At 43.6% G+C, this 144,179-nt stretch overlaps 2 protein-coding genes across 4 annotated transcripts; both read right to left on the bottom strand.

Annotated features, from left to right (window-relative positions):
* Nucleotides 1-47,586: 47,586 nt before the first annotated feature.
* On the bottom strand, nt 47,587-102,539 carry aup1 (AUP1 lipid droplet regulating VLDL assembly factor). Of its 3 annotated transcripts, none has more exons than XM_072577572.1 (12): nt 102,285-102,539; nt 100,743-100,880; nt 93,087-93,237; nt 85,573-85,760; nt 81,461-81,533; nt 72,309-72,382; nt 69,110-69,176; nt 65,362-65,467; nt 64,137-64,295; nt 53,780-53,958; nt 50,257-50,348; nt 47,587-48,077 (listed from the first exon to the last, which is right to left on the bottom strand). In XM_072577572.1, the coding sequence occupies exons 1-12, from the start codon at nt 102,323-102,325 to the stop codon at nt 48,014-48,016; spliced, it is 1,332 nt and encodes a 443-aa protein (XP_072433673.1). In that variant the 5' UTR covers nt 102,326-102,539; the 3' UTR covers nt 47,587-48,013. The 3 variants fall into 3 exon arrangements, with proteins under 3 accessions (XP_072433673.1, XP_072433682.1, XP_072433690.1); XM_072577581.1 differs by having other exon boundaries at nt 64,137-64,292; XM_072577589.1 differs by lacking the exon at nt 102,285-102,539 and adding an exon at nt 96,178-96,312.
* Nucleotides 102,540-118,140: 15,601 nt separating this feature from the next.
* Nucleotides 118,141-134,441, bottom strand: mrps26 (mitochondrial ribosomal protein S26). Its single transcript, XM_072577560.1, has 4 exons — nt 134,239-134,441; nt 131,426-131,572; nt 127,385-127,508; nt 118,141-118,689 (listed from the first exon to the last, which is right to left on the bottom strand). The coding sequence occupies exons 1-4, from the start codon at nt 134,439-134,441 to the stop codon at nt 118,540-118,542; spliced, it is 624 nt and encodes a 207-aa protein (XP_072433661.1). The 3' UTR covers nt 118,141-118,539.
* Between the last annotated feature and the right edge of the window lie 9,738 nt (nt 134,442-144,179).

Below are 144,179 nucleotides of genomic sequence, written 5' to 3'. Positions count from 1 at the left end.
AGGAGTACATCAATACAGGAGTACAGAATTACAGACGCACATGAATACAAAAGTATGGGAGTACAGGAGTACTGAAGTACTAGAGTTCAGAAGTACAGTAGTACAGCGGTACAGGTGTACAAGAGTACAGCAGTACAGAAATACAGAAGTACAGGAGTACAGAAGTATAGGAGTACAGGAGTACAGAAGTACTGGAGTACAGAAGTACACAAGTATAGGAGTACAAGAGTACAGGAGTACAGAAGTATAGGAGTACAAGAGTAAAGGAGTACAGAAGTATAGAGAACAGGAGTATTGGAATACAGGAGCATTGACGTACAGGAATACTGAAATACAGACATACAGGAGTACAGGAGTACAGGAGTACAGGATTACAGGTGTACAGAAATACAGACATACTGGAATACAAAAGTATAGGAGTACAGGAGTACCAAAGTACAGGAGTACAGAAGTATAGGAGAACAGGAGTACAGAAGTACAGGTGTATACGAGTACAGGAGTACAAGAGTACAGAAGTACAAAAGTACAGGAGTACAGGAGTATAGAAGTACACGTGTACAGGAGTATAGGAGTACAGGAGTACAGACGTACAGGAGTATGGAAGTACAGGAGTACAGAAGTACATGAGTACAGGAGTACAGAAGTACAGGAGTACAGGAATACAGGAGTACAGAAGTATAGGAGTAGAGGAGTACAGCAGTACAGGAGTACAGAAGTACAGGAGTACGGAAGTACAGGAGTACAGAAGTATAGGAGTACAGGAGTACAGAAGTATAGGAGAACAGGAGTACAAAAGTACAGGAGTACAGACGTATAGGAGTACAGAAGTACAGAAGTATAGGAGTACAGAAGTACAGGATTACAAGAGTACAGGAGTACAGAAGTACAGGAAGACAGAAGTATAGGAGTACAGAAATATAGAAAATGGGAGTACAGGAGTACAGACGTACAGACGTACAGGAGTACAAATGTATAGGAGTACAGGAGTACAGATGTACAGGATTACAGGAGTACAGAAGTAAAGGAGTATGGAAGTATAGGAGTACAGGTGTACAGGTGTACAGGTGTACAAGAGTACAGGAGTACAGAAGTATAGGAGAACAGGTGAACAGAAGTACAGAAATACAGACATACAGGACTACAGAAATATGGGAGTACAGGAGTACAGAGGTACAGGAGTACAGAAGTACAGGAGTACAGAAGTATAGGAGTATAGAAATATAGGAGTACAGATGTACAGGAGTACAAGAGTACAGGAGTACAGAAGTATAGGAGAACAGGAATACAGAAGTATAGAAGTACAGACATACAGGAGCATGGGAGTACAGGAGTACGGAGGTACAGGAGTACAGAAGTACAGGACTACAGAAGTATAGGAGTACAGAAATACAGACATATAGGAGTACAGAAGTATAGGAATACAGGAGTACAGGAGTATAGGAGTACAGACGTATAGGAGTACAGGAGTACATCAGTACAGGAGTACAGAATTACAGACGCACATGAATACAAAAGTATGGGAGTACAGGAGTACTGAAGTACTAGAGTTCAGAAGTACAGTAGTACAGCGGTACAGGTGTACAAGAGTACAGCAGTACAGAAATACAGAAGTACAGGAGTACAGAAGTATAGGAGTACAGGAGTACAGAAGTACTGGAGTACAGAAGTACACAAGTATAGGAGTACAAGAGTACAGGAGTACAGAAGTATAGGAGTACAAGAGTAAAGGAGTACAGAAGTATAGAGAACAGGAGTATTGGAATACAGGAGCATTGACGTACAGGAATACTGAAATACAGACATACAGGAGTACAGGAGTACAGGAGTACAGGATTACAGGTGTACAGAAATACAGACATACTGGAATACAAAAGTATAGGAGTACAGGAGTACCAAAGTACAGGAGTACAGAAGTATAGGAGAACAGGAGTACAGAAGTACAGGTGTATACGAGTACAGGAGTACAAGAGTACAGAAGTACAAAAGTACAGGAGTACAGGAGTATAGAAGTACACGTGTACAGGAGTATAGGAGTACAGGAGTACAGACGTACAGGAGTATGGAAGTACAGGAGTACAGAAGTACATAAGTACAGGAGTACAGAAGTACAGGAGTACAGGAATACAGGAGTACAGAAGTATAGGAGTAGAGGAGTACAGCAGTACAGGAGTACAGAAGTACAGGAGTACGGAAGAATATAGAAAATGGGAGTGCAGGAGTACAGGGCTACAGATGTACAGGAGTACAGAGGTATAGGAGTATAGAAGTACAGAAGTAAAGGAGTACACACGTGTAGGAGTATAGAAATATAGGAGTACAGATGTACAGGAGTACAAGAGTACAGGAGTACAGAAGTATAGGAGAACAGGAATACAGAAGTATAGAAGTACAGACATACAGGAGCATGGGAGTACAGGAGTACGGAGGTACAGGAGTACAGAAGTACAGGACTACAGAAGTATAGGAGTACAGAAATACAGACATATAGGAGTACAGAAGTATAGGAATACAGGGGTACAGGAGTATAGGAGTACAGACGTATAGGAGTACAGGAGTACATCAGTACAGGAGTACAGAATTACAGACGTACATGAATACAAAAGTATGGGAGTACAGGAGTACAGAAGTACAGGAGTACAGGAGTACAGAAGTACAGGAGTACAGAAGTACAGGAGTTCTGGAGTACAGAAGTATAGGAGTACAGGAGTACAGAAGTACAGGAGTACAGACGTATAGGAGTACAGGAGTACAAAAGTACAGGAGTACAGATGTAAAGGAGTACAGAAGTATAGGAGTAAAGGAGCACAGGAGTACAGGAGTTTAGAAGTATAAGAGAACAGGAGTACAAAAGTACAGGAGTACAGACATATAGGAGTACAGAAGTATAGGAGTACAGAAGTACAGGGTTACAAGAGTACAGGAGTACAGAAGTACAGGAGGACAGAAGTATAGGAGTAAAGAAATATAGAAAATGGGAGTACAGGAGTACAGTCGTACAGGAGTAGAAGAGTACAGTAGCACAGAAATACAGGTGTACAGAAGTATAGGAGTACAGGAGTACAGAAGTACAGGAGTACAGAAGTATAGGAGTACAGAAGAATATAGAAAATGGGAGTGCAGGAGTACAGGGCTACAGATGTACAGGAGTACAGAGGTATAGGAGTATAGAAGTACAGAAGTAAAGGAGTACACACGTATAGGAGTATAGAAATATAGGAGTACAGATGTACAGGAGTACAGAAGTATAGGAGAACAGGAATACAGAAGTATAGAAGTACAGACATACAGGAGCATGGGAGTACAGGAGTACGGAGGTACAGGAGTACAGAAGTACAGGACTACAGAAGTATAGGAGTACAGAAATACAGACATATAGGAGTACAGAAGTATAGGAATACAGGGGTACAGGAGTATAGGAGTACAAACGTATAGGAGTACAGGAGTACATCAATACAGGAGTACAGAATTACAGACGCACATGAATACAAAAGTATGGGAGTACAGGAGTACTGAAGTACTAGAGTTCAGAAGTACAGTAGTACAGCGGTACAGGTGTACAAGAGTACAGCAGTACAGAAATACAGAAGTACAGGAGTACAGAAGTATAGGAGTACAGGAGTACAGAAGTACTGGAGTACAGAAGTACACAAGTATAGGAGTACAAGAGTACAGGAGTACAGAAGTATAGGAGTACAAGAGTAAAGGAGTACAGAAGTATAGAGAACAGGAGTATTGGAATACAGGAGCATTGACGTACAGGAATACTGAAATACAGACATACAGGAGTACAGGAGTACAGGAGTACAGGATTACAGGTGTACAGAAATACAGACATACTGGAATACAAAAGTATAGGAGTACAGGAGTACCAAAGTACAGGAGTACAGAAGTATAGGAGAACAGGAGTACAGAAGTACAGGTGTATACGAGTACAGGAGTACAAGAGTACAGAAGTACAAAAGTACAGGAGTACAGGAGTATAGAAGTACACGTGTACAGGAGTATAGGAGTACAGGAGTACAGACGTACAGGAGTATGGAAGTACAGGAGTACAGAAGTACATGAGTACAGGAGTACAGAAGTACAGGAGTACAGGAATACAGGAGTACAGAAGTATAGGAGTAGAGGAGTACAGCAGTACAGGAGTACAGAAGTACAGGAGTACGGAAGTACAGGAGTACAGAAGTATAGGAGTAGAGGAGTACAGCAGTACAGGAGTACAGAAGTACAGGAGTACAGGAGTACAGGAATACAGGAGTACAGAAGTATAGGAGTACAGGAGTACAGCAGTTACAGGAGTACAGAGGTACAGGAGTACAGAAATACAGGAGTACGGAAGTACAGGAGTACAGAAGTTTAGGAGTACTGGAGTACAGAGGTAAAGGAGTACGGAAGTACAGGAGTACAGAAGTATAGGAGTACAGGAGTACAAACGTACAGGAGTACAGACGTACAGACGTACAGGAGTATAGAAGTATAGGAGTAAAGGAGTACAGGAGTACAGGAGTTTACAAGTATAAGAGAACAGGAGTACAAAAGCACAGGAGTACAGACATATAGGAGTACAGAAGTACAGAAGTATAGGAGCACAGAAGTACAGGATTACAAGAGTACAGGAGTACAGAAGTACAGGAGGACAGAAGTATAGGAGTACAGAAATATAGAAAATGGGAGTACAGGAGTACAGACATACAGGAGTACAGGAGTACAGAAGTAAAGGAGTACGGATGCATAGTAGAGGTGTACAGGAGTACAAGAGTACAGGTGTACAAGAGTACAGGAGTACAGAAGTATAGGAGAACAGGTGCACAGAAGTACAGAAATACAGACATATAGGACTACAGAAGTATGGGAGTACAGGAGTACGGAGGTACAGGAGTACAGAAGTATAGGAGTACAGAAATACAGACATACAAGAGTACAGGAGTACAGAAGTATAGGAGAACAGGTGTACAGAAGTACAGACATACAGGACTACAGAAGTATGGGAGTACAGGAGTACAGAAATACAGGAGTATGGGAGTACAAGAGTACAGGAGTACAGAAGTATAGGAGTACAGGAGTATAGAAGTACAGAAGTATGGAGAACAGGAGTATTGGAGTACAGGAGCATTGACGTACAGGAGTACTGAAATACAGACATACAGGAGTACAGAAGTACAGGAGTACAGACGCATAGGAGTACATCAGTACAGACGTACAGGAGTACAGAAATACAGACATACAGGAATACAAAAGTATAAGAGTACAGGAGTAACGAAGTACAGGAGTACAGAAGTACAGGAGTGCAGAAGTATAGGAGAACAGGAGTACAGATGTAAAGGAGTATACGAGTACAGGAGTACAGAGTACAGAAGTACAAAAGTACAGGAGTACAAGAGTATAGAAGTACAGGTGTACAGGAGTACAGAAGTACAGGAGTATGGAAGTACAGGAGTACAGGAGTACAGAAGTACAGGAGTACAGGAATACAGGAGTACAGGAATACAGGAGTACAGAGGTATAGGAATATTGGAGTACAGGAGTACAGCAGTACAGGAGTGCAGAAGTACAGGAGTACAGAAGTATAGAAATACAGATGTACAGGGGTACAAAAGTATAGGAGTAAAGGAGTACAGGAGTACATGAGTTTAGAAGTATAAGAGAACAGGAGTACAAAAGAACAGGAGTACAGATGTATAGGAGTACAGAAGTACAGGATTAAAAGAGTACAGGAGTACAGAAGTACAAGAGGACAGAAGTATAGGAGTACAGAAATATAGAAAATGGGAGTACAGGAGTACAGTCGTACAGGAGTACAAAAGTATAGGAGTACAGGAGTACAGATGTACAGGAGTACAGAAGTAAAGGAGTACAGACGTACAGGAGTACAGAAGTTTAGGAGTACTGGAGTACAGAAGTATAGGAGAACAGGAGTACAAAAGTACAGGAGTACAGGCGTATAGGAGTACAGAAGTACAGGATTAAAAGAGTACAGAAGTACAGGATTAAAAGAGTACAGGAGTACAGAAGTACAAGAGGACAGAAGTATAGGAGTACAGAAATATAGAAAATGGGAGTACAGGAGTACAGACATACAGGAGTACAGGAGTACAGAAGTAAAGGAGTACGGATGCATAGTAGAGGTGTACAGGAGTACAAGAGTACAGGTGTACAAGAGTACAGGAGTACAGAAGTATAGGAGAACAGGTGCACAGAAGTACAGAAATACAGACATATAGGACTACAGAAGTATGGGAGTACAGGAGTACGGAGGTACAGGAGTACAGAAGTATAGGAGTACAGAAATACAGACATACAAGAGTACAGGAGTACAGAAGTATAGGAGAACAGGTGTACAGAAGTACAGACATACAGGACTACAGAAGTATGGGAGTACAGGAGTACAGAAATACAGGAGTATGGGAGTACAAGAGTACAGGAGTACAGAAGTATAGGAGTACAGGAGTATAGAAGTACAGAAGTATGGAGAACAGGAGTATTGGAGTACAGGAGCATTGACGTACAGGAGTACTGAAATACAGACATACAGGAGTACAGAAGTACAGGAGTACAGACGCATAGGAGTACATCAGTACAGACGTACAGGAGTACAGAAATACAGACATACAGGAATACAAAAGTATAAGAGTACAGGAGTAACGAAGTACAGGAGTACAGAAGTACAGGAGTGCAGAAGTATAGGAGAACAGGAGTACAGATGTAAAGGAGTATACGAGTACAGGAGTACAGAGTACAGAAGTACAAAAGTACAGGAGTACAAGAGTATAGAAGTACAGGTGTACAGGAGTACAGAAGTACAGGAGTATGGAAGTACAGGAGTACAGGAGTACAGAAGTACAGGAGTACAGGAATACAGGAGTACAGGAATACAGGAGTACAGAGGTATAGGAATATTGGAGTACAGGAGTACAGCAGTACAGGAGTGCAGAAGTACAGGAGTACAGAAGTATAGAAATACAGATGTACAGGGGTACAAAAGTATAGGAGTAAAGGAGTACAGGAGTACATGAGTTTAGAAGTATAAGAGAACAGGAGTACAAAAGAACAGGAGTACAGATGTATAGGAGTACAGAAGTACAGGATTAAAAGAGTACAGGAGTACAGAAGTACAAGAGGACAGAAGTATAGGAGTACAGAAATATAGAAAATGGGAGTACAGGAGTACAGTCGTACAGGAGTACAAAAGTATAGGAGTACAGGAGTACAGATGTACAGGAGTACAGAAGTAAAGGAGTACAGACGTACAGGAGTACAGAAGTTTAGGAGTACTGGAGTACAGAAGTATAGGAGAACAGGAGTACAAAAGTACAGGAGTACAGGCGTATAGGAGTACAGAAGTACAGGATTAAAAGAGTACAGAAGTACAGGATTAAAAGAGTACAGGAGTACAGAAGTACAAGAGGACAGAAGTATAGGAGTACAGAAATATAGAAAATGGGAGTACAGGAGTACAGTCGTACAGGAGTACAAAAGTATAGGAGTACAGGAGTACAGATGTACAGGAGTACAGAAGTAAAGGAGTACAGAAGTACAGGTGTACAGAAGTTTAGGAGTACTGGAGTACAGAAGTATAGGAGTACAGGAGTACAGAAGTATAGGAGAACAGGAGTACAAAAGTACAGGAGTACAGACGTATAGGAGTACAGAAGTACAGAAGTATAGGAGTACAGAAGTACAGGATTACAAGAGTACAGGAGTACAGAAGTACAGGAGGACAGAAGTATAGGAGTACAGAAATATAGAAAATGGGAGTACAGGAGTACAGACGTACAGACGTACAGGAGTACAAATGTATAGGAGTACAGGAGTACAGATGTACAGGATTACAGGAGTACAGAAGTAAAGGAGTATGGAAGTATAGGAGTACAGGTGTACAGGTGTACAAGAGTACAGGAGTACAGAAGTATAGGAGAACAGGTGTACAGAAGTACAGAAATACAGACATACAGGACTACAGAAATATGGGAGTACAGGAGTACAGAGGTACAGGAGTACAGAAGTATAGGAGTACTGAAATACAGACATACAGGAGTACAACGGTATAGGAGTACGGGGTACAGGAGTATAGGAGTACAGGAGTACAGAAATATAGGATAGGAGTACAAGCATGCAGCAGCATGGAAGTACAGGAGCACAGGAGTACAAAAGTACAGGAATACAGATGTATAGGAGTACAGGAGTACAGGCGTACAGGAGTACAGGAGTACAAGAGTATAGCAGTGCAGAAGTATAAGAGAACAGGAGTACAGAATTACAGAAATATTGACATGCAGGAGTACAGAAGTACAGGAGTACAGGAGTACAAGAGTACAGGAGTACAGAAGTACAGGACGACAGAAGTACAGAAGTACAGGAGTACCGGAGTAAAGAGGTACAGGAGTACAGAAGTATAGGAGTACAGAAGTACAGGAGTAGAAGAGTACAGTAGTACAGAAATACAGGAGTACAGAAGTATAGGAGTACAGGAGTACAGAAGTATATGAGTACAGGAGTACAGGAGTACAGGAGTACAGAAGTACAGGAGTACAGAAGTATAGGAGTACAGAAGTATTGGAGTACAGAAGAATATAGAAAATGGGAGTGCAGGGGTACAGATGTACAGGAGTACAGCGGTATAGGAGTATAGGAGTACAGGAGTACAGGAGTACAGACGAACAGGAGTACGTATGTACAGGAGTACAGGAGTGCAGAAGTACAGAAGTACAGGAGTACAAAATTTCAGGAGTACAGAAGTATAGGAGTATAGAAGTATCGGAGTACAGGAGTACAAAAGTACAGGAGTATAGAAGTATAGGAGTACAGGAGTACCGAAGTACAGGAGCACAGAAATACAAGGGTACAGGTGTACTGGAGTACAGGTGTACAGGAGTACAGAAGTACAGGAGTACAGGAGTACAGAAGTATAAGAGTACAGATGTATAGGAGTATAGAAGTATAGGAGTACTGGAGTGCAAGAGTACAAGAGTACAGGAGTACAGAAGTATAGGAGAACAGTAGTGCAGAAGTACAGAATTACAGACGTACAGGCGTACAGAAGTATAGGAGTACAGGAGTACGGAAGTACAGGAGTACAGAAGTATAGGAGTACAGGAGTACAGAGGTACAGGCATACAGGAGTACAGAGGTAAAGGAGTACAGAAGTATAGGAGTGCAGCAGTATAGAAGCATATGAGTACAGGAGTACAGAAATATAGGAGTACAGATGTACAGGAGTACAAGAGTACAGAAGTATAGGAGAACAGGAGTACAGAAGTACAGGAGTACAGAAGTATAGGGGTACAGACGTATAGGAGTACAGAAATACAGACATACAGGAGTACAGAAGTATAGGAGTACAGACGTACAGGAGTACAGGAGTACAGTAGTACAGAAGTACAGGAGTATAGAAGTAAATGAGTACAGGAGTACAGAAGTACAGGAGTACAGGAGTATAGGAGTCCAGGAGTACAGAAAGTCAGATGTACAGGAGTACTTAAGTATAGGATTACAGGAGTACAGTGAGAAGCTTGTATTGTCACCACACACAGTGGTATGTTAGGTGTAAAAAAAGTGTGGGTACAAAGGACTAAAAGAAACAAAGTTTTAAAGGTTAAGTATTACCTTCATAGAATAAGTATAAAAATAAAGAATTCAGGTAATATTAATATTAAGGTCCTTCTTGATATAAGCTAGAAAAATAAAGAAATAAAGTTAAAACAGTGGGATACGGACTGTGTAGAGGCTAAAGTTTTTTAAATTAGAAAGGAGCCGTGTGTTGGCAGAGTCTTGGTGGGCCCAAGGGCCTGTTCCTGTGCTGTACTGTTCTTTGCTCTTTAGGTGTGAAGTGGTGGAATTTTTTCCCTTGATTTCCTAAGGTCCCCATTATCAGAGATTCCAGTCTGCAACCTGATTGTTTCATTCCTCCTGCTTTCTCTGAACATAGCAACGTGTCCCAAAGCATTTCCTTACGAATTGGCTGGGCTTATTTCTCATCCCTAGGTGCCCTTGAGAAGATAGTGGTGAGCTGTTTTCTTGAACCACTGAAGTCCATGTACTGGTCTAACATATGAGGAACGGCTGAGGATCCTGGGATTGTATTCATTGGAGTTTAGAAGATTAAGGGGAGATCTAATAGAAACTTACTAGATAATACATGGCTTGGAGAGGGTGGACGCTAGAAAATTGTTTCCGTTAGGTGAGGAGACTAGGACCCGTGGACATAGCCTTAGAATTAGAGGGGGTAAATTCAGAACAGAAATGTGGAGACATTTCTTCAGCCAGAGAGTGGTGGGCCTGTGGAATTCATTGCCGTGGAGTGCAGTGGAGGCCAGGATGCTAAATGTCTTCAAGGCAGAGATTGATAGATTCTTGTTGTCTCGGGGAATTAAGGGTTACAGGGAGAATGTGAGTAAGTGGAGTTGAAATGCGCATCAGCCATGATTGAATAGCAGAGTGGACTCGATGGGCCGAATGGCCTTACTTCCACTCCTATGTCTTATGGTCTTATGGTTTTATGGATGTAGACCCACAACACTGTGAGAGAGGGAATTTGCAAGATTTTGACCCACTAACAGTGAAAGAACAGTGATATTTTTCAAAGTCTGGGTGGTGAGTGGCTTGGAAGGGAGCTTCAGGGGGTGGTGTTCCCATGTATTTGCTACCTTTGTCCTTCTAGATGGAAGTGGTCAAGGCTTTGGAAGGTGCTGTCTAAGGAAGTTTGATGAATTAGCTTTTCTTCTGTCTGTGTAGAATCAATCCTATCATTTGTGAAACAGATGGGATTTTCCAACAGTTCCTGATGGTTTCATGGTCAACATTATTGAGAAGAGCTTTATTTCCCAGACCCACTAATTGGAATTAAATTTCACCAGCAGCTATGGTGAAATTTGAACCCATGCACTCTAGAGTGTCAATCTGAGACATTATTGCATCACCAACCTTGATTAGATTACTTACAGTGTGGAAACAGGCCCTTCGGCCCAACAAGTCCACACCGACCCTCTGAAGCACAACCCACCCATACCCCTACATTTACCCCTTCACCTAACACTACAGGCAATTTAGCATGGCCAATTCACCTGACCTGCACATCTTTGGACTGTGGGAGGAAACTGGAGCACCCAGAGGAAACCCACGCAGACATGGGAGAATGTGCAAATTCCTCACAGTTTGTCGCCTGAGGCGGAAATTGAACCCGGGTCTCTGGCGCTGTGAGGCAGCAGTGCTATCGATTTGTACTTAGCATTAACCTGTTCACCAGTGCTCAGTTTGCTTCCACTGGGATTACACTGCAGACTTGCCCCAAACATGGCAACATGGCCTGGTCTTCAAAAGGGAGATGAGGCCTTTAACGTCAGGACAGTATTGGACTGAGTGCGGCCCCAGGAAGTGCGCCCCAGGATCAGGACAGAAGGCCTTGAGAGAGGAGAATCTTTGGCAAAGTGGAAAAATTAGCAACAAAAACAGAAATTGCTGGAAAAGCTGCACAGATATAGCAGCATCTGTCGAGAGAAATCTAAGTTAATTGAACTGAATTGAATGTATTGTCATGTGTACAGAGGCACAGTGAAAAGCTTTGTCTTGCGAGCAATATAGGCAGATCATAGAGTTAAGTAGCATAGATAAGTAAATAATAGGTAAACAGCAGCAAAAACAAAAACACAGGTACAGGCGAATGTTAAGAGTTTGTATTCAGTATTCTAACAACAGTAGGGTAGAAACTGTTTTGAAACCGGCTGGTGCGTGTGTTCAGGCTTCTGTACCTTCTCCCCGATGGTAGAGGTTGTAGAAAAACATTGCCAGGGTGGGATGGATCTTTGAGAATGCTGGTGGCCTTTCCTTGCTAGTGGGCCTGGTAGATAGATTCTGTAGATGGGAGGTTGGCCTTTGTGATTGTTCAGGCCGAGTTCACTACTCTCTGTAACTGTCTCCGACCTTGAATGGTACATTTGCCATACCAGGTAGTGATACATCCAGACAGAATGCTCTCGATGGTGCACCTATAAAAGTTGGCAAGGGTATTCACCGTCATGCCAAATTTCCTCAGCTGCCTGAGGAAGAAGAGACGTTGTTGGGCTTTTGTAACCAGTGTGTCCACACGAAGAGTCCAAGAAAGCTTGTTGTGGATGACCACTCCCAGGAGATGGACACTCTCCACTCGTTCCACCTCTGTGCTGTTAATGTGCAGTGGGGCATGAGTAATATCCTGCTGAAAGTCAATAGTGAGTTTCTTGGTTTTGCCGGCATTGAGAGCCTGGGTCTCAAAGTTTTGAGTCTGGTGACCCTTCCTTGGACCTGATGGTAGCTCAGAAATTGTTGGTTTATATGCAGAAGGTAGGGTGGGGGAGGGGGTAAAGAGTAAATGATAGGTGGAGATAGAGGCCCAAGAGAGAGAACAGTTGGATAGACAAAGGATTGTGTACGAGGATGAATAGCTGTTATCAGGGACTGTTAGTAGCTCACAATGTGTTGTGTATTGTAACAGATTATGTGATAACAACTCCTGGATTTGGGGGGGGGGGGTTGCGAGGTGGGAGGTTAGGGTAAGGACACTAGAGAACTCATGCCCTAAAGTTGCTGAACTCAATATTGAGTCGGCAGGGCTGCAAGATTCCCAAGTGGAAAATGAGGTGTTGTTCTTCCAGTTAGCACTGATCTTCACTGGAGCACTGCAGCAAGCCTGAGGCAGAGATGTTGGCCAGGGAACAGGGTGGTGGGTTAAAATGGCAGGTGACTGGAAGCTCAGGGTCAATTTTTACGGAAGAATTAGCATTAATCCTATCAAGGAGAAATATCAGGAAGCACCTCTTCACACCAAGCGTAAAGGAAGTCTGGAATTCTGAAACTCTCTCCCACCCCACAAATAGCGGTGAGGCTGAAGACCATCTGGAGATTTAAAGACTCAGATTGAGATATTTTTTGTTCGAATGGATTATAGAAACAAAACGGGCAGATGGAATGAAGCTGCTGATTGCTTAAGCCAGGAATCAGTTGGTAACATTCTTATCTTTGGTTTAAAGCCATTGGCTTTAAATCCACCCTCTATAAAGTATTGAAAAGTGTGGCACTGGAAAAGCACAGCAAGCCAGGCAGCTCTGAGGTGCAGGAGAGTCAACGTTTCAGGCATATACCTGATGAAGGGCTTATGCCCGAAACGTCAACTCTCCTGCTCCTCGGATGCTGCCTGACCTGCTGTGCTTTTCCAGTGCCACACATTTCGACTCTGACTCTCCAGCATCTGCGGTCCTCACTTCCTTGCTCACAAGTGTGGTCACTCAGATTAGACCATAGAGTGAGGGGTTTTAAGGGGTTGCAGAGGAGATTCACCAGGATGTTGCCTGGGTTGGAGCATTTCAGCGATGAAGAGAGGCTGGATAAGCTCAGGTTGTTTTCTTTGAAACAGAGAAGGCTGAAGGGACACCTGATAGAGGTGTGTAAGATTATGAAGGAAATGGACAGGGTGAATGGGAGGCAGCTGCTCCCCTTGTTTGAAGGATCAGTAACAAAGGGGCATCATTTTCGGGTGAAAGGCAGGAGGATTCGAGGAAATATCTTTTCACCCACAGGGCGGTGGGAACCTGGAATGCACAGCTTGGGAGGGTAGTTGAGGTGGGCAACCTCACAATCTTTAAACCATACTTGCTTGAACAGTTGAGCTGTTTTAACATTCAATGCTATCGGCCAAGTGACGGAAAGTGGGACTAGTATAGATTAAGAGTAGTGTGTGTCCGTGCAGTCAATGGGCTGAAGGGCCTGTTCTGTAGTGGCCTGATGCTTTTAAGCTATGAAACGCGTGATGGTCAAATTAGGTACTATATAAATACAGCTCTCCTACTCGAAATGTTGGTTTTGGGCAAAGGCTGAGTGGCCTTTTCCGATGCTGCTGGCCCAGGGCAAGGAGCGTGTGGGAACACCCCTGAGAGGTGTGGCAACAGGAACTATACTTCGAATGCACATTATCAGCTGTCAAGTACTTTGGGACTTCTGGGGTGTTGAAAGGCACCACCTAAATGCAAACCTTTCTCGAGGATTGAGAAGTCTGGTTGCTCAATCACACCTCAGGTTTGCTGTAGCTGCAAAGACTGAATGGTGTCCCCCAAAACAATAATGGGTTAATACTTCCTCCTGGTGGATTCAGGTGGTACTGCTGCCCAAATGATATTTTGTCTGGTGCAGTATTCTGGATTTCAAATCTCAACACATGCTTCCATCAGAATACTGCTTCACATAAACAATTAAAATGTTTCAATTCAAACAATCAAATATGCTGCCTATTTTATTTATTCACAAAGGAACACCATTCCCTAAGCAGTACAATTCCATATTCAACACAGTTCTGGTCTCTGTTTTGCAAAAATACATATTTCAAAACTGGTTAAGTTCAGGAATGCAGTGGAGATGGATTTAAGCATGTCCTTTAAAAGGGAATTGGATTAATGCCTGAAGGGAAGAGGTTCACAGGGCTATTGGGTCAGGGGTGGGGACAGGGAGATGTTGCAGAGAGCTAGCACAGATTCAATGGGCCACATGGCCTTCAGTACTGGAATCACACTGGACTTTGAGGCACTGGAGAAGGTGCAAATAAAAGATTCATAAGGGTGACATCAAAATGACATGCCATTCCTTGCAGGTCAAATTGAATGGAGTGGGTCCTCTTTCCCTTAGAGGGATGAATCTGAAGATAATGGAAGGGAAGCTTTGCTCTGGTACACAAAAGGAGAACGCTTCCACATGGCACAGGACCTGAACTGTGGCCTAAAGGTAAGATGATGTCACTACAAGGTCCAGTGATGAATTAAACAGACACAACTTTGCATAGAGTTTGATTTATTGTTGTCACATGTAGCGAGATACAGTGAAAAGTGTTGTTTTGCATGCTCTACAGGCAAATCTTACCATACAAAGTGCATCAGGGTAGCATAACAGAGTGCAGAATACAGCGTTACAGCCACAGAGAATGTGCAGAGAGAGAGATCAGAATTAGCACTTGACCGATCCGTTGAAAAGTCTGATAACAGCAGGGATCAAGTATGTGTGTACAAACCTTTATATCTTTCACCCAACAGAGGAGGGTGGAAGAGAGTATAACCGGGGTGGGAGGGGTCTTTGATTATGTTGGCTGCTTTCCCAAGGCAGCAGGAAGTGAAGACAGAGATAATGGATGGCTGACTGGTTAGCACAATGGATTGGGCTGTGTTCACAACTCTCTGTAATTGCTTGTGGTCTTGGACAGAACAGTTGCCATACCACACTGTGATGCATCAGGATAGGATGCTTTCGGTGGTGCATCTATAAAAATTGACAAGAGCCATTTTGGACATGCCAAATTTCCTTAGCCTTCTGAGGAAGTAGAGACGATATTGTATGTCCTTGACGATTACATCGGTGTGGGTGGATCAGGACAGAGCATTGGTGATCATCACTCCCAGGAACATGACGCTCTCAAACACCTCCACCTCAGCATTGATGCAGACAGGGGCGTGCTAGGTAAGCAAATAGGAACAGGATAGATGCATATGCTGACAGGATAAGTTGAAAAAAGGTAGGAACATAAATGTCAGTGCAAACTGATGGGGTTAAATACCCCTATTATTGTGCCATTGTGAGTTAAGAGTGAGATGGAACAGATTTAAGGCAACTGATACAAGAAACAGCGGAGACATAAAGAGAATCTTGTTCACACAGCGAGTGGTCCATAAGACCATAAGACATAGGAGTGGAAGTAAGGCCATTCGGCCCATCGAGTCCACTCCGCCATTCAATCATGGCTGCTGGGCACTTCAACTCCACTGGTCAGGACCTGAAATTCACTGCCTGAGAATCTGGTGGGGGACAGGTTCAAATAAGGCATTCAGGAGGGAATTTTCTGGCTCTCCGAAAATCCACAGCTTTGGGAAGCAGGTGGAGGGAGTGTGGTGAAAGTGGCAGTAGGTGAATTGTTCCCGAGCAGAGGCAACACAGATCTGGAGAGCTGATGTCAATGTAATTCTATGCATTATTCCTGCAGAGGTTATTTTAGTAACCCAGATAATGACATTTAACGGTTCACGGGGAGGTGTCGGTCCAGAGATATTATCGCTGGACTGCTGATCCAGAGACCCAGATGACCTCGTTTGAATCCTACCACAGATGGTGGAATTTGAATCCAATCAAAATCTTGAATTAAGAGTCTAATGTGGACATGAAATAATTGTCAGGTAAAGGTTCACTAATGCCCTTTAGGGAAGGAAATCTGCTATACCTACCTGACCTGGCCTATATGTGACTCCAGACCCACAGCACTGTGGTTGAGTCTTAACTGCCCAAGGGGCAATAAATGCCAAGCCAATGATGCCCACATCTTGTCAAGGAAGTTTTAAAAAGTAACATTAATATAACGCAAATAGAAGACACTGAACATCTCAAACCCTCCACCCCATTCATAAACTAATTGGGTTTGTACTAAAAATTCAACAATTTTGTCACAGGCCATTTTCACTGAAAGCAAATTTTAATTTCCAGTTTTGATTTATTCATTCGTGAAATGAGAGCGTAGCTGGTTGGACCAGCATTTATTGTTCATCCCAGAGGAAGGTAAAAGGCAACCACATTGCTGCAGGTCTGGAGTCACATGGAGGCCAGACCAGGTAAAGATGACAGTTTCCTTCGCTAAAAGACAACAATTGGAGATAGCTTTTCTCCAACAATCGACAGTGATCATGTGTCTTCATTAGTGTCTCAAATCCGTATTTTTATTGAATTCAAATTCCACCATCTACCGTGGCAGTATTTGAACCGAGGTCCCCAGGACATTACCTGGGTCTCTAGATTAACAGTTCAGCATCAACACACCTAGGCCATCATCTCCATCTGACATGCAGGTCAGACCAGGTAAGGACGGCAGTTTCCTTCCCTAAACCCCATATGGGTCCCCAAAGCATCAAGGAAAGCTTCATCATTGTTCGAGTCTTTTTTAATTTGTTAAATTCAAATTTAATCCATGCTGTGGTGGGATTTGAACCTAGGTCTCCAGAACATTACCTGGGTTTCAGGATTAATAGTCGAGAGTGTGGTGCTGGAAAAGCACAGCCAGTCAGGCAGCATCAGAGGAGCAGGAGAATCGACGTTTCAGGCATAAGTCCTTCATTAGGATTAACAGTCTAGTAATAATATCACTACTCCATTGCCTCCCGTGATATACACCAGGTCTTGTTACACAAGAGTACAGGATGCTCCACTAAGGGATTACAATTGGAGCTAAGCACGGTTCTGACCTTCTGATGGAGGGAAGGTCACTGCCAAAGCAGTTGGATCTCATGACATTACCCTGAGAAACTCACAGCAGTCAGTTCGAAATGCTAGCCTAGCCAGCGATGCTCATTATCCCTTGAATTCAATTTAAAAAACAATGTTATTCAAATTTAAACATTGTGTAATGTACATGCGCTGAATTTAATGGAATAAGATTAAGCAACATAAATTCAAACAGCTGGCTCATTTTCTCTTCCTGCGCTGGTTTCCTATTCATAACTATTCTGCACTTACAAGGGGATCCTGATATTATCACAAGCATAGCTTTAAATGGCCAAATCAGATCTTAGATTGTAATTGGAATGATTTAGTGTCATGTTAATCGGGGCAGCGGGCTCCCAAAGAGGTTTTCCGAGTGAGGATTGCATGTTTTGTGAGTGAATTAGATTCTTTGGACTGTAACACAAGCCATTAATGCAATCGCAAGTATTTGCTTTCCCAGCCAGTACAATCCCCCCCACACAGCCCCCATCCTTTTAAACTGAATGAGAGGTGGTAGAGGGTAGGGTTTCATATGGGTGCACTCAGTGCATTTGCAAGGATACTGTCCATCATTGACTTCAAGGCACAGGTCGGGCTGTGAATGCAGACAGACACAGTAAGGGACATTCCCTTAGTTCAGCAGTAAGGCAGGGATGCTAGGTGTTGTATAACTCAATGCTTCCAAAACAAAGTGGTCCATTTGACCCACCACCAACCACCATCAACATTCACTTCCTATATCACAGTGGCAGCAGTTTGCACCATCTTGCAATAGTCTGAGCTACAGGGAGAGGTTGGATAAGCTCAGACCTTTTTCTTTAGAGTGTAGGAGACTTATAGTAGTGTATAAGATCACAAGAGGCATGGATAGGGTGGATGCACACAGTCTTTTTCCCCAGGATTGGGGAATCAAGGACTAAGGTTAGAGGGGAAAGAATGAAAGGGAACCTGAGGGACAGCTTTTTTAGCAGATGCTGGAGATCAGAGCTGAAAATGTGTTGCTGGAAAAGCGCAGCAGGTCAGGCAACATCCAAGGAGCAGGAGAATTGACGTTTCGGGCATGAGCCCTTCTTCAGCATTTTTACACAGAGGGTGGTACGCATATGGAATGAGTTGCCAGCAGAAGTGGTTGAGGCAGATACATTAACATTTAAAAGGCATTTGGACAAATACACGGATAGGAAAGGATTAGAAGGATATGGGCCAAGTGCAGGGAAATGGGGTCAGTGTGGATGGACATTTTGGTCAGCGTGGACCAGTTTGGGCCAAAGGGCGTTGTCTCCGTGCTGTAGGACTCTATGACTCTGTCTACAAAGTGCACAGCAGCAACTCCCCAAGGCACAGCCACCCTGTGACATCTACCACCATGAAAGCAACAGATGCGGAAGTCTTCTTTTCTTATTTGAGTACCTTTCGGAGTTTCCATCCTTCCACCCCATTCTGCCCTCGCATCTCACATCCACACTCCCAGCCCCTGCTGTATAATTCTCAATTACAGGCATTGAGAATGCCCAATACATACACTTCCAGCTCACAATCTAAGACTCTCCATTGGTGATTAAGCCGAATTCCTATTGACTCACATTGAGTAGCTTGCTCCTTGTCTTTCTATCGCGTTTCCTGGCCCACAACCTCATGTTTTCCTTCCTCTGGGATGCCCTTCTTTCAGAATGCAGTCTGGACTGTGGAGAGAGGAAGAAACTGATCCCAAATGGTGGAAAAACTGAGAATCGGGGGACCCGGGTTTAAGGAAATTGTCAAAAGAATCAACGGTGACCTGAGGAAAAACCTTTTCATGCAGCAAATGCACGGCTTGGAAACGTCGTGGAGGATTACTCTCTTCAGGCTTTTGGGAATTGGACGATTATTTGAGAATGAGACAGCCCACGGGCAGAAGACAGGGTGGGGGGAAGTGGTGACACCTGCTGCATTGTTTATTCGGGGGGCTGGCACAGCTGCGATGGGCTGAAGGGCCACTCTCCTGTGTTATAACAATTGCGTGATTGTGTGAACCACAAACTACAGGCGGTGAATTCCAGTCCCTCACCACCCTCTCTGTGTGAAACCAACTCTCCAACCCTCTCTACCAAGCCTTTAAAGTCTGTGGTATGTCTCAAACAGTGGATAGCATCCTGAGAATTAGCCACAGTTTGCATTCTGCTTCTGTCTGTCCCCTTTTTTCCTTTCATAATTCAAAACACTTTCTACCCATTAAAATTTCATAGGGAACAAATCAATCAATAAAATATCCCAGCGGCCAATTTCCAGGCATTAATAAATCATCATATGAGCAATCCAGATGAACTTGCAGGACTGCTAATGATGGCAGTGAGTTTCAGAGGAGGGTCTCAGTTCTATTGTGGTAACATCCCCTGTATATACATCAACTCAGCAGTGAAGAGAAACCGGAGGGGTGGAAACCTGTAAATTTGAGAGAATACTTAGTTCCAAAGGACTACATTCAGGACTTTTAACATATGAAGGGGTTTGCTAGGTAGATGGGAAACATTTAGTAGAGGGAGGTGGTGCCCTAGTGGTAATGTCACTGGGTTGGTTCAGTCACAGAGTCATGCAGCGAGGAAACAGACCCTTCGGTCCAACTCATACATGCTGACCAGGTATCCAAAACCTAACTCGCCCCATTTGCCTGCGTTTGGTCCATTTCCAACTAATCCTTTCGTATTCATGTACCTGTCCAAATGCTGATGAAGGAGTGATGCTCCGAAAGCTAGTGTGCTTCCAATTAAACCTGTTGGACTATAACCTGGTGTTGTGTGATTTTTAACTTTGTACACCCCAGTCCAACACCAGCATCTCCAAATCATGACTTTTAAATGTTGTAATTGTAGTAGCCTTTACCACTTTCTCTCGAAGCTCATTCCATACATGCACCACCCTCTGCATGAAAAGGTCTCAGGTCCCTTTTTAATCTTTCTCCTCTCACCTTATTCCAATGGCCTCTAGTTTTGGACTCTCTGACCTTTGGAAGCAGCCCTGACCTTATCAACTCAGATGTAGGTTCAAATCACAGATGGTGAAATTTGAATTTGACATAAAGACAAAGCTGAAATCGATTGTCATAAATAGTCATCTGATTCATTCATGCCCTTTATGGAAGGAAACCTTGCTATCCTTACCCAGTCTGGCCTACATGTTAATCCAAACCATAGCAACATGGCTAACTCTGAACTCTGAAGTGGTCTAACAAGGCAGTTAGGGAAGGGCAATAACTGTTAACCTCACTATGAATTGATAATAACAAAAAAAAGACAATTTTTGCAGACTTTTATTCTGATTCTCACCTTAAATTCTGCAGAGATTTTGTTTCGTTCATGGGGTAACTGACTTGTTGGGATTTGAACCGATGAGCCCAATGCAATAGCCTGGGCCTCTGCTTCAATTGCATTCCATCTCAAGCTCGGGGACATAGCTGCAGAATAAATTAGCATTCATTTAAAAGTGACATGCAAAGGAATTTCTTCTCCCAGAAGGTAGGGAGCGTCTAGAATTCCCTACCCCAGAGAGTTTCGGAAGGATTAAAGAAGTGGTTGGTAGATTTTTAAACTATGAAGCATTTGAGGGCTATGCTGAACTGCGATGAGAGGAGTTGAGGCCTGAGGGAGATCACTCATGATTTTTTAAAAAATGGTCGGGCAAGATCAATGGGACACATTCTTGCTCGCGTTTCTTATGTTCGTATTGCCACTACACTACAACCTCTCCTAAACATGCAACTGTAGCCATGAAGACAGGATTTGAATAGGTGCCAAAGACTGTAACATAGGAACAGTTTGCATCTTACAGGCTACACATGAGATTCCACCATCCATACTTGTGGGTGCCATAATAAAACAAGGCCCCATTTAGCCTCCTCATAGAAGAGGAGGAGTATTTGTCCCCTGTGCATTGGCTAGAGAAGCTTCATGAGAATGGTTCCAGGAATGAAAAGCTTAACGTATGAGGACTCTGGGTTAATAGTTGATGGTGTTTAGAAGGATGAGGGTGGATCTAATTGAAACATACAGAATACTGAATGGCCTGGTGAGTGAATATTGGGAAGACGTTTCCATTGGTACGAGTGATTAGGACCCAAGAGCATAGCCTTTTAGAGTGGGGATAAGGAGAAACGTCTTCAGCCAGAGAATAATGAATCTATGGAAGGCATTGCCACAGAAGGCTGTGGAGGCCAGGTCACTAATGTAGATAGGTTATTGATTGTCAAGGAGATCAAGCGTTACAGGGAGAAAGCGGGAAAATGGGGTTGAGAAACTTATCAGGGAGAAAGTGAGGACTGCAGATGCTGGAGATCAGAGCTGAAAATGTGTTGCTGGAAAAGCGCAGCAGGTCAGGCAGCATCGAAGGAACAGGAGAATCAACGTTCCTGAAGAAGGGCTTAGGCCCGAAACGTCGATTCTCCTGCTCCTTCGATGCTGCCTGACCTGCTGCGCTTTTCCAGCAACACATTTTCAGTTGAGAAACCTATCAGCCAAGATTGAATGGTGAAGCAAACTCGATGGGCTGAATTGCCTAATTTCTGCTCCGGTGTCTTATGGTCTTATGGCTAACCCTCCCTTCTTCAATCTACAGCTTCTGCAATCTCTAGAGCTCCCTCTTCTGCCTTGCCCCGTCACCTCAACTTCATTCCTGCTGTAAGTTAAAAGCCACTGGATGAGATGGACCAATTCGTATATTATGGCACTCTCCTCTTAGGGCAGAAACCAGTGGTAAAATTCAGCATCACATCCAGTGGGACAGTCCAGCCTTTGGTGCTGTCTGAACAGCAATGTGTTTGATGACAAAAACCTTAAGCTCAACACAAAGGTCATGGTCAACACTGGGACATCACTGTTCTCCTTGACCTCCAAGGTCATAAGAAGCAGAAGCCAATACATTAGTTTGTTGGTCAGTGTGCGTATGGGACCTATTGTAACCATGCAGCTTAGAGGGTACAATAGTTAGATACAGGAGTGGGGGATGTCCCAGTGGTATTATCACTAGATTATTAATCCAGATACTCAGCTAATGTTCTGGGGACCCAAGTTTGCATCCTGCCACAGAAGATGGTGAAATTTGAATTCTATTTTTAAAAAATCTGCAATTAAGAATTTACTGACATCATTGTCAATTGTCAGAAAAACCCATCTGGTTCACTAATGTCCTTCAGGGGAGGAAATCCGTCATCCTCATCTGGTCTGTGATTCCAGTTCCACAGCAATGTGGTTGACTCTCAATTGCTCTCTGAAATAGCCTAGCAAGCCATTCAGTTGTATCAATCACTATAAAGTCTCAAAGAATTGTAACCAGATGGATCACCTAGCATCAACCTAGGAAACAGGAAAAGAGAACTGCAGAAACAGACTTGCAAACTAACATCAGAGAGTTAGTGCCAAAAGTGGGAGAGCTGTCTCCCAGACTAAAAACATTCCTGATGAAGATGAACATTCCTCATGCTCAAAATGTCGATTCTCCTGCTCCTCAGATGCTGCCTGACCAGCTGTGCTTTACCAGCACCATGCCCTTCGACCATGATCTCCAGCATCTGTAGTGCTCACTTTCTCCCTGTCTCACAAACTAGTCAAGCAACAGCCTGACATAGTCATACTCACGGAATCATACTTACAGACGATGCCCCAGACACCCCCATTAACATCCCTGGATATGACTATCCCAGCAGAGTGGTATACTGTCAGGAGGGAGTATATTGACATTGACTCCAACCCCATGAACATAGAACATAGAACATAGAACATAGAACAATACAGCACAGAACAGGCCCTTTGGCCCACGATGTTGTGCCGAACTTCTATCCTAGATTAAGCACCCATCCATGTACCTATCCAAATGCCGCTTAAAGGTCGCCAATGAATCTGACTCTACCACTCCCTCGGGCAGCGCATTCCATGCCCCCACCACTCTCTGGGTAAAGAACCCACCCCTGACATCTCCCCTATACCTTCCACCCTTCACCTTAAATTTATGTCCCCTTGTAACACTCTGTTGTACCCAGGGAAAAAGTTTCTGACTGTCTACTCTATCTATTCCGCTGATCATCTTATAAACCTCTATCAAGTCACCCCTCATCCTTCGCCGTTCCAACGAGAAAAGGCCGAGAACTCTCAACCTATCCTCGTACGACCTACTCTCCATTCCAGGCAACATCCTGGTAAATCTTCTCTGCACCCTCTCCAAAGCTTCCACATCTTTCCTAAAGTGAGGCGACCAGAACTGCACACAGTACTCCAAATGTGGCCTAACCAAAGTCCTGTACAGCTGCAACATCACCTCACGACTCTTGAATTCAATCCCTCTGCTAATGAACGATAATACTCCATAGGCCTTCTTACAAACTCTATCCACCTGAGTGGCAACCTTCAAAGATCTATGTACATAGACTCCAAGATCCCTCTGTTCCTCCACCTGACCAAGAACCCTACCATTAACCCTGTATTCCGCATTCTTATTTGTTCTTCCAAAATGGACAACCTCACACTTGGCAGGCTTGAACTCCATCTGCCACTCCTCAGCCCAGCTCTGCATCCTATCTAAGTCCCTCTGCAGCCGACAACAGCCCTCCTCACTGTCCACAACTCCACCTATCTTTGTATCATCTGCAAATTTACTGACCCACCCTTCGACTCCCTCCTCTAAGTCATTAATAAAAATTACAAACAGCAGAGGACCCAGAACTGATCCCTGCGGAACTCCACTTGTAACTGGACTCCATGCTGAATATTTACCATCTACCACCACTCTCTGACTTCTACCGGTTAGCCAGTTTTCTATCCAATTGGCCAAATTTCCCTCTATCCCATGCCTCCTGACTTTCCGCATAAGCCTACCATGGGGAACCTTATCAAATGCCTTACTAAAATCCATGTACACTACATCCACTGCTCTACCCTCATCCACATGCTTGGTCACCTCCTCGAAGAATTCAATAAGACTTGTAAGGCAAGACCTACCCTTCACAAATCCGTGCTGGCTGTCCCTAATCAAGCAGTGTCTTTCCAGATACTCGTAAATCCTATCCCTCAGTACCCTTTCCATTACTTTGCCTGCCACAGAAGTAAGACTAACTGGCCTGTAATTCCCGGGGTTATCCCTATTCCCTTTTTTGAACAGGGGAACAACATTCGCTACTCTCCAGTCCCCTGGTACCACCCCAGTTGCCAGTGAAGACGAGAAGATCATTGCCAACGGTACTGCAATTTCCTCTCTTGCTTCCCACATAATCCTAGGATATATCCCGTCAGGCCCGGGGGACTTGTCTATCCTCAAGTTGTTCAAAATGTCCAACACATCTTCCTTCCTAACAGGTATCTCTTCTAGCTTATCAGTCCGTTTCACACTCTCCTCTTCAACAATACGGTCCCTCTCGTTCGTAAATACTGAAGAGAAGTACTTGTTCAAGACCTCTCCTATCTCTTCCGACTCAATACACAGTCTCCCACCACTGTCCTTGATCGGACCTACCCTCGTTCTCGTCATTCTCAGGTTTCTCACATACGCATAAAATGCCTTGGGGTTATCCTTGATCCTATCCGCCAGGGATTTTTCATGTCCTCTCTTAGCTCTCCTAATCCCTTTCTTCAGGTCCCTTCTGGCTATCCTGTATCCCTCCACTGCTCTGACTGAACCTTGTTTCCTCAACCTTATGTAAGCCTCCTTCTTCCTCTTTACTAGACATTCAACCTCCCTCGTCAACCAAGGCTCCCTCACACAACCATTTCTTTCCTGCCTGATCGGTACATACATATCAAGGACACGTCGTATCTGCTCCTTGAAAAAGTCCCACATTTCCACCACATCCTTCCCTAACAGCCTATGCTCCCAACGTATGCTCCTCAAATCCTGTCTTACAGCATCGTAATTTCCCTTCCCCCAATTGTAAAATCTACCTTGTTGTGCGCACCTATCTCTCTCCATAACCAAGGTGAAAGTCACAGAATTGTGGTCGCCATCACCAAAATGTTCACCCACCAACAAGCCCACCACTTGTCCCGGTTCGTTACCGAGTACCAAATCCAATATGGCCTCCCCTCTGGTTGGACAATCTACATACTGCGTTAGAAAAGCTTCCTGGACACACTGCACAAACACCGCCCCATCCAATCTACTTGGCTTCAGGTTAAACACGGGCAAGGAAACCTCCTGCTGATTACTCCATATCATCCTCCTTCAGCTGATGAATCAGTACTCCTCCATGTTGAATTACGCTTAGAGGAAGCACTGAGTGGTGCCAAGGGCACAAAATGTACTTTGAGTGGGGGATTTCAATGTCCACCACCAAGAGTGGTTCGGCAGCAGCAGCACTATGGATTGGGCTGGTTGGGTCCTAAAGGATACAGCTGCTCGGCTGGGTCTGTGGCAGGTGGTGAAGGAACCAATAAGAGGGAAAAACAGACTCGACCTCACCCTTACCATTCTGCCAGCTGCAGATGCATCTGTCCATGACAGTATGGGTAAGAGTGACCACCGCACAATCCTTGTGGAGACGAAGTCCTATCTTCATCGTGCTGTGCGGCACTATCACTATGCCTAAATGGAACAGACTTCGAGCTGATCTAGCAACTCAAGATTGGGCATCCATGAGACGCTGTGGGTCATAACAGCAGCAGAGTTGTACTCCAGCACAATCTGTAACCTCACGGCCCAGCATATCCCCCACTCAGCCATTACCATCAAGCCTGGGAATAAACCCTGGTTCAATGGAGGGTGCAGGAGGGCATGCCAGGAGCAGCACCATACATACCTGAAAGTGAGGTGCCAACCTGGTGAAGCCACCAAACAGGACTACATACATGCCAAACACCATAAGCAGCAAGTGACAGGCAGAGCTAAGCGATCCCACGACCAACAGATCTAAGCTCTACAGTCCTGCCACATCCAGTCGTGAATGGTGATGGATGATTTAACAACTCACTGGAGGAGGAGGCTCCACAAATATTCCCTCCTCAAAGATGGAAGAGTCCAGCACATCCGTGCGAAAGATAAGGCTGAAGCTTTTTCAGCAGGCTTCAACCAGAAATACCAAATGGATGACACAGTTCAGTCTTCTCCAGTAGTCACCAGCATTACAGATACCAGCCTTCAGCCAATTCGATTCATTCCATGTGATAACAATAAATACTTGGAGACACTACAGGCCCTGACAACATTCCAGCAATAGAACATAGAACAATACAGCGCAGTACAGGCCCCTCGGCCCTCGATGTTGCGCCGATCAATAGTATTGAAGTGTTCCAGAACTGGCCACTCCCTAGTCAAGCTGTTCCAGTACAACTACAACACTGGCACCTACCCGACAATGTGGAAAGTTGCCCAGGTATGTCCTGCACATAAAAAGCAGGACAAATTAGATTACTTACAGTGCGGAAACAGGCCCTTCGGCCCAACAAGTCCACACTGCCCCGCCGAAGCGCAACCCACCCACACCCCTAACCTAACACTACGGGCAATTTAGCATGGCCAATTCACCTGATCTGCACATCTTTGGACTGTGGGAGGAAACCGGAGCACCCGGAGGAAACCCACACAGACACGGGGAGAACGTGCAAACTCCACACAGTCAGTCGCCTGAGGCGGAAATTGAACCCAGGTCTCTGGCGCTGTGAGGCAGCAGTGCTAACCACTGTGCCACCGTGCCGCCCACCAACCCAGCCAATTACCGCCCCATCATAAAGTGATGGAAAGTGTCATTAACAGTGCTATCAAGCAGCACCTGCTCAGCAATAACCTGCTCAGTGTCGCTCATGTTGGGTTCCGCCAGGGCCACTCAGCTCCTGACCTCATTACAGCCTTGGTTCAAACATGGACAAAAGAGCTGAATTCCAGAGGGGAGGGGAGAATAACAGCTAGGCTGCATCAAGGCTGCAGTCAACCATGTGTAGCATCAAGGAGACCTAGCAAAACTGGAATTAATAGGTATCGGGGACAAACTCTCTGCTGGTTGGAGTCATAGCTGGCACATAGGAAGATGGTGATGGTTGTTGGAAGTCAGGCATCTCAGATCCAGGACATCTCTGCAGGAGTTCCTCAGGGTATTGTCCTCGGTCTGACCATCTTCAGCTGCTTCATCAATGACCTTCCTTCCATCATAAGATCAGAAGTGGGGATGTGCACCAATGATTGCATAATGTTCAGCACCATTTGCAACTCTTCAGATACTGAAGCAGTCCATGTTCAAATGCACCAAGATCTGGACAATATCCAGGCTTGGGCTGTTGAGTAGCAAGTAACATTTGTGCCACATAAGTGCCAGGTTATGACCATTATGAGACAATCTAACCACCACCCCTTGGCATTCAATTGTATTACCATTACTGAACCCCCACTATCAACATCCTCGGAGTTATCATTGACTAGAAATTCAACTGGACTCACCACATAAACACTATGGCTAAAACAGCAGGTCAGAAGCTAGGAATACTGCAGCAAGTAATGCACCTCCTGGCTCCTCAAAGCCTGTCCACCATCTACAAGGCACAAATCAGGAGTGTGATGGAATATTCCCCAATTTCCTGGATGGGAGCAGCTCCAACAACACTCAAGAAGCTTGACACCATCCAGGACAAAGTAGCCCGCTTGATTAGCATCATACCCACAAGCATCCACTCCCTCCACCACCGACGCTCAGTAGCAGCAGTGTGTACCATTTACAAGATCCACTGCAGAATTTCATCAAAGATCATTAGACAGCACCTTCTAAACCCATGACCATTTCCATCTAGAAGAACAAGGGCAGCAGATACATGAAAACACCACCACCTGCAAGCCACTCACCATCCTGACTTGGAAATATATCACTGTTCCTTCACTGTTGCTGGGTCAAAGTCCTGGAATTCCAACCCTAATGGAATGTGGGTCTATGTACAGCATACGGACTAGAGCAGTTCAAGATGACAGCTCACCACCAACTTCTCAAGAGCAACTAGGGATAGGCAACAACTGCTGGCTATCAAGCAATGCCCTTATCTCACAAGTGAATAAAAGGAAATATCTCCTGCCATGATTTCCATCATATTATAGTCAGAGTACTACATGCAAACTTTAAAAAGCATCCAACTATTCTGTAAACTATTCTGAAGCACTAAAAACTATTGGAGCATGTGATGTACACTGTGCAATTTATATCCTCTTAAAATATCATTTATTGTACATTTTAGTTTTTGGTTTCTCAGTTAGTAATATGTGGGCTTTCTGTGTGCCTGGAATTGATAATTAATGTGTCTGCATTTCTATAGCCATGGTGATTAATTCTAAAATAGTTTTAGAGTCTTAGCTTTAGAATTAATAGTTTTTTTGTCTACATTGGTAGGATTTATGACTGAACAAGATGAACACTAGAAGGTCACGAGAGGATATATTAAGCTTAATGGAAACACCCATAGCTTAGAGAGGGAGTTTTTCTTAGGAATTGAGATCTAATTCTGGTATGTCTGCAGTGCAAAATAGACTGGTAATAAACGGGCAGAGTGTCAAATGCAAACCATGTTATTATGTTCCATTCACTTGGAAAATATTGACAAGATCTTACATTTACAACCAAGTCATAGTCACAGGAGTGGCTGTGTCAATCTCGAATGCCAACAAACACCAAAGCAAAAGCAGACTCTACAAAAGGTTTGTATTGTCATGGAACAGAAGAACAGAAGGAACAGGAGCAAGTCATTTGGCTCCTCAAGTCTGCCCCGTAAGTCAATAAGAGCTGATCTGATTTGGGTCTTACTTCCATCTCCCAGTCTGTCACCCAGTAACATTAACTCCCCCGATGATCAAAAATTTATTTATCTCGTGTTTAGTGTTCGATTCCTACAGCACGGAAAAGGCCCTTCGGCCCATCGAATCTGCACCAAATTACCTACACCGACTACTCAATGACCCAGCCTCCACAGCTTGGCAAAGAAGAGAATTCCAAAGACGTGTGACCCTTTTGGTGCTACAGTCACCCAGTGGTTAGCACTGCTGCCTCACGGCGCTAGGGACCCGGGTTCGATTCCAGCCTCAGGCGACTCACTGTGTGGAGTTTTGCACATTCTCCCCTTATCTGCGTGGGTTTCCTCCGGGTGCTCCGGTTTCCTCCAAGTCCAAAGATGTGCAGGTTAGGTGGATTGTCCATAGTGTCCAGGGATGTGCAAGCTCGGTGGATTAGCCATGGAAAATACAGGGTTACAGAAGTGGGGTGTGTCTGGCTGGGATGCTCTTCGGAGGGTCGGCGTGGACTCAATGGGCCAAATGGTCTGCTTTCCACTGAAGGGATTCTATGAAATCAGGAATCAGTCTAATAAACCTTCTCTAAACTGATTCCAATGTAAACTTGTCTCTCCTTCAGTAACATAACTAAAACTGTACATCACATTCTGGGTGCAGTCTCACTAATGGTCAAACCCAGTTATTACCAGCCCATTGCTAATTTCATCTTCAATGAGTCTTTTTCACTGCAAATAGGCTAGGAAGCTTAGCGTTTTGTAATTATCACACATCATGATCAAAACAAGAGTGGAAAGTCCTGTTGAAGGCAAGGAGGGGTCTGAAAAACCAAAAAAGGAGCCTGTGCAGTTTTGGTGTTAGTCTCTGCCTGACAGAATGAAGCAGGTGAAATTATCAACATATTGATACCGTACTTGTAATGACAGGAGCTCAGAATGATATCGCAGTTTTGATGCAAAGAAGTGCCCCAAGACACTTCACATTATAAACCAAGACTTGGAACCAAGCCACCCAAAGCAATACTCAGCCGACAGACCAGCAAAGAGGTATGTGATAAGGAGTAAAACAAAAACAGAAGTTGCTGGAAAAGCTCAGCAGGTCTGGCAGCATCTATGAAGAGAGATCTGAGTTAATATTGCGGGCTCAGCGACCCTTCTTTCAAAACCGATGGTTGGCAGGAAAATTATTTTTATGCAGAAAATAGGGTGGGGGAAGGGGATAAGGAGTCAACGATAGGTGGGGGTAGAGCTCAACTGAGCTATGGAGAGAGGCTGAACAGGCTGGGGCTGTTGTCCCTGGAGTGTCAGAGATTGAGGGGTGACCTTATAGAGGTTTACAAAGTTATGAGGGGCATGGATAGGATAAATAGACAAAGTCTTTTCCCTGGGGTCAGGGAGTCCAGAACTAGAGGGGCATAGGTTCAGGGTGAGAGGGGAAAGATATGAAAGGGACCTAAGGGACAACTTTTTCACACAGAGGGTGGTACGTGTATGGAATGAGTTCCCAGAGGAAGTGGTGGAGGCTGGTACAATTGCAACATTTAAAAAGGCATTTGGATGGGTACATGACTAGGAAGGGGCTGGAGGGATATGGGCCAGGGTGCTGGTAGGTGGGACTAGATTGGGTTGGGATATCTGGTCAGCATGGACGGGTTGGACCGAAGGGTCTGTTTCCATGCTGTACGTCTCTATGAGTCTATGACTCTAAGACAGACGGGAGCAGTTGGTCAGCCAAAGGAGTGAATAATGGTCAGCCTGGGACAATTAAAAGCTGCTAATGGGGACAATTAGTGGCTAACAGTGGGTTGTGTGTAACAGCAGACCTCGTGATAACAAGGTGTGGGCGTTGGGGTAAGGATATGGGAGAAAGTGCTTCAAGCCCTAAAATTGTCCAACTCGAGGTTGAGTCCAGAAAGCTACAGAATCCCCAAATGGAAAATGAGGTGCTGTTCTTCCAGCTTGTGAGATTCAATTAACACTACCCAGTGTTACCCATTCCAAGCGGTCTCTTTGAGTTGATTTGCCAGGATACCAACACCAGCACTGTCCATATGAAGCCCACCCCAATGGAGCAGTTCCACCTTTCCCAGTGATTAATGGCAGAACTGGGTTGTCCCACACTAACGATTAGTCCTGATCTCATGTGGCCTCTGAGGAGTTAACAAAACCTCCTTCTGTTGCAAGGAGAGAGAGCACCCTGTGTTCAGCAGCTGGCATTCATCCAACCATCTGGAGTGGCTTCTCAGCCAAGGTCCTGTCCTGAGTCTGGTGCTGCTGCCCCTGTTCAGATTGGCCATAATACATAGTGCATTCAAAAACTAATAAAATTTCATTGCTTTTAACATCCTCTGCTTTGAATTAGCTCCTGCCATTACTTCCACCCAAACGTGGTTATAAAATAATAGCCATTTACTCGGCTCCAAGTTGACTGTGCGCTAATCCTGTTTCCCTGGCTGAAATCTCAACGCCTTCCGTTTTTCTATCATCCTCTGATCGGCTTATTAAATGATCTTGTTTTCCCAGTGCACAGCAGAACACAAGAAAGCGATCTCATATATGGAAAAAAAAGTATATATATAAAGAGACAGAAAGGACCTAATGGATTTTTACAAAGCAGGGAAACTGAGACGAGGCCTAATAAAAACAGATGCCCCTGGGATGTGTTGAAAGGATGAGCTAAAAATGTATAATTTAATAGAGAGCACAACTCCGCTGAGTGATAGATGTGGAGATTTATTTTTATATTAAAAAAAACTGCATTGAAAAAATATACAGTTCAGTGCTGGGGCTTCCTGAGTCAGCCATTTTGTTTTTCTGTTTACTTCATAATGTTTTTTAAAAAAAAATTATGTGGTAATTGCAGTAATAAAGAAGCAGGAAATAGTGTCTTTCTGAACCTTGGCACTTTACAGCTAACCATGTTTTTTTTTGCAGTCACTGTTACAATGGAGGGACTCCCTACAATGTGTGCTCTTCAGTGAGGGAACCAAAACTGTTCACAGTATTCCAGTTGTGGCTTGATTAGTGCTTTGTACAGTTTTACCAAAATCTCCCCACGTTTACAAAAGGACAGTTGGGCTCCTTGTCTAAGGAAAACATATGCCGTCATTCGAGGAAATCCAGAGAATGTTCACTAGAATGTTCCCAAGTGTGCTTTATGATGAAAGATTGAGCAGATTAGGCCTGAACTCGTTGGTATTTATAAAAATGAGAGGTGACCTTGTTGAAACATACAAGACTCTTACAGAACTTGTCAGGGTAGATGTGGAATGGTTGTCTCCCACCTGTGGGAGAGTCTCGGACCAGAGGGCATAATCTCAGAAAAAAGGGGTCATACATTTACGACAGAGATAAGGAGGAATTTCTTCCCTCAAAGGGTTGTAAATCCATAAGTTTTTAAAACACAGAGGGCAATCAAGGCTGGGGCATTAAGCTTATTCAACGCTGAGATACACAGATTTTTAATCCGGAAGGGAACAAAAAATTATAGGGAAAAGGCAGGAAAGCAGAGTTGTGGGATTATCAGATGACCCATGATGTCATTGACAGGTGGAGCAGACTTGATGGGCTGAATGGCGTGAATCTATTCCTATACCTTTTGATGTATGCTGGTTTTTATATCTAGAAGACTGGAAGTTATACTGCAGTTATACAAAACCCCTAGTTAGACGCCACTTGGAGTACAGTGAGCAGATCTGAGCACTACACATTAGGAAGGAGCTATTGGCTTTGGAAGAGTACACCCAAAGGATTGGAGAGATTTGGAACTCTCTTTCATAAATGGCAGTAATGTTGGGTCAATTGTTAATTTTAAATCTAAGATAGGTAGCTATTGTTAAGCAAAGATATTAAGGGATGTGGTCCGAAGACAAATATGACCACAGATCAGCCATGATCTCATGGAATGGTGGAGTATTTTCGAGGGGCTGAATGGCCTATATCTGTTCCTATGATCTTATGGTCTAGGGACACATGGCAGCCAAACTGTGCATAGAAAGCTCTTGTGAACAGCTTCTAAATTCATGATCTGGTCTTTTTAATTGGTGTTATTTAAGGGTTAAATGTTGGGCAGGACATCTGGGAGAACTCTAGTTTTCTTCCAACTAGTGGGATGGGATCCATATTCACTGAGATTGCAAGTGGGGCATTGATTTGATATTTGCATCTGGAAGATGGCATGAGAATACCAAGTAAAGGGAAACAAAATCAACAAAACAGTGAGGAAGGATATTGACAGGAAAATCATGATGTAGGACCTCTCTGGTTGGAAATAAGGAACACTAAAGGGCAGAAAACATTGATGGGGGCTGGCTATACACCCCCAACCAGTAGCAGAGAAGTCAAGGTAAACATTACATAGGAGATTCGAGACACATGCAATAATGGCACAACCAAAATCATGAGTGACTTTAATCTACCTGCAGATTGGACAAACTAGCAATTATACAGTGGAGGAAGATTCCCTGCAATGTACATGTAGCAGTATTTTTTTTTAGATCATTCCACCAGCTTCCCTAGATTGGGTATTGCGCAATGAGAAATGATTAATTATCAATCTTGTGTGGGTTTAATTTGGGAAGAGCAATCATAAAATGATAGATTATTTTCATTAAGATGGAAAATGAAATAAGTGAAGCTGAACTTATAGTCGTGAATCTAAATAAAGGGAACAATGTGAGTGTGAGGTATAATGATGGATTGTGGAATATTACCAAAAAGGGTTGTCATTGGAAAGGCAATGATTAATATTGATGGAACATATGCATGAATTATAACTTATTTATTTTTATTTTTGCAAAGCAGAACAGGGAAGGTGGCTCAATCATGTTTTACAAAACGATTTAGGGATAGTACTAGATCCAAAGAGGAGAGATGTAAAGTTGCCAGAAACAGCAGCAAGCCTGAGGACTGGGAGCAGCCTAGAATTCAGCAAAAGAGGAAAAGAAGATTGATCAAAGTGGAACAGAATATAGGTAAACTTGACAGTTTATCATGCAGAGAGTGGTAGGGGCCTGGAATGCACTGCCAGAAGAGGTGGGAGAGGCAGGCACATTGGCGACATTTAGGGGACATCATGGATGGGTACATGAATAGGGTGGGAATAGAGCGATACAGATAGAATAAGGGCCGAAGTTTTCTTTTTTAGTGTAATTAGGGCATGGTGATCAGCACAGGCAAACAATGTGATAATGGCCACCAATTAGGGGCTCAATGGTGCAGTGGTAGTGTCATTACCTCTTATCTAGGAGGCATGGGTTCAACTCCTGCCATCCTCCAGAGGTGCATATGAACATCCCTGAACAGGTTGATCAATAGATCTTTGTGATTTTGATTGGGGGGGATAAATAGTGGTCTGGAAATCAGAGATAACTCTCCAGTTCTATTTCAAAATAATGCCACAGAATCTTTTAAATTTACCTGGGCAGCCAGCTGGGCTGAGTTTAACATCTGATCCAAGAGACAGCACTGCACTCCTTCAGTTCTGCACTGTATGGTCAGCCCTGGTGTTAGTGCACTCAAGCCCCAGAGGAGAATCTTGAACCCTGGACTGTGCGGTTCAGAGGTGGGTGTGCTATCAACTGAGCCGCAGCTGATATATAGATTAGATTCCCCTACAGTGTGGAAACAGGCCCTTCGGCCCAACAAGTCCACGCCGACCCTCCGAAGAGTCACCCACCCAGACCCATTTCCCTCAGACTAAAGCACTTAATACTACAGGCAATTTAGCATGGGCAATTCACCTGACCGGCACATCTTTGGACTGTGGGAGGAAACCAGAGCACCTGGAGGAATATGCACATGAGGAGAATATGCAAACTCCAAACAGACAGTTGCCCGAGGTTAGAATCGAACCTGGGTCCCTGGCGCTGTGAGGCAACAGTGCTAATCACTGAGCCACCCCAAATATTCAGTGAGGTGATCCAGCACTGGACCAGTTGCGCGAATTCAGCCTTCTGTAAAATACAGTGGGGTGTGTTTGACAAAAAAAAACTACCACAGCTCAACAAAGTTGTTGTTGTCATCACAGTCCTGTAGCGCAGTGGCACTAAGAGGCGCTAGAAAAATTCCACCAGAAATGATTCCACCACATTCACAGAACCACAGAACATGATTCCCTCCCAAAGGGTATTGTGGATCTATCTATAGAGGTGGACTGCAGCGGTTCAAGGTGGTAGCTCACCACTACCTTCTCAAGGGGCAACAAGGGATGGGCAATAAATGCTGGGCCCAGCCAGCGACACCCATTTCCCACAAGTGAATATAAAAAAAGCAACACCAAGCCAACAACCTTTTACTCCCTCCTTAGCCCCCAGCAACTTCTTTAGAGCCTTAGCAACTCCCCTGGCTCCTCCTGAGGCCTAACCCTGATTCTTAGCTTCACTCGGTAGTTTCCAGGGTTTCTCTCAGCCCTAATGACCCAGAGATAGGGAGTGAATATTTGTGGCAGGCTAAAAACAATGACTGCAGATGCTGGAAACCAGATTCTGGATTAGTGGTGCTGGAAGAGCACAGCAGTTCAGGCAGCATCCGAGGAGCAGTAAAATCGACGTTTCGGGCAAAAGCCCTTCATCAGGAATAAAGGCAGAGAGCCTGAAGCGTTTGTGGATGTGATGCTAACCAATCAGGCTGCTTCCTCATGGGTAGTGTCAAGGTTCTTGAGCTTTGTTCAACAGTGATGGCTCCTCTAATGGACTACCTGAGTGAGTTTCACATGAAGCTGGTGGATTGGGCAACTGTGGTGAGGAGCAGCAAAATGGAGGACTGCACATACTGACTGAGCCACCGGATGGCGCCAATGAACCATCAAGGCCATGTCAAACACACTCAGTCTGAGTCAGCCTTGGCTCAGTTGGTAACACCCGCAATATTCCATTATGAGGTTGTGGGGTTTGTCCACCACGTGGAACAAAGCACAATCTCTAACCTGACTTTCCAGTTCAGTACTCAACAAATACGTTGCCTGACCTGCCGTGCATCTCCAGCACCATTCTAATCTTGACTCTAATCTCCAGCATCTGCAGTCCTCACTTTCGCCAAATACGCCTCACACCAAGATTCACCCCCTCAACCAAATTCCTCCAAAACAGATTAACTCATAATTTCGCTCATTTATTGCTCGTAGGAGCTTGTTTTGTACAAATTGCTGCATTTCTCTAGACTGTAACAGTGATGACACTTCAAAAGTACCTCATACGGGATTTGGGATTTTTAAAATTCAGTTGTGGGATGTGGTCATTACTGGCTGGCCAGTATTGATTGCCAATCCCTTCAAAAGATGGTGGTGAGCTGCCTTTTTTTTAACCGTTGCTGTTCTTGTGGTGTAGATTCACCTACATTTCAGTTCGGGATGGAGTCTGATTGAGGTCATTCCTTATTCTTCTAAACGTCAGATTTTACAGGCCCAGTTTATTTAATCTCTTCACCATCCCAGGAATTAGTTTAGCAAATCTTCCAATGAAGTGCTGGTGGGAGATGGTATTACCTACTGGAACAGGGCTTGCATTTCTCCATCCAGCGCACTGCGTTCTTATTAAGAGTGAACTAATTTGCAGAAATAGCTCATTGCAGATTTGTGTCATTTAGCTCCCTTTAGTGCAGATGAGACTTATCGGCCACCTCAGAAACCATCGAACCTGACTGGAACAGCAGGTAATCCTCAATCCTGGAGGATTGAGTTTGGAAGGTGCCGTCTGAGGAACCTTGTGAATTTCTGGTGGAGCATCAGTGGAGGAGATTTAGATTACTTACAGTGTGGAAACAGGCCCTTCAGCTCAACAAGTCCACACCGACTCTCCAAACAGCAACCCACCCAGACCCATTCCCCTACATTTGCCCCTTCACCTAACACCATGGGCAGTTTAGCATAGCTATTCACCTAACCTGCACATCGTTGGATTGTGGGAGGAAACCCACACAGACACGGTGAGAATGTGCAAACTCCACACAGACAGTTGCCCGAGGCAGGAATTGAACCGGGGTCTCTGGTGCTGTGAGACAGCAGTGCTAACCACAGTGCCACCGACTAAGTGGATGTTTCTGAATGTGGCGCCAATCAAACAGACGTTCTCCTGGCTGACGTCAAGCTTCTTGAGTGTTGTTGGAGCTGCACTCATCCAGTCAAGCAGGGAGTATTCCATCACATTCCTGACTTGCAGTTGGTGGACAGGGAGTCAGGAGGTGAACAACTTGCTGCAGAATTCTGACCTGCTTTTGTGGTCATTGTATTTATATGGTTAGTCCAGTTCAATTTCTGATCAATGCCTAACACCCAAGTTGTTGATGGTGGGTATTGTGTGATAGTAATGCCATTGAACAAGGGGTGATGGTCAAATTGTCTCTTGGTGGAGATGGTCACTGTTGGGTATTCATACAGTGCCATGTTACGTGTCACGTATGAACCCAACCTGGATATTGGCTGGGACTTGCTCCATTTAAACATGGGCTGCTCCAATATCTGACAAGTCGGGAATGAGTGTAAAGTGGCTTTGAATTTCCTCTGAGGCCAACCTGATACATGCAAAGTTTATTTGTAGAATCCCTACAGTGTGGAAACAGGCTATTTGGCCCAGCAAGTCCACACCGACCCTCCAAAGAGTAATCCACCTAGACCCATTCCCCTACCCTATTACTCTACATTTACCCCTAACCAATGCATTTAACCTACACATCCCTGAACAAAATGGACAATTTAGCATGGCCAATTCAACTAACCTGCACTTCTCGGATTGTGGGAGGAAACCGGAACACCCGAAGGGAACCCACGCCGACATGGGGAGAATGTGCAAACTCCACACAGTCGCCCGAGGCTGGAATTGAACACTGGTCCCAAGCGCTGTGAGGTAGCAGTGCTAACCACTGAGGCACTGTGCCACCTTCAAGATCCAACTGCACTGGCATTGTGAAAGTCACTGACTCTCTCTTCAATCCCATGCATTATGACAAAATATTACTGTCCACAAGACATTGAATGTGATCACGCCAAATTTGTTTCTCCTCTATTTTAGTAGTGTTAACCAGTCTGAAAGTACACCGGTCACTGAAAGTAACTATGCAGGCGGTGAAGAAGGTAAATGGCATGTGGACCCTCAGAGCCCATGGTATTGGAGATAGTATGTACGCTTGGATAGATAATTGGCTAGTGGGCAGGAAACAATGAGTGTGCACAAGGGAATCTTTTCCAGTTCGGTAACCCATGGTCAGTGGAGTTTCACAGGAATCAATGCCGTGACTGCAGCTGCTTTATACTCTCCATTAATGATTTGGAGAGTAGAAGTGAACATACTGTAGCCAAAGTTGCAGACAACACTAAAGTAGGTGGAAAGGCAGGTTCTGGGTAGGATACAAAAAGTTAACAGAGGGATATCGATAGGTACTCAGAGAGTGGTAAGGGCGTGGAATGCCCTACCTGCCAAATGTAGTTAACTCAGCCACATTAGAGAGATTTAAGCAATTCTTGGATAAGCACATGGATGATGATTGGATAGTGTAAGGGGACGAGCTGAGAATAGTTCACAGGTCGGCGCAACATTGAGGGATGAAGGACCTGTTCTGCGCTGTATTGGTCTATGTTATGTAAGTGGCCAAAATTCTGGTAAATTGAATGAGTGGAAATGAAAAAAAGTTGTTTATTTCGGAAGAGAGAACAAAAGAAAATAATATGGTTTAAGTGGAGAAAAGCCGCAGAAATCTGCAACACAAAGGGACTTGGGGGCCCTTGTGCACAAAACACAGAAAGCGAGCACACAGGTGCAGCAGGTAATCAGGAAGGCTAATGGAATGTTCGCTCTTATTTCAACGGAATTGGAGTATAATAGTAAGGAAGTCTTAATGCAGCTGTACAAAGTGCTGGTGAGACCACATCAGGAATACTGCGAGCTGTTTAGTTCTATTTAAGGAAAGATATCATTTCATTGGAGGCAGTTCAGAAAAGGTTCAGTAGGATGATGCTTGGCCTGGAGGGATTGGCTTATTAGCAAGGCTAAGCATGTTGGGACTCTACGCACTGGAATTCAGAAGATTGAGAGGAGGTCTCAATAAAACATTTTGGCTTCTTAGGGGCTTGACAGGACAAATGCAAAGAGGATGTTTCACCTCACAAGAGCATCTAGAACCAGACGGCACAGTCTCAGAATTAGTAGGGCGGGGGGGAATTTATGACTACGATGAGGAATTTGTTCTCTCAAGACGGTAGGGAGTCTTTGGAATTCCTTGCCACAGAGAGCTGTGGGACAAAGTCCTTGTGTATAAGGCTGAGATAAACAGATTCTTAATCAGTCAAGGGATCAAGGGTTACAGGGTAAGGGTAGGAAAGTGAGAAACATTTGATCAATCATGATCCCATTGAATAGGGCAGAGCAGGCTCGAGAGGCTGAATGGCCTCTCAAGTCTCTATTTCTTGTGGTCTTAGAGAGAGAAGATTCGAGTACAGGAGCAGGGATGTCTTGCTGCAATTGCACAGACCTTGGTGAGACCACACCTGGAGTACTACGTGCAGTTTTGGTCTCCTTATCTGAGGAAGGATGCGATGAAGGTTTGCCAGACTGATTCCTGGGATGGCAGGACTGATGTAAGAAGAGAGTTTGGATTGGTTAGGATTACATTCAGTGGATTTAGAAAAAAGGGGGTGGGTGGGGGTGAGCAGAATTGTACAGAAACCTTTAAAATTCTAACAAGAATAGACAGGTAAACACAGGAGGAGTGTTCACGATGACTGGGAAGTCGAGAATCAGGGTTTACAGTCTAACACTAAATGAGGAGAAATTTCCTCGAGTGAGTGGTGAGTCCATGGAATTTTCCACCACAGAAAGTGGTTGAGCCCAAAACATTAAACATTTTCACAAGTTACAGTTATTGGGGCTAAAGGGATCAAAGGGAAAATGGAAGCAAAGTGCTGAATTGGATGCTTGGCCATGATCATGGTGGTTCGGACCCAAAGGCCCTATTCCTGTCCCTATTTTCTACGTTTCTAATCAGAATTGAAACAGTCTTCTTGAAAGTTGGGAATTTGATGCAAACATTGATCATAACATTCCTGCCAGTCATTCAATCTCAGGTGGGAAATATCAAGATGCAAACAAAGCTGCAGTTTTCCACTGTTCTACCCCTTGCTGGCTAGCTGTTTGCACATCTCCCAGATCCCGGGCTCTGTAGCTCAGGTAACCGAGCCCTTGATGCTAGTCATTCCAGTCAGTTCCCAGGAGAACAGTCTGGACCCAAAATGAAGCAGGGTGGGCGGGTGTGTGTGTGTGTATGTGTTTGGGGGGGGGGGGGGGGGGGGGGGGGGGGGTGGTGGTTGCTGTCTGAAGAAAGGTTTTCACTCAAGGCTCCAAACTCTATTTACTGGAGTTAATGCAGCTACCAGTTGAGCGGAGGAATTGAATCTAATGCTGGACAGAGCGAGTGGAGCAGCGCTAATCATTGCTGCCTGATATGATTTGACTGCTTTGAGGAGGAGTAAATGGCAGTTAATGGAATGAGGATGATCTCAGGGAACACGACAGGGGGAAGGAAACACAATTCATTTCTGGCAGAGAGCGATCTGTTCGAGCAGTGCTAATGGAGTGCAGTTTCATTAGAGGCCTATGCTTAATGCCCGCTTGCCAGACAATGGATAGGAGCAGCTTGCGAGAGGCAATGTGGTCAATACATAATTGCATTACAGCCATCGTTCACCAGGAACATTCCCACTGGGGAAGAATTCACTTTCACACATGCACATACAGAAGGAAAGAAACAACTTGAATTTACATAGCGCCCTTGCAACCTAAGGCCACCCCAAAATGTGACCGGACTAATTCTTGAGGTGGCAGCTTGATGAATGACGCGGGACTGGATTGCTTAGGACTATATTAACTGGAGTTTACAATAAGGTGAGGGTGGGGATCTTGTAGAACCTAAAAAAGAACTTCGAAAGATCTAATAGGACTTTATAATGTAGATGCAGGGAGGATGCTCCTGATACTCAGGGAGTCCAGATCCAGGGGTATCTAAAGATACAAGGTAAGCCAGTTAGGCTGACGATAAGGAGAGACTGATGAGCTGTGGAATTCTCTGTCACAGAAAGCCGTTAAGGCCAGAGTGCTGAATGTTTTCAAGGAGGGGTTGGATATAGTTCCAAGGGCTAAAGGGACCAATGGGAATGGGGAGAAAGTGGGTACAACAGGGTTAGGAGTGACCATATTGAATGGTAGAACAGGTTTGAAGGACTGAATGGCTTACTCCTGCCGCTATATTCCATGTTTCTATGCCTCACAGCCAAACAGGTATTTGTCAAAGGCGTCACTATTGAAATGCAATCATGAATGTAATGTCCAGCAGCCAATTTCCACATAGCAAGATTAACAATCAGCAATGATGTGTGTTTGATGAGACAAAGTAAACACTATGGATATATTCAGCAGTGTGGTAGCATCAGTGAAGACAGAAATAGAGTTAACAATTCAACTCACTGACCTTTCATCACCACTGTCCTGAAATGTTCACTGTTTCTCCTCCACAGATACTTCCAGATTGGCACAGTTCTTCCAAAACTTTCTATTATTACGCCCATCTAGTTCGAGGAATAACTAATCACCAAGACTCCAGCAAGAAAACTGGCATTCCTCTTTGAAACAATGTCAGGCCAACAGTTATAACCATTTGAGAAAGGGCAAATGACATGCAAGATCTTTGCTCTCTCCACACTTTTTCCCCTGCTCTTCTTGACCTCCTACTCTCCCCTCACTCCTGCTCCCTCCATGCTCCTGTTCTCTCTTCTTGACCTCCAGCTCTCCCCTTGTTCCTACTCTCCCCGTGCTCCTGTGCTCTTCATGCTCTCCCTTGTCCTCCTGCTCTTCCTCTTTGCAACCTTCTGCTCTCCTCTCCGTGCTCCAGCTCTCCCCTTGTTCCTACTCTCCCCGTGCTCTTCATGCTCTCCCTTGTCCTCCTGCTCTTCCTCTTTGCAACCTTCTGCTCTCCTCTCCGTGCTCCAGCTCTCTTTGTGCTCCCTTTTTGACCTCCTGCTCTCATCATGCTTCTGTTCTCTCTTCTTGACCTCCTGTTCTCCTCTCCGTGTTTCTGCTCTCTTTGTGCTCCCTTCTTGACCTCCAGCCCTCCCCTTGCTCCTGCTCTTCCTTTGCTGGAACATAGTTCCATGCCCACATTGGTAATGAGTCGATGTACCATTTCAAAAGGAAATTGTATTTCATCCTGGGGGAAGTGTATTTGCAGGTCTGCAAGGATACGGCAGAGGAATGGGATAGATTCAATTACTCTGACGAGAGCTGGCACAGACTGGATGGGCTAGATAGCTACCATCTGTGACAATATGACCTTAAGATTGAACTGCGCTAAAACTGACATTTCCTAAAGGGGCAAGCTGAGGTCACTTTAAGGCCAATTGAACATTGAGAAAGAAAAATCACATCCTCGGCCACAATGACTGGAACTGGAAATGGATTGCGTATTTCATTTTGAGAAATTCTTTGTTGGTGCTCCTTCCTATAGGAGCACATCACAGCCTTCATTATGAGAGGATTTAATAGGAATATTAATTAGGTTGCCTTCTACCCACAGTGAATGACCTCACACTCTCTATCTCTGAGATGGTATTGGCCGCAGAGCTCTTATTTGAATAGATTAGTACTTCAGAGACTTAGCTGAATTATTCGTGTATAAAAGCTTAAACCTCTTCAAAGGTGCTGGGTAATTTAAATTCTGTTAACAAATCTGGAATTAAAATCTAGTCTTAGGTTAAACATGCAAGTATATTCAAATAAAACAAATCAGGTTGGAAATCCACCATCCTGTGTTGGTCTGGCATACACACAATTTCAGACCCACAACAACACGGTCTTAATTGCCTGTTGAAATGGTCTGGCAAGTCACTCATATGCATTAAAGGTGACAGTTCACCACCTTTTGAAAGGCACAAACAGAACATGCAGGAATACCCACATCCTGGAAATGAATTAAAACAGACCCCCTTCAGTTGTGTGACTTCTGGGATATTAGGGATTCTCTAATTCTGTCCTTTTGAACATGTCTATCTTGACCACTGGCAGCCATGACTTCAACTGCCTCAACTGAAAATGTGTTGCTGGAAAAGCGCAGCAGGTCAGGCAGCATCCAAGGAGCAGGAGAATCGACGTTTCGGGCATTCCTGAAGAAGGGCTCATGCCTGAAACGTCGATTCTCCTGGTCCTTGGATGCTGCCTGACCTGCTGCGCTTTTCCAGCAACACATTTTCAGCTCGGATCTCCAGCATCTGCAGTCCTCACTTTCAACTGCCTAAGGCTTTACCTTCTGGAATTTTCAACTTCACTAGCTCCATAACAGCTTCCTTAAAAACCACTGTTTTGAAACTACACACTTTATATCTTAAAATCGTCTTGGTCTTTGCTTCTATCTACTGCTGTCTCATTAAACTCCTACAATGTGCCTTCAACATAGTAACTAGGAACAGGAGAATGACATCCCGCCCATTGAGAATGTAATCCTCTATCTGAAAAGCCACATTCCCACTTCTTATCCACACCATTGATACATTTAATATCTAAACATTTATCAGTCTCTTTCTTATATATTCAGTGATTAGGCCTCCCTAACCTTCTGTGATAGTAAATTAATTAGGCTGACTACCCTCTGAGTTAAGAAATGTTTTAGCCTTGCTAAATTGCCTACCCTATATCATTCGACTGTGACCCTGGTTTTTTTTAGATTACTTACAGTGTGGAAACAGGTCCTTCAGCCCAACAAGTCCACACCAACCCGCCGAAGTGTAATCTACATTTCACCCCATCACTACGGGCAATTTAGCATGGCCTATTCACCTAACCTGCACATTTTTGGATTGTGGGAGGAAACCGGAACACCCAGAGGAAATGCACACAGTCAGTCGCCTGAGGCGGGAATTGAACCCAGGTCTCTGGCGCTGTGAGGCACTGTGCCACCCAGGTTCCCCAACCAACAGGGAAACATTCTCCTTGCATTCAGTCCATCTAGCCCTGTTAGAATTTTATATAGGTTAATTAGATCACCTCTCATCCTTCTAAACTCCAGTAATACTAGCCCAGTTGAACCAACACATCCTCATACGTCAGTCCTGCCATCCTCAGTATCAGCCCAGTGAACATTCGCTGAACTCCCCCTATGATAGGTACAGCCTCTCCTAGGTAGGGAGATCAAACTTGCAAGATTAGAGTGGTGCTGAAAAAGCACAGCAGGTCAGGCAGCAACCAAGGAGCAGGAAAATTGACGTTTCAGGCAGCAGCCCTTCATCAGGAAAGACCCCTGAACTGTCGATTTTCCTGCTCCTCGGATGCTACCTGACCTGCTGTGCTTTTCCAGCACCATTCTAATCTTGCCTCTAATCTCCAGTCCTCACTTTCGCCTAGATCAAACTTGCATGCAATATTCTGGCTGTGGTCTCACCAAGGCCATGCATAACTGCAGCAAGACATCAGAACTTCTGGTTCAAATCCTCTTGCAATGAAGGTCAATACACCACCTTCTCATTTGCTTGTTGCATCTGTCTGCTTTGTTCATTCATACTTGCATTTAAATAATTCATTTTTGTTTCCCACACTGAAAGTACGTAATTTCCCATTTATTCAAGTTATCAGCCATGTTTGTCCGTGCATTTAATTCATCTAATTGTCCTGGTTGAATTCTCCTCACAACTGCACCTTGTTTCGTTTCTACAGCAAATTTGGAAATATTGCATTTTTGTCTGTCATCCAAACTATTTATATATGTTAGAAATAGTTGGGGCCCCAAGACACTGATTCCCTTCAGTACATCATTAGTCACCACCTGGAAAAAGACCAATTTCTTCTCACATTTTGTTTCCAATCTGTCGACCAATTTTCAATCCACATTAGTAAATGACACCCAATCGCAGGTGTTTTAGTTTTACCCATTAGTCTCTTTTGTGGGACTTTATCAAAACATGCCAATACTTTATGTGAGAAAGTTCACTAGACTTGAAATGTTAACTGTCTTCTTCACAACAGCCGGCAGACCTACTAAGTTTCTCCAACAATGGTTTTTTTTTGTTTCAGATCTCCAGCATCCACAGTTCTTTATTTCACCAGATCCACTGGTGCTTCCTTATCTATTCATGAAGGGGAGGTCATGCCTGATGAATTAGTTAGCATTCTTTGAGGGAGGTAATGAGGAAGTTTTGAAAGGTGCTGCAGAACAGTCTGCTACAAATGAGCCCATGTTGTTAAGGGCAAGGTCCTGGCATGAAGAGAGATTTGGCTGACTGGAAGGTGGCAGAGAGTGAGGATAAGGGGAGTCTTTTTCAGGATGGCAGCCATTTGCTAGCACAGTATGCAGGCTCAGTACCAAGATTACAAACAAAGAACAAAATAAAGAATAAAGAAAAATTACAGCCCAGGAACAGGCCCTTCGGCCCTCCAAGCCTGAGCTGATCCAAATGTACCGTCTAAACCTGTCGGTCAATTCCTAAGCATCTGTATCCCTCTGCTCCCCACCTGCTCATGCATCTGTCCAGACACATCTTAAATGAATCTACCGTGCCTGCCTCTCCCACCTGTGTTGGCAATGCATCTCAAACACCCACCACCCTGTATGAAGTACTTACCGCGTGTATCCCCCTTAAACTTTCCACCTCTCACTATTCACGTTACACACTGGGGTCTGGATGAAGGGACTGAAGGTATTGTTGCTAAGTTAACAGATGACACAAAGATGGGTGTAGGGATAGGTAGTGTTGAGGAAGTGTGAGGGTGCAGATGGACTTGGACAGGCTGGGAGAGTAGGCAGAGAAGTGGCAGGTAGAATATAACGTGGGCAAGCATGAGGTAGAAAAAATAGGAAGAACTTTGCTTGGAAGAATAGAGACCTAAGAAAACTTTCTAAATGGGGAAAAACTTCCTAAGTCTGAAGCACAAAGAGTTTGGAAGTCATAGTTCAGGAATCTCTTAAAGGTTAGCATGCAGCTTCAGTTGGCAGGGAGAAAGTGACAACTGCAGATGCTGGAGATCAGAGTCAAGAGTGTGAGGCTGGAAAAGCACAACAGGTCAGGCTGCATCCAAGGAGCAAGGGAGTCAACATTCCGGGCATAAGCCCTTCATAAGCTTCACCTGGTAGTAAGGAAAAGCAAATGTAATGTTAGCATTCTTTTCAAGAGAGCTAGAATAGCAAAGATGTACTACTGACATTGTACACTGATCTGGTCATACATTCAGAATATTAAGATTCATTTTGGACCCCATATTTCAGCAAGGTTGGCTTTAGGGGATCCAGAGTAGATTTACAAGCATGATCCCAGAAATGAAGGGCCTGTAACATGGGGAGCATTTGAGGACTCTGGATCTGTATTCTGAGTTTAGAAGGATGAGGTGGGATCTTGGAAAAGCGCAGCAGGTCAGGCAGCATCCAAGGAGCAGGAGAATCGACTGGAAGAAGGCAGAGAGGGAGGATAAGGGGAGTCTTGCCCAAAACGTCAATTCTCCTGCTCCTTGGATGCTGCCTGACCTGCTGCGCTTTTCCAGCAACACATTTTCAGCTCTGATCTCCAGCATCTGCAGTCCTCACTTTCTCCTGAGGTGGGATCCTATTGAAACTTACAGAATATTAAGATATCTGGATAGAGTGGATGAGGAGATGTTTCCGCTAGTAGGAAAGACAAGGACCTGAGGGCACAGCCTCAGAGTGAAGGGATGTCCCTGTAGAGCTGAGATGAGGAGGAATGTCATCAGCCAGAGAGTGGGGAGAATCTGTGAGACCCATTGCCGCAGAGGGCTGGGGAGGACAAGTCATTGAGGGTATTTAAGACAGAGCTCGATAGATTATTGATTAATAAGGGAATCAAGGGTCACAGAGAGGAAAATCAGTTTGAGAAACATCAGCCAGGATTGAATGGTGGAGTAGACTTGATGGGCTGAAAAGCCTAATTCTGCTCCTATATCTTATTGTCTTATTATCTTGGTTACATCTTCTGAAAACTCCAGTAGATTAGTTAATAGTTTTCATTTCATAAACTTGTTGACTTGATCTAATTATGCTTTCCACCAAGTTTTGTATCATTTGCAAATTTGGTAATATTACAATTGTGCCCACACTCACAATCATTGATATAGATAGTTGGCTTCTCACAGCTGAACTTGAGGCTGTCCAAGCACTGATCCTTGTGGTGCTGGTCACAGGTCACAGCCTGTGAACCTTAGAATGATGCAGAATGCTTATTAAATGGGAACCATTTTTCATTTGAGGCAGGGTCATATCAGACTTGAAACATTTCTTTCTGCACAGATGCTGCTAGCCCAAAATTTGTGCAGCATTCCCTTGCGTTTGATTTTTAAGAAAATTATTTCCATTCTCTGCTTTGAGCCTGTTAGCCAATCCACAACCTATGTTAGCATATCATCTGCAATCATTAAAAGGTACTCACAAGTTGTTCAAACATATAAAAAGTGTCTTGTATAAAGTTGACATGAACTAAAGGACGTACTATCATCCCTTGAGGGTGAGGCGGAAGCAGCATAGTTACAGAGAACAAAGGCTCGAGACCCATGTAATTGAAAGAGGAACAACAAACAGAGGAAAACGATTGAGAATCTGCAGACTACGGAATTGGCTTGTGGCCATATTTGAACATCTAATAAACACACTTAGCTGCCTTTTCCGACCCTGCTTTATATTCATTGTAAGGATCTAAAGAAATACAAAATTGCAAGCAAACAAAAGGCTTTCATTGGACACGACAATGAAGGCAGGACAGAAATCAGTTGTAAGATCTTTATAAAGACTCCAAAAAAGGGACACAATCTCTTTTCAGAATATTCGAAATATCCAACAGATGAACATGCATGATTGCCATGCAGACCACTCTGCACTCTCCATCCTCCCTCCCCTCGATTATTTTAGTTGTAAAGTTTACCCATGAAACATCTTAAAAATCAGACCCATATTGCTGGAGAAATTTTTTCAAACAAAATAAACCAAAAATAAAGAAAAAAAAAATTGTTCAGGTGCCATTTACACAGAGCTATGAACAGGAAACGAAGGGTGACATCTTGAATGCTGAGTTCCCGCAGCTGAACTCAAGGCTCTTCTGCCTGGCTTTCTTCAGTGTCGAGCTGCAATCCATGCTTCTCTATGTACTGTCTGTCTCAGGAAGGGAGAAGGTGGTCAGATTACACAAGAACAACACTTGGGCCAGGCCACTGATAGACAGGGCTGCTCTGAAAAATGAACTACTTTTTCTGATCTCCAGCAGCACAGCAATTTATACTGTAAACTTACCTACAAACCATCACACACTACCCCCAATCGCTGCTGATTTATGTGCAGCAACTAATGTTATGCTTCCCACCATATTAAGCACGGAGGTTATTTCTGCCAGGTCGGCTGTTTAGCTAACAAGCTCACGCAGTTAACGGACAGTGAGAGCCTTTTTCCTCGGATAGTGATGGCTTGCATGAGGGGACTTAGTTTAAATTGAAAGGTGATAGATATAGGACAGATGGCAGAGATAGTTTCTTTACTCGGAGTAGTAGGGGTGCAGAATGTGCTGCCTGCAACAGTAGTAGGCTCACCAACTTTAAGGTCATTTAAATGGCCACTGGATAAACATTTGGATGAAAATGGAATAGTGTAGGTTAGATCGGCTTCAGACTGTTTTCACAGGTGGGCGCAACACTGAGGGCCAAAGGACCTGTACTACACTGTAACATTCAGTGTTCATTACCACAGCAAATTAGCCCAAAACCCAACTTTTTGGGAAATGGGCGCACAGCAGGGCAAAATATTTTAACCAGACAATGGCATGACCTGAAATTAACAGTACTTTTTTTTTTAAAAGTCATGGGGTGTTGGTATTTAAAAGCAAATTACTGTGGATGCTGGAATCTGAAACCAAAAGAGAAAATGCTGGAAAATCTCAGCAGGTCTGGCACATCTGTAAGGAGAGAAAAGAGCTGACGTTTCGAGTCTAACTGACCCTTTGTCAAAGCTTGGTATTTATTGCCTGCATCGAACTGCTATTGGCAAGGTGATGGTGAGTTGCCTTCTTGAACCACTGCTGTACATGGGTTGTAGGCTGACCCATAGTGCCATTAGGGAGGGAATTCCAGGATTTTGACCCAGCGACAATGTAGGAACGGCAATATATTTTCTGCATATACTTCCAAGTCAGGATGGTGAGTGGCTTGGAGGAGAATTGCAGGTAGTGGTGTTCCCATGTATCTGTTGCTTTGAGATGGAATAGTCATGGGCTTGGTAGATAGTAATTGCTGAATTTCTGCAATGTCTCTAGACAGTACACACTGCTGTGACTGAGTGTCAGCGGTGGAAGGTGTGGACACTAGGCAAATGGGCTGGATGGTATCAATCTCTGAGTGTTGTTGGAGCTGCACCCATCCAATCAAGTGGGGAGTATTGCATTCCTGGCTTATACTTTGTAGATGGTTTATGAAGTCAGAAAGTGAGCGACTTGCTGGTGTATTCCAAGACTCTGACCTGTTCACTGTGTTGATGGGGTGAGACCAGCTGAGTTTTTGGTCAATTGTAACCCCAAGGGTGTTGATAGTGGGTGATTCAGTGATGGCAATGCCATGAGAGTTTAAGTGTGACACTTAAAAACAGTGGCAAAAGATCATCCTGAGGTTTAATATCTGCTGTGGTGGGAACTGCAAAGTCCAGAGTTGGGTGGGGATGGTGATGTAGCGACAATGTCATGGGGTTAATAATCTCGAAAATGGAGAATGTGGGTCCATAGCAGCTGGTGGAGTCCTGGAATCAGGAGAGGTCTACAGCACAGAGGAAGGTCATTTTGCCTGAGGAATTTAAATTCCATTCATAAATCTGGAACTGAAAGCTAATTTTAATGGTCACCATGACAACTATTGTTGTAAAAGCCCATCAATTCACTGATATCCAATAAGAAAAGAAATCTGCCACCCTTAAGGAACCTGGTTTACATGCGACTTCAGGTGTATTGTAATGTGGTTACCTTTGAAATGGTAGTAGAGGGGGAATTAGAAATGGACAACAAATGTTGGCCATATCGGTCATGTCCACATCCTACAACTCCAAGACACATACTTTAATGTATACAGACTGGAGTGGAGAAAGGTTGGGAGGTTGCGTTTGGCTTTTCCAGTCAAGGGTGTCTTAAATAAAGTTTGTGAAAACGGATTTATTATTTTATCTGGTGATTTGGGGTGAAGTCTGGAATGCCCAAGTTCAAGAAGAAGTACCCATTACCCACAGCCACATGAAGTGTGCGGTAGAAGGTGTGAACAAGCAAGCGAAGGCTATTGTACTTTATAAAACCGGTACTGACCTTCTTGCGTAGGCATATAGAGCTTCTTTCCTTTCCTGTAGGGATAGGTGTCTGTCAACTGGTGATTTCTCGAACCTCGTTTTAGCAACAGGCTTTGGAAAATACACAAAAGAAATGTCAATGAGACTCAGGGATGGGCATTCTGTCCATCACAGTTACCTTACCCTGCACTATCTAGATTCAACTCCAACTGCTATCACAAATTTCCTTACCTGCAAATTAAGTCAATATTGTTCTTTCTGAAATGTGGTAGTTCTTGAAATAGATGTGGTTTAAACATATAGATTAATAGGAACTGACAGATCCTTTCATACAATAACACAAATTGTGGAAAGGATACTGATGATACTAGGGTAGTTTGATGTAATTCTGGACTGTATTGATGGCCAAGGTGAAGCCTGTCCAAACTGCAATTTGAACTAAGTTACTTTCGCCAATCATCCTTCCCACTGAGCTACTCAGAGATATTGCCAGGTCAAAGTCATTTTAAAAATTCTCATCCTTGTTTTTCAAATGCCTCCATTCTCCCATTTCTTTCAATTTTTACGATCTCTTCAAGTCCCTGAAGCATCTAAGATCTCTAAGCCCAGTTTCATGTACCCTCCCCGATTAACATCAATGACTTTGGCTGTTCAGTCTTAACTTTGGAATTCCTTCCATAAACCATCCTCTTCCTTTAAACCACCCCACCTCCCTGATTCCAATTCACCTCCATGGCCCAGCTTTCAACATTTGTCTTAATGTGGCTCAGTGTCAAATTGGTCAAATCACATTCCCCCTCTGAAGTGTAACTAGATGTTTTTACCATTTCAAGGTTGCTGTACAAATGTACATTAACCATACTGTCATAGGTATGCTGATCTCTGATAAACATCAATGGGCTTGTTAAGCCTCAAGTTCACTTCCTGGTGTGGAAACTCACACAGCAAATGAGAGGAGGAATGGCATTCAACCCAACAAGTTTGTCCTGCCACTGTGGAAGAGGTCTGCAATCCATCTCCAGTCCTGTTCCCTTCTTCTTCAAGAGCCCTGAAAATATTTTGTTTTTCATGATTTAACCAACTCACTTTAAATATTACAGTCCAGATTATAAACGGCTGCATAACAAATTTCACTGTCTTCTTGGATTCTTTTGCCAGTTATCTTAAACCTACCCATTCTGGTTACCAGCCTCGCTGCCAGTAGAAACACGTTTTGCTTATTTATTTGACCAACCCCTCATAATTACAACCCTGGTTAATTAAACCTGCCCTTAGTCATCTCTGATCCAAAGCAAACAATCTCAGCTTCTGCAGAAAAGCAGCCCCTGAATCTTTGGTACCATTCTGGTAAATTTCGCCTTCGTCGTCTTTTTGGAATCATTGCACTGCCAAATCCAATTGTTTTTTTTTTAAAAAAGTGTTTCCAGAGTTTTTGGTTTCACAACTCTATCCAGGAGTCCACCCCACTGAGTGTAAAGAGCTATTCCTGATATTTTATTATCAGGCCTAAAATAGTCTTTTACTGGTTTGAAACTCTTTCTCCTGGCTCCTTTCTTGCAATCTGAACAATAAAGAAGTCTTGTTGAAATCGTCAGGGGCTTTGCTGAGATTCAAAGTGAAGTACTGTGGACAGTTTTGGTCTCTTTAATTAGAGAAGGACATGCTTGCCTTGAGGGTAAGGTGGAGGTGAGGAGAATCCCTTGCCATCCATCAATGATCCATCCTTAACTCCTCTTGCTGTCAGTATGTTGCCTCTGACCATCAGCCAAAAATAGAGCCAGTTTCCAAAAGTACATTGATGAAATTGAGTTGCATCTCATCACCACCATGGGCAATCTTTTCATTACTTCAAAGTTGGTCTGAGATCATGTCATGGGGCAGTTGAAAGTTTGGGAAGATCCACATCTTTGGTCCCTGTCACAAACTGTTTCCTTGCCCGACAGCAGTACCTCGCTTGTTGGCAATTGCCTAAGCCTGATCAGGCTCATTCCAATCTTGGTGAATCAGCTTCCAACCCCATACCTGCACCAAGTTTGTCTATATCCACATCTGGGACATGGCGAAAATCTACCCCATTTTGTCACATCTGCTACTGAAACCCAACCCACGATCTTAGTACCTCCTTTTTTGCCCCCACCAACTTCATCACAACCTGCATTATCATAACACCTTGGATGTATTAAAACGTCCAAACTTACATCACAGGAATGTTATCAAACCAGAATGGACATCAAGCCTGATGTAGAGATATTACAACAGATGACAAATACTTGGTAAAGATTAAGGTGGAGAGAGAGGTAAAGAAGTGAATACGTTTAGCAGAGAATTCAAAACCTTAGGACCTCAGTAGCTGAAGATATAACAGTTAAAACTGAGAATACTCAAGAGGATAGAATGGCAGAGCTTTACATGCCTCTGTTAAGATCACCTTTTGGGGATGCATTGCCAGTCTGAAAATTCGGAAGTCAGATGTTGACACTAAGAATCATCTTACAGCCATTTCATGTGGATATAGAAAGTCTCCAGTGAGGGTACACATTAGAAAATAACTTGATTACCCTGCTTTCCTCCTCAAGGCAAGTGAATGAAGAGATTACAGTCCCACAGGAAGCACTTAACTGTGGGATGAGAACACATCCATTTCTTTTATAAAAGAAAAGGTGAATTGATAAGCAAAGACAAATAAAAAGTTACATGACTTTTACCAATGCTACCTTTGATTTATGGGGTCCATTCAGTTTATCTTAAGGTGATGCAAAGATTCCAGATTAGCAGCAGCTCTGGACAACAGTAGAAGGAAACTGGGATTAGACTGCGGGTAGCACTTCTGTGATGTTAACAGACACAATGGACTGACTGCATCCTTCTACATTTGTTATGATTCTAAGAATGTTTTGTTTTAAATACATTGATGGGATCTGGTAGATAGTAGTTAGGTCAGCATTTATTGCCCATCCCTAATTGTTTTGGGGAAGGTAGTAATGACCTGCCTTCTTGTACAACTACAGTTCACGTTGTGTCGGTGCACCAAAACAATCTTAGTGCTGCCTCACTAATGGCTATGACCCAGCAAGTGTGAAGGAACAGCCCATATTTCCATGTCAGGATGGTGTATTGCTTGGACAGAAACCTACAGGTGTTCCAATGTATCTGCTGCCCTTTTCCTGCTGGGCCGTTGACATTCCAGGTGCTGTCTGAGGAGTCATGATGAGTTACTGCAGTGCATCTTGTAGATAGTACACATTGCTATTGTTAGTGGAGAGAGTGAATGCTGAAGGTGGCGTATTGGAGGCTAAACATGTTGGGTGCCCTGTTCTAGACAGTGTCAAACTTCTTCAATATTGTTAGAGCTGCAAATAACCCATGCAAGTAGAGAGTATTCCATCACTTGACTTATGCCTTGGAGGGAGATGGTGGCCAGGCATTAGGGAGATCTTTTGTGGACTTAGTAATCCTACTTGAATGGTATTTGAGAGATGGGTGTGCAATTGTAATCAGGAGCTGCCTAACTTAAAATGGTTGGATCCAGCATTGACGTTTACCTTGGCAGTAGATGCGTCCTTTGGTGCCTTCTTCAGAGAGGTAACTAATTTACAAGACGCCAGTTGAGGCTTATTTGATAATGATATGCTGGAAGGACTGACTGACACTTCTTCTGGCGTGAACTGTACCCTTCCCTCCAGCAGATTCGTGATGGTTGTGTCAACACACTTCGTATTAACTGAGGAAGTGGAAAGGAAAGCAAAGTCAATGGGCAAGCTTAGGACATGTAGACTGGTCGCTCAAACTTCAAGGCAATCTTCAAAAGGTTGCATAAAAACTGTATCACATCAGGACTTCTAAAGAATATTTCAACAGAAGATACACACAACTTCCAAATTATCAAAGACAGTAAAACAAAGAACTGACATTTATGCTGCACCTAGAGTCATCCCGCAGCACTTAGCAGTTGTGATGAAGCAAATGAAACAATTGGGAACAGCAATCTCCTGCAAACAGCCATGCTGTAATGACCAGTTAACTGGCATTTTATTGATATCGGTAGAATAAATGTTACCTGGGAAGAAATCATTCTGCTCAGTTTTAAAACAATGCAATAGGATTTTTAAAGCTTCCAGAGAAGACAGAGGGGCCCAATTTTAAAGGTTAATGCAACGGATTGAACAACCACAAGTGCAGCATTCATTTCAATACTGCATGGAGTGTCAACTGAGATTCAGGTCATTGCCAAACACTGAATTCTCTTCAAATTAAATATTTATCTTCACTCACCTAGGTTATAAACTAGAGGATTAGCTCACTCACCCTTCAAATAATCTAATATTTTCATCAGAACAAAAAAGGAACACGTTCTTTAAAGAATGGGCAATCTGTCCGACCAAACTATCACTCAGACTCTGAAGGTAAGAATCAACACTGACGTGAACTAATATTTTTCAGATGTCAAATTCTCTTTCACTTTTGGACTTTAGTTTCAGAATGGCAACCCGTAACTAGTGGAATGCCAAAAGGATCAGAGGTGGACCGCAATTATCTCTAACATGCATTAATGACTTGGAAAATGAAGGTACATAGTACTATAGCAAAATTTTGGATTACATAAAATAGGTGGGAAAGCAAAGTGACACAAGTTTGCGGAGGGGCAAAGACAAGATAGGTGAGTGGGCAAAATCTTGACAAATTGAATAAAATGTGAAAATGTGAGGTCTCCACTTTAACAGGATTAATTCATGAGCTGAACGAAAATGTAAATGGAGAAAAACTGGAGTAAGTTTCAGCATAGAGGGAGTTCGGGTCGTCACAATCATGGAATCTGTGATTCCATGAGTAAAAGGGAAGGCAAATGGACAGATGGCCTTTTTTTAAAAAAAAGGTGGGGATAGAGTGCAAAAACAGGGAGGTCTAAATCTATATAAGACACTTGTTAGACTATATTTGGAATACTATGGATAGCTTTGGTCCTTTTATCTAAGGAAAGATATCCTGGCATTGGAGACAGTCCAGAGAAGGTTCACCAGATTGAACCCAGGCATGGAAAGATTTTCTTTTGAGGGAAGGTTGTGTTCATTTGGGCCTGCACTTTTAACATTGGAGTTTAGAGGAATCAGAGTTGACCTCACTGAAACATACAAGATTCTTGGGGAGCGTGAAAGGGGAAATGTTGACAAGTTGTTTCCTCTGGGGGAAGAGGGCATAATCTGAGTAAGGGGTCATCTATTTAAGAAAGAAATGAGGAAGATTTATTTGTCTCAGAGTAGTAAACCTGGAAATCTTACATGCAAAAGGCTTTAGACTTTGAATTATTGAGTATATTCAAGGCTGAGACAGACAGATTTTTAATCAGCATGGGCATCAAAAGCAATGGATAATAGGTAGGAAAACTGGAACTGAGGGTGATCAGATTAGTTGTGATCTCACTGAATGGTGGAACAGACTCAAAGGACAGAATGACCTACTTCTGCACCTACATCTTACGGTCTTCATGTTATTGTAATGGTGTAACAGGTTCGAGAACAGAATCCCATCTTCCACGCTTCATGAACTTAAGTAGAGGCAAAATTCTGCTGCCTGTGTCCTAACCTACACCAAATCCTGTTTACTTATCATTCATTGACATTGGAGGCCAGTTTGACTGAGGCTCGATTTAAAAAATATCTTGCTTTTCAAAGCCATCTATGGTATTGTCCACTCCTATTATTATAACCTTGGAGAAAGTAAGGACTGCAGATGCTGGAAACCAGAGTTGAGTGTGTGGTGCTGGAAAGGCACATGAGGTCAGGCAGCATCTGAGGAGCAGGAGAGTCGATGTTTCAGGCATGAAGTGACGATGGGCCGATGCCTGAAACATCAACTCTCCTGCTCCTTGAATGCTGCCTGACCCACTGTGCCTTTCCAATACCGCAGTCTCACTATTATTATAACCATCATCACCTACAATCCTCTGAGATCTCTGCACTTCTCCAATTTTACCCGTTTGACATTTCCAATAGCTTCACTAAAATCTTCAGTAGCTGAGGTTCTCAGTTCTTCAATTCCCTCTCAAAACCTCTCCACCTCTCTCTGACTCTCAGCTTCAGGATGCTCCTTAAAATTCATGTTTTTGATTAATGGCCATGGCACTTAATATCTCCTTATGCATCTCCCAATGTTAAACGTTGCCTGACAGTGTCGCTGTTAAGGATACCTTACTACATTGAAGACCCATATAAGTACTGCAGTTGTTGGTATTGGAAAATGATGGCACAGTGGTAATATCACTCAACATAATCCAGTGGCAGGGAGGTGAATCCAAATCCTACCATGGAGTTTGAATTTAATTCATAATTTGGAATGGAAAGCTGGTCTCAGCAATAGTGGCTGTGAAACTAACAGCAATTGTTGGCTCACCAATGATCATTTAGAAAGCAAATCTGCCACTTTTATCTGCTCTGGCGTAGATGTGACTTGCAATGAGATTGACTCAACTCTGAATAGACTCAAGGTAAAAACAATGACTGCAGATGCTGAAAATCAAATACTGGATTAGTGGTGCTGGAAGAGCACAGCAGTTCAGGCAGCATCCAACGAGCTGCAAAATCGACGTTTCCTGATGAAGGGCTTTTGCCCGAAACGTCAATTTCGCTGCTCGTTGGATGCTGCCTGAACTGCTGTGCTCTTCCAGCACCACTAATCCAGTATCTGAATAGACTCAGCAATCTGATCACTTCAAGGGCATGTAGAGATGGTAACAAAGGCCACATACCATGCAAACAAAAAAAAAGCCTCTTTCTATCTGCTTTGCATTCTTAAAAGAATGCCCTTCCTGAAAAATGCAGCCCAATTAAAGCATATAATATTCTCACTGGAGTTGACCTATTGTTTCATGTTGAGCATGACCTCCTTGCTTTTCTATCCTATGCTTTTCTTTATAAAGTCCACAATCTTATTTGCTTTTGGCAGAGGAATTAAATGGATACTTCAGATCTGTGTTCACTGGGGAAGACACAAGCAATCTCCCTGAGGTAACAGTGGCTGAAGGACCTGAACTTAAGGGAATTTCTATTTGCCAGGATTTGGTGTTGGAGAGACTGTTAGGTCTGAAGGTTGATAAGTCTCCGGGACCTGATGGCCTGCATCCCAGGGTACTGAAGGAGGTGGCTCGGGAAATCGTGGATGCGCTGGTGATTATTTTCCAGAGTTCAATAGAATCGGGGTTGGTTCCTGAGGATTGGAGGGCGGCTAATGTTGTGCCACTTTTTAAGAAGGGTGGGCGGGAGAAAGCAGGAAATTATAGACCAGTTAGTCTGACCTCAGTGGTGGGAAAGATGCTGGAGTCTATTATAAAGGATGAAATTACGGCACATCTGGATAATAGTAACAGGATAGGACAGAGTCAGCATGGATTTATGAAGGGGAAATCATGCTTGACTAATCTTCTTGAATTTTTTGAGGATGTAACTCGGAAGATGGATGAGGGAGATCCAGTGGATGTAGTGTACCTGGACTTTCAGAAAGCTTTTGATAAAGTCCCACACAAGAGGTTAGTGAGTAAAATTAGGGCGCACGGGATTGGGGGCAAAGTACTAGATTGGATAGAGAATTGGTTGGCTAACAGGAAACAAAGGGTAGTGATTAACGGCTCCATTTCGAAATGGCAGGCAGTGACCAGTGGGGTACCGCAGGGATCCGTGCTGGGACCGCAGCTTTTTACAATATATGTAAATGATATAGAAGATGGTATCAGCAATAACATTAGCAAATTTGCTGATGACACAAAGCTAGGTGGTAGGGTGAAATGTGATGAGGATGTTAGGGGATTACAGGGTGACCTGGACAAGTTAGGTGAGTGGGCAGATGCATGGCAGATGCAGTTTAATGTGGATAAATGTCTGGTTATCCACTTTGGTGGCAAGAACAGGAAGGCAGATTACTACCTCAATGGTATCAAATTAGGTAAAGGGGCTGTTCAGAGAGATCTGGGTGTTCTTGTCCACCAGTCAATGAAGGCAAGCATGCAGGTACAGCAGGTCGTGAAGAAGGCTAATAGCATGCTGGCCTTCATAACAAGAGGGATTGAGTATAGAAGCAAAGAGGTGCTTCTGCAGCTGTACAGGGCCCTGGTGAGACCACACCTGGAGTACTGTGTACAGTTCTGGTCTCCAAATTTGAGGAAAGACATTCTGGCTATTGAGGGAGTGCAGCGTAGGTTCACGAGGTCAATTCCTGGAATGGCAGGATTGCCTTACACGGAAAGACTGAAGCGACTGGGCTTGTATACCCTTGAGTTTAGAAGACTGAGAGGGGATCTGATTGAAACGTATAGGCTTATGAAAGGACTGGACACTCTGGCAGGAGGGAACATATTTCCGTTGATGGGGGAGTGCCGAACCAGAGGACACAACTTAAAAATACGGGGTAGACCATTTAGGACAGAGATGAGGAGAAACTACTTCACACAGAGAGTGGTGGCTGTGTGGAATGCTCTGCCCCAGAGGGCAGTGGAGGCCCAGTCTCTGGATTCTTTTAAGAAAGAATTGGATAGAGCTCTTAAAGATAGTGGAGTCAAGGGGTATGGAGATAAGGCTGGAACAGGATACTAATTAGGAATGATCAGCCATGATCATATTGAATGGCGGTGCAGGCTCGAAGGGCAGAATGGCCTACTCCTGCATCTATTGTCTATTGTCTATTGTCTATTGTTAATCTATCCAGACGCCTTCAAATATTTGTGCATGAAAGAAAAAAACAAGTCAATGCTTATGGACTGACTTTCATCAATGTTGTAGCCTGAGAGGTATCCCTGAGTAGCAATGTAATGAGTGAAGGACCTACACTGTTGAAGCAACACAGGCAGCCTCTTCTTTCCACTGATTTTCAAACCACATACGTAAATGTCACACTGCCCTCCAATGGCAGAAAATGGGCAGTGAACATTACCAACAAATGCTGGTCTTCCCAATGACATACATTCTGCAAAAAAATTCTCAAAGTATTTTACAACTAAAGAAGCACTGTTGCAATGAAGGAAATGTTGCAGTCAATCTGTGCATGGCAAAGCATTACAAAGAACAAGGTCCAAAAATAGACCATCTTTGGCTTTTTTGCGATGTTGATAAGAGGCATAAATATTGACAAGAACCCTGGTAGAACTCCCCCACTCTTTGAGATTGTAGCACATAATCTTAAACCTTACTTCAGTGAGCAGGCAGGACTGTCATGTCTCACTTGAAAGATTGCACTGCCTGAAGTAGTACTCTGGGCATAAGAGCCTGGATTATTTGTCCAGTGTCTGGATTGTAGATGTGAACCTAACATCCAATGATGTTCACCACACCAGTGTTCCCTCTAATTTTCCTTCAGGGTATGCAGGACTCCAAGGCTTCTGGAAGTAGAAGTCAATGTCGCAATCAGTGGACTGACAACTTTCGCTGTGTACAATACCTAGACCTCACAGCTCAGAGGTCCTGATTCACGCCTTTTAGATGATGAACAGATTTTGGGGATATAGGAGGCAAGTTATTTGCGAATGTATTCCTGGCCTCTGACCTTCTCTTGTCGCACTGAGTTATGTGACTATGATGAGGTGGTGCTGGTGTTGGACTAGGGTGGAGTTATAGTTATAGTTATAGTCCAAGTTATAGTCCAACAGGTTTAGTTTAAAGTACAAGCTTTTGGAACCCTGCTCATTCGTCAGGTAGCTATTGGGGCAGGATGATCAGACAGAATTTATAGTAAATGTTCAAAATTCTGAGCTTTGCATATTAATCAATTAAAACCTGCATCCTCATTCTAAGTGATTAAAATCTCAACAGTGATCCAGGCTTGTTCAATACTTCACATCAGTTGTATTACAGCTTGATCTTTTACTATAAATTCTTGGTACTATGATCCTGCTTCACTAGCTTCCTGACAAAGGAGCAGCACTCAGAAAGCTTGTACTTTCAAATAAATCTGTTGGACGATAACCTAGCATTGTGCAATTTTTAACTTCATTTGACTAGTTCAGCTCAGTTCCTGGTCAATGGTATTGGGGAATTCAGTGATCATAACAATATTGAATGTCATGGGCGGTGATTATTTGTCTCTTTGTCAGAGATGGTCATTACCTGGCATGTGTATGATGCAAATGTTACTTACCTCTTATCAACTCAAGCTTGGATATTGTCCAGATTTTGTTATATTTGAACACAGGAACAGGAGCAGGTCATTTGGCTTTTCGAGACTGATTCACCATTCAATATCATCATGGGTGATCATCCAACTCAGTACTCTATTCTTGGTTTCTCCTATATCCTTTGATCCCTTTCATCCTAAGAACAATATCTACATCTTTCTTGAAAGTCTTCAGTGTTTTGGCTTCAATAGTTTTCTGTAGCAGAGAACTGCACAAGCCTCACCACTTGCTGCATAATGAAATTTCTCCTCATCTCTGGCCTAAAACGCCTATCCTCTGATCCTTAGACTGCGATGCCTGATTCTGGAAACCTCGGTCATCAAGAACACCATTCCTGCATCTCCTCGGGCAAACCCTGTTGGAACTGGAAAGGTTTCTATGGGACCCTCACTTCATTAACCCTAGTGGATATAGTGCTGACCGATCCAGTTTCCTGGTACATCAGTCCTGCAATACCAGGGATCATGGTCGACATGGACTCGAGGGGAGAGTATTTGAGGAGTCACAAATGGTGGTGCAGCAAACATTCCCACTTTGCTGCTCACAATATGGTCTCCTCTACGTTAGGGGGATGAAGTGTCGACTGGACAACTGCAGAATACCAGTGTGCTGTCCACAAAACTGACCGAGCTTTCAGTTGCCAGCCATTTCAGTACAGCATTATGTTCCCTTGCTGACATCTCTGTCTTGAGCTTGCGACAGTGCTCCAGAGAAGCTCAGTGCAAGCTGGAAGAATAACACTTCATTTTCCACTTGGGAACCCTGCAGCATTCTGGACTCAATACTGAAGTCAATAATTTTAGGGCCTGAGCACCTTCTCCCACATCCTTACCCCAACTGTCACACTCCAGGCCTTGTCAGTGCATGGGCTTCTCCAACAAATAACCCACTGTCAGCTTAATGGCCTCCATCAGCAGCTATTCATTCTCCCAGGCTCACCTTTACCCATTCCTTTGTCTGCTCAACTGTTGTCTTGCTCTCTCTGGGCTCCATCTCCACTTACCATTTACTCCTCCTCCCTCCCCCACCATCTTCAACACATACCAACATTTCCCTAGCTACAATCAGTTCAGGAAAAGGGTCACTGGACCTGAAAAGTTAACTCTACTTTCTCTCCACTGATGCTGCCAAACCTGAGATTTCTGTTTTTGCTTCTAACAAAAGTAAAACTGGGCATCAGTGAATAGGTTACTACTGAGCAGATGTTGCATGATGGCATTGATAATGACGCATTCTATCACTTTACTGGTGATCAAGAGTTTACTGATGGCCTGGACTGGACCTCATTGTTGTGCACAAGACTTACCTGGACAATTTTCTACATTGTCGGGTAGATGCCAGTTTTGTAGCCATACTAGTATAAATTGGCATCTATGAAGCTGGGAACCTCTGAAGAAGGCCAAAATTGATCATGCATTTGGCACTTCTGGCTAAAGTTAATTGAAAATGCTTTGATTTACCTTTTGCATTGATGTGCTAGGCTCTTTCATCACGGAGGATGGAGATGTGTGTGGGGCTTCCTCCACCAGTGAATGTTTTCATTTTCTAACACCATTCGCAACTGGATACGGCAGGATAACAGAGCTCGGATCTGATCTGTTGGTTATTGGATTGCTTAGCTCTGTCTATCACTTGCTGCTTATGCTGTTTGACACACATGTAGTCCTGTTTGGTAGTTTCACCACGATGACATCTCATTTTCAGGTATGCCTGGAGCTGCTCCTGGCACGCTTTCCTGCACTCTCCAGTGAACCAGGGGCAAACCTCTGGATTGATGCTAGTGATCGAGTGGGGAATATGCCTGGACATGAGATTGCAGATTGTTTTGGTCTACAATTCCACTGCTGTTGATGCCCCACATTGTTTCATGGGATGTCCATTCTGGAGTTGCGAGGTCTGTTCAAAACACGGTGGTAGTGCCTACAACATGGAGGTTATTCTCAAAGGGAATGCAGGACTTCATCTCAAGGACTGTGCACTGGTCAGTCATTACTGGTACTGCATCTACAGCTGGCAGATTGGGGAGAATGAGGTCAAGTATGTTTTTCCCTCTTGCCTACTTGCTTACTTGCGGAATGTTTCAGAGAACACCTCTGGGACACCCGGACCAACCAACCCGTAGCCCAACACTTCAACTCCCCCTCCCACTCCACCAAGGACATGCAGGTCCTTGGACTCCTCCATCGCCAGACCATGGCAACACGACTGTTGGAGGAAGCGCGCCTCATCTTCCGCCTGGGAACCCTCCAACCACAAGGGATGAACTCAGATTTCTCCAGTTTCCTCATTTCCCCTCCCCCCACCTTGTCTCAGTCAAATCCCTCGAACTCAGCACCGCCTTCCTAACCTGCAATCTTCTTCCTGACCTCTCCGTCCCCACCCCACTCTGGCCTATCACCCTCACCTTGACCTCCTTCCACCTATTGCATTCCCAACGCCTCTCCCCCAAGTCCGTCCTCCCTACCTTTTATCTTAGCCTGCTGGACACACTTTCCTCATTCCTGAAGAAGGGCTGATGCCCGAAACGTCGATTCTCCTGCTCCTTGGATGCTGCCTGACCTGCTGCTCTTTTCCAGCAACACATTTTCAGCTCTGATCTCCAGCATCTGCAGTCCTCACTTTCTCCTCCTATGTTTTTCCCTCTTTTTGATTCTCTCACCATCGACAACAGATCCAGTATAGCAGCTGTGCCCTTTAGGACTTAACCGGTTCATTCAGTCATGCTACTGGTTTTGACTGTTTGAAACTATTGAAATCCCCCACCCAGGGTGCATTGTGTATCCTTGCTGCCATCAGTGCTTTCTCCAAGTGTTGTTCAACAACAGGAGGATGGTAGGTGGCAATCAGGTGATTTGCTTTGAGACTCAGTGTCCAGAGTAAACGTTAAGGACTCCTAGGGCAACTCCCTCCCAGCTGCATAGCACTATGCTGCCACCTCTGCTGGGTCATTCCTGCTGGTGTGACTATATATTCAGGGATTAGATTAGATTAGATTAGATTACAGTGTGGAAACAGGCCCTTCGGCCCAACAAGTCCACACCGACCCACAACCCACCCATACCCCTACATTTACCCCTTACCTAACACTACAGGCAATTTAGCATGGCCAATTCACCTGACCTGCACATCTTTGGACTGATTGTATTGATGGTGCATGAACATAATGTATAATGTATGAGTCCATGAATAAGACTGTGTCAGGCTGTTAGGAGAAAGTGAGGACTGCAGATGCTGAAGATCATAGCTTAAAAACGTGTTGCTGGAAAAGCGCAGCAGGTCAGGCAGCATCAAAGGAGTAGGAGAATCGACATTTCGGGCATTCCTGAAAAAGGGCTTATGCCCGAAACGTTGATTCTCTTGCTCCTTTGATGCTGCCTGACCTGCTGTGCTTTTCCAGCAACACATTTTTAAGCTATGTCAGGCTGTTACTTGGCGAGTCTGTGAGACAACTCTCTCAATTTTAGATCTAGTCACCAGCTATTAGTAAGGAAGAGCCTGCAAGGTCAATAGGGCTATTAGTGTTAGTGCTCAGTTCTGGTGCCTAGGTAAATGCCAGGTGATCCATCTGGTATCAGACTACTAGCTTTGGTATCTGGATTATTCACACAGTTACATAAGCACCATCTCTCCTTTACTGCATCCTCCCTTCTCACGTGGGAGAATGATGGGAAATTTCAATATGGAAATGAGAAAAAAAATGGAAGAGAAAATGGGACAAGGGAAAGAAAAATAAACTGATGTCCTACCTAAATCCATTTTAATGACACTGAGTGGGATGTGAGGCAGCACTTCTTTGACTTGCTTGGCCATTCCCGTGATCCGAACATCCTCTGCAGACAAACTGCTAAGGCTGAGCCCTGGGAGGAAGTTCCGAGCTCGTGCTCCACTTGGGTGACTGTTGGCTGCTGAAATAAAATGATCAGATGTCTTAACTTAAGTCTCTCCTCCAGTTGTACCCAAACTCTCACACACTTCACTATGCTCGGCACTAGCTCTACAACTAATGCCTGTCACAGGCAGTCTGCTGGTCATAATGTGGCCTACCAAGTAGTTCTGAATATACGTGATGTGGAGGTGCCTGTGGACTCACATGGACAAGGTCCGAAGTCACAGGATGCCAGTTTATAGCCCAACGGATTTATTTGCTCCTTCAACGGTGAATTCACCAGTGCTCCGAAAGCTTGCAATTTCCAATAAACCTGTTTGACTATAACTTGGTGTCATGTGACTTCTGACTTAAATATGCGAAGTAGAAGAGAAGCTTCAGCAAGGAGATGCTTTTCTGACAAGAGACTATTTTCCTCTTGATGCTGACACATACACTATGAAGCTTAAAAGGTGCTGAGGGAAGAGATTCTGAGCTGGACAGTAGGTCAAGCTGTAGACAAGGCTCTCTGTCTTTTCTGTATAGCTGCCAGGCCAGTGAATGAGGCAGTCAAAATGGCTGATCATGGTATCAGGACCCAGTCATTTCAGAGGTCATTTTTATTAATTACTCATTCACTCTTCTGAAATTGGTGTTTTCAGTTGTGTTCCTGAAATTTGCTCATTGGTCTCCCAGGTGAGAGAAAAATTGGAATGTGGCCCCACTCACAGAACTATTATATCAAAATCACAAAAATACAGCATTTGCATCAAGTTAGCTACTTTAAAGTTCATAAGGGGGAAAAGTCAATATAGAGTCAGATCACAGATCAGCCACAATTGCAGTAAATGTGGAATAGTTTCAAGAGTTAAAATAGCTTTCCTTGGTCCTAAGTCTCTACGCCCGCTGATTAACTTGCCACTCTGCCTTTTACAAAGATTATTTTAATGCTACAGCTTCATCTCTCAGGTATTGAACAACTGATTTTGCGAACTTATCATAACCTAAGTTGTGTTTTTTTTTGTGTACAAGGAATTCTCCTGCAGTATGAAAACAGCCACACATTATGTGCAAATTAATTCAAGCAGCAAGAACACAACCCTGACCTGAGCTGGCCGCTTGTGGTGCCGTGTGTTTCATTCTTTTGAGGTATTCCACTTTATCAGACTTGGTATGCTGAGTCGACACAACACCAAGCTCTGTAGCTAAATGCTAAGAAAAAATTACAATTAGATTTAGCAGCATATAGATGGTGACGAGCTGAATGTTGTTTATAGAACCCGCATTAATTATATTGAATCAACTCTTTCCAGGAAACAAAACTGTAGAGCAATGAAGCTTGAATGATAACCAACACAGAACAAAACCAGTCAACCTATAATGCTGGTACTGAGCTCTCCAGTCTCTTGCTTGTTCCCCACAACTCTAATTTATTTCTCTTCAAGCATTTACCCAATTCTCTATCAAAATTGAATCTGCTTCAGCCATCTTTCAGGTAGTGTGCTCCAGCAAGCAATTTGCTGCATTAATGCTCTTAGCTCCTTATGGTGCTTCAGGTTCTTTTGCCAATCACCTTCAGCAAAGAGTAAACAGAAGGTTAGAGTTGGAGGAACTAAGAAAGCTAGAGTGAAGGAGATTACAGAGATAGAAAACAAAACAAGGACTCTGGAGGATTTATAAGAAAAATAATCTTGTACATTAGCCACCTGTAGGGGTGTATCTGGGCGAATGAAGGTCAGCAAGACACGTACAGCTAGCTATCAGAGGTATCAGCATTAAGTTAATGAAACGGCAAAAGCCTCAGTTTTAACTTCAGTCTGAGAGGAATGAGCTAACCTCATATCGTGGCAATATTTGGGGTCAACACTTGGCTGTGGCAAGAAGAAAAAAAGAAAAATAACTCAAGTTCTGGCTTCCAATCAGCAGCCCCAGCTGTGTGATGTTCAGCAATATAAGGATTGGACTGGTGTGCGATGTCATAGCGATGTAGAGTACCCTTCAGCCCAAGTACATAATCTTCACGTGAATAAAGGCATGTTAGTCTTCACCTCAGCTGCTTCAATGAATCTCTGCTTCAGTCAGAGCAGAGATTCATTAAAGTACTCTTTTTTTAAATCAATATGAAATACTTTTATTTCTAATATAGAATATGAAGTATTACAAAGTAATCTTAACAGTGAAGGTGATCATTCCATTCAAATTAGGATACTGGAACTCCCTTTCTAACAGCACTGCAAGTGTCCCTATTCCTCAGTGACTGCAACAGTTCAAGAAGGTGACTCATCACCATCTACTCCAGGGTAACAAGAGATGGACAAAAACTAGACACACCCACATACAATGAATGAACTTGGAAAAAATAATCAAATTTGTGGTGTTTCAAATTTGTAGCTCAGGTTGAGGTTCTGGAAGTAGGTTTGCTTGCTGAGCTGGAAGGTTTGTTTTCAGGCATTTCATCACCATACTAAGTAACATCTTCAATGAGCCTCCGAATGAAGCATTGGTGATGTATCCCACTCTCACTCGTATCCATACATACGAATAAGGAAGGACACCACTTCGATTGGGACAACACATCCATTCTAGAACAAGTCAAACAGAGACACACACAAGAATTCCGAGAAGCATAGCACTCCAACCAGAACTCTATTAACAAACACATTGACTTCAATCCCATTTACCTCCCCCGAGAAAAAGAACAGGAAATGACGTCACCATAGGAAATGACCTCACTAACCCTAGGAAATCAAACATACAAATAGAAAGTTGGCTACACTACCAGTGCTTCCTTCAGAGGCTCACTGAAGATATTATCTAGTATGGTGACGAAACATCTGAAAACGAACCTTCCAGCTTAGCGAGCAAACCTACATCCAGAGCAATGTCTTTTTCCACTATTTCCAATACCTCTAGGTCTTTTATATACAATGGAAATGAGAACTATGCAGTCACTAAGGTTCTGCACAAATTTACATTGTATCTTCCTGTATTAATTCTCTCTCCAGCAATGAACCCAATACCTTGTTTGCTTAAGAAACAGAGAAAATAGCAGCAGTAAGTCATTCAGTCCACTGAGCCTACTCCACCATTCCTCATGATCATGGCTCACTCTCTCAACATCATACTCCTGTTCTCTCTGCATATCCCTTGACACCATAAGCCTTTATAAATCTATTATTTTCTTAAATCCATTGTGTACCAGCTTCCACAATCCTCTATAGTATTCAACAGGTTGTGTATGAAGAAATTTCTCCTCATTTTTTTCCAAAAAGGCTCATCTTGTAACTTGAGAACACAAACCCTTGTTCTCGAAATCCCTCCTGGCCGGGAAAACATTACCTCAGCATGCAGTCTATCCCGCCCTGTTTTAGTTTTACCTGTTCTAACAAGATCCCCTCTGTCTTCTAAACACCAGTGAACAAGGGCCTACACGATCCAATCTCTTCTCATATACAGACTTGTCATCCCAAGAATCAGGCTTGTGAATCTTTGCTGCACTCCCTCTGTGTCAAGAATACCTTTTCTCCGGTAAGGTGACTAGAACTGCACACAGTAAGTACGGTCTCACCAAGGCCCTGCACAGTTGCATTAAGACTTCCTTGTTTCTGTTTGGACTGATTATTATAAATCACTACCTCCAGTGAGCAGATAAAAATAGAACACCTAATTATGCTAAAAGTCAGACTTGACTTAATTGGCAATAGAAAACAGAAAATAAATAAAACAAAGCAAAACAAAACTCAAAGGAACTTCAGAAAGCTTCAAAGCACAGCACTATGAATAAACCTGGATAAATATCACCCATAACACACAAGGACCAAATACTTTACTTCAGAAGCAATCTTCCCAACATCCACAAACTGAGCTGCATCAAGACATTATTTCAACGAGCTATATCACACTGCAGCACCCAAGGACTACAAAAAGCAGAAGAAAAATATCTATACAATGATTTTAAGAAAAGGGGTACCCAATAAACACAATCCGCCGATTCATCATAAACAAACCCCATCAAGCAGACACAATGCAACCAAAAGCTATAGCCACATTAGGCATATCAGAAATGACTTCCAGACTACTCAGACCCCATGGCATCATGGTACCCCACAAACCTACCAACGCACTTAAACAGCGACTAATGAACCTAAAGGATCCAACAGATACCACCAGCAAAACTAACGCCATTTACAAGATACCATGCAAGAACGGTAAAAAGCACTAAATTGGACCAACTAGCATGAAACTTGCCACCAGGATACATGAACATCAACTGGCCACCAAAAGACACTAACCACTATCACTAGTTTCTATACATACAGACAAAGAAGGATAACACACTCATCCTAGGACAAGCAAAACAAAGACATGCACAAGAATTCTTAGAGGCATGGCATTCTAACCAGAACTCCCGAAATAAACACATCGATTTAGACCCTATCTACTTTCCCTTGAAAAAAAGAACAGGAAATGACATCACCCACCATAAGAACCATGACCTATTAATACAGAGGTGGGGCATTCCACCAGCATTTCACTGGAGACTCTCACTGATGATGTTTCCTAGTATAGTGATGAAATGTCTGTAAAGAAACCTTCAAGCTCAGTGAACTAACTTACATACTTCTTATCACCCACAATTTTTGCAAACCTCTGGGTACAGGATTGCACGAATTGCTTTATATGTAGCCTTAAGATGAATGGATAAGGATAGTGTCAGCAGTCTTTCTGAATCATAGAAAGGACAAGGATTGATCCAATACTTTCTAATTTCTAAGTTTACATTGTAGGCACTGCTGAAAACAGAGCCATAGTCTCAAGCAGCTTGTGGAAGATATTGATCACCAATCAACTCACCTCCTGAACTCTGACTGCAAAATCTTCCACTGATTCTTCATCCATTTGTGACATGCTGGGCAGCCACCTACAAACAAACCAAGAAACACACAACCGTTAGGAAGGAAAGGAATGCAGCAACCAATTACAATGAAATTCATACCAAATTTTGCTTTCCAACCCAAAATATTTTGATAGCTGATAATCCTAAAACTGGTTATTATCAAAGCCACTATTAAGACAGCTGTGTAAAGCAAGATTAAACTGATAACTGATTTGCATATTGCCTCAGGGAGGTCCTTCGACAGGGAAGATCACAATTTTGACTGGTAGTGACTTAGCCAATCTTAGTTCAAGTGTGTTTATAATTGGCCTCGGTCTTGGGAAAAGGCAAAAAGTGGCAAGGTTCCAACTTCCAACAGCTCTATATCCAGCTTGGCAGCAAACTCTACACATGGGGCAGTGAGAGCTGAAATGCAATTGAAACCCACTCAACTTCTCATCATTCACTGTCAACAACCAACTTCTTAACATTGAAGTAATAGGAAGACAGGTGAAGTCTATATTGGATTAGTGTGACAGAGTACACATATGGAAATAAGTACAATCAAAAGGCACTTAATGTAGTTGAGTTATTATAATGACGTGGTTATTAAAACATTGCTCTTTATTGCTTAACATGAAGTCACCCAAACTAATCAGATAGTGCAGATCTGGAGTGACATGCATGCTAGAAATGCTAGGAATAGGAGTTCCCTTCTCTGAAGGGTATAGTTGAACAGTTTTCAACAACCTGGCGTAGTCGTGGTCACTAATTAGCAGATTTATTGAATTAAATTCCCCAATTTGTTATTGAGAGATTGACCTCTTGCTTGCCAAGTCCAGGACTATAGCCAATTGCTACGGCATGCTTGAATCATATAAACCTGGACATATGGTAATCAAGAGCAAGAACTGATAACTTTGCATAAAACCTGCAACAGGCTATTAGTGAGCACTGGCTTTTCAGACGCTCAATTGGAGAAAAGATTGAAGGCATTGAGCCTGTTCTGTGGCTTGACGGGGAAAACCAGAATTGGAAGAGATATTTTTAAACTTGCGAGCATTTTTAAATTGGGAAATTGCCAGAACATGAAGAGCGAATACAGAAGAAAGTCGTCAGAAGAAATGCTCACAAACAGCACAGAATGTTTGACTATAGGTGACAGTTGAGGCAGTGTCTACTGCATTTTTTAAAAGGAAAATTAAAGGCATTTGCAAAAAAAAAAGGTAAATATGTTACCACAGGAACAGCACAGAGGATTAGCTTTGCTTTATTCTTACAAGTTGCTAGAACAGACAGTTAAAGATAGCTTCAATTCAAGCTAGCAATTAGTAGACATTAAAAGATTTTAAGAGACTGATGATGTGGTGCCTCAGCATTGTCAGTGTCTTCAGAAAAGGAAGGAGAAATTTAGAAATTTACAGGCACTTGTTTGTCATCTACAGAGAAATACGAAAATCCTTTAAATGTGTATTATTACATACTGAATGTCTATGGCTCTAAACTCATATCTGACTGAAGTAGGGAGAAATAATACAAATTCAGTTATTGATGATGGAAAAAACTTTTTAACAACTTAACTTCTTCCATGGCATTACACAAGTGCTTAATTGAGTCAAAGTTTCACAAACAATGATGAGATGAGTGACAATCTGTCTTTGATGCATAAGGTAGAGGATTGATCAGGACTCCAAAAGACATCCTTGCTCTTTTCCATCTACTTGATGGGGATGATAGAGCATCTAAAGATTATAGCTTTAATAGGCTAGTGTCAGATACAGATCATTCCCTGGTACGGGGCTTGAAGCCACAACACTGTTACCACTGACACTTGATTAATTGGACAATCCATTCTGACTAGACAGTACTGTATACTGCTCTACTTGAGATCCTCAAGAAACAACCACATAATGTGGATAGTGGTGATTGGTTCTTAGCCTAGAGAATATTTGGGAACAAGTTGCGGATTTACAATAACCTGACAGTTTTCACAGTAACTTCCTTGCACATGGCAACACATTACTGAACGGAATTGGAGTGGATGTCCTGATCAGCCGTGATCTCACTAAGTTGGCAAAACACGCCTGAGGAAATGAATGGCCCAAATCTCTTACAATGTACTAAATCAATGGTGCAGTGGGTTCAAGGGACTTAACTACATGTGATTGCAGCATTTAAAATTGCAACATCTGGCTTGCCAGGTCAGCATCATAAACAGCAAATCTACTTCTTCGAGGCCAAAATAAAACAAATAAGATGCAATTAGAACACTTGCACATAGGAGCCAAAGTGAATCCCAAACACCCTCTTCCTATGCAATGATTTCAACATCATTAAGTTTTAGCTACAAATTAGTTAAGTGTAGGAAGATTCTCTGGAAGAGTAAGATTTGCCGACAAGATTAAGCCTGTGAATAATGCAGTGTTGCCACACTTCCGGTTTCACCGACCAGTTACTCAAATGGATATTCCTGACCTCTGCACAAACCTGGAGTATTTAGGAGTACATCCTAAATGTTTGCAATGAAGCTAGGCCAACATTTGTTGGGACGGAGTGTGGAGTTGCAAGTCAAGAGTGTGGTGCTGGAAAAGCACCAGTCAGGCAGCATCCAAGGAGCAGGACGATCGACGTTTTGGGCATAAATCCTTCATCGGGAATGAAGTTGCAAGTATGAGTGAAATATAGCTCTTAAGGCTAAAGGGTTCAAAGGATATGGGGTAAAAGGTACAGAATATAACAACCAGCCATGAATATCTAATGGGGGAGCAGGCCTGAGGGGTCGAATGGCCTACACTTGCTACCATTTTCTATGTAATTATGGCTTGGCTGAATTACAAGGATATACATGGCGGAAGGAGTTGGATGGCTGGAATGGCCTCTTCACACTTAGATTTTTAGGTGATTACATTCAAGTTAGGACACTGGAACAGGCAGCTCTGTTGAAGTTCAAGGGCAGATCCTAAAGCCAAGCAAACAGATGAGGATTCGCAAGCCAACAAGCAGTCTCCCAAGAAACACAACAGTGTTGCGTTCAACATAACCATGGGTCACTGCAATCAGACATGCATTATAGAGGTGGGGGACAGCGATGGGCTTATCATAGAGTCAGCCAAACACGAGCAACTTCACTCAACCTTACCGATTGTACCCCCAGTGAGAGTTAGCGACAGTTACTACCTTACTTGGTATACGGTGAAGGGAATAAAAAACATCCACAGCAGCTCGGTAACCCAAGAGGACTCGACGACATTCTAAGGGAGAAAGGGGGGAAAATAATAGCATAACTTTTACAAGTGAGAATCCTTTTTGCTACCTTAACAAGGCTGGAAAGCATCAACTGAGAACCGGGAGGGTTCAAGATACGAGGGATATAACCATGTACAGTTCCATTTCAAATCCAGGTTGCTCTCATTAACAAGGAGAATGGGAATCAGTCCCTTATTCATGAGATCATGGAGACAGAATTCACATAAATTGCTTATTTCCAGGCTATGCATCTCCAGTTAGTGTTACACTTGTGTGCCCCAATATTCCCCTCTTCAGATGCCAACTCCAATTATGGTAATTGCTTGGAATAATGGGATTTAGAAAATAAATTGGGCACTGGAATTAATCAAAGTCTGATGAGACATCGCAAAGGGAAGAAGGTACTGGCATAGACACAGTGGTGGAATAGTACCATTTGTACTTAATGTTTCTCATTTTCCTCACAAATGAGGAAACCCTTCCTGCCCTTTTCATCATGCAATGAGATCATGGCTAATCTGCGACCTAATTTCATGTACAAACTTTATCCCACATCCCTTAATGTCTGGTTAACAAATATCCATCTGTTTGAGATTAAACAACTGACTGAGCATCAACTGCACACTGTGGACTATCTTGGCCAGCCTTTGCATGTAGATGTGTTGCCTAATTTTATTCCTGAAAGGTCTGCTTCTAATGTTTAAACTGTTCCTCTTAATCTTAGACTGCCCAACCAGCAGAAATAATAATTATTATCTACTCCATCTTTCTCCTTGAAAATTTCTATCCATCACCTAACCTTTTAAATTTAGGGAACACCACCCACATCTGTGCAATCCTTCATTACACTTTAATTATTGGAGGCTGGGGATCACCATGATAAACTTACAATGCATCCTGTCCCCATCCAATATATAGATCCTAAGATGAGGTTTCCAGAACAGCTGTCAGTATCAGTGAGGTCTAAGCAAGGCTTTTCATTAGTATTGCATGACTTCTACCTCCTTGTGTTCTAGATATAAAGTCCAGCATCTCACATGTTCTCAATATATTTTCCACGAATGTTTCTGCCAATTTTGAACCTAAATAAATCATTTCCAGTTACTGCAATGTTACAATCTTCATATCAGGCTTTGGGAAGTTACTTGTACTTTATCCAAGAGGTCATTTTCAGATAGGCATTTGAAAACAAGACTTGTTATTCTATTTTAAGGAAAGGATAGACTTGCAGTTAAGCACATCCTATAACTTTGGGGCGGCACGGTGGCACAGTGGTTAGCACTGCTGCCTCACAGCGCCAGAGACCTGGGTTCAATTCCCGCCTCAGGCGACTGACTGTGTGGAGTTTGCACATTCTCCCCGTGTCTGCGTGGGTTTCCTCCGGGTGCTCCGGTTTCCTCCCACAGTCCAAAGATGTGCAGGTTAGGTGAATTGGCCATGCTAAATTGCCAATAGTGTTAGGTAAGGGGTAAATGTAGGGGTATGGGTGGGTTGCGCTTCGGCGGGGCGGTGTGGACTTGTTGGGCCGAAGGGCCTGTTTCCACACTGTAAGTAATCTAATCTAAAAAAATAACTATCGGCTACAGCTAATCTCAACTGCATTTATATTCTGCTCTCCCATTGATTCATCTCCCTGTGATTTTGTCACAGGGAGTCATTACTCCAGCTAACTGGCACTAGCATACAGGGTATGCGCTTTAAGTCCTATAACCGACAACATTACGACAAAGAGCTGCAAATGTGCGATGAGGCTGGGTAGCTCTTTATTTGGTAGGCAAAGATCAGATGGACAGAATGGCCTGCAAATTTCAGTACTTTTATGTAATCAAGTCCCTGTCAAATTGCCCTTCTAAAAGGCATATGTATATATACAATTGAATAGTACCTACTTCACAAGCAAATATTTTACCCTACTTTACAAAACCATATTCTTTCAACAGGAACTGAGAGAAACATAATAGGAATATTCTTATTGTTGTCTTTTAGTCGAGTGTGACTGATAAAATACACATTTTTTTCAAAAGCTTTACGTCTTGGAGTTCTCTCATGTACTCATCAAGATAATTCACAAGAAATACCAAAGTAAACGGAAAATAACATTTATACTGTAGAAGAGGAGAGTGCTGATTGGTTGGCAAATGAACTCTGATGGTAGATGCATTACCACAATGCACCAGTTAATGATGGTTGACAGTTAACAGTAAACCTTGGCTTCAGTTTTAAATGAGACAGATTGACTGGATGGTCAAGATACTGCCCTGAGGAATAAAACTGAGATTGACTGTAACTTATTTTGTTGTATTAAAACAGGACTAATATGTGCATATTTTCTTACTTGGCTGCTGGATAGACACAAATACTGCTTGGGTTCCTACTGTACAGTAGCTGCATGAAGCAGTTCAATCATTTGAGGCACCTCAACTTCTCAGGGTAATTGGAGGTAGACTAGATACTTTTCAGGACCAAAAGTTAAGACCTTAGGTTTGTTCACTATTTTGTACAACATGCAGATCGAAATGTAATACAAATATAGCAATCTGCACATTGTGGCTGTTTCAGCACAACTAAATAGTTGATGAGCATTCTCTGGCTCATTTTACAGGGCAATACCTTGACCAGAGTCAAACTGCCTTGTTCAAAATTTAAACAATGTATGACAGATAACTGTCAGCCATGATTAAATGGTGCATTCTCCACATAAACGATTCTACCAGAGGCCACATGCCACAACCAATGCTCTCGTGTTCAGTCTCTTCACATTGGTATTTCTTGCAAATTGCCCTGATAACTGCAAGGTAAACAACTTGGATAAAGTGCATACTCTTTTAGCAATACTTAAAAATATTGTTATGCAATTCCATCCATGCTTTAAACAGATAAGACTTTTTAAAAATGGTGCTCAGCTGGGATCCAGAGATCCATTTATCTCAGAATACAGCTGTCTTTTCCCACTTTATTTGCTCTTCCATTTGTTGGGAGGTGACAGCAAGGAGCAGAGGGCTGCTGGGAAGGTGGGTGAAGCCATTTTATTTGGGTAGCGGCTGAACCAGAGCGACTACACGGATAGTTTCTCCCACCCGCCCTCCTCCTCTTCTATCCAAAGAAAAGGGACTCCGTGGTGAATTGATCACGTATGGATTTTCTATTTTTTTTAAGGTAAAAATCATACAACACCAAGTTATAGTCCAACAGGTTTAATTGGAAGCACACTAGCTTTCGGAGCGTCGCTCGTTCATCAGGTGGTAGTGGAGGACTCAATTTATAGCAAAAATTTACAGTGTGATGTAACTGAAATTATACATTGAAAAATTGATTGTTTGTTGAGCCTTTCATCTGTTAGAATACCATGACAGTTTCACTTCTTCCATGTGTAAGTCACAAAAACTTTTTGTTTTAAATGTTGCATTCTCAGGTTAGCTGTTAACAATGGTGATAGCTGGACAATATGTTGAAGGTGTTAGCCCCCTGTGTTCTTGGTTTATGCCATGATGTTTAGATTGATTCTAATCTAAAAAGTGAGATAACAGACAATCAGCAGACAGGAGTGTTCCCTCCCAGTTGGGGAACACTTCAGTGGTCCAGGACATTCGACCTTGGACTTTTGGGTGACCATCCTCCAAGGCAGACTTCAGGACAGGCAGCAGCGAAAAGTGGCCTAGCAGAGGCTGATAGCTAAGTTCGGTACCCAGAGGAAGGGCCTCAACCGGGACCTTGGGTTCATGTCACATTACAGGTGACCACCATTGCACTATACACACACACAGATACTCCTACACACACACACACACACACACAAGCACTTCTATATACACGGACACACATATACACAGATGCGCACAGACACCCACACACACCCTTACAGACACACACACTCCCACACTCACACGTGCACCCCCTCACAGACTTAAGACACTCTGCACTCACTACACACACACACACACACACACAACCCTACACTTTCTCACACTCACAACCCCTAACCCAGACAAAGACCCTCATACACATATTTTGTGGGGTGAATTTGTACTTTGCTCAAAAACTGCATGAAGTCATGTAAAACTCCATTATCTCACTTTTTAGATTAGAATCAATCTAAACATCATGGCATAGACAGAGAACACAGGGGGCTAACATCTTCAACATATTCTCTAGCTATCACCATTATTAACAGCTAATCTGAGAATGCAACTTTAAAAAAAAAGGTTTTGTGATTTACACATGGAAGAAGTGAAACTGTCATGGTATTCTAACAGATGAAAGGCTTAACAGACAATCAATTCTTCAATGTATAATTTCAGTTACATCACACTAAATTTTTGCTATAAATTCTGTGTGTTAGGATTGAGCCCTTCACTAACACCTGATGAAGGAGCGATGCTCCAAAAGCTAGTGTACTTTCAATTAAACCTGTTGGACTATAACCTGGTGTTGTGCGAATTTTAACTTTGTACACCCCAGTCCAACACCGGCATCTCCAAATCATGACCGCTTTTTAAAAAAATTGTTTTATTGAGTGATTTGGTAAAAACTTTCCTTTCTCATTTACCTAAGCAAAGGCAAAAGTTAAGTTTAAGGTTAAAAATGGCAGGAGATCTCACTTGTGTAATGCTCCTCTTGCTCAACGTGGGAGCTTAGGGACACAGCTGATGCCCCTGGCTCCTACACGTGCAGGAAGTGTTTCCAGTTGCAGCTCTTGTTAGACCACATGATGGCTCTGGAGCTGCGGATGGACTCACTTTGGGGCATCCGCGATGCTGAGGGGGTTGTGGATAGCACATTTAGCGAATTGATCACACTGCAGATTAGGATTGCTGAGGGAGAAAGGGAATGGGTGACCAAATAGCAGAAAGAGCTGGAAGGCAGTGTAGGTGTCCCCTGCGGCCATCTCCCTCCAAAACAGGAATACCATTGTGGATACTGTTGGGGGAGCTGGCTCACCAGGAGAAGGCAGCAGTAGCCAGGTTCATGGCACTGTGGTTGGCTCTGCTGTTCAGAAGGGTGGGAAAAAGAATGGAAGGGCTATAGTCATAAAGGATTTAAGTGTAAAGGGGAGTAGATAGGCAGTTCTGTGGTTGAAAAGGAGGCTCCCGAATAGTATGTTGCCTCCCAGGTGCATGGGTCAGGGATGTCTCTGATCGGCTGCAGAACATTCTGAAGGGGGAGGGTGAACAGCCAGTTGTCGTGGTTCATATAGGCACAAACGATATAGGTAAAAAAAACAGGATGAGGTCCTACAAGCAGAATTTAGGGAGTTGGGAGCCAAGTTAAAAAGTAGGACCTCCGAGATAGTAATCTCAGGATTGGTACCAGTGCCACGTGCTAGTCAGAGTAGGAATGATAGAATAAGCAGGATAAATGCGTGGCAGGAGGGAGGGGTTCAGATTTTTGGGACACTGGGACTGGTTCTGGGGGAGGTGGGACTATTACAAATTGGACGGTCTCCACCTGGGTCAGACTGGAACCAATGTCCTTGGGGGTGCTTTTGCTAATAATGTTGGGGAGGGTTTAAACTAATGTGGCAGGGGGTTGGGTACCAAATGAGGTGAGAGGACAGTAAGGAGGCAGTAACTAAAGCCTGTAAGGAACTGGATAATGAAGTCAGCGTGACCAAAGGGAAGAGGAGGCAGGGAGCAGATGATGAATGCAAAGAGACTGGATGAACTTAGGGCTTGGATTAGTACCTGGGAGCATGATGTTATTGCTGTTACTGAGATATGGTTGAGGGAAGGACATGATCGGCAGCAACAATACTAAGATATCTATGCTTGAGGTGAGATAGAAGTGGTGGAAGAGTTGCATTACTGGTCAAAGAAAATATCCCGCTGTCCTGAAGGAGGGCACAATGGAGGTCTCGAGCAGTGAGGTAATATGTGCAGAGCTCAGAATTAGGAAGGGTGCGGTAGCAATGCTGGGACTGTACTACAGGCCTCCCAACAGTGAACGCGAGATAGAAGTGCAAATATGAAAATAGATCATGGAAAAATTAAGGAGCAACAGGATGATGGTGATAGGAGATTTTAATTTTCCCAACATTGACTGGGATTCATTTTGTGTGAGAGGTCTAGATGGAGCAGAATTTGGGCGATAAATTTTCTTTTCTTTTCCTTTTCATGAATGGGCAGGGAGCAAAGGGTTACAGATCTTTAGAAAACAGGTGGCAGGTTTGGATAGAGGATCTGGATCAGCGCAGGCTTGGAGGGCCAAAGGGCCTCTTCCTGTGCTGTAATTTTCTTTGTTTACTGGTTGATTACAGCAAATAGAAGTTGAATAGTCTGTCCCTTTCATCACCCTCCCTTAGCTACTTCTCTTTTCTCCCAGTGTAGTTTCAAGGCAGCATGATGCTTGTGGTTAAGTGAGACAACAGTTACTCAAACTAGCAGAAAACGGTTTGTTGAGAACATCTAAATCCAACGGGAACAAAAAACAGGCTGCCACTACCTGGTTGCCAAAAAAGGTGATAAGAGTATTGGGGAAACAATAGTTAAAAAGGTTTGCTGAAACAATGATGTTCCGTAAATTTTAAAACGTGTGACTGTCAGCACAAACTAAAGGCTGCTGCTGTGGCTTGGGGCGCTTCCTCTGTTCAATGGAGTATTGTTAACTGCACTGCTTATCTGTTTATGACTCGCGAAAAGTATGGGTTGAGAGATATGAGGGCTATAAACTGTACTTCTTTTATGCTATACACACAGGTCTGGTGAGAATCCACCAAGTGAGAGCTTGACTGTTACTTTGGTGTTGACTCCAAACCTCTCACAGGCTATGCTAAAATAAAGAGGTTAATGAAACTTTTGTGGGGTCTCGGAACTTTTTCAGTCAACATTTTAGTGTCGTGACTCGGATCCAAACATAGGGAATGTTTCTCTGGGCTGAATAAGTGACCAAGAGTTTGAATTGAGCATAGAGTGGTAGGGCAGCCCGAGGTAATTTACGTCAGACCACTCCTTGTACTTGGACAATCGATCTGTCTCTTGCCCAGTAAGACTGGTACCTTGAAGGGATTGAACGAACCACCCAGACCAGGATTATAAGGAAACAAAGTTTTTTTTAACGAGGTTGATATAAGTTGCTGCAGGGTGACACTGGCTATTCTGCATTGTTCCTGAGATAAAGAGTTGAGAATGGGGACCGCGGGTCAGGGAAGTGGTCGCTGCTACCTGATAGATTTGGTTCAGAGAGCTGCCTCCTTCAGTTATAGCCGGTTGAAATGATGAGATAATAGAAAAACGAGGGCAGGCTCGGTAAATTTCTCACTCCGTAGTATTGACATGGCCAGGTGAAATTTGTTTATAGTACAGCAAGCAAGTATAATGGGACAATCCCTCGATGTAACTGGAAAGGTGATACTCCTTCAGTGTGTGCGTGAAAGAATACCTGATCAGAAAAACGATTTACTGAAACTAAGTGTTGCACTTAAACGATTAGGTGACAAAATTTGGTCCCAGGGATGTGGCCTCTTGTGAACTGCAAACTGTGGGAAGAAGTGGAAATCATTAATTAAAGATTGGAAGGATACAGCTGATAGTAAGTGGAAAGATACCTCATTGGTCAGTTGGAGGAACAATGCATGTCATATAGAGATATGTACAAAGGATGGAACTCACAAAAGCTGGGAGATGTTAAAAGCTGAGTGTCAATGGGTAGACGGAAGGTGAAAAAGGGAACAGTAGAAACTGTGTAAAGACACCAAGGCTGAGAAAGATAGACAGGAAAGGTTAAAGGAACTGCGCTGTAAAAAGAATTTAAGTTCTACTTGGGATCCCGAGCCTATGTCTGGCATACCAATCCTGTTTGGTGAAGGGGATGATACCGATAGAGATGAGGAATGGGGATGTTATCCTACATTACCAGTACCTCCCATAGACCTGCCTGTGGCACTGTCCTCACTGTCGTTTCAGCCTCCCGAGGGATCCAGTGCTGCTGAACAGGTAAAAATAAATCTCAGAAAACAGGTACCATCCAACCTTTGTACCAGGGTTCGTGGACTCCAACTGGTCCCCAACTGCAGTGTCCAATACGGCAGTTACCAAATCCCTGAGCCACTGATGACAATCAGGGACCAACAATTGAAGTTTATGTTCCTTGGAAGCCCCAAGAAATGACAATGATAATGATAACGATAATGAATCAAGCTCCAGATCATTAGGGAAAACCAGCCCAATACGCCCAGTATGTCCAAAGGACTATTCAGATGTTTTATGCCATTCCCAAGATCTGTTTGCGCTGTGCTGTCTGATTTTAATCGCCTTGAGGAACAAATGGGTGACTGTGATCGAAGGGGACCAGTTTGAAGTTATAAGGACTTAGAGGAGAGATTTCCCAATACTGACACCTAAACAAACCATTCAATTCAATCATTAGAACGAGCCTTACAACAACCTGTAAACATGAGTAACGTACTGGAGTACAGACCCAAACCTGGGGAGTCACACATTTTAAAATTTATGGTATATTGTTGTTTCAGCAAAACTTTTAACTATAGCTTCCCCAGTACTCTATCAAAGGAAGCAACTGATGTTCAGAACTATGAACTCCACCCCTGAAACAGAATGATTTACGTTGGGCTGCTTTCATGGGCATCAACACTTCAGTGCCTGCAATAAGTCCACATAGGAGTGCGAGCAGCCACTTAGACTATGAATCCATTCTCACCGGCAAGCACATATGATAACTTCGTAATCATCAGCTGGTTGAATACAAATCCAAAAGAGGCTGAAGGATACTGTAATGACTATCCCCAGCTGAGGTAGCAAGCACAGAATGGTCTTTCAAGTGAGGGATTTGAGCCTTTCACAGTATCTGCCTAAAATGGCATGATCCAATAAGGCAAGGAAAATTTGAGACAGGAAACAAATGCTGACTTTGCCAGCAACACTCATCCTATTCACAAGAGGTAATGCATACAAACTATCTCTGCCAGATGTATGTCTATACGACTCTACATCTTCTATTCTGTACAGACCATGAGGTGAGGACAGGCGAAGAGTGATTATGGACAATGACAAGAGATCCTACAGGGGATCAGTGAGGGCCCAGCATGAAAAGAAAGCTTTGCATTAACTTGATAGACAAGTGCAACTTACCACAGATACGAAGGGTCTCTTTACAGTTAACACCAGGGGTTGAACAGTACTATCTATAGTAAAAGGCCAGGAGCTAAAACAAAAATGAAAAAAATAGACAAATCATTTATACAGACACTTTTAATGTATAATATAGACTGATAAAAAATAAATGCTTGTTTAATAGAATTTCTTCGCTATTTCTGTCCAATCTAACTAGATGGGAAATGGGCCCCAACGTCATCTGTGGCTCAGTGTACAGCCCACAAGTTCAAGTCTCACTCGAGCAACCAGAGTACACAATCTAGGCTGATGCTTCAATGGCGGTACGGGGGAGTGCTGCATTGTCAGAGATACCACCTTTCAGATGGGATAGTAAACTGACATTCCCTCTAAATGCCTATATGTGTAAAGGATCCACTACAGTATTTAAACATTAACAGGTACACTCTTGCCAGTGTCCTGTTTAACCCAGATCCCAACATGTAAAACAGATAATTTGGTCGTTCCTACAGTTTCCTGATCCCTGTGGAGACCAATAACTCAAAATGAATTCTGAACTTCCAATTAACACCTGAAAGAATGACACATCAAGATTTCCCATTTTAAAATGTTTACTGAAGCAAATGTCAATAGCTACAATGACCCAAATGCCATCTTTGTAGGAAATGTATACGTTGAAACACAAAACTTCTAATCCAAGATCAAGTGAAACTTTTTTTAGCATATTTGTCCGTTCTTCCCAGAATCAATTTAAAGGAATTCTAAGCACCCAATTGTTTATTCTCAGACTTTCATTTCAATTTTTAATCCAAGCTTGAGTTTCCATTCTTCGATCTTTTGAACTCCAGAGGCTCCCACTCTCCCAAATTTAGGGAGACTCCAAAGCTCTAGCCTGTGATATTTTGGGAAAGTTTGCAATCTGACTTTTAGAGTAGCTTCCTGTGCATCTTTCCCCATTACAATTTGGGCTTTATATCTAGGTGAAATACTCATGAACCAAAGAGCTAAGCAGCCAAACTCTCTTACAAGGCAGCTTGAAACTGTTTACAACCTGACATGGTCAACACCTTTTAAAAGTTTCACAGTCCCTCAGTATCCAATGTTACCACAGAGGCTGCCGTCATTGTTTCCAAGCAAAGGTTCCTTGCACCTTCTTTCTATTAAATGATCCTAAACCTACCTTTGATCACTTGTAACACAGGGCGTCTCAAAGGGTTGCAAACTTAGAGAGGCAACAACTGCTGCATTTCTTTTTTTTTAATTCACTCGTGTGATGTGAGCATTGCTGACAGGGCCAGCACTTACTGCCTACCCCTAGTTGCCCTGGAGAAAGCAGTGATGGGCTGTCTTCTTGAACCACTGATGTTCACACGCCATAAGTTGTGGGAGAAGGAAAAACCATTCTGCCCAAAGTCCACTTGCTTACAGACACTATGGCTGTCTTGAGCCAAAGAGGGCCTACCCATAATGCCACTGCTATCTCAGCTTGGCCACACTCAGGTACAGACAGCAAAAGAGCCTTACCTAAGCCCTTGCTGACTGAAGGAACATGTTATCTAGATGACCTGCTCATGAGATTCACTGCCTCACAATGGCATTGCAGCTCCTGCAGCCGAAAGGGCGCTCCCTGTCTCCCCAGGAAGCCAGTCACTCCACAATGCCCATGCTGACTCAATGGCACCAGGAGACTTGAGATGAATGCACACAGCCCTATGAAATCATAGCAGCCAGAATGCTGAATATTAGCACCTATTTCCGTAGATTAACTGACCTACTGTCGTTATTGTTAATTGACCAATACTGCCGGACTAGCAACATTGTTCCTATCAAATGTGATTGAAACGGTATTGTCTTTTAATTAACATCGTTATCTTGTAACCCTATAAGAACTGACTGTACTTGGGGCTCAGGGAAGAGGGCTTTTGACTCAGCTATGCAGAGTGTCTGTTTTGCATATGTGCGGTCAATTTGCTTTCCCATGATATCGTGAAATAAACCAGTATTTGTCAATTTCACAAGATTCATGTATATGCCTTATTTATAAGTGGACTATTCTCCAACATAGGTAAACGACACTGCTGTTACAGAAGGAATTCCAGGATTTCTACCCAGTGACTGATATGGAATGATGGCATATTTCATATAAGGCTGGTGAATGGCTTGAAAAGATCTTGCGGATGGTTACGCTCCCATGTATCTATTGCCCTTGTCCTTTGAGATGAAAGTGGTCATGGGTTTGGAAGGTGTTGAGTAGCTATCTTATAGGTGGTGCACACGGCTACTGCTGCTGAGTTGCGGTGGTGGAGGGGCTGGATATTTGTGAATGAGGTACCTATCAAGCAGGCTGCTTTGCCCTGGATAGTGTCAAGCTTGTTTGGATGAGTGATGTTCCAACAACACTCAACAAGTGGGAAGTATTCCATCACTCATCTGATTTCTGCCTTGTAGATGGTGGACAAGCTTTGGAGAGTCAGGAGTGAATTGATGCTGCAGGATTCCTAGCCTCTGACCTTGCTTGTAGTCATTTGTATTTATGACTAGTCGAGTTCAGTTCATGGTCAATGGTAATCCTAAGACTTTGACAGTCTGGGATAAGTGATGGTAATGCCATTGAATGTCAAGGGACGATGGTTACATAGTCTCTTATTGCAATTGGTTTTTGCTTGGCATTTGTGTGGAGAGTGTATTACTTGCCATTTTTCAGCCCAAACCCCACATCTGACCTTACATTGATGTAAGGTAATTGATGAAGCAGTTGAAGATAGTTGGATCTAGTTCACTATCCTGAGGAACTCCTGCAGAGATGTCCTTGACTTCTTTGACTGATAGCATAACTATCTTTCTTTCTGCCAGATTGGCCCAGTATTGGAATCCTATCTTTGAGGCATGATCCCTGCCCTGAAAAACCCTTTTCCTCCTGTGGCGATACAATGGCTTTAAGAGGTGTATTGTATCCTTTTTTTAAAATGAAGAAACATTGAGACAGAGGTGCTGAGCAGGTAAAATAAACAGCTTTTGAGACCTTGGTTTTTTTTTTAAACGTTGGAACAATAGAAGCAGCCTGAATGGGTGGGGTTAGGCTTCCACAGAACCAGGATTTTTAGTTCAGTAGCAATTACTGCCTGGGGTCCCGAAGCTGAACGTGGAAGTTGCTTTTCCTCTCTCTGTTACAGCTAAAAGGTGGGGGGGGGTCTCTTCCTGCTGCCAGAATCACATGCGAGACAATCTATTTTACTGAATTTCCCTCCGCAAGGGTGTGTTTCTGGGAAGTCACTATACTGGAACAGTTACTGTTTAGTAGTTAAATAATCTATTATTCTGTTAAGTTTTCCAATAGAGTTAAGTTGTTCCTACTTCTTTTTACTTTTGTTATATTTTAACTACAGTGTATGAATAAATATTTTGCTTCAAGTCTAGTAGTTTGATCAGTCAAATTGCATCCGGAACATAACACCTGGCACCTGCCTTTAAAATAAGAAAAAGTCAGAGTTTAGGCTAACTCCTTGACATGTTTCGAGGTGGTTTGGTCCAATCCATAACATTCCCAAAATAGGTCTTTCATCCAGTCACTCTCACAGTCCCAGCATCACAGTAATTTTCAAACATCAAAATGGAGTTAAAAACGAAAAAACATTCAGGAAGCACTCTCTTCACAAACAAAAACATAAATAAAAGTAAAACACTTTGGATGGTGAAGATATGAAATAAAAACAAAGTGCTAGAGAAACTCAGCAAGTCTGGCAGCATCTGTGGAGAGAGAAACAGTTAAAGATTCAAGTCCAATGACTGACGTATCTTTGGCACACTGACCCCCAGGTTTACTCTCAGGATGACTTCGGAGCATTTTATATGACAACCTTAATTTCTACCTGAAAGTTAAAGGCCGTTCCAAAACATAACAATTGTAAAAATGCTGTTCCTTGGGAAACCTACTGCGTGGAAATTGACTGTCGCCTTCTCTTTGAATAGTCATAAGTCAAAAACAAAAAAAGTTCCTTACTGGTTGCAAAGTGCTCTGGGATGTGCAGAGATTATGAAAGGTGCTATATAAATGGAAGTTCTCTCTATTTTCCAAAATGAACTACACCCCATGCCCCCACATTCTAAATATAATGATTTACGACCTGTACCTGAATTTCAGAAGTCCAACCTTTCCATTGGTAGTTTCATCTTCTGGAAACAGCAGCAAACCACGTGCGCTGTCCAGAGAGCTGTAATGACTGAGTGCCTCAGCCAAGCGGGTCCGGTTGTCCAACCATCCCAGCTCCAGGTATCCACGGGCCCAGCTCACAAAGCCAGAATGTCCCTCTAGCAAGGGCTGAAGACAAACAAAATTATCTCACTTGGAATATTAAACAAAGGGTTTCTTATACCTACAACATAAAGCAGCTAAGGGTTAATACTTGAGATGTCAATTGAAAAACCAGAAAGTAAACCACAGACCGCCCTTTTCCCAAATGCTGACTCAACTAATTTTCTTGCAAGATGCTGTTTTGCTCATTATTTATTGCTCTGAAACTGCTGGGATACAGTACTATAAGCACCTGGCTATTGTGTTTTCAGGCACAATACAAGATGTGCTTTAGGTACTATATAAAGGATGCTGTTTTTCTTTTCAATTTTTAAAAGGTATGTTTTGGGGAGTAATGCGATTATACTACAAAGTGTCTACTAAGTGCTTAAAAATCTTTGAATGTGTGTTACAAGGAAGTAGTTTTGTTTATTCTATTTTATCATTTCCTTTGTTAATAAACTTCTGTCACATTGTTGAAACAAAAGCTGCAACACTGCAAGCTTGTTTCAGTGAAAGACCAGGTTGCACTCTAGGATCTGACTTGTTTGGTTTTAACATCAGCTGGGATCATAACAATGGGGAACAAGTAATCAATGGGGTTGGAGTTTGGTGATGTGAATGTTTGAATAATCCAAGAAAAGTCTAGAAAGGGATGCCTGGATTTTGTCCAACCAACCTGTGACCACTGGTGTGTATCACTCATCTCTGGATAATCTCTCAAACCACTGGGAAAGGCGGTGCAGCCTTAAACATGTTGTGGTACAAAACAAGTGATGGCAAGAGAAAGTATGGATACTCTGTAACCATATTTGGTTGTTAGAAGGGAAAAGCACAAATCTGCAGTTACCACTGAACCACATTCCTTTTTTAAAGTGCAAGGAAGATACTATGATAAGACTACACCATCGCCCACTAGCCTCTTGATGTGATATCTTATGAATCAAAATTGGGGCAAGTGGTGTTGGATAGGATATGTCACTCATGAACCCCGAGCCAATGTTCGAGAGAAATTGGTTCAAATCACATCAAATAGTGAAATGTGAATTCAATAATATCTAAAGTAGAAAGCTGGCGTAATTGCAGGTACATAACTAGAACTGATTGTCAAGAAGATCCATCTGGTTCACTAAGTTCCTTTAGGGAAAGGAATCTTTCATTCTTTCCTAGTCTGGCCTACATAAGATTCCAGGTCAACAGCAATGTGTAGGACGTCTCAGAGTCATAGAGCACAGAAGAGGCCCTTTGGCCCACTGAATCTCCACTGATCTATCTACATTAATCCCACTTTCTAGGTGTTGGCCCATAGCCTTGAATGTAATGACAATTCAAGTCCTTGTCTTTTTAAAGTTTTGAGCCAAGACTGTTCGTTGGGTGCTTGAGCTAAATTGGGGAAGGCTTATGACAACAGTATTAGACAAGTACTGCAGAAATTAGACTTGGTACAGCTGTTTCAGGGTAAATCCGCATCTGACATGTCAGAGCCTTTTACAAGACAACTGATCAGAGTTCAGGACCAGAAAGATTAGGATGGCAAGAGTTGGGAACCCTAGATGACAAGAGATATTGACAGTTAAGAGAAAAAGGAAAAAAAAAGCATATATATGGTTTAGAAAGCTGAAATCTGACAAGCTGTTGAGGAATCTGAAAGGAAGCTGTAAAGAATTTAAAGAAGGGATTTGGAGGACTAAAACTGATCACATTAAATTTTCTAGCAAATGGAATTAAGGAGAATCTCAAGATATTTTACATGTATATTAGAAGGAAGAGGATCGTTAGGGAAAGGAGGGGTGCGGGGTGAGGGTTGAGGGGGTAGGAGAGTTTAAAAGAGATGTGAGAGGCATATTTTTCACGCTAAGTGTGGTGAGTGCCTGGAACATGCTGCCACAAGTGCTGGTGGAAGCAGACACATAGCAAGAAACACTATGTTGAAGACAAGCCTGGACAAATACATGAATAGGAAGGGAATAGAAGGATATGGATCCTGTAAGTGAAGGCAGTTTTAATGTGGAAGGGCAAAATGCATCAGCACAGACTTGGAGAGCCGAAGGGCCTGTTCCTGTTCTATACTGTTCTTATTTGTTCCTTGGTGGAATTTATGCAGAGTCAGATGAAGTGGGCGAGATCTTCAATGATAATCTGAATCAGTATTCACCAAGGAGAAAGGCAGTGATGATGGCACGATTAGGAATATATATATTTTGTCATGTTTAAAAAAACTCACTGGGACAAATAGAAACCACAAAAGACTATTGCTTTGGTGAATCTGGCCACCATCAATTATAGAAACAATGTGGTAAGGAGAATGAGAAAGAGCAGGAGCAGTGAGATGTGGTGAGTTGTACTGGACAAGATGTGAGATTTTTGTTCAGGCATATTTGTTGCTGGTACCAGGAACGAAATTAGAGGGGCAAGGAACAGCAGACAAGATGACCCGACATTTGGGTAGGTAGGAAAAAAGTCAATTGTTTAAGGAAGTTGTCTAAGAGTACGAGACCTTGATCAAATGGGCCAATGGGTGGCAGATAAAGTTCAATTTAGATGAATGTGAGGTACGGAATTTCGGTAAAGCAAGCCAGGACAGGATGTACAGAAGACCCTCAATTATCCGAATACCAATTATCCGAAAAGCGGATTATCCAAAAGAGACCTCAAGGTCCCGATAGAAATATTACAACAAAGACGTGTTCCCAGCAGTGATGTTTACAGTGATTAAACAGGCACCGTCTCCAAATGACTGACCTCCTAACCTCTTTCTCCCCCCACACACTTTCCCTGGAGTTCTACAGAGGGGTGTACCCTAAACACCCCTTTCCCAGATAATATCTCCAACAATGTCCTGTACAGAACAAATGTGGAACCTGTCAAAAAGTTGCAGTAAAAAATTGTGGCTGTGGCTATATGCGTGCGCGTGCAGTATTTGGAGACTTATTCAACAAAGGCAGCTGCAACAGCAGTAGTAGTCGTGTTGGGGGTTGGACAGAGTTGGGGACGGGGTCGGACAGGTTTGGGAGGCAGGGGGCGGTGTTGGATGGGATTGGGGGGTGGTGTTGGACAGGGTTGGGGGCTTGTGGGGGAGGTGTTGGACGGGGTTGGGGGGTGGGAACAGGCGGGGGACGGTGTTTGACGGGATTTGGGTGCGGAGGACGTTGTTGGACAGGGTGTGGGGTGGGGGGGGGGGGGGGGGGGGGGGGGGGGGTTGCGGGGTGTCACATGCTGTGTGCTGCCGCTAGTCTCCTGAACAGGGAGCAGACTTTAAATCGAGCCCCAGAGGAAAGGCATTTAATCGATTAACCGAATAAATTGATTATCTGAACGAAATAGTGCCCGCCCATCTCATTCGGATAATCGAGGTTCCCCTGTAAACATTTAAAGGTAAGGTCCTGGGGGAGTGTTGCCGAACAAAGAGACTCTGGAGTGCAGATTCATAGTTCCTTGAAAATGGAGTCACAGGTAGACAGGGTAGGAAAGGTGGTTTTTGGTATGCTTCCCTTTCTTGGTCAGTGCATTCAGTACAGGCGTTGAGAGGTCATGTTGTGGCTGTACAGGATATTGGTGAGATCATTTTTAAATTGACCCGTTCAATTCTGGTTTCCCAGGTATAGGAAAGATGTTGTGAAACTTGAAAGGGGTTTAGACCAGATGTTGCCAGGGATGTTGCCAGGGTTTGGGCAATGGGGAAAGGCAAAACATGCCAAGGCTATTGTCCCTGGAGCTTCAGAGGCTGAGGGGTGACCTTGTAAAAGTTTATAAAATCATAAGGGGCATGGATAAGGCAATTCCAAATATTTACAGCACTTTTGGATGTAGGTTTGCTCGCTGAGCTGCAAGATTCATTTCCAGACGTTTCATTACCCTAATAGGTAACATCTTCAGTGGACCTCAGGCGAAGCAATGCTGAAAATTCCTGCTTTCTATTTATATGTTTGGATTTCTTTGGGTTTGTGATGTCATTTCCTGTGATGTTATTTCCTGTGGTGAAGTCACTTCCTGTTCCTTTTCTCAGGGGGTGGTAGATAGGGTCTAACTCGATGTATTTGTTGATAAGAGTTCCGGTTGGAATGCCATGCTTCCAGGAATTCTTGTGCGTGTCTTTGTTTGGCTTGTCCTAGGATGGATGTGTAGCCCACAAATACAGTAAAACAGCAGCTAATGAACTTGAAAGACCGTATACAGACAATGAGCAAAACTAATGTCATTTACAAAATACCGTGCAAGGACTGTAACAAACACTACATTGGACAAACAGGCAAAATAAAAACTAGCCACCAGGATACATGAACACCACCTTGCCACAAAAAGACATGACCCTCTCTTACTAGTATCCTCACATACGGATGAGGAAGGACACCATTTCGACTGGATCAACACATCCATCCTAAGACAAGCCAAACAAAGACACACACGAGAATTCCTATAAGCATGGCATTCCAACCGGAACTCTATCAACAAACACAGAGTTAGACCCCCATCTACCACCCCCTGAGAAAAGGAACAGGAAGTTACTTCACCACAGGAAATGACATCACCAACCCAAAGAAACCCAAACATATAAATAGAAAGCAGGAATTTTCATCATTGCTTTGTCTCAGGCCCACTGAAGATGTTACCTAGTAGGGTAATGAAACATCTGGAAATGAACCTTGCAGATCAGCGAGCAAACCTACATCCAAAACTTCAACATGAGCTACAAATCTTCTCAAAACTCATTTACAGCAGTCTTAAAAAATATCTCCTCACCCTAGTCCAGACAATACCATATCCTGACACAATGGGGGCCTAAATCTAAACTTACAAGAGAGAAAACATCCTTTCAGCTCGTCAAAAATACTTAGAATTTTGTATATTTTAATATGATCACCCTTGCTCATATTTGACTATTTTCACTCTTGGAAAAAGACCGCATCTCCATCCATGCATCCTATTTAATATACTTCTATCACCCTTCAGGCTCCAATACAGTCTTTTCTCCAGAGTAGGGAAGTCCAAAACTAAAAGATGCAATGGGAAAAATGTAGAAATTACTCAAGGGGCAACTTTTTCACACAGAGGGCAGTGCGCGTATGGAACAAGCTGGCAGAGGAGTGGTGAGGCTGATACGATTACAACATTTAAAAGACGTCTGGATGGGTATATGAATAGGAAGGGTTCAGAGAGATATGGGACTAGAGAACTTTAGGATATCTAGTTAGCATAGCCAAGTTGGGCCTAATTTCATGCTGCAAGGGAGAGGCAGAGGCAGACAGAGAGGTATAAACAGAGAGGGAGAGGCAGACGGAGAGGTATAAACAGAGAGGGAGAGGGAGAGGGAGAGGTATAAACAGAGAGGGAGAGGGAGAGGGAGAGGTATAAACAGAGAGAGAGGGAGAGGGAGAGGTATAAACAGAGGGAGAGGTATAAACAGAGGGAGAGGTATAAACAGAGGGAGAGGGAGAGGGAGAGGGAGAGGGAGAGGGAGAGGGAGAGGGAGAGGGAGAGGGAGAGGGAGAGGGAGAGGGAGAGGGAGAGGGAGAGGGAGAGGGAGAGAGAGACAGACAGACCAGAATTATATACAGTATTCTAACAGTGGTCTCACCAATGTCCTGTAAAGCCAAATCTTGACATCCCAACTCCAGTACCAAATGTTCTCGCCAAGGACCAAATGCTTCATCCCTTTCTAACTGTGACTCCACTTTCAAGGTGGAGTCCCGAGGTTTCATTCGGCAACATGGCACAGGGACCTATCATTAACAGTATAAGTCCGGCCCTGGTGTACCTTACCAAAATGCAATAGCTCGTATTTATTTAAATTAAATGCTAGCTGCTACTATTTGATCGGATTAGTGGGTTTGCAGGTGAGACAAAAAATTGGTGAAGTTGTGGATAGTGAGGGAGGTTGTCAAAGGATATAGCAGGATACAGACCAATTGGAAAGTTGGGCAGAGAAATGGCAGACAAAGTTTAATCTGGACTAGTGTAAGGTAATGCATTTTGGGAGGTCAAATGCAAGAGGAAAGTATAAAGTAGATAGCAGGATCCTTTGGAACATTGATATACAGAGAAATCTTGGGGTGCAAGTCCATGGATCCCGGAATGTGGCAACACAAGTAGGCAAGGTGATAAAGAAGGTATGCTTGCCTTCATTGATTGGGCACTGAATGTAAACATTGGCAAGTCACGTTTCAGCTGTGTAAAACTTTAGTTAGGCTGCATTTGGAGTACTGTGTGCAGTTCCAGTCACCACAGTACAGGAAAGATGTGGCGACTTTGGAGAGGATGCAAAACAGGCTTATGAGAATGTTGCCTGCATTGCAGTGCATCAGTTACAAGAAGAGATTGTACAAACTTGGACTGTTTTCGTGACAGCATCAGAGGTTGAATGATGACCTTGATAGAAGTATATTAAATTAGAGGCATGGATAGGGATGGGGTCTTTTACCAGAGGTGGACATGTCAAATACTAGTTGGTGACCATATTAAAACATACAAAATTCTAACCATTCTTGACAAGCTGAAAGATTGTTTCCTCTTTGGTAAGTTTAGAATTAGGGCCCAATCACATCAGGATATTGTATTGTCTGGACTAGGGTGAGGGGATATTTCTTCACTTAAGAGTGCTGTAAATAGTTAGAATTGCGTACTGCTGTGGATAATCAGTGGATGCGTTTATACAGATCAGAGATTGAAAGATGTTTTTGGACAATGGGAGAATCAAGGAACATGGGCATAGTATGGAAAGGTGTACCCTAAGTAGAAGAGTGAAATAATTCGAGTGAAAAGTGCATTAGTTTCAAAGGTCTGAAAGGCTTACTTTTGCTCCTATTTCTGATCTTCAGAAATGCATTGTTATAACCTCAGATTCAAAGCAACATTCTGACCAATCACATCAAAAACTGGGCAAAATTTGTCTTCAGCCAACTTGTCATAAAGTTACAAAGGAAATTAATCAACAAAGCCAAAAGACTCAACTGGAAGACTTCAAATTCCAGTGCAGGCAAAATATAAACTAAGAGACTTATGCATTAAGGAATGAAGGCTGAGATGAGGGTACGGTTGAGTGGGGATTATTTTCACCAAAAGGAAAATGTGGAACAGACAAATTGAATAAGGCCAGTGAAACAAACAGAATAATTCACTTCAACAAATGAGCCACTTCTGTAGGGGTGAGACAACAAATGACCGAAAGATTTTTTTTTAAAAACTCGTCCTTTCCTGCTCCTGAAGATCATTTTTTGTGATTTGGAAACAAGAACAGCAAGTTCACAGACTGGTAGAATCAGCTTTTTGTTCGGTGCAAACATCCAGCATTTAGCAAGGGTTGTGCAAGTACAAATAAATACATATACAAGCTTGCTTAATAATACTTGAGCTTACCGTATAACAGGCTGTGAGGAAGTTCAATATGTTGTGGTCAAACTGAGTGATGTGGTTGGAAATGTAAATTTTAATATTTTTATTTCGGTGCCTTGAGCCACGTTGTAAAACAATTACACCCAGAATCGTGCACATTGCCCGCACAATAACCCTGCATGGTAAGAAAAAGGCTGAAGTCATAAATGTCACCTCAAATGTAAATAACAAACAATTTTTAGAGTTTCTTCCTATCAGGGAGCCTGCTACAAAACTGGACACTAGGTCGACAAACCGCTCAGCCATTAGCCATTCAGAAGTTAAACATTCTTTCCTGGCCTTGTCTTTCTCTCTACTAAATACAAGATTGAAAGTGAAAACGCAAATTTTAAAAAATTACATTTGCCCAGCACCTTTCATAGTGTCTCAAAACTGCTTTACAATCACGAAATACTTCATACAAGTTAGTGTCATAACATAAGAAACGTTGGCAAGCAATTTGTTCACAGCAAGCTTCCACAAAACAGTAATAATTTTTTTGATTTTTGTTCAGGCCAGGACATCAAGAAGCACTACTGTGTTCTTTGAAATAATGCCAGGTATGCTTTACCCAAGAATATGGGCAAGTTCAATAGCCCATCTGAAAGACTATCACTCTGACAGTGTTGCATTCTATCGATATTTCACTCGGATTAGTGGTTCACAAGGCCATGAATCAATGCATCACATCAGAGTATTTTAATAGACATTCAGCCCTTTTCACATAGTCACCTTTCAGCACTTTCATAAATTGAAAATAAACTTGTCGTTTATCAGAGAATTATTTTTTGATGAAGAGAAGAGGCTCACAATTGCAAGGTTGGAGACTGTAATTGAGAAGATCAAGAAACAGTGGTTAGATAATACCTTGCTTCATAACCTGCATCTGGCAGGAGAAACGAGGGGGGGAAAGAAAGGAGTGTGAGGTGTTTGGTAAAGGTAAATTTTGTCTGGAGGCAGTGCTGAGTCCTTGTGACAATGCAAACTTGCACAATACCAAACACGTGAATTTCAAATGTTAAAAATCTTAACGGCACAATATCAGTTCAGATTGTAACAAATAGCATCAGTAACCAACAGCAGAGTACAATTGTGGCTTTTTTGCTTTCTTCAGAGACTCGAAAACAAACCACAGACAAGTAATATGCACATACAAGTAGGAACACAATCATTTACTAAGTTCAGTGAACCTAGTCAAAGGTGAGCAAGAACCAAGCATGACTTGTCGGTGTTTCAGACAACCTACACCGACATTTTATTACATACCTCTGGAACAGCTGGGACTTGAACACTGACCCTCTGGTTCAGAGTTAGTGACACAACCACTGCACCACAAGAACGTAAGCATTATATGTACGATCATAGTCCGTAGAGTTTACTCAAGTTTAGTTACAAAGTTGCAGCAAGATTCCCACCAGCATAAATACTGTCAGTTTCAGCCTGGCTTACACAGTCATGTGGAATCAATAAGAAGATATTCAGCTCCTAGCAGCACACCCAGTCCTCACATCAATGAAAATTGCACACCAAAAGTAGGTAGAGAATTCCGAGATGCTGTTTAGTCATAGACATTAACTTTAACAGAAAACACCTGCCCATGACATATTTCATGTGGAGAGTTATTTAACAGATTCCACAAAAATGCCATTCAACAAACACTTTGCAGACCTTCCTGTTCTGCAAAATTTAAATTAATTAGCTTCACCTTAACGCTTTTTTCATCCAGTAGCTGCTCGTAGCATGCTGACTGTTCAACGTGACTGTAAAGATCCTTAGACAGCATCTTCCAAACCCATGACCATTTTCTACCTAGAAGGACAAGGGCAGCAGGTAATTGGGAACACCACCACCTGCAAATCCCCCTCCAAGCCACTCACCACCCTGACTTGGAAATATACCGCGGTTCCTTCACAGTTGTTGCGTCAAAATCCTGGAATTCCCTCACTACTGGCATTGTGGGTCAACCCACAGCAAGTGGACTGCAGCGATTCAAGGCGGCAGCTCACCCCCACCATCTTAAGGGCAAATAGGGATGGACTATCAATGCTGGCTGCCAGCGATGCCCAAGGCCCACAAATGAATAAAAAAAAGAACAATGACATGCACAATTAAACACATCAACCTCACCTGTTCACCACTTAGGACATGACTGGATATCATTTTCCGTTTCAGCTTGTTTTATTTCTATGAAACTGGATTGGCTATTACAATCATCCCATCTGACCATACTAACAGGTCAGAATTACAGAAATCCCACACACTGCACAAAGTTTCTGCAAATTCCATGATGCCATCCTTCATCAATTGAGGTATATCTCATTTTTACAGATAACAAATAAAGTGTTTCACCAGCCACAATACATACGGCAAAGTCAAAGGATGACAATATTGTAGTGTCAAGGGTGGGTTGCCTTTTGGATGAGATATTATACCAATGATTTGGAGCTGCCGGTATTGGACTGGGGTGAACAAAGTTAAAAATCACACAACACCAAATTATTGTCCAACAGGTTTGTTTGGAAGCACTAGCTTTCGGGGTGATGCTCCTTCGTCCTTGACAAACCACCTGATGAAGGAGCGGCGCTTCGAAAGCTAGTGCTTCCAAATAAACCTGTTGGACTATAGCCTGGTGTTGCGTGATTTTTAATATTATACTGAGGATGACATCCAAGATTTCATGGCACTATTTTGCAAAGGAAAGAGATCAGCAGGTGACCTGCCTAATATTTATCCTTCAAACAAGGCCTAAAAAACTTTTACTTAGTCACTGTTTAAAGGAGTTTGATGTGTGTCAGTTTATTGTCACATTTCCTACATGATTGGGAAACACTTTGGGTGGCCCATGGTCTAGGCGGATGCTACTGAAATACAAGTTATTTCTTTTTATTCATCTCATTGTGACGGTAAAATCTTGCTTAGTATCAAATGATTGTTGCATGCGCTAACATTGCAAAAGAGGCTCTTCAAAAGGTAACTTGTTTTTGGAAAGCACACTGGGACATCCGAAGGAAGTGGAAGTTACTATGATAAAAAGGATTTGATTACAGCTTCTCTAACATGCTTTAAAAATACATACCAGCATATATCTGGTAGATTCAAAGCTGCCATCAGTCTCCACGTGAACTATGCCTGGAAGCTTCATGCCTCTACGGTATAAACTTATAAACCAAGGACAGAAAAAGCTGAAAATACAAGGCAGACCCATCGGCACCTGAAGACAAAAGACAGGTCAAGGTTTCAGGAGGTCACTAGTTGTCTGAACCTAAAACATTAAGCTGCTGTTTCCTTCATTAAACAAGGACAGCACTGAGCATAGGTCTAAGGGAGACAATGGGTGGCAAAGACACAATGCACCATTTACCCCCACACCAACCCCAAGAACTTAGACAGCTTTCTCTAGCACTTCTGCTCTTCTGTCAGGTTTCCAATGTTTGCCTTGATTTTTCCATACTTGGTCCCCTAATTTCATAGACCGGTGCAAAGAATAAAAATGGATAAGATTTTGAGAATGCCACAGAATCCCCACTGTGTTGACACAGGCTATTCGGCCCATCAAGTTCACACAAGCCCTGACAAAAAGCATCCCACCCAGATTCACCCCTCTACCCCACCCCTGCATTTCCCGTGGCTAATCCACCCAGCCCACACATTCCTGAACACAATGGGCAATTTGGCATTGCCAATCCACCTAACCTGCACATCTTTGGACTGTGAGAGGAAACCCATGCAGGCACGGGGAGAACTCCACACAGTCGCCGAAGGCTGGAATTGAACCCAGGTCCCTGGCACTGTGAGACAGTACACGTAGTTGGCCTGATCACATCAATACAGAGATTAATGGTTGCGAGAAACAACTCTGACAGTCAAACACTGACAATTTTCTCACGACTTCAGCTGTCACATATTTCCAACGATTCCTGTCATCATTATCTTGTCTCTGAATTGTATAATGGAGTTTGTCAGGATAGTACAGCTGCTACTTAAGGCAGACGTCCATATTTTCAAGGAAGACAACGTATTCCTGCAGCATCTTTCATGACTTTCTGAATTTGAAATGAGATCACTTTGATAATTTACAAATGAGATGTAAGTTATAAGAAGCTCCACAAACTCTAATACAACAATACTGTAAGCAACTGACTTTTAGTGATAGTCAGAAGCCATATTGGATGTGAAATATCAACTGCGTCTCTCCACAGATGGCCTGCTGAGTTTCTTCAATCCTTTCTGTGCTTATTTCATTTTGCTGTGATTTTTAGTGATGGTTGAGGAATAAATATTGGTCAGGACACCAGAGAAAAATCTATTGCCTTTCTTTAAAACAGTGCCTTGGGATCATATGCATTCAGCTGAGGGCAGACAAGGTTTCGCATCTCCTATAGAAAGACAGCATCTCTGACAGTGCAGCCCCACCTTATTAAGACCATAAGACATAGGAGTGGAAAGGCCATTCGGCCCATCGTGTCCACTCCGCCATTCAATTATGGCTGAAGGGCATTTCAACTCCACTTACCCGCATTCTCCCAGTAGCCCTTAATTCCTCGTGACATCAAGAATTTATCAATCTCTGCCTCAAAGACATTTAGCGTCCCAGCCTCCACTGCACTCTGCGGTAATGAATTCCACAGGCCCACCACTGTCTGGCTGAAGAAATGTCTCCGCATTTCTGTTTGAATTTACCCCCCTCTAATTCTAAGGCTGTGTCCACGGGTCCTAGTCTCCTCGCCTAATGGAAACAATTTCCTAGCGACCACCCTTTTCAAGCCATGTATTATCTTGTAAGTTTCTATTAGATCTCCCCTTAATCTTCTAAACTCCAATGAATACAATCCCAGGACCCTCAGCCGTTCCTCGTATGTTATTACTGCACTGCAAGGTATAGCTACAGTTAGCTATATTAAAACAAAGAATCAGCATAATGTTTTCTATTATTTTAATAAACATTCTCCATTTTTACAATTTCATACATCAAAGCTTGTCCATCATCCATAAGGCACAAGTCAAGGCTGTGATGGAATACTTCCCATTTGCCTGAGTGCAGCTCCAACAACAGTCAAGAAGCTTGGCACCATCCATGACAAAGCAGCCCACTTTATTGGCACCACATGCTCAAACAAACAAACAGTCACTTCCTCCACCCCAACACTCAGTAGTTTCAGTCTGCGTCATAGAAAAGATATATTGCAGAAAGTCACCAGGGTTCCTTAGAGAACAGCTTCCAAACCCATGACCTCTATCATCTTGAATGACAAGGGCAGCAGATACATGGGAAATATACCACCTGCTTGCTCACCTCCAAACCATTCACCATCCTGACTTGGAAATACAACATTCATGTCCCATAAATTAATTTTAATAGTCCTCAATTTTTTGTCCCATTTGTAAATTGAAAATAAATTGGACATTTACTGAAACAGAGATGGTATTCTGAAATGAAAAGACTCTCAGTGCAGGACATTGCTCCTGTCATTATTTAACTTTGTCAATTAATTTTAATGGTGTTTTAATGTGTACCCACACTTGAAGAAGAACCGCTTAAGGACACTATCAGTCAGGATACCAGGAAGGACACGTTCCCCTCCAAGTTACTCAACATCCTGAATAAGAAACATGTTGCTGTTCCTTCATTGTTGCTAGGTTAAGATCCTGAAACCCCCTCCCCAGCAGTGTTGTGGGTTTACCTACACCAAACAGACTGCAGTGGGTCAAGGAGACAGGTAAAAACAATGACTACAGATGCTGGAAACCAGATTCTGGATTAGTGGTGCTGGAAGAGCACAGCAGTTCAGGCAGCATCCAAGGAGCAGGAAAATCGACGTTTCGGGCAAAAGCCCTTCATCAGGAATAAAGGCAGAGAGCCTGAAGGGTGGAGAGATAAGCTAGAGGAGGGTGGTGGTGGGGAGAAAGTAGCATAGAGTACAATAGGTGAGTGGGGAAGGGGATGAAGGTGATAGGTCAGGGAGGAGGGTGGAGTGGATAGGTGGAAAAGAAGAAAGGCAGGTAGGACAAGTCATGGGGACAGTGCTGAGCTGGAAGTTTGGAACTAGGGTGAGGTGAGGGAAGGGGAAATGAGGAAACTGTTGAAGTCCACATTGATGCCCTGGGGTTGAAGTGTTCTGAGGCGGAAGATGAGGTGTTCTTCCTCCAGGCATCTGGTGGCGAGGAAGCGGCGGTGAAGGAGGCCCAGGACCTCCATGTCCTCGGCAGAGTGGGAAGGGGAGTTGAAATGTTGGGCCACAGGGCGGTGTGGTTGATTGGCGTGGGTGTCAAGGAGACAGCTCACTACCACTGTCTAGGATAACTAGGGCTGAGCAATAAATGCCAATGATGCCCACATTCCATAAATGAACTGGAATTTTAAAAACTCAGCTGCTGTTGAAATTGTGCCTAGGACCCTTCACAACTATCTAAAAATGCAGAATGGGCTTTACTTAATGCGAGAAGCACAATTAAACATAAGACTGCAAAATGGTGTATGAACCCTCAAGGAATCAGATAAAACTGCTTTGAGCTTTCACCATTTATAGCATTGTTTGACATGTGAAGTTCAAATCCAATGCAGTTCTTGCGATCTGCTGACACAAACAAGATTTCTACTAGCACACGTGTTCTTTATTCTTGAATTATGGATGCCCATCCTGAGTGACGCTTAAGGTGGTGAAGAACTGCTATTTTGCTCCAATGTTCCTCCAGCACCCATACACATACTGCTGGAATGTAAAGAATAAAAGCTGGAGTGTGCGATCATTAAGCCTGCTTCTCTCTTCAATAGAATCTTGCTGAGTTTCTACACCAACTCGTTTACTATATCCTGGACTCCCATTATTTTAGACTTGAACATCTTCAATCACATAGCAACTACATCTCTATGAGGAAGAGAAGTGCAAAAGTTTACAATCCAGTGAATAAGAAAAGGCACTCATCTTCATCTTAAATGGGTGCCCCTTTATTCTAGGCTCTGGATTAGTGATGCTGGAAGAGCACAGCAGTTCAGGCAGCATCCAAGTAGCTTCGAAATCGACGTTTCAGGCAAAAGCCCTTCATTATTCTAGGCTGTTCATCCTAACCAGCCTCTTAAACAAACACTATCAGATTTAAGAATTTTATACATCTTAACGAGACCACTTCTTGTGTCTTTTTGAAACCCAGAATGCTGCCTTTACACATATTGGCATGGATCAGACTAAAATAAGTAGACAATACGTGCACAACATGGAAGGCAATCAGGTAAAGTCAATACCTCAAAGAAAACTGTTGCCTTTCTCTGGAGACACTCAAAACTCAGGTACATTTCAAGAAAAGCGAGTTAAATACATATTTGAGAAATGTCCAGAATGATTAGATTAGATAATGTAAGGTAGGAGGTGGTTGCATGGCTAGATAAGCTGATAATCTGGTTCTGCAATGCACATTCCATGTAACATCTCCACTCTGTACTATCATCAGATATTTCTACCTTTTAAATTAAATCTATTCTCTTTTCACTTTTTATCTTTCCCACCCAATCCTGGACAATCATCACTTAATGTCGAACTGTTAAAAAGTAAAGAAAAAATTTTAAAACCCTCAAAGCCCCATCTTATTCGTTTCAAATTTCAGTTTAGAATAATTGAGGGAAAGGGAGGGGTGAGAAAAGCCTACCTTCTCAAAAGGCCATCTGGAAGAACACTGCTGACTAAAAACACATGAAGCCCAATAAATATCCTGAGAAACATTAAGCAGATGCCAAAAGGAGTATAGAGCACAAGAAGGGCAAGGATGAAGCCATCTGTCGGTAACCTGCAAATGGAAAAGAAACAAGACACTCAGGAACATTGCATAAAATCTTCCAGGAAAGAAAGAAGGTGGTGACATTACTGGCAAATTAGTCTTGGAAGCCGAACGCCAGGAGAAGTTCCATCTCTACTACCAAGTACAAAATCCCGAGTTTGGGTTTTCCAGTGAACTAGTGGGTGCCAAATTAAATTCCATGTCTGGCCATGCATTTACTTCATTGTTACACTTATCCTACAGTCATTCCAGTGTGATTACATTCCTGGGTAAAGACAGATTAAGATGTGAAAATGGGAAATTGTGATTCAGACTTTCATGAACCAAGTATTTCATTGCCCAGAGGTGAAATAGTCAGGGGGTAAGGTCAAAAAGAGCTCAGCAGAAATTCGGTTGAATGTGAAAACACACAGCAGGGAGAAAGAACATGCCCTGGAACTAAAGTAAGTTAAAGTGCATCAACATAAATTGGTACCAAGGTAGCATTTGGTCATATAGCTGGTCGGGATGGACGAGTTGGACCAAAGGGTCTGTTTCCCTCCTGTACATCTCTCTGTCTCTAGAATAAGAATCTGTGTGGACCCTGTGGCCAGTCAGAAGATCAAAGTGAACAGTTGAAAGGTTTGCATGGACACTTTGAAGATTAGTGTGGTCAGCGCAGCTGGTTTGAGTATCAGTGTGATCATGTTATGGGTCATTGAGATTAGAGTGAGGTTCAGTCTACTCGGTTTGAGGGTCAGTGAGGCCAGCTGGAAGGTCGGTGCGGCCAGCTGGAAGGTCGGTGCGGCCAGCTGGAAGGTCGGTGCGGTCAGTTGGAAGGTCGGTGCGGTCAGTTGGAAGGTCGGTGCGGTCAGTTGGAAGGTCGGTGCGGTCAGTTGGAAGGTCGGTGTGGTCAGTTGGAAGGTCGGTGTGGTCAGTTGGAAGGTCGGTGCGGCCAGCTGGAAGGTCGGTGTGGTCAGTTGGAAGGTCAGTGTGGTCAGTTAGAAGGTCAGTGTGGTCAGCTGGAAGGTCAGTGTGGCCAGCTGGAAGGTCAGTGTGGCCAGCTGGAAGGTCAGTGTGGTCAGCTGGAAGATCAGTGTGGTCAGTTGGAAGGTCAGTGTGGTCAGTTGGAAGGTCAGTGTGGTCAGTTGGAAGGTCAGTGTGGTCAGCTGGAAGATCAGTGTGGTCAGTTGGAAGGTCAGTGTGGTCAGTTGGAAGGTCAGTGTGGCCAGCTGGAAGGTCAGTGTGGTCAGTTGGAAGGTCGGTGTGGTCAGTTGGAAGGTCAGTGTGGTCAGTTGGAAGGTCAGTGTGGTCAGCTGGAAGGTCAGTGTGGTCAGTTGGAAGGTCAGTGTGGTCAGCTGGAAGATCAGTGTGGTCAGTTGGAAGGTCAGTGTGGTCAGCTGGAAGGTCGATGTTATCCTGAGTATCTCTCACCTTTTGAATTCCAGCAGTTGCTGCACCTTCGGCCTCTCCATTGCTCTGTGACTTCAGCCCAGGCCCCGATCCCAGCTTCTCCTACTCCCTGTCCCCCAAAAGAGCTGGAAACACTGCCAGTGCGTGTCCGTCCTCTCAGAGGCCGCACCGTCCGCTCTCCGCCACCATCTCTCCTTCTGTCTCGGTCTGGCTCCAGACCTCAGCACATCGCCGCCATGTTAACAAAACTGACCGTGGCGTAACGGCATTGGGTCGGCAACACGCAGGCGCGGGTCTGCGCACAACCTGCTGGGAGATGTAGTCCACCGTCGTTATCATCTCGCGGCTGCGTCTCCACCAGATAACTACAACTCCCAGCATGCATGCGGTGCGACCTGCCTGCACATTCACACAGGTTGCGTTCAGTGGGCATGCGCTCCACAACTACTCTTTTTCACATGCCACAACTTTTGCTTCTGAAAGAGTCAAGGGGATGGAAATAGACCTTTTGATCCAAGTTGCCCATGCCAACCAGACATCCCAATCTGACCTGGAGCCATTTGCCAGCACCTGGCCCATATCCCTCTCGACCCTTCCCATTCATATACCCATCCAAATGCCTCTTAAATGTTGCAATTGTACCAGCCTCCACCACTTCCTCTGGCAGCTCATTCCATACACGCACCACATTCTGCGTAAAAACGTTGCCCACTTAGGTCCTTTTCAAATCTTTTCCCCTCACACCTTAAACCTATGTCCTGTAGTTTTGGCATCTCCTTCTCTGGGAAAATGAGCTTGACTATTCACTCTGTCCATGCTCCTCATGATTTGTTAACCTCTGTAAGGTTATACTTCAGCCTGCGACCTTCCAGGGAATGAAACCCCAGCCAGTTCAGAATCTCGGTATAATTCAAATTCTCCAGTCCTGGCAACATCCTCGTAACTCTTTTCTTTCCCTCTGATTCTCCTCCAAAAACTTACCCACTACTGACATAAGGCTCACTGGTCTAGTTTCTTGGCTTTTCTTTGCAGCCTTACATAAACAATGGCACCACATTAGCCAACCTTCATTCTTCTGGCAAATTACCTCTGGCCGTTGATAATATGATAATCTCAACAAAGGCAATATCTTCCCGAGCTTAGAGACAAAGTGTCCTACAGCACAGAAACAGACCCTTCAGCCCAACTCCATGCTGTTCAAGCTTCCCAAACTAATCTAGTACCACTTGCTAGATTTGGCTCATAACCCTCTAAACATTTCCTATTCGTGTATCCATCCAAATGTCTTTTAAATGTTGTAACTATACCTGTATTTATCAATTCCTCTGGCAGTTCATTCTACATACAACTACCCTCAGGTCCCTTTTAAATCTTTCTCCTCTAACCTTAAAAAATATTCCCCCTCAGGGAGTTTTGAATTCACCTAATCTAGGGAAAAGACCTTGCTATTCACCTCACAATTTTATAAACTTCTATAAGGTCACCCCTTAACTCTTACACTCCAATGAGAAAAGGCCCAGCCTATCCAGCATCTCCTTATTATTCAAACCTTCCAGTCCTGGCAACATCTGGGTCAGACATCCATAATTATGAAGTGCTTCAAAAGGTTAGTCATGGCTCATATCAACTCTAGCCTCCCAGTCCTCTTCGATCTCATATAATTTGCCTGCCAGCGCAACAGATCCAGGGTTATCTGCTAGCCATATACTCATCACTGGAACATCAGGATAATAAGGATACCTGTCAGGCTTCTACTTAATGACTACAGCTCCATCTTCAACACTATAATCCCAATCAAACTCATCTCCAAACTCCAAAACTTGGATCTCTACTCCATCCTCTGCAACTTCCTGACATACAGACTGCAATCACTGAAGATAGGCAACAACACCTCCTCCACAACAATCCTCAACACCAGCACTCTGCAAGGAGGCATAGTTGAGGTAAAAACAATGACTGCAGATGCTGGAAATCAGATTCTGGATTAGTGGTGCTGGAAGAGCACAGCACTTCAGGCAGCATCCAAGTAGCTTCGAAATCGACATTTCGGGCAAAAGCCCTTCATCAGGAATAAAGGCAGTGAGCCTGAAGCGTCCTCTAGCTTATTTCTTCACGCTTCAGGCTCACTGCCTTTATTCCTGATGAAGGGCTTTTGCCCGAAACGTTGATTTCGAAGCTACTTGGATGCTGCCTGAACTGCTGTGCTCTTCCAGCACCACTAATCCAGAAGGAGGCACACTCAGCCCACTCAGTACTCCCTGTACTGTCATGACTGTTTGGCAAAATTTCATCCAAACTCTATCTACATGTTCGCTGACAACACCATTGGTGCAGGCCAGATACGAAACAATGAAGAGTCAGAATACAGAAAGAGATAGAGTGCTTGATGACTTGGTGTAAAGATAGTGATCTCTCCTTCAACGTCAGCAAAGCTAAAGAGCGGATCATTGACTTCATGAAGCAAGGAGGAAGACACAACCCTATCTACGTCAATGGAGCTGAGGTGGAGATGGTTGACGAATGATGATCACCAACAATCCGTTCTGGTCCACCTACGTTGATGCAATGGTCAAGAAGGCATAATAACACCTCTTCTTCCTAAGGAAATTCAGCATATTCATATGAATTCTAACCAACTGTTGTAGATGCACCATGGAAAACACTCTGTCTTGATGCAACATGACTTGATATGGCAACTGCTCTGTCCAGGATCTTAAGAAACCACAAAGAGTTGTGAACACAGCCCAGTCCATCATGCAAGCTGACCTTCCATACATTGACTCCACCCACACTTCTCACTGCCTCAGAAAGGCAGGCAACATCATCAAAGACTGGATTAGTGGTGCTGGAAGAGCACAGCAGTTCAGGCAGCATCCAACGAGCAGCGAAATCAACGTTTCGGGCAAAAGCCCTTCTGTGGTGGGGGGGGGGGGGGGGGGGGTGATGAGTGTCTGTGAGAGAGTGTGTTATGTATGTAAAAGGGTATAAGTCTGTGAGAGGATGCATGTGTGCATGTGTGAGTGTGGGAGTGTATGTGTCGGCATATGAGAGAGGGTCTGTGTGAGTGTATGGGTCTGTAGGAAGTGTGTGTGTGCCTGTAAGAGAGAGTGTGTGCGTGCGTGTATAGTTCAATGGGGTCACCTGTGTTGTGACATGTACCCAAGGTCCTAGTTGAAGCCATCCCCATGGGTGTCGAACTTGCCTATCAGCCTCTGCTCGGCCACTTCGGGGCAGGCAACAACGAAAACTGCCTAAAGAAGAACAGGGGACCCATGCGGACGTTTTTTTGGGCTCTGCTGATGCCTCAGCCAAATATATGTACAAGATTGAAAAATGCACAGGCCTGTATATGACAAGGATAAATTCGAATCTGTGTTTGTAAATGTGGACATATGTATGGCATGATCAAATGTACAGACCATCAAATCATTTTATGAATAAAGTATATTTTTGAAATAAAAAAAAAACAACGAAAAGTGGCTGAGCAGAGGCTGATAGCCAAGTTCAGTACCCATAGGGAGGGCCTCAACCGGGACCTTGGGTTCATATCACATTACAGGTGACCCCATTGCACAATACACACACACACTCTCCTTCAGACCCATAGACTCACACAGATCCTCTCTCATATGCTGACATATACACTCCCACACGCACTCTCATCACAACCCCCCCAACACACACACACACACACACACACATATATATAAGTTTGTGGGGTGAATTTGTACTTGCAGAATTACATTTTACTTTGCTCAAAAACTACATGAATCCATGTAAGATTCTGTAAATCCATTTTCTTAGATTAGAATCAGTCTGAACATTGTGGCACAGACAGTCTCACACAGGGCAGCTCACACCTTAATGCATTATCTGGGCCGACATGACACCAATTGTTAAAGTTCACTTGAGAATGTAACTTTTAAATGTTCTGCAATTTACATATGAAAGAAGTGAAACCAACATGTTCATTCTAAAAGATGAGATTTAACAAATAATCCAGGTCTTTTTCAATATATAATTTCAGTTACATTGCACTGTAAACTTTTGCTATAAATTCTGTGTCTTATGATCTTATACTCCACAACCACTCAAAAGGAGCAGCGCTCCGAAAGCTACTGCTTCCAAATACATCTGGATTAGATTAGATTAGATTACTTACAGTGTGGAAACAGGCCCTTTGGCCCAACAAGTCCACACCGCCCCGCCGAAGCGTAACCCACCCATACCCCTACATCTACCCCTTACCTAACACTACGGGCAATTTAGCATGACCAATTCACCTGACCTGCACATCTTTGGAGTGTGGGAGGAAACCGGATCACCCGGAGGAAACCCACGCAGACACGGGGAGAACGTGCAAACTCCACACAGTCAGTCGCCTGAGGCAGGAATTGAACCCGGATCTCTGGCGCTGTGAGGCAGCAGTGCTAACCACTGTGCCACCGTGCCGCCCATAATCAATGCATTTCCCACATCTACTCTACTTCACCTACACATCCCTAGGCAATTTAGCATGGCCAATCCACCTAACCAAACTGTGGGAGGAAACCTACCCAGACACAGGGCGGATGTGCCACCTCCAAACAGACAGGTGCCCAAGGGTGGAATTGAACCCAGGTCCCTAGCTTTGTGAGACGGCAGTGCTAACCACTGAGCCACAGTGCTACCTGTTGGACTATAACCTGGTATTGTGTGATTTTTAACTTTGACCTTTATATGTTATGATCTGCACGATAAACAAACTTTTAATTGTACCTGGGTACATGTGAAAATAATAAATCAAAGCAAATCAAATCAAACAACCTGGTAAATCTTTTGTGAATCCACTCCAATTTAATAATATCCTTCCTATAGCAGGGCGACCAGAACTGTACACAGTAATCCAAAGTGGCCTCATCAACATCCTGTACAATCTCAACATGACATCCCAACTCCTATACTCAACGGTTTGAGCATTGTAGGTGAGTGTGCTAAATGCTGTCTTAACCACCCCGTCTACCTGTGATGCAAAGAACCATGTACCTGAACACTAGGTCTCTCTGTTCGACAATACTACCCAGGCCTCTTCCATTAAATGTATAAATCCTGCCCTTATTTGTTTTACCAAAATGCAATACCTCACATTTATCCAAATTAAACTCTATCTGCCACTCCTCAGTCCAATAGCCCAATTGTTCAAAATCTCTTTGTAATCTAAGACAACCTTCTTCACTGTCGACTACACCACCAATTTTGGTGTCAGCCGCAAAATTACTAACCGTGCCTCCTGAAGTCACATCCAAATCATTTATGTAAATGACAAACAAAAGTAAATGCAGTGCTGATTCCTGTGGAACACTTTTGGTCACAGGTCTCCAGTCCAAAAAACAGTCCAAACCACAAATCTCTGTTTTCTACCATAACGTGGAGGAGCCGGTATTGGACTGGGGTGGACAAAGGAAAAAATTCACACACATCATTTCAGTTGCATGATATTGTAATATTTTGCTATAAATTCTGTGTCTTATGGTCCTGTACCACGCTACCTGATGAAGGAGCAGTGCTCTGAAAGCTGTGCTTCTAACTAAACCTGTTGGTCTATAACCTGGTGTGTGATTTTCAACTTCTACCATAAAGCCAATTTTATATCGAATTGGTAAGCTTTCCCTGAATCCCATGTGATCTAACTTTATTCATTAGTTTACCATAAAGAATTTTGGTGAAAATGTGTTGCTGGAAAAGCGCAGCAGGTCAGGCAGCATCCAAGGAGCAGAAGAATCGACATTTCGGACATGAGCCCTTCTTCAGGAATGAGGAAAGTGTGTCCAGCAGGCTAAGATAAAAGGTAGGAGGGAGGGACTTGGAGGAGGGGCGTTGGAAATGCGATAGGTGGAAGGAGGTCGAGGTGAGGGTGATAGGCTGGAGTGGGGGTGGGGGCAGAGAGGTCAGGAAGAAGATTGCAGGTTAGGAAGGCGGTGCTGAGTTTGAGGGATTTGACTGAGACAAGGTGGGGGGAGGGGAAATGAGGAAACTGGAGAAATCTGAGTTCATCCCTTGTAATTGGAGGGTTCCTAGGTGGAAGATGAGGCGTTCTTCCTCCAACCATCGTGTTGCTATGGTCTGGCGATGGAGGAGTCCAAGGACCTGCATGTCCTTGGTGGAGTGGGAGGGGGAGTTGAAATGTTGAGCCATGGGGTGGTTGGGTTGGTTGGTCCGGGTGTCCCAGAACTCATTTCTGCATACCTCAACAAGGTCCGGTCTTCCTTAGTCCAAGAACTCCCCACCTACGTTCGGACACCACCCACGCCCTCCACCTCCTCCATGATTTTCGCTTCCCCAGTCCCCAACGCCTTATCTTCACCATGGACATCCAGTCCCTGTACACCTCCATCCCCCATCACGAAGGCCTCAAAGCCCTCCGCTTCTTCCTTTCCCGCCGTACCAACCAGTACCCTTCCACTGACACCCTCCTTCGATTGACTGAACTGGTCCTCACCCTGAACAACTTCTCTTTCCAATCCTCCCACTTCCTCCAAACCAAAGAAGTAGCCATGGGGACCTGCATGGGCCCCAGCTATGCCTGCCTCTTCGTAGGATATGTGGAACAGTCCATCTTCTGCAGCTACACTGGCACCACCCCCCACCTTTTCCTCCGCTACATCGATGATTGTATCGGCGCTGCCTTGTGCTCCCACGAGGAGGTTGAACAGTTCATCCACTTTACCAACACCTTCCACCCCGACCTCAAATTCACCTGGTCCGTTTCAGACTCCTTCCTAGACCTTTCCATTTCTATCTCGGGCGACCGAATCAACACGGACATTTACTATAAACCGACCAACTCCCACAGCTACCTAGACTACACCTCCTCCCACCCTGCCCCCTGTAAAAACGCCATCCCATATTCCCAATTCCTTCGTCTCCGCCACATCTGCTCCCAGGAGGACCAGTTCCAATACCGTACAACCCAGATGGCCTCCTTCTTCAAAGACCGCAATTTCCCTACAGACGTGATCAACAATGCCCTCCACCGCATCTCCTCCACTTCCCGCTCCTCCGCCCTTGAGCCCCGCCCCTCCAACTGCCACCAGGACTGGTCCTCACCTACCACCCCACCAACCTCCATATACAGCGTATCATCCACTGTCATTTTCGTCACCTCCAAGCGGACCCCACCACCCGGGATATATTTCCCTCCCCTCCCCTATGAGCGTTCCGAAAAGATCACTCCCTCTGTGACTCCCTCGTCAGGTACACACCCCCCACCAACCCAACCTCCACTCCCTGCACCTTCCCCTGCAACTGCAAGAAATGCAAAACTTGCGCCCACACCTCCCCCCTTACTTCCCTCCAAGGCCCCAAAGGATCCTTCCATATCCACCACAAATTCACCTGCACCTCCACACACATCTTTTATTGCATCCGCTGCACCCGATGTGGCCTCCTCGATATTGGGGAGACAGGCCGCCTACTTGAGGAACGTTTCAGAGAGCACCTCTGGGACACCCGGACCAACCAACCCAACCACCCCGTGGCTCAACACTTCAATTCCCCCTCTCACTCCACCAAGGACATGCAGGTCCTTGGACTCCTCCATCACCAGACCATAGCAACACAACGGTTGGAGGAAGAGCGCCTCATCTTCCGCCTAGGAACCCTCCAACCACAAGGGATGAACTCAGATTTCTCCAGTTTCCTCATTTCCCCTCCCCCCACCTTGCCTCAGTCAAATCCCTCAAACTCAGCACCACCTTCCTAACCTGCAATCTTCTTCCTGACCTCTCCGCCCCCACCCCCACTCCGGCCTATCACCTTCACCTTGACCTCCTTCCACCTATCACATTTCCAACGCCCTTCCCCCAAGTCCCTCCTCCCTACCTTTTATCTTAGCCTGCTGGACACACTTTCCTCATTCCTGAAGAAGGGCTCATGCCCGAAACGTCAATTCTCCTGCTCCTTGGATGCTGTCTGACCTGCTGCGCTTTTCCAGCAACACATTTTCAGTTCTGATCTCCAGCATCTGCAGTCCTCACTTTCTCCATAAAGAATTTTGCCACAAGCTACACTAAAGTCCGTATAGATAACATCTTCCATTCTGTCCTCATCTTCCTTTTGGTTCAGTCCTCAAAAAACTCAATCAAGTTTGTGAAACATGATTTCCCACATACAAAGCTATGCTGACTTTTCCTAATCAGTCTTGGCTTCTCCAAATGCATGTAAATCCTTTCTCTCAGAATTGCTTCCAATCCAACAACATATCTGATGTCAGCCTCACAGGTCTATAGTTCCCAGGCTTCTCCTTATGGATTTTCTTAAACAATGGCACATTTGCCACCCTTCAGTTCCCTGGCACCTCACCTGTGGCTGTAAATGATACAAATATCTCTACCTGAGCCACAAGATTTTCCTGCTCCTCGGATGCTGCCTGAACTGCTGTGCTTTTCCAGCACCACTCTAACCCACACAATTTCTTCCCTAATTTCCCACAACGTCCTGGGATACATTTTATCAGGTCCTGGAGATTAATCTACGTTCATGTTTTTTAAGACCTATAGTACTTCCTCTTCTGTAGTGTGGACTGTTGTCAAAACATCAATATTTATTTCCAAGTTCTCTAGCTTCCATTTCTCAATAGTAAAAACCAGCGCAAAATATTTAATATCCTTCCCATATCCTGAGGTTCAACACAAAGGTAACCTAATTGACTTTTAAGGGGTTCTACTCCCTCATTCGTTGTTCTGTTGCTCTTAATGTATTTATAGAATCTTTTTGATTATCTTTAACCTTATTAGCCAAGGCTATCTCATATCCCATTTGCCCTCCTCGTTTTGTTCTAAGAATGCCCCCGTACCCCTTATACAATTCAACAGATTTTCTTATCTCAGTTGTCTACATCTAATACATGACTCCTTCTTACTCCGGCTTAAGAAGTTGGTGGTAAGCTACCTTCCTGAACTGCTGCAGTGCACCTGCTGTACGTAGACCCGCAAAGCCCTTGGGGAGGGAATTCCAGGATTTTAATTCTGCAACAGTGAAGCAATGGCAATGTATTTTCAAGTCAAGATGGTGAGTAACTTGGAGGGTGACTTGAAGGTGGCTGTGTTCCCATGTATCTGCTGCCCTTGTCCTTCAAGATGGAAGTGGTCGTGGGTTTGGAAGGTATGAGGATCTTTGGTGAATTTCTGCATTGCATCTTGTAGACAGTACCCATTGCTGCTACTCAACATTGGTGAATGGATGCTTGTGGACGTGGTGCCAATCAAGTGGGCTGCTTTGTCCTGGATGGTGTGAAGCCTCTTGAGTGTTGTTGGAGTTGAACTCATTCGGCCAAGTGGGGAGTATTCCATCACACTCCTGACTTGCACCTTGAAAATGGTGGATAGATTTTGGACAAAAGTTACTCACCAGAGAACTCTGACATGTCCTTGTAGCCATAGTACAGTCACATTATTAGGTAGATGACTGTCATAGAGTCATAGAGATGTACAGCATGAAACAGACCCTTCAGTCCAACCCGTTCATGCCGACCAGATATCCCAACCCAAGCTAGTCCCACCTGCCAGCACCCGGCCCATATCCCTCCAAACCCTTCCTATTCACATATCCATCCAAATGCCTCTTAAATGTTGCAATTGTACCAGCCTCCACCACATCCTCTGGCAGCTCATTCCATACACGTACCACCCTCTGTGTGAAAAGTTGCCCCTTAGGTCTCTTTTATATCTTTCCCCTCTCACCCTAAACCTATGCCCTCTAGTTCTGGACTCCCCAATCCCAGGGAAAAGATATTGTCTATTTATCCTATCCATGCCTCTCATACTTTTGTAAACCTCTATAAGGTCACCCCTCAGCCTCCGACGCTCCAGGGAAAACAGCCCCAGCCTGTTAAGCCTCTCCGTATAGCTCAAATTCTCCAACCCTGGAAACATCCTTGTAAATCTTTTCTGAACCCCTTTCAAGTTTCACATCTTTCCAATAGGAAGGAGACCAGAATTGCACACAATATCCAACAATGGCCTGACCAATGTCCTGTACAGCCGCAACATGACCTCCCAACTCCTGTACTCCATACTCTGACCAATAAAGGAAAGCATACCAAATGCCGCCTTCACTATCCTATCTACCTGCGTCTCCACTTTCAAGGAGCTATGAACCTGCACTCCAAGGTCTCTTTGTTTAGCAACACTCCCTAGGACTTTACCATTAAGCGTATAAGTCCTGCTATAAGTTTGCTTTCCCAAAATGCAGCACCTCGCATTTATCTGAATTAAACTCCATCTGCCACTTCTCAGCCCATTGGCTCATCTGGTCCAGATCCTGTTGTAATCTGAGGTAACCCTCTTCGCCGTCCACTACACCTCCAATTTTGGTGTCACCTGCAAACTTACTAACTGTACCTCTTATGCTCGCGTCCAAATCATTTATGTAAATGACAAAAAGTAGAGGACCCAGCACCGATCCTTGTGGCACTCCACTGGTCACAGGCCTCCAGTCTGAAAAACAGGCCTCCACCACCACCCTCTGTCCTCTCCCTTTGAGCCAGTTCTGTATCCAAATGGCTAGTTCTCCCTGTATTCCATGAGATCTAACCTTGCTAATCAGTCTCCCATGGGGAAGCCTGTGTTGGAACTGTATGGGATAGTTTGATGAGGGATGTGGACAAGTACCATCCATGATAGTATCAGTATGATACTACGGCACATTACTTTTATGGAGATGAATTCCCATATTCCCATTCTCCATTGTTAAGTGGCACTATCACCACTCAAAATGGGACAGACTTCAAACAGACCCAGCAACTTAATACAGAATATCCACGAGGTGCTGTGGGCCATCAGCAGCAGGAAAATTGTATTCAAATACAATTTGCAATCCTATATTGTACACTCAAATATTACCATAACAACAGGGAATCAAACCTAGTTCACTCAAGTACAAATGAATGAAGAGTGCAGAAGGACATATGGGAGCAGTATCAGACATGCCCAAAAATGAGGTCAACCTGATGAAGCTCCAAAACAGGACTACTTAATGTTCGTGGCATAAAAAGTGTTATGAAAATGTGGGTGTACTGTACCTTTAAGAGAGTTCAAAGCTAGCAGAACTACCTGACAGCACCAAGTGTTCTGAATAAGATACAATGTAATATGTGGTCCAGCTACTGGGTAGCTGGTTGCCTGGAGACAATAAAAAAATTGAATTAGGCCAATCAGTGAAATTATACCCCCAAAAATACCAAGTTCCAATTGAGTTTTAATTGAATATATTGATAATGTTAAAAAGCCAATGACACAATCTGATGCTTTGGGGGAATAAGACTGGAGAAAATTGACCAGTTGAGAAGAGAACTGCCATGCCACCAGCATGTAGAGATTGCCTGAAAATAACTCTCTTAAAGGTACCTTTATCGATCTGTGACCTTTAAAGCATAATCCCTAAGAAGAAAAGAAGACAGAGGAAGATCCAAATAGAAGATTCGACAGCTGGCTGGTTTTGAAAACTTGAATTTTTGATAAATCTTAATCGGGGTGTTTTATTGGACTGGTATTATAGAAGGGAAGATAAAAGATAGGTTAGAGGAAGGAGTTGTAAATAGTTGTTAGTTAATTATTCTGTTATACTTTAAGAAATAAAGTTGTTCATTTTTACTTTAAGTAGTTCTTGGCCCCTCGAATTTTCACAGATTACTGCACGGGATAAATCTTTTCTGTGTTGCTGGTGTAAATTAAGCAGGAGGATTTGCCCCATGTCGTAACAAGAAGCAAGTGACCAACAGGGCTAAGCGATTCCACAACCAACAAATCAGGTCTAACTAAGCTCTTCAGTCCTGCCACGTCCAGTTGCAAATGGTGGTGGACAAATAAACAACTCAATGGAGTGAGAGGCTCCACAAATATCCCCATCCAGTGCTTAGCTTCTGAGCGCGGGATCTGCCACTCATGGGCTCATGTAATGTGACTGGCTGCCTACACACGGCTTCATCATTGTCTTTGCTGCTCGCTAATCTTTTTTTTTGTTTTAGCTGCCCTCGGGGGCTCCTCCTAACATCCTCCTGTGGGAGACTGGGACTCCACTTATCTCCATCCCCGCTCCACCTTGGGTGGCAGCACCGAAAGATGAGCCAAGTCCCAGCATTGGAGAAGGTGCAGGACCCATGCGGTGTGACCATCTCCAGCTCAGAGACAGTGAACATGGAAGTGAAGGTGGAAACAGGAAAGCAGCACATTGCAAGGAACCCAGGGACAATGTCAGATGGCGCCGTCTGAGAGCAGAGAGGCTGAAGTCTACGGAAAGGGAAAGATTAACTTGTTTGATGTTTCAGTTTCATAACATCAATTTAATATCAATTTATTCAGTAAGTTATTCTGTAATTCAAGATGGCGCCAGGGCATGGCAACATTATCCATTTTTCTGGGCACCAGTTACAATATTAAATAAATTTAAATCAATCTGAATACATCTTCAATAATAGGCAGGTGTATCACATTAGCAAAAAAGGTAAGGTGGAAGCATTTGCAACAATCTTCAGCCCAAAGTGCTAAATGGTTGATCCAATTTGGTTTCCCCAGTATCCCACAGGTTCCAATAAAAGGCCCTCAGATTGTTTTCTCGTGGCACGCTATGATTTCTGGCAATTTCCAGCAGCAGAAGTCAATGTGTCAGCATGCGAATCAGCATACACAAAATCTCAGGGGAATGGCAGGATTCTGGTCTCCAGCCAATTCAATTCACTCCATGTGATACCAAGAAACTGTTGGAGACATGGGATACTGCAAAGGCTATGGGCCCGGACAATATTCCAGCAATAGTACTGAAGACTTATGCTCCAGAACTTGCCCCTCTCCTGGCCAAACTATTCCAGTACAGTAACAACACTGGCATCTACCCAACAATGTGGAAAATTGGCCAGGTCTGTCCTGTACAAAAAGTGGGACAAATCCAACTCGGCCAATTACCACCCCATCACTCTACTCTCAATCATCAGTAAAGTGATGGAAGGTTAACAGTGCTATCAAGTAGCACCTACTCAGCAATAACCCGCTCAGTGACGCCCAGTTTGGGTTCTGCCAGGGCCATTCAACTCCTAACCTCATTACAGCCTCAGTTCAAATCATGTGGGGCATAAGATAAGGTGAATAGCGAAGCCTTTTTCCCCATGGTCAGGGTGTCCAAAACTAGAAAGCATAGGTTTAAGGTGAGAAGGGAAAAGGGACTTGAGGGGCAACTTTTTCACACAGAAGGTACTGTATGTATGGAACGAGGAGGTGGTAGAGGTAGGTACAATTAAAATACTTTTGGATAGATACACGGAGAGGAAAGGTTTAGAGGGATATGGGGAAAATGCAGGAAAATGGGATTATTCAGTTTAGGAAACATGGTGGGCATGGACAAGTCGGGACGCAGGGTCTGCTTCTGTGCTGTATGAGGAAGCAGCTGAGAGAAGGTGGTATGAGGTGATCAGTAGCATTCTTTGCCCATGTTTGACCCGATGCCACGAGACTTCATGAATCAGGTCAGCTCTCCCCCATTGTACCAGCGCCTCAGCTGGATCTGTCCTGATGGTGGGCGAGCACATACCCAGGGATGGTGATTTCATTTTGTAGGACACTATCTGTGAGTATAACTCTGTCTGATGTTGCTTCAGTAGTTTGTGAGATAGCTCCCTGCATTTTGGCACTAGCCCCTAACTGATGGGGAGGGGGACTTTGCTGAGTTTGCCATTGTCCTTTCTTGTATCTAGGTTGATGCAAGGTGATCTGGCTTTATTCTTTTTTTCCCAGTTTTCTTAAAAATCATTTTGAGTAGCTTGCTGGACCACTTCAGAACTACACGTAAGGATGACACAAGATTATTAGCAAACCAGATGGGTTTTTTATGACAATCAAGTTTCACGGTCATCATTTGACTTTTAGTTCCAGATTTTCTTTGATGGGACCTGAACCTGGGTCCCAGAGTATTGTCTATAACTAGTCTGGGGTTACTAGTGCAGCAACAATACCATTTTACTGCTGCCTCTATCTGAACACAAGCACTTGGCCGAAGATCTTAATCATTTTCCTCTCTCCATTCCAAGTACTCAGTAAGAATGTTGACCATTTCCCACACCTTGGAAATCCCTGTTTGAGATAAAAGTCACGACTTACTGGGCAACTGAGACCTCCAGGCCCTCACATACTTTAAAGACCTTTTTTGATTTGATTTATAATGTACCTAGGTCCAATGAATGAGGGAAAGTGAGGACTGCAGATGCTGGAGATCAGTCGAAAAAGCTGGAAAAACAGGTCGGGCAGCATCCGAAGAGCAGGAGAGATGAAGTTTTGGGCATAAGCCCTTCATCAGGAATATGGAGGGGGCGGGGGTGGGAAACAGGGCTGAGAGATAAATAGGAGTGTGGGGGGGGGGAAAAGGTAGCTGGGAAATCGATAGGCAGATGCAGGTGGGGGTGATGTTGATAGGTTGGTGGGGTGGATAGGTGGGAAGGAAGATGGGCAGGTAGGATAGTTCAAGGGAGCAGGTAAGGGTCAACCACATTATGGTTCTGGAATTACATGTAGGTCAAACCAGGTAAAGCAACACATTTCCCTCCCTAAATAGATATTAATGAACCAGTTGGAGTTTTACAATGATTAATGATAGCCTTGTGGTCACCATTACTGAGATGAGTGTTTTTCCAGAGTTCTTTCTTGAATTTCAATTCCCCCAGCTATCATGATGGGATCTGAACCCTGTCTCCAGTTAGTCCCTTGTTTTCCATCATCTCATTCATTTGCCCATCACAGACATTGAAGCACCTACTTTATGTAGAACTCGTTCTTCGCAGGTAGTGTGCAGAAGGACAATGGAAACGCTTTAAGGATGTCCTCAGGTCATACCCAAGAGGTCAAACAGCCTGTCAGCACTCCTAGAAGTCCTGGTTTGTGACCAACAATTGAGAAGAAAGGTTATTCCAGGTTGGCCTCAATCACAGGCACAGAATATAGCTGGAGCATGCAGAGTAAAGCTGAGGTAGTGAAGGGTGTGCACAAACCTCCAAACAACCGATTTACTTAACCCTTCAAGCACCTCTGGCATATGTCGGAGTCTGCAAATTATCCATTGGATTTATCAATCATCTCAGAACACATTGAACTGGGATACAAACAAGTCATCCTTAATCCTGAGGGGCCACCCATGAAAAATTCAGTTCCATCCAGCACTGAAGGTTAAAAGCACAGACTAAGCTGACACTGTGCTAAAACAGTGATACTGGCAAGGATAGGGTGAAAAGCCAAAAGTCTTTTTTCCAGGGTAAGGGATTCTAAAATAGAGGGCATAGGTTTAAGATGAGAGGGGAAATATTTAAAAGGGACTTCAGGGGCAACCTTTTCACACCATGTATGCATGGAATGAGCTGTCAGAGGAAGTGGTGGAGGCTGGTACAATTGCAACATTTAAAAGGCATCAGGATGATTTTATGAAGAGGGCCAAATGCTGATAAATGGAAAGAGAGGAGGTTAGGCTACCTGGTCAGCATGGACAAGTTGCACTGAAGGGTCTGTTTCCATACTATACATTTCTGTGAGCCCATTTGGAATGGCATAGCAAATTAGGACCCTTTTTATCTTTCGACCCAGAACTGTTATCACTCACAAATGAGTGACCTTCCCACTATCAAAATCACTGTGACATTTTCTGTGTAAACTACTAACCATCATAAGTTATAAATCGCCTGTGTAGTCGATTCAATATTCACATGCAAAGCCTTTTAAGGCCAATGCAAACCATGAAAAGTGAAGTCTTTTTCAATTATATTTAATGCATACCCAGATTAAATATGCCTTCTTTCCTTATTATGTTACCCAGGTACTGTAACATAAACACCTGCTGTTGTATTTATTGATATAAGGCACACCCAGACCACAAACTGAGTTGTATTTATTGGTGCAATTCAGTTCCAGCCTTATGAAAGTAGATTCACTGTTGCAGAGAATAATCAGGGGAGTTTATAAGTGAATTGATTGACTTTAAAGTCTGAAAAAAAACTAGTCCTATTCATCCTGAAAACAGCTCTTTTGGACAGTACGAAATAGACATGTCTAATTGGGATACATCTTTGAAGGTGCTACATTTTGCTGGATTACTAGATCATGATATCCCTCAACCAAGCTAAGTTGATCAACTTATTGTACAGTTTGTTACTATTTGAAGGCATTCACATCTTCCCTCCTAATTTCACGTTAATGACGCCCCAGTACCAGCCGCTTCAGAGAAGTGAGCTTGGCAGAACAGTGCAGGGTTCAGATGAGGTGTCTGCTCAGCTGTGCTGTGCGGTCTGCTGCTTCACGGGGCTCCTTATGATCCGGCCCTCCGTGTCAATGGCAAAGTTGTAATTTTTTGGATTGTCCAGAGCTTCTGCTATCCGTTGATCCAAATTTTCCAGCGTGATGAAATTCTTCACCTCCTCCTGTGAGACAGAAAGACAAAAGGTGAGATAATGATGATCTCGTCAACTTCCAAACTTGCACACCACTTTATATCACCCCAGGGTTTACATTGCACAGCCTTTTTCGATCTAGGGCCTTATGACGCAGTAGTAGTGTCCTTACCTCTGGGTCAGGAATCCAGTGTTCAAATATCTGAAGTGAGCCATAATATGTCTGAACAAGTTGATTAAAAATATCTGCAATTGCTGGATGTTTTAGATAGTTGGACACTTGAGAAAATGTCAGAATGCAGAAGATTAACAGGTAGCTAGGTGGGTATATGAATACTAGGGGTTTAGAAGGATATGGGCCAAATGCTGGGATACACAACTAGTTTAGGATAGCTGGTTGGCATGGATCGAAGGGTCTATTTCCGTGCTGTATATTTCTAGGACTCCCTGTGGCAGACAATTTGCAAACTGCATATATTATCACCATTTTTGGGATTTAGATTCAAAATAGAGAGCAGTGGATTCTGGCCAGTCCTGTAATGTTAATGGATAAAATATTTATAGTGTTGAGTTTATAACAGATAGAATAAACACATTAAGGCAGTTATCTTAGTTTTGACTTCAGGTTAGAAGGCTCAGGTTTCAGAAGAACTCAAGACTTCTGTTTAAATGAGGAGCATCTTTCTCCTCGAGGAAGCAGGTTTGTCAGTTCAATACAGATTAAGATTATGGACTGCAGCACTTCAAGAAGGCAGCTCACTGTCACTTTCCCAAATTCAATGAGGGATGGGTTGCTCAGCCAGCCACACTCATCTCACAAAAGAACAAGAAATAGGTTATCTCAACTGAAGTGTTTTCAATCTCTGGATATTCCAAGCCAGGAGAACGTGCGTGGAAACCTTTTGGTTGTGAAAGTGAGAATGTTTAGGACATCAGAACTGTGAAAGGTTCATGGCAGCGGTCTTGGAAATGAACAGGTAAAATCAGCCTCAGCCGAGGGAGAGTAACTGGAAAATGTCAGTTATATAGATACATAGAAGATAGGAGGCCGCCATTCTGCCCTTTGAGTCTGCTCCACCATTCATCATGATCGTGATTGCTTGTCCAACTCAATAGCCTAATCCTGCTTTCTCCCTATAACCGTTGACCCCATTAGCCCCAAATGCTAAATCTAGTTGCCTCTTGAATACATTCAATGTTCTGACATCAACTACTTCTTGTGGTAACGAATTCCACAGGCTCACCACTATTTGGGTGAAGAAATGTCTCATCTCTATCCTAAATGGTCTACCCTGAACTTTCAGACTGTGACCCCTGGTTCTGGACGCACCCACCATCGGGAACATTCTCCATGTATCGATCTTGTCTAGGCGTGTTAAGTAAAGATTTAAAAAGTTTAAGAGGCATATTTCTCTGGAATTTGGTTTCAGTAATGGATAGTGCTGGAGACAGATTGACACCTTGTTTTGAAGTTTGTGTTAGAATGTTTCTAACTGCCTTCCATATACATTATAACGTTTGTCCTATTCTGTGTCATAAACTTAGGTCCTGTTAGAACATAGAACAGTACAGCACAGAACAGGCCCTTCAGCTCATGATGTTGTGACGACCATTGATCCTCATTTAAGGTAAACCTAATGTACGAACCCTCAAATTTCTTTGACTATACACATGTCCAGCAGTCTCTTAAATCTCCCCACTGACCTCACTTCCACAACTGCTGCTGGCAATGCATTCCATGCTCTCACAATTCTCTGCGTAAAGGACCCGCCTATGATATCCCCTCTATACTTTCCGTCAAACAGCTTAAAACTATGACCTCGCGTGTTAACAATTTCTGCCCTGGGAAAAAGTCTCTGGCTATCAACTCTATCTATGCCTCTCATTATCTTGTACACCTCAATTAGGTCCCCTCTCTTCCTTCTTTTTTCCAATGAAAAAAGTCTGAGCTCAGTCAACCTCCCTTCGTAAGATAAGCCCTCCATTCCAGGCAGCATCCTGATAAACCTCCTCTGAACCCTCTTCAAAGCATCCACATCGTTCCTATAATAGGGCGATCAGAACTGGACACAATATTCCAAGTGCGGTCTAACCAAAGTTTTATAAAGCTGCAACAGGATCTCACGGGTCTTAAACTCAATCCCCCTGTTAATGAAAGCTAAAACACCATATGCTTTCTTAACAACCCTGTCCACTTGGGTGGCAATTTTAAGGGATCTATGTACCTGCACACCAATATCCCGCTGTTTCTCCACACTGCCAAGGATCCTGTCTTTAATCCTGTACTCAACTTTCAAGTTCAACCTTCCAAAATGCATCACTTCGCATTTATCCAGGTTGAACTCTATCTGCCACCTATCAGCCCATCTCTGCATCCTGTCAATGTCACGCTGCAGCCGACAACAGTCCTCTATACTGTCAACGACTCCTCCAACCTCTGTGTCATCTGCAAACTTGCTAACCCATCCTTCAATCGCCTCATCCAAGTCATTAATAAAAATTACAAAGAGGAGAGGCCCAAGAACAGAGCCCTGTGGATCACCACTCACTTCCAGGCAGAATACTTTCCTTCCACTACCACTCGCTGTCTTCTGCTGACCAGCTAATTCTGTATCCAGACAACTAAATTTCCCTGTATCCCAGTCCTCCTAACCTTCTGAATGAGCATACCATGGGGAGCCTTATCAAATGCCTTGCTGAAGTCCATATACACCACATCCACCGCTCGACCCTCATCAACTTGTCTAGTAACATCCCCAAAGAACTCAATAAGATTTGTGAGGCATGACCTGCCCCTCACAAAGCCGTGTTGACTGCATTTAATCAAGCCATGTTCTTCCAGATGGTCATAAATCCTATCCCTCAGAATCCTTTCTAACACCTTGCAGACGACAGACGTGAGACTGACTGGTCTGTTATTGCCGGGGATTTCCTATTTCCTTTCTTGAAATCCTCAGGTGCGACTCCAGTGGAGAGCAAGGATGCAAAGATCTTCACAAGCCGCGAAGCAATCACATTTCTCGCTTCGCAAAGCAGCCAAGGACAAATCTGGTCTGGCCCTCGTGACTTGTCAATCTTAATGTTTGTTAAAATTTTCAGCTTATCAGCTTCCTCAATCTCTATCCGTTCCAGCCTGCTTATCTGCTCCTCAATGGCTTCATTCACTACAAGGTCCTTTTCTTTAGTAAAGACAGAAGCAAAAAACTCATTTAGGGCTTCCCCTACCTCCTCGGACTCTATACACAAGTTCCCTCTGCTATCCCTGATCGGCCCTACTCTTTCTTTGATCATTCTCTTATTCCTCACATACTTGTAAAATGCCTTTGGATTCTCCCTAATCCTTCCTGCCAAGCCTTTTTCGTGCCCCCTCCTTGCTCTCCTCAGACCATTTTTGATCTCCTTCCTCGCCTGCCCATAATCCTCAAGAGCTGAGCAAGACCCTTGCGTCCTCCACCTTACGTAAGCTGCCTTCCTTCTTTTGACGAGAAGCTCCTCTGCTCTCGTCATCCAAGGTTCCTTTATCTTACCCCTTCTTGCCTGTCTCAGAGGAACACATTTATGCATCACTCTCAACAACTGCTCCTTAAACAGTCTCCACAAGTCTATAGTGCCCTTTCCATGGAGCAATTGCTCCCTGTCGATGCTTCCCAACCCACATCTGATAGCATCATAGTTTCTTTTTCTCCAATTAAATATCCTCCCATTGTGCCTGCTTCACTCCTTCTCCATAGCTATGTAGAATGTGAGGCAGTTGTGGCCACTATCACCAAAATGTTCTCCCACCGCAAGGTCTGACACCTGTCACGGCTCATTGCCAAGCACCAAACCCAAAATGGCCTCTCCCCTCGTTGGCCTGTCAACGTACTGAGTTAGGAAACCCTTCTGAACACACCGTACAAAAACAGGTCCTTCCAAACCATCTGCTTAAAGGAGGTTCCAATCAATATTGGGAAAGTTAAAGTCACCCATTACAACAATCCTACTACATTCGCACTTTTCCAAAATCTGCCGACCTATGCTTTCGTCAATCTCCCTGCTGCTATTGGGGGGCCTGAAGTAAACCTCAAATGAGGTGACTGCTCCCTTCCTGTTCCTAATTTCCACCCATACTGACTCAGTAGGCAGACCCTCCTCAACAATGGTAACTTCTACAGCTGTGATACCCTCTCTGATTAGCAGTGCTACACCCCCTCCTCTTTTTCTATTTGTTTTAAATGTTCTAAACCATGGAACATCCAGCAACCATTCCTGCCCCTGAGAAACCCACATCTCTGTTATGGCCACAAGATCATAGCACCAGGTAGTAATCCATGCTCTAAGCTCATCACTTTTATTCCTGATACTCCTTGCATGAAAGCAAACACACTTTAACCGATCCCTTAATTCCTTCCCAGGAAATTCCTTCCCACTGGCTGCGCTGCCTCTTGCTATTGCCTCATCTCCATCAACTCTCACCACCGGTATATAGCTCAGGTTCCCACCCCCCCTGCCACACTAGTTTAAACCCTCCTGAACCACTTCAACAAACTTTCCACCCAGGACATTGGTCCCCTTCCAGTTCAGGTGCAACCCGTCCTTCATGTAAAGTCCCACCTTCCCCAGAAGGCATCCCAATTATCTACATATCTGAAGCCCTCCCTCCTGCACCAGCTGTGCAGCCACGTGTTAAGCTGCGCCCGCTCCCTGTTCCTCGCCTCGCTATCTCGTGGCACCGGTAGTAAACCAGAGAACACTACTCTGTTTGTCCTGCTCTGCAGCTTCCACCCTAACTCCCTGAAATCACTTTTTATATCCTCAATCCTTTTTCTGGCTATATCATTGGTGCCAATATGTAACACAATTTCTGGCTGTTCGCCCTCCCCTTTCAGAATCTTTTTCACCCGTTCAGAGACGTCCTGGACCCTGACACCAGGGAGGCAACATACCTTCCGGGAGTCCCGATCCTGACCACAAAATCTCCTGTCAATTCTAACAATCGAGTCTCCTACCATGAGTACATTTCTATTCTGCCCCGTTCCCTTCTGGGCCACAGTGTCAGGCTCAGTGCCAGAGAACTGACCAGTATGGCTTTCCTCTGGCAGGTCCCCCCACCAGCAGTATCCAAAATGATATACTTATTGCTGAGGGGAATGTCCACAGGGGGTCTGTGCACTGTCTGTCTGTCCCCTTTCCTCCCCCTGACTGTAACCCATCTATCCTTATCCTGAGCCTCAGGAGTGACCAACTGCCGGTAACTTATCTCAATTACCCCCTCAGCCTCCCGAATGATCTGTAGTTCATCCAGCTCCAGCTCCAATTCCCTAACACGGTTTTCAAGGAGCTGGAGTTGGGTGCATTTCCCGCAGATGTAGCCAGCAGAGACATGTGTCCTGTTGTGAAAGAACTTCTGCCTTGAGTGAATTTCTTCTGGCAATTAACCAATTAATCAATTTACAGCATATTTGCGTATGATCTATTAAACCATGGGATTGGATTGCAGAGTTATCATCAAAACAGCACAGCAAGATCCCATAATCAAGAGGTTTTTTTTTCAAAAACGTTCACTCATGGGGCCTGGGTGTTGCGGCCGGGCCAGCATTTGTTGCCCACTACTGTTTGCTCGAGAAGGTGATAGTGAGCAACGTTGAGCTGGACAACTTTTGGCTTACAGATTAGATTAGATTACTTACAGTGTGGAAACAGGCCCTTTGGCCCAACAAGCCCTCACCGACCCGCCGAAAAGCAACCCCCACATGCTTCACCTAACACTCCGGGCAATTTAGCACGGCCAATTCACCTGACCTGCACATTTTTTGGACTATGGGAGGAAACCAGAGCACCCGGAGGAAACCCACACAATCGCCAGAGGTGGGAATTGAACCTGGGTCTCTGGCGCTGAGAGGCAGCAGTGCTAACCACTGTGCCAATGTGTTGCCCTGAGGTCACAAATTAGTGAAGTTCAATCCAGCTTTTGGCACAAAGATTGCCAATTGCATGAGGTTTTGGGACTGCACACTTCCTTGAAGACAGACAGTGGAAATTTTGGCTGGAATGGCCAGCTTTATAGCAGATTTCCCAAATCCAGGCTGCCTAACCATAGCAGAAGGAATGATCATTGGTAGGTGTCAGAGTGCACATGGCTTCACACTCTCCCCTCTTCCCAGCTGAAACATACACACTAGGAACCGGAGTAAACTATGCGGCCTTTCAACTGATGGGTGATCTTCTATCTCAAAAGCTACATTCCTGCTTTCTTCTCATTCCCCCTTGGTGCCTACCTCTCTGTACTCGGTGGAAATAAGTAATCAGGGAACAAAATTGTCTGTAGCAAAAGCAAAAAATGCTCAGCAGGTCAGTCAGCATCTGGGCAGTTCTGATGTAAGGTTACTGAAATGTTGTCTCAGTGTCTCTGTGCATAGGTATTATACAGAAATCGGGATCAAACTAACTTGTCATTTGGCAAAATCTAGACCAGGAATTGTCGCGTTGATGAAAATAGCAATCAGCTCACCCCAATGAGCAACATTACTGAACGCATAATCTGATCATTTAGCTGTAGAAAAGACATCGTGAAACATGAAAGGGTTCAGAAAAGATTTACAAGGATGTTGATGGGGTTGGAGGGTTTGAGCGACAGGGAGAGGCTGAATAGGCTGGAGTTACATTCTCTTGAGCATCAGAGGTTGAGGGGTGACCTTATAGAGGTTTATAAAATCAGGAGTAGCATGAATGAATAGTCAAAGCCTCTCCCCAGAGTAGGGGAGTCCAGAACTAGACAGCGTAGATTTAAGGTGAGGGGGCAAGATTTAAAGGTCTTAAGGGACAACTTTATCACGCAGAAGGTGGTGCTTCTTTTATTTTTATTAATTTATGGGATGAGGACGTTGCTGACTAGGCAGCATTTATTGCCCATCCCTAACTGCCAAGATTCAACTACATTGCTGTGGATATGGAGTCATATGTAGGCCAGGCTAGGTAACAATGGCAGTTCCCTTCCCTTAAAGGACATTAGTAAACTAGATGGGCTTTTTTTCTGATAATCAAAAATGGATTCATGGTCATCATTAGATTCTTAATTCCAGATATTTATTGAATTCAAATTCCACCATCTGCAATGGCAGGATTTGAACCCGGGTCCCCAGAATGTTATTTGGATCGCTGGATTAACAGTCCAGTGAAAATACCATTATGCCATTGCCTCCCTGTATGGAATGAGCTGCTGAAGGAGGTAGTGAGGCTGGTACAATTATAACATTTAAAAGGAATCTGGATGGGTTCAGTAATAGGAAGGGTTGAGAGGAATATGGGCCAACCACTGGCAAATGGAACAAGATTAATTTAAGATATCCAGTCAATATGGACGAGTTTGACCAAAAGGTCTGTTTCTGTGCTGTACAGCTCTATGACTCTATCTCATTGCAGCATCCATGGAGTTTTGATGTAAAGTCATGGACAACTCTGTTTCTCTTCAGATTTGCTGAGTACTTCCAGTATCTTATGTTTTTATTTAAGACCTCAAGCAGTACGCCACATTTAAAGTATCTGTAATAGCTCTTCTGGAACCATAACCATCCTCCACAGGCTCCATGTCTGTACAACTCCAACTCTTGTGCTTTCCCCACCTCCTTTGCTCCATATCTTTATCTCTTGGGATACAAGCTCTGGAATTACTTCCCTGAACCTCTCTTCCCATCTCCATATTTGACCAGGCATTAAGTGCCTTGTTCTTACATCTCTGTTTTTAAAGCAATGTCAGTGTTTATCTGATTATGTTCCTCGTGATGCTTTCCTATGTTGAGGGGATAATATGATGCAAGTTGTTATGACCATAACACTGGAAAACAGAGTCATAAAGCAGCATAGAGCTTTCACACGACTGGTCTAATTGGCAAACCCAGCTGTCTATGGAGAAACTTGAAGTGAAATTTTGAAATATCTTTAACGATTATCGATTATAACACAAGTCCATCAATGATTAATTAATACAAGTACACTTTCAGTGGTAAATGAGAGATATATTTCTTTGGTACAATTTATTTGGCAGCACAGTTTAAATCCAAGAGTTTGTGCAGATAAAAAGATTTTCTTTCTGTCTCGCAGCTTCCCCTGAACTTGAAAAAGTATGAGAGAACTCTGAAAATAAACTGTGTCAGAATTTGCAACTGAATCAAGGTTAGGCAATGGAAAGTGCAGTGACCAAATAGACAGAATGCTTACTTCTCAATTCCCCTTGGCTGAGCATAGTTTGATAGAACAACATAGTGGATGTTTTGCTGTGTATCTAACACGTTTTACCCACCTTATCAATGTTTGATATAAGTGTAAAGGGGGCTTTACTCTCTCTAATCTCACACTGTACCTGTTCCAGAAGCGTTTGATTGGGACAGTGTAGAGAGAGCTTTACTTTATAGCTAACCCTGTGCTGTATCCGTCCAGAGAATGTTTGATGGGGGCAGTGTAGAGAGAGCCTTGCGCTGTACCTAATCTGCTGATGCCCCTGTCCTGGGAGTATCTGATGGTCCAGTGTAGAGAGAGCTTTATTCTGTATCTAACCCAGTGCTGTCCCTGTTCTGGGTGTATCTGATGGGGACAGCATAGAGGGAGCTTTTACTCTGTACCCAACCCAGTGCTGTCCCTGTCCTGGGACTGGTGATGGGGACAGCGTGGTGGGAGGATTACACTACATGTGTAACAGACTGGAGTTGTGACAATAAAGCCGTTTGTCGCACCCACGCTCGCTGTTTACCTGAAGCTGTAGCACTTCCTGTTCCTTCTCCTTCAGGAATTCAATCTTTTTCTTTTCTCTGCTTATGGCTGCCTGGAGTTTCTGCTCCTGCTCCTCTTCTGCCTCTCTTTGGAGTCGCTCCTCACTGTCACACAAAGACACAAAATACAAAGGCAATTATTTCAATATATTTAGGTGTTACTTTGCCTCATTGATTTGCCCTTTCTCTGAGTTTTAAATTGAAAAAAATAAAGAAAGTGCCTTTAATACCAAGCCCTTTCACAGGCGACTGACTGTGTGGAGTTTGCACGTTCTCCCCGTGTCTGCGTGGGTTTCCTCCGGGTGCTCCGGTTTCCTCCCACACTCCAAAGATGTGCAGGTCAGGTGAATTGGCCATGCTAAATTGCCCGTAGTGTGAGGTAAGGGGTAGATGTAGATGTAGGGGTATGGGTGGGTTACGCTTCGGCGGGGCGGTGTGGACTTGGGCCGAAGGGCCTGTTTCCACACTGTAAGTAATCTAATCTAATCTACCCTAAGGTAATTCAAAGCACAAAATCCCTACACTGTGGAAGCAGGCCATTTGACCCAACAAGTTCACACTGACCCTCTGAAAGAGCATCCTACCCCCGACTTTATCCCTACATTTCCCATGGCTAATCCACGTGACCTGCACATCTTTGGGCTGTGGGAGGAAACCCACGCAGACACGGGGAGAATGTGCAAACTCCACACAGGCAATCGCCAAAGGCTGGAATCAAACCTGGGTCCCTGGCACTGTGAGGTAGCAGTGCTAACCACTGAGCCACTGTGACACCATGGAGCAGTAGTCATGAATTAAAAGGGAGCTCGGTAATCACAAGATGGAAAGAATGGTCATACTGATAGGATGAGATGGTGGGAGGAGATTTGAATGGAACATCAAGTTGGCAGAGATTGGTTGGACTGAATAGCCCATTTCTCGGCTGTGAATTCCCAGGAATAATGAGATTGTGATTGAATACTGGTCAGCGAACTCCAAGGCTCAACAACAAATTATATTTATCTAGTTGTTTTAACATGAAGAAATGTTCCAAGCCCTTCAGAAGAGCATTATAAAACAGTCTGATATTGAGCTGACAAGGTGATATGAGGGCCAAATGCTTGCTCAAAGAGGTAGATATTCAGAATTGCCTTAAAGGAGAATAACAACAGAGAGGCAGAGCGCTTGAGACATAGGTGACTAAAGACACAGGCACCCAACAGTGGAGTAATTAAAGCTGGGAATGTGCGGAGTCCAGAATTAGAGAACTGCAGGTATGATGGAGGATAAGATGTCTGAAAAGTGACAGAGATTGTGAGGGGTACAAAAACAAGGATGGGAACTTCAAAATCAAGACATTGCTTGACCAAGGTAAAATTGCACAAGGGTGACGGGTAAATGAAACACGTTTTGAGTTAAGACACAGGCCACAGAGTTTTTGATAATAATAAAACACTGGAGATCAGAAAAAGAAAGTCATACAGCGCAGAGGAAACTCACCGAGTCTGCATCAACCTAGTTACATTAGTCCCATTTTCCAGCACTTGATCAATACTCTTGAATACTAGGACTTTTTAAAGACTGTGAAGTCTTGCACCTCAACTACCCATCCCGGGTAGTGCTTTCCACACACTCAGCATCCTCTGGGTAAAAATGATTGTCCTCAAATCCCCTTTAAACCACCTGCCTTTCACTTGTATTCCCTTGTTACTGATCTTTCAACTAAGGGGAACAACTCCTTCCTACCCACCCTGTCCATACCTCAATCTTACAGACCTCTATCAGATCTCCTCTCAGCCTTCTGTTTTAAAGAAAACAACCCAAGCTTATCCTGCCTCCCTGAGGAACTGAAATGCTCCAATTAGGATAACATCCTGGTAAATCTCCTCTGCACTTCCTCCAGTGCAACCACATCATTCCTGGAGTGTGGTGACCAGAATTGTACACACTACTCCAGCTGTGGCTGAACCAAAGTTTTGTCAAGCTCCAACATGACTTCCCTGCTCTTATAATCAATGTCACGATCGATTAAGGCAAGTGTCCTGTATGCTTTCTTAACTGCCTTATTAACCTGTTGCGCCACCTTCTGGGATCTGTGGACAAGCTCCCCAAGATCTCTCTGTTCCCCCGAGCTTCCTAGTGTCCTGCCATTCATTGAGTACCCCATTGTCTTAGTCCTTCTTCCAATGTGCATTGCTTCATACTGATCAGGGTTAAATTCCATCTGCCACGATCTTTTCAACTGACCAATCCATCTCTATTTTCCTGTAACCTAAGACCTTATTCCTCATTATTAACCATCTGGCCAATCTTTGTGTCATCTGCAACATTACATATCACTGCCCCCTCATTATCATCAACATCATTTATAAATATCATAAACATTAAGGGACGCAGCACTGATCCTTGGGGTATGGTACTGCACACTGTAATCCATTCACACAAACAGTGACCACCTTCTGTATCTTATCACTGAGCAAATCTGGATCCAATTTGCCAAGTTACCCTGGATCCTATGTGCCCTAGGTCCTATTTGGGACCTTGACAAAGGTTTTGCTGAAGTCCACATAAGCGACATCAACTTCGTCAGCCTCATCAAAACACTTGGTCATCTCCTTGAAGAATTCAATCAATCAATTTGTTAGGTATGATCTCCCTCTGACAAAGCCATGCTGACCATCTCTGATCAAATCCTGCCTCTCATAGAGATTGATTTTCTCTTTCAGAACTGTCCTCAATTGTTTCCCTATGCTAGAGAAACTCAGCAAGTCTGGCAACATCTGTGAAGAGAAAAACAGAGTTAATGTATCAAATCCCATATGACTCTTCTTCAGAACTCAGCTGTGGATGACCTCAGAAGTGGAATGTGGAAGACGAACTTGGAGTGAGTTGGAACAGTTGAGGCTAGTCGAGAGGTAAGGCACAATTTCAGCAGCAAATGTATGAGACAGGTGAGGTTGAGTAATGTTACAGAGGTGGAACTAGACAGTATTCAAAATGGCAAAAGCAAGAACTTGGAAATTCACATCAAGAACAAATGTGACACCAAGACTGCGAACAGACTGGCTTAATCTCAGACTGCCACCAAGACGAGGGATGGGTCTGTAGTTAAGGAAGAGAGATTGGAAATGAGGACAAAAAAAAAACAGTTTCAGTCTTCTCAATATTTAACAGGAGGAAAATTCTGCTTGTTCAATACTGGAAGTCAGAGTCATAGATAGAATCGTACAGATACTTCAATCCACTCGTCCACGCCAAGTTTCCTAAACTAAACTTATCCTATTTGTCTGAGTTTGCCTATATCCCTCTAAACCTTTCCTATTCATGGGACCTGTCTAAATGCCTTTTAAATGTTCTAACTGTACCTGCATCTACCACTTTCTCAGGCAATTTATTCCACATCTGAACCACTCACTGAGTAATAAAGTTGTCCTTCAGGTTCCTTTTAAATCTTTCTCCACTCACCTTAAAAAATATGCCCCTAAATTTTGAACTCCCCCACCCTATTTTGCTATTCAATTTATCTATGGTCTTGATTTTATAAACCTCTAAGGTCAGCCCTTAACCTCCCACATTCCAGTTAAAAACGTCCCGTATATCCAGCCTCTCCCTATAACTCAAACCCTCCAGTCCCAACAACATCCTGGTAAATCTTTCCTGACCCCTGTCCAATTTAATAATATCTTTCCTCTAGCAGGGTGACTAGAACTGCACACAGTAATTCAAAAGTGGTTTCACCAACGTTGTGTATAACCTCAGCATGACATTCCAACTCCTACACTCAATGGGCTGAATAACGAAGACAAGTGTGCTAAATGCCTTCTTAACCACCCTGTCTACCGTGATGCATCTTTCAAAGAACTATTAACCTCAAACCCTAATTCTCTCTGTTCGACAATTAAGCAGTCTGATAATCTTGTAACTCACAAGCGCTGAAGAAGTCATACCAGACTCAAAACATTAACTCTGTTTCTTTTTCCACAGATGTTGCTAACTTTCTCCATCATTCTCCATGTTGTTGCATTAAAGAACGTTTAACTCACCGGATTTTTTGGAGTCGTTCATTCTCTAGTTTATTGAAAGCCATGAGCCTCTGATGTTCTTCAGCTTCTAGCTGTGCTCGTTCTTCAGCCAATGAGCCCACCTCCTCTTCATAACGCTTCCTTAGCATTTCCTCCTTAAACTCAGCCCTTCCATTCCAAAAGTGAAAGAGAAATATGGTGAAATTTTACTTACTTGACCTCTCAGATGTGGATGTATAAAACTCACCACCAGGTCTCAGCGGCTCGAGCCCAATCCTGCAGCTTCCAGTTCCCTGACATAAGGAACGGACAGCATCAATGGTGGCTGACTGGGTAACACGCTCTTGTCAGAATGCGTGGCTATATAGCCACATTCCAGAGACACAAGAAAAACATCTATATGGACACGACAAGTGCAACACTGATGGAGTGCTGCAGTGATGCAGGCTTCATGTTTCAAGTAATAAGTGAAACCAAAGCCCTATCTACCCACCCGTAGGTGGAGGTTAAAGATCCCACCGGAATATTACAAAGAGCAAGGAAGATGCCTGGGTTATCACCAGCTTTTGTCCTCAAGAAACAGCAGATCTGATCATTATTGTATTAATATTCTTATAATGATCAGTATGACCTTGTGGAGTATGTCGAATTTCCTTCGTGAAAAGTATGATCAGGCTTTAGGGAAACAGAAAATAGGAACGTGCTTCAGCCATTGTGTCCAAACTTGCTCTGTCATTCAATATAATCATAGCTGACCATCCAACTCAGTATCACATTCAAACTTTCTCCCCACATCCTTGATACTTTCAGTCCTAAGAAGTATATCTACATCCCTCTCGAACATCTATTACTGACAAGGCCTCTACCTCACCACCCCCATCCCTGTCTATTATTGACCATGACCCCACATCCTCATCTCTTACTGATGGGGTCTCTCCCCTTCCAACCCATGGCTGTCTATTATTGATAGGGAACTGCCAACCCTGACCACCCAATCCTCCACGTCCATTACAGATGGGGTCTCCCCCAACTCTCGCCCGTCTATTACTGACGTGGTCTCCCCCATAACCCCCACCTATTGTTAAACTGGGTCTCCTTCCACACACCCCTGCCCTGCTGGTTACTGACAGGGTCTTTAAACCCGCCCCCCCCCCCCTTTGAATACTGAGGGGTCTCTCCTTCCCCCCCCCACCTCACCTTTAATACTGATGAGAGTCTCTCCCTCCTCCCCCTCCCCTTTTAATACTGATGGGGCCCTCCGTCCTCTCCCACTCCCCCCTTTTAATACTGACGGGGTATCTCCCTTCTCCCCCCTGCCCCCTTTTAATATTGATGGGGTCTCCTTCCCACCCCCCCACCTTTTAATACTGATGGGGTCTCTCCCTCCTCACCCCTCCCCTTTTAATACTGATGGGGCTCTTTTCTTTCCCCCCCCCCTTTAATACTGATGGGGCTCTTTTCTTTCCCCCCCCCCCTTTAATACTGATGGGGCTCTTTTCTTCCCCTCCCCTTTTAATACTGATGGGGCTCTTTCCTTCCCCCCCCCCCCCCCCCTTTAATACTGATGGGGTCTCTGCCTCCTCACCCCTCCCCTTTTAATACTGATGGGGCTCTTTCCTTCCCCCCCCCCCCTTTAATACTGATGGGGTCTCTGCCTCTTCACCCCTCCCTTTTTAATACTGATGGGGCTCTTTTCTTTCCCCCCCCTTTAATACTGATGGGGCTCTTTTCTTCCCCCCCCGCCTTTTAATACTGATGGGGCTCTTTTCTTCCCCCCCCACCCTTTAAATACTGATGGGGCTCTTTTCTTCCCCCCCACCCTTTAAATACTGATGGGGCTCTTTTCTTCCCCCCCCCCCTTTAAATACTGATGGGGCTCTTTTCTTCCCCCCCCCCCTTTAAATACTGATGGGGCTCTTTTCTTTCCCCCCCCCCCCCCCCCTTTTAATACTGATGGGGCTCTTTCCTTCCCCCCCCCCCTTTAATACTGATGGGGTCTCTCCCTCCTCACCCCTCCCCTTTTAATACTGATGGGTCTCTCCCTCCTCACCCCTCCCCTTTTAATACTGATGGGGTCTCTCCCTCCTCACCCCTCCCTTTTTAATACCGATGGGTCTCTCCCTCCTCACCCCTCCCCTTTTAATACTGATGGGGTCTCTCCCTCCTCACCCCTCCCCTTTTAATACTGATGGGGCTCTTTTCTTCCCCCCCCCCTTTAATACTGATGGGGCTCTTTTCTTCCCCCCCCCCCCCTTTAATACTGATGGGGCTCTTTTCTTCCCCCCCCCCCCTTTAATACTGATGGGGCTCTTTACTTCCCCCCCCCTTTAATACTGATGGGGTCTCTCCCTCCTCACCCCTCCCCTTTTAATACTGATGGGGCTCTTTTCTTCCCCCCCCTGCCTTTTAATACTGATGGGGCTCTTTTCTTCCCCCCCCCCCCTTTTAATACTGATGGGGCTCTTTCCTTCCCCCCCCCCTTTTAATACTGATGGGTCTCTCCCTCCTCACCCCTCCCCTTTTAATACTGATGGGTCTCTCCCTCCTCACCCCTCCCCTTTTAATACTGATGGGTCTCTCCCTCCTCACCCCTCCCCTTTTAATACTGATGGGTCTCTCCCTCCTCACCCCTCCCCTTTTAATACTGATGGGTCTCTCCCTCCTCACCCCCCCCTTAAGACTGATGGGGCTCTCTCTTCCCCCCCCCACTTTAATACTGATGGGGCTCTTTCTCACCCCCCCCCCCCGTTAATACTGATGGGGCTCTCTCCTTTCCCCCCCCCCAATACTGACGGGGCTGTCTCCTCTCCCCTCTGCCTCCCGGCGGCACTGACCTGAGGGCCCCGATCACAGCCACGTGCTGCCGGTACCGCTCCTTCAGCACCAGCAGCTCCGCCGGATCCACCGGGGTCGGGATCCGCCGCCGATCGGCCTTGGATTTGGCGGGTGGGTCGTTGCGGGACTTGCGGCCCCGGGAGGGGATGGAGAGGGCGGGCCGACAGCGGCCGAGCAGGAGGGGCCGGCACTGAGCCCACATCCTCCGGCGCGGAGGAACCGTGTGTGTGTGTGTGTGTATGTTCGAGAGGGAGGGAGTAACGGCCTCTCACATGGGCGCAGCCATCTTACCGGAAGTCTGCGAGTCACTTCCGTTGGTCGAGGGCCCGAAGGCTGCCTTCCCCGACCCTGGCTGCGGGGGGGGCGGGAATCACCTTGACAACCGGGAGCGGGACCAACAATGCCCTTGATTTGAACCGCCTGAGCGAGCCAGCGACCGTTACAGGTGAGCGCCGCGAGAACACGCGTTCCATCAACGCGAATCGGCTTTAACGCGATCGCTGAACGGGGCCACTTCTCCTCAAACGCCCGTTGATTAACACGCGAATTCGGCTGCAACGCGACCTGTGAACGGCTGGGCCTTTTCTTCCTGCAACGCGATTCCAACCACTTCTCCCCACCCCCTTCGCCCCAGCAGTGGCTGCGGAGCAAAATCCAGCCTCACCTTCCTCTTTGTCTTGCAAAGTACAAATTCAGATCTTCACAAAAAGAAACTGTCTGCCAAAATCCAGGCTCAGGATCCCCTTGTCTTGCAAAATGCAAATTCAGTGTCAGCTGTAAGATCTTCACAAAATCTGTATTCAGTGTGCTCAGTTAAAAAAATCACACAACACCAGGCTATAGTCCAACAGGTTTATTTGGAAGCACTAGCTTTCGGAGCGCTGCTCCTTCATCAGGTGGTTGTGGAGTGTAAGGTCATAAGACACAGAATTTACAGCAAGACATCTCTGTCAGACAATGAAAACGATATATTGTGCAAACCCAGATTGCTTTTAGGTCTTTCATCTTTTTGAGTGGGTTGCAGGTTTCGGTTCATTAATATGTAAATCCCAGAACTTCTTTCAAATCACATTCTCGAGAGAAATTAAGGTTTTATTTAAAAAAAAGTGACGTCTCAGTTCAGACAGTGCCTGAAAGGTGTGAGGTTAGAGTCTGTCTGTATCCCAATCTTCAGTCAGACTGGTTCTGTTTCCAAAGTAGAGTTTATAAAATGTTCCATGGACTGACTGCATGCAGATTGTGTTTTTTTTTAACAAAATAGAATGTATCTGCAAATATAACTCTGCAAATGCAAATTCATCCAATAGACTTATGTGTGTGTGCATGCATGTGCGGGAGAGAGATCCCTCTCTCTCTCTCTCTCTGACAGACTCTAACCTCACACCTTTAATTCATTATCTGAGCTGTCTTTTTTTTACAAACTTTAAGTTATCTCAAAAAGGTGATTTGAAAGAAGTTCTAGGATTTACATATAAACTAACCAAAACCTGCAACCCATTCTAAAAGATGAAAGACTTAACAGCAATCTAGGTTTGTTCAATATATTGTTTTCATTGCATGACAGAGATCTTTTGCTATAAATTATGTGTCTTACGATCTTGCACCACAGCCACCTGATGAAGGAGCAGTGCTCTTAAAGCTCATACTTTGAAATAAACCTGTTGGACTATAACCTGGTGTTGTGTGATTTTTAACATTGTCCACCCAATCCAACACCGGCATCTCCACATCACAGCTAAAACAGAGATGTTCAGGTGTCCGTGTTGGACAAGGTCAAAGCTCAGTCCACACCAGGTCACAGTCCAAGGGATTTCCAAATAAAACCTGTTGGACTACAACCTGGTGTCGTGTGTTTTTTTTTTAACCAGCTAAAATCAGAAATTCAATCAGTTCCGCAAGCCTTGAAACTGGGAATTGTAGCCGACATTTAGAAGGAACTTTACCTCAAACTGTGGGAAGAATCTTGAGGAGGACTGATATCAGTGCTTTTAGTGTTAAATTTTGAAATTACTGTAACGGTTTGTTTAAAGATTTACCTAGACTATGCTGTAGTTTGTGTTAGATTAGATTACTTACAGTGTGGAAACAGGCCCTTCGGCCCAACAAGTCCACACCGCCCCGCCGAAGTGTACCCACCCATACCCCTACATCTACATCTACCCCTTACCTAACACTACGGGCAATTTAGCATGGCCAATTCACCTAACCTGCACATCTTTGGACTGTGGGAGGAAACCGGAGCACCCGGAGGAAACCCACGCAGACACGGGGAGAACGTGCAAACTCCACACAGTCAGTCGCCTGAGGCGGGAATTGAACCCGGGTCTCTGACGCTGTGAGGCAGCAGTGCTAACCACTGTGCCACCGTGCCGCCCAAGGCTAACAACCATTTTTGTTTTGACTTTTACTGGTATTTTTGGTGACTTGCACCCCCCCACCCTATTTTTTCCATGGGACCCATCATTTATATTGCGCGACTTCCTATATCACAATGTCACACGGGAACGCAACTGCCACGTTACAGGAGAGTTACTCGTATAAGTCTGCTCTGATATAATGCAATAGAGCTGTTCCCATGCGATCCCGCATTATAGGAAAATTGCATTATAGCACCATTTAAATCAATGGGACCAGGATCACATTATAGCCAGTACAGGTAAAGAAAGTTTGCGTTCTACAAATAATGGTCTAAATTCTTCAATCGTCTTATAGCCAATTCGCGTTGAAAAAATGCATGTAACAGCAGAATCGACTGTAGGTGAACAATGTTTTTAAAACATGAAATTCTGCATGTGCATGGTGGCTAATATGTGATTCCACTCCCAGCAGTAGGTATCCTGATGCGTAGAGGAAGACAAGTTAGCTCTGTTATAACGCAGGTTTCGGCCCAATTAATACAAATGGCGCAGCTATTGTGTGATTTCCTTATAGCGCGAGAGTGGAACTATTGTGTTATATCAGAACCGAATTGCACTCAGTAATTTTCGTTCTTGTTGTTGCAGTTCTTACTGTGTTTGCTGTAAATATGGGAGGACAACATAACAAGAATGTCTACAGGAAGCGTCCAGGTGAAAGAATCGTGGGTGGTGACCGTAAAAGGAAGGCTATAACACTTGAAGAAAAGCTAGGTGTTATAAAGCGTTTTGAGCGGAATGAAAGAACATGTGATATTGCTCGTGCAACAGGAATAAAGGAGTCTACATTACGCACCATTAGAGACAATGCAGAAAAAATTAAAGCAAGCTGTATTGCGGGGACAAGCCTGAGTGCTAGCAAACTGGTGCGATCACGGCCAAAGGAACTTGAGGAGATGGAGCGGCTTCTATGTGTGTGGCTAGAAGATCAATTGAAAAAGCAATCTGGGACCAGCTTTATCGCCATAAGACAGAAAGCCTTATCAATTTATGAGGGCCTAAGGAACAAAGCTGAAAATCCTGCAGATGTGCCTGCCTTCAGTGCTAGTAGTGGCTGGTTTGCTGGATTTAAGAACCGCTGTTTTCTAACCAATAAATTATGTGGCGAAGCTGCCAGTACAGATGAGGAATGTGCGATGGTATTTCCTCACATGGTCAAAAAATTTATTGAGGAAGAAGGCTACACCTTAGATCAAATCTTCAATTTGGAAGAGACAGGTTTATACTGGAAGCGAATGCCATCAAGGACCTATATTTCTAAGAATGAAGCACAGGCTCCAGGCTTTAAGGTGGCAAAGGATCGTATGACAGTGCTGCTGGGTGCCAATGCTAGTGGAGACTTAAAGCTTAAGCCTGTGGTGGTGTACCACTCTGCCAACCCGCGAGCCTTAAAAGGTTACCTTAGGTCCACTCTAGGTGTCTGCTTTAGGTCAAGCAAAAGAGGTTCGATGACAGGGCAAATCTTTTCTGACCTTATTGTTGACGTTTTCAAAGATATTTTTAGAAATTATTGCAGAAGAAAAGATTTGGATTTCAAGATTCTCCTCATTCTGGACAATGCACCAAGCCATCCTCCCACCGTTGGTGAGCTTTCTGAAAACATTAAAGTGCTATTTCTACCTCCAAACACAACCTCTCTCCTTCAACCCATGGACCAGGGTGCAATAGCAGCTTTTAAAGCATACTATTTGAGGCGCACATTCAGGAAGCTGATTGCAGCTACTGAGGGGGATAATAAGGACAGTGTTCTTCAATTTTGGAAGAGTTTTAACATCAAGAATGCTATTGACATTATTGTGGAGGCCTGGGGAGATGTCAGTAAGGACTGCTTGCGTGCAGTTTGGCAGAAGCTTCTCCCAGATTTTATTCATGATTTTAAAGGAATTGAACTATCAGAGGAGCTCCCAAGAATTAAAGAACACTGCATTGCTCTTGCAAAGCAAGTTGGATTTGAAGAAGTGGAGAGTGAGGATGTTGAGGAGGTGCTTGAGTCCCATTGCGTAGACCTATCTACAGCTGATCTACAACAACTTGAAGCTGAGGGGAAAATGGAAGCTGGAGATGAAGAAGATGAAGCCCAGGATGCAGCACCACGAGAGCTTTCCACTTCTCTTTTGTCTTCTATCCTGAGGGAAGTTGAGAAGCAGTTGCAGCTCTTAGAAGATAATGACTACAACGCAGAACGCAGCGGGATAGCAGTTCGTGGCATAAGGTCTTATTTGGCACCCTATGAACAGCTTCTTCATGAAAGGAGAAAGATGGCACAGCAGCAAAACCTTTTTAAGCCAGTCCCCAGGAAACAGTCTGAGGACAATGAACTAAAACCATTCATTTCTGGACTAAGTATTTTTCGGCATAACCCTGCATCTGGAATTGTACCTAAAAGTGATGATGATGATGGTGATGACCCTCAGCCCTTGTCTTAATACAGTTAACTCAAAATCCTCATCAAGTTATCTTCAAAACTTTCAGGGTAAAGTGGTAAATTTACTGTATTATTTCATGAAAATATACGAATTTAACATTTATTTAAACTGTGCTATCCTTTGTGTTAGGCTAATTACGATATTTGTTTCGATTTTGAGTGATATTTTGGGTGGCCTGCCCCAACCCTACTTTTCCCATAGACTGTGTTATTTCTATTCCGCACTTTTCTGTACACAAGAACATAGCTGCCATGTTCTAGCAGAACCGACTGTATTTTGAAAATAGCACCTCATTGTCATGGATTTCAAATTAGAATTATGCACTTATAAAGTGCAAACTGTGTAAAGGTAAACTTGCATTTTTATAGAAACTGAAACAGCTGGAGGAATTCAGCAGGCCTGGCAGCATTTGCGTGGCGAGAAAGCAGTTAACCTTTCAAGTCCATTGACCATTGTTCAGACTCAAAATGTTAACTCTGTTTCTTACTCCACGGATGCTGCCAGACCCACTGAAGTTTCTCCAGCTATTTTAGTTCTCCTTTCAGATTTCCAACATCGACAGTTCTTTATCTTGTTAAGATGTTGCATTTGTATAGCGCCTTTCTCCAATCACGACACCACCTCACACCCAATGGTACACATTTTGCAGTGAAGACACAATTGTAATGTTGGAAATACCTACACACAGTGACAACCTAATAATCTGATTATTGATTGAGGAATAAACGTTAGTCCATGCAAGATAGGAAATAAAATACCATTTCTCTTGATTGATAACAAGCAAGAGAGAGTTTGGATCTTGATTAAGCCTCTCATCTGGAAAATGTTTCCTCTGTACTGCTCTCCCAAAGGGGGAAACCATAAAAAAAACTTGGAAATGAACATACGCGTTATGCCAGAGTCCCATTTTGAGGTACACAAGATGAATAAGACTGGCATAGAAACGTAATAAATAGGAGCTGGCCATTCAGCCCTTTGACCCTGCTCTATCATTCAATATAATCGTAGTCCGTCATCCAAATCAGTGCATGATATTTGCAAGTTTTACTGCTTTTATCTCTGGTTAGGACTACCATCCTCAACTCTGTGCTGAGATTTCAAAACCCTATTTGTTACAGTGTGAAGATAGAGGCAAATTTGAACCATGGCCAGAATGCCAGGAGACTCAACCATCACAAGGTCAATGTCAGAGTGAATATTAGTTTGGGAAGGAAGGGTCTCTTGGACTATTTCCAATCAGCTAATATTGGAAAGAGAAGTAAATCTTAAATATTTACCTTACAGTTATGTCTGAATTTCTTATAGAGTCATATAGCATGGAAACACACCCTTCACTCCAACCATTCCATACTGACCATAATCCCAAACTGGACTAGTCCCACCTGCCTGCTCCTGGCCCATATCCCTCCAAATTTTCCTTTTCATATATCTATCTAAATATCCTTTAAATGTTGTAGTTGTATCAACATCCATCATTTCCTCGGGAAGTTTATTCCGCACATGAAACTGTATAAAGTTTTGCATCTTAATCCTTTTTTAAATCTCTCTCCGCTCACCATAAAAATGTGCCCCCAGTCTTGAAATTCACCATCTTAGGGAAAAGACAACTACCATCCACTTTATCTATACCTGTCATTATTTTATAGACTTCTATCAGGTCTACCTTCTCTTAGGAAATAGGGCAGGAGAGGTGAAGGAGGTGACAGTGGGGGAACACTTTGGGACCAGTGACCCTAGTTCTATTAATGTTAAAATAGTTATGGAGAGGGACAAAACTGGTCCGTAGGTTCAAGTTCTAAATTGGGGCAGGGCAAATTTTGATGGAATTAGACAGGAACTTGCAGGGGTTGATTAGAGTAGTTTGTTTGCAGGTGAAGGGACCTCTGGCAAGTGGGAGGCTGTTAAAAATGAGATTGCAAGAGTACAAGGTCTATATGTTCCTGGGAGGAAGGGCAAGGTTGGCCAGAATGGAGAACACTGGATGACTAGAGATATTGAGGCTTTCACCAGAAAAAAGGAGGAGGTGTAGCTCAGGTAGAGGTAGCTAGGATCAAGGGAACGCTTGGAGGTATATAGGGAACATAGGCATTTATTGAAGAAGGAAATAAGGACTGCGAAAAGACAACACGAGATAATCTTGGCTGAGAAGATTAGGGTGAATCCAAAGAGGTACTTTAAGTGTATTGAAGGGAAAAGAATAACTAGGCAGAGAATAGGGTCCGTCAAGGACCATAGTCGTCATGTATGTGCAGAAGCACAGGAAATGGGTGAGGTTATCAATGAATATTTCTCCTCTGTGTTTACCATGGAGAAAGACATGAAGCCTTAGGAACGTAGGGAAGTTAGTGATGATGCTTTGGGGACAGTCCATTCACAGTTGAAGCAGTTGGATACATTAGATTGTATGAAGGTGGATAAGTCTTCTGGTCCTGACTGTAAAAAGCTAGAGAAGAAATTGTGGGGGCTTTGGCTGATATTTTTGCAACATTGTTAGCCACAGGTGAAGTCCTGGAAGACTGGAGATTAACGAATGTTGTGCCATTATTCAAGAAGGGCTGCAAAGAAAAACCTGGGCACTAAAGACTAGTAAGCTTAACATCTGTGGTGGGTAAATAACTTGAGAGAATTCTGACGGATAAGGTATACATGAATTTTGTTATGACACGGGGTAAACCCCTCTGCTAATTTAAACCGGACACACAGAGGAACTTACCAATTTTATTCTTTAAATCCAAAAGAGATCATTAAAACAACAACTATTTACAACTCCTTTCCCTTAAGCCTGTCTTTTACCTCCCACTCTATTGGTCTGATTTTTAAAAAATCTGATTAAGATTTACAAATAAAAATCACACTTCAAAACCAGCCAACTGTCTATTCTCCTCTGTAGATTTTCCTCGGTCTTTTCTTCGGCCTTCTGCTGCACAACTTTTCTTGTGGACAGGTACCTTTCAGAGAGCTATTAGGCTAGCAATCTGCACTTGTTGATGCTCTTTGCAGTTCTCCTCCAACTGTTCAAAATGTCCAATTTTATACCCCAAAACATTTATCATTTCATTGATTTGATGTCATCTCAAATAGTAAAATTCAAATTTGATTGGATTTTGATATCTGGGACATAATTTAAACCGATTGGCTGAATTTAAATTTGTCTTTGTTCCATGGCAACGCAACTCCAGCTATTTGTTTCAACCAAATGTTATATTTTTAAATAGTTCAGCCCAGTCTGTGTTTTCAGTCAGTCCTTGCTAGCTTCCTTTCTTTCTTAAAGGTATAGTACACACTTCCACCTTCATAAGACCTCACCCCTTAAGAAAAAAAAGTGAACCAGCATAATGAAAAGATGGCTTAATTTTTTTTCTCTATTCCTTAACCACATTTTCATGACGTACACATGACTTTAATCTAAGTTCATATTAACTTCTTCCCACATGCATAAAACATTGAATAAATACTGATCTCATCTGTACTTTATCAGTTAAATCAGTGATAATGAATCTGTGATTACATTCTTACGATCTGCAACATGTACGATTTGTAAATTAAATGTTTGTAACAAGACTCCAACAAAATAGTGTCAAATTCTTGTCTTTAAAGCATTCCAAGAATGTATGAGGTGTGTGATCTGTGTACACAACCGTCTCTGACACATTGTTTGTGACATACACATTAAAATGTTGTAAGGTCAGTACCAAATTAAGCAGTTCGTTTTCAGTTGTGGAGTATTTCCTTTGGTGAATGTTGAGTTTCTTCAAAAACTGGCAATTCAATCCCATTATCGTCTTCCTGTTGCAGTACAGCTCCAACTCTTGTGTCACTAGCATCGATGGCAACTTTGAAGGGTTTCAAAAAGTTTGGTGCAGCTAAAACTGGTGTGGTGGTTAATATTGCTTTAAAATGGTCAAATGCCTCCTGGCATTGTTCTGTCCACTGGACGTTAGTGCAGGTAACAGTGCCACTATACTGCTGAAGTTTGTAACAAACCTCCAAACTTAGTCCCAAGAGTCAAAGCACCTCTTTCTTCAAGGACATTCCTTGATGGCCTTCATCTTTGCGTTCAATGGGGTCAACCTTCCATGACCGATGTCATGTCCCAAGAATGTCACCTTTGCTTTTGCGAATTCAGTTTTGTTTTAAGTTTATTACCAGTTTTGCTTCTCGTAGTCAAAGAGCTATGCCAACTGTACCATGTGATCTTTCCAGGACTTGGTGAAAATCACTACGTCATCCAAATAGACTGCACAGTTTGTTAACCCAGCCACAACTCTGTTCATGAATCTTAGAATGTGGCGGGTGCATTCTTCATTCCAAAGGGCATCACTTTAAACTGATAGAGCCCATTTGGGGTTACAAATGTAGAAATTTCTTTGCTGTCTCTGATAAAAAGTACCTGCTAGTAACCACACAGTAAGTCCAACTTGGCGATGTAACTGGCTCATCCAACTTTCTTGATACAGTCCTCCAATCCCAGTATTGGATCTGAGTCTGATTTTGTAATGGCATTGACCTTCCAATAATCCATGCAAAATCATTGAGTCCTGTCAGGTTTGGGAACTAAGACGAGTGGCAAACTCCACTCACTTGACTCAATTGGATGATAGTGGTGCTGGTGCTGGAAAAGCACCACTCTAACCTTGAATCTAATCTCCAGCATCGGCAGTACCCACTTCTGCCATGGTTCGATGATATCCTTATTGAGCAGGGCCTCCACCTCCTTGTGGATCTGTCTGGCTTTGAAAGGATTATGCTGATAGGGATGTTGTTTATTGGAACAGTATTCCCTACGTCTATTTTATGTACAATTGCATTAGGCCTCCCCATCTGATTTCTACATATGTCTTCATACTGCAGTGACAACCCTTTCAACTGCATTCTTTGCTCCTGAGACAGATAGTTTACTAACCTATCCCACTCCTCAAAGGCGTCTTCATTAACATATTTTGAGGCACATCAAAATCCACAGCATCTGGATCTGATTCCTCACTCTGCGGGGCAGTAACTAACACCTTTTGCTCCAATTCTTTCTCTCTAGTATAATAACCCTCAAGAATATCCTCTGCATCCTTTTCGGAGTATGCATCAGCACGCATATCTTTTATT

The sequence above is a fragment of the Chiloscyllium punctatum genome, chromosome 1 (genome assembly GCF_047496795.1).
Source record: "Chiloscyllium punctatum isolate Juve2018m chromosome 1, sChiPun1.3, whole genome shotgun sequence".
NCBI lineage: Eukaryota > Metazoa > Chordata > Chondrichthyes > Orectolobiformes > Hemiscylliidae > Chiloscyllium > Chiloscyllium punctatum.
This window is presented reverse-complemented; position numbering and strand designations above follow the sequence as displayed.

Excerpts from the sequence above, each read along its gene's own strand:
- aup1 (XM_072577572.1), bottom strand. The coding sequence starts at position 102,325 with ATGGAGAGGCCGAAGGTGCAGCAACTGCTGGAATTCAAAAG. Across the intron at positions 69,177-72,308 it reads TTCACCGTATACCAAGTAAG|GTGGCTGCCCAGCATGTCAC; the intron begins GTAGTAACTGTC and ends GTTTGTTTGTAG. Across the intron at positions 65,468-69,109 it reads TTGCAGTCAGAGTTCAGGAG|CATTTAGCTACAGAGCTTGG; the intron begins GTGAGTTGATTG and ends ATTTTTTCTTAG.
- mrps26 (XM_072577560.1), bottom strand. The coding sequence starts at position 134,441 with ATGTGGGCTCAGTGCCGGCCCCTCCTGCTCGGCCGCTGTCGGCCCGCC. Across the intron at positions 131,573-134,238 it reads GCTGTGATCGGGGCCCTCAG|GGCTGAGTTTAAGGAGGAAA; the intron begins GTCAGTGCCGCC and ends TTGGAATGGAAG. Across the intron at positions 118,690-127,384 it reads AGGAAGTGCTACAGCTTCAG|GAGGAGGTGAAGAATTTCAT; the intron begins GTAAACAGCGAG and ends TCTGTCTCACAG.